The sequence below is a fragment of the Lygodium microphyllum genome, chromosome 12 (genome assembly GCF_053477565.2).
Source record: "Lygodium microphyllum isolate KBCC chromosome 12, Lygodium_microphyllum_v1.1.10, whole genome shotgun sequence".
Lineage (NCBI taxonomy): Eukaryota > Viridiplantae > Streptophyta > Polypodiopsida > Schizaeales > Lygodiaceae > Lygodium > Lygodium microphyllum.
This window is the reverse complement of record NC_141146.1, coordinates 152,395,049-152,539,227: the sequence shown is the minus strand read 5'-3', so window position 1 is coordinate 152,539,227 and position 144,179 is coordinate 152,395,049. Positions and strand designations below refer to the sequence as shown.

The 144,179-nt window shown below is 40.4% G+C and overlaps 2 protein-coding genes across 5 annotated transcripts; one reads left to right on the top strand and one right to left on the bottom strand.

The window, feature by feature from the left end:
• Nucleotides 1-31,151: 31,151 nt before the first annotated feature.
• Nucleotides 31,152-107,229, bottom strand: LOC148028455 (uncharacterized). 4 transcript variants are annotated; one of them, XR_015692731.1, is made up of 6 exons: nt 106,861-107,229; nt 56,396-56,559; nt 32,399-33,089; nt 32,144-32,238; nt 31,649-32,066; nt 31,152-31,540 (listed from the first exon to the last, which is right to left on the bottom strand). XR_015692731.1 is itself a non-coding variant. In XM_087690256.1 (5 exons), exons 1-5 carry the CDS (start codon nt 107,149-107,151, stop codon nt 31,916-31,918), a joined length of 1,392 nt encoding a protein of 463 aa, XP_087546382.1. In that variant the 5' UTR covers nt 107,152-107,229; the 3' UTR covers nt 31,152-31,915. The 4 variants fall into 4 exon arrangements, 3 of the variants coding, with proteins under 3 accessions (XP_087546382.1, XP_087546383.1, XP_087546384.1); XM_087690256.1 differs by having other exon boundaries at nt 31,152-32,066; XM_087690257.1 differs by having other exon boundaries at nt 31,152-32,066; nt 56,425-56,559; nt 106,861-107,154.
• On the top strand, nt 48,984-50,921 carry LOC148028456 (uncharacterized). Its single transcript, XM_087689034.1, has one exon. The coding sequence runs from the start codon at nt 48,984-48,986 to the stop codon at nt 50,919-50,921; it is 1,938 nt and encodes a 645-aa protein (XP_087545160.1).
• Nucleotides 107,230-144,179: the final 36,950 nt, after the last annotated feature.

Genomic DNA, 144,179 nt, shown 5'->3' with positions numbered 1-144,179 from the left:
TTCACAACCTTAATCCATCCTCTCAACCTTAATTCTAAGTATGTTCGACCTATTCTTTCACTACTCACTATCTTCTCTTTCTAGTTCACCATTGCTATTCTCTTCAATGTTTTTCCCCCTTATCCTCTCTCAACCTCCCTCCTTTTATTAATGTCATAAATTGACACAAACAAAAGTGTCATGTCCATATCCATGTTCCAAAGGGATAATTCATCACTAAGAAAGCAAGAAATGATGTTATGCACTATGTGGAGGCACTACCAAAGAAAAGTAGAAATAATGTCAACATGTGGGCTAAAGGAGCACTCTAGCCTACTAACCCAATAACATGTGCATTCCTAGGTTTCAAGGACTTGACTTGTTCCATTCATATACTTGGGTGATGGGAGGGATGGCTTGCTAGGCTATTCCCAACCTTTGATGATGTGTGGAGGAGCATGAGCACATGAATTTTCTCAACTTTGGCTACCAATACATAAAATAAATGCACACCTTAGCTTGATAATAAGAGATGAAGTTTCTACAAGTCAAAAAGTTTATTTGAAAAAGAAACTTATATAGTGAGGAATATTGATAAGGAGATTCAACTCCAAAATCACAGCCATTAAGTGGATAGGAAGAGCAAGAAAATCATCAAACATCAGTCAATTAAAGAAAAACCATTTTCATTACAAAGTTGCTTCCATTGGATATTGAGAATAACACAAGAGACTTAATCCCATGGACAGATTGATGTGAAGAGGTGGAGCTTTGAAGGCAAGTGTACATACATCAAGGAATGCAATGGATGATATCTTTGGTGGAGATGTTCAACCCACACAACCAAGTACACAAAAACACTTGTATGCAACACAAAAAATACTAAAGCTGAGTGACTTTGCAAGATTTGGCAAAATTGAGGCAAGATTTGGCAAAATTGTTGATGCTTATTGAGATGGCCAAGGACATCCAAAGTGTAGTGAATCTAGTACTACAACATGTTTGTGGTTTGATAGGTATATATCAATAAGAAAATAAGATCATGTATCAAATAATTCAAAGTCACTTGAAAGAAAAAAGTGTACAAATATCCACTGTTTCAAAACCTTGGAGCATAAGGATGGCTTAAAAGTTACATAATGTATAGGTCAATTTGCATACATCAAAAGGAGTTTTTGTAGTTGATTGGGCAACTAAGAATTCTATTGCAATATACTATACTAAGTTAAATAACATAGCCTATGAATAATATGTATCTATTGATTTGTGTGCATGTTGCTAATTTGTGGTGATAAAGATATACACTATGGTGGCACATTGATTTTCATTGTCAAGATGGATCAAAGTGATTGATCAACCATGTCACAAGCATGATGAAATTAACATCACATTACTGAATAAAGCTATGGAGTTCTCACTCACAGAGGCACTTAAAATAAATCATCTATATAACATGTGTTCAAAGGATATCAAGAAATACCCTTTCTTTATATGATATAAGGCCTTAAAACAAGCCCTTTTACTTTACTAAACTTACATTTTTTTTCAAATTATAATTCAAATACCCCTTTTATAAGTATAATCTTGTAAATTTTACTAAATATAATATCATTTCTTTTGAACTCACATGGTATCTTACATGTTCTATAACGTGAACCCCTTGGGAGTTCTCATGATGCAAACATGACAACTACTATTGTGTTTAGCTTGAGAGGGAGATCTCATGGCTGGTTGCATTCAAGGTTCCAAAAGAGATGCATGTGACACTCGATTTGGTGCCAAATAAGACAAGTATTATAGACATCATCTAGAAAAGAAAAGGAAACTGCTCTCTCCAAGATTAGTTGATTTCACAATTGAGTAGCATTTGGAGGGTGACTTGAAGGCAATCACAAGTATTTGCCAGGTTGAAATTGTAGCCCAATACTCTATGTCCATTTGCACAAAAGCTTTTAGAATTTATATTGATGATGATGATGATATTAGTTGTTAGAAAAAGAAGGTGACAAAAACATCAATGATGAAGAATACAAAAGTAACAATGATTTAGTGGTAGGGCCATCGAAAGGCTCTCAAGTTGGACCTCGAAAGAGGTGCATAGAATTAGCCCTACCATTAATTCCTATTCTTAATAGTGACATTGATAAAATTCAATTTGTACCTTTGATGCCACACTAAGGATCAGTGACAATTTGTTTGCATTTTACACTGAGACTACACCTACTTAATGCGGCCTACATAAAGGGCATTCCCTTTAGGGTGTAAACATGTTAATGCTTACTAAGTAGCTTGTACATGGGCATTGCCATGTAGCATATGTTATTTTTATTTTCTTCATTTGTTCAAAATTTCCATTTAACAGTATATTTTATTTAATGTGTCATTCCTTGAAGGTGAACACGGGTGTTCCTCCCAGATCTTCTCTCTCTCTCTCTTAGTTTGAGGAGCAACCCATGTCTATTGTTGGTGGATACACAAGCCCAGAACACAGGATTTTATTCTTGCTCTAAATTTTGTATCTCTCTCACAATCACTCACCCACTGTGTGTGTGTGTGTGTGTGTGTGCGCGCGCGCCCTGAAGCTCGCCTTGCAACCCAGTGGGACGCTTGGCCTGATTGCGCACATGAGTCTGAATATTGCCCGTCACCCCTACGTTTTCAGTTTCTGCCTCTCTTGCAAGGCTGATACGTCAATTCAACCCGGCAAACAAGTTGCATTTAGACATTGTCGAGCCGTCTGAAGTAATACTTCAAACCCACGGCAACCACAGAGCGCGCTCAAAGTAATCAGCGCGCGTTCAATTCCCCCTTGCTCTAGAAAACTGTCACCTCTTTTTCCACTTTCTTCCATTTCAGATTTTTATAGTACATATGCCCGCAAAGAAAGGCCTATGCCAACTAAGCGTTGTCAATCAGAGCCTGTACACAAGATGATGAATTCTCAATAGATGCTCCCTATGTCTTTGATACCCTCACGGATGACTTTCAGCAGTCACGACAGGAATGGGGCAAACCAATTCCAGAGGTTACCTATAAATTGAAGTTGCCGTCCCTTGTGAATCCCCTCAAGAAGTTGTCTCAAATTGCAGTAATAATCTTTTTCTTATATGCTCTATTGTACATACCTCTTTTATGTTTCAAACACTCAAGTGCTTTACATACAATGTACAGAGCCTCTGCAATGCTCCGAAGTGGAGGCTCTTATGGAATTGTGTACATAATATGCAACCTGATATAGTTTGTTTGCAAGAGCACAATCAACACTCTATGGCTGGACAGCATGTTTTTTTCTGCGGCTATGATATATATTATGCTGGTACTGCTACATATTCAGGTGTATGCATACTGGTAAGACATGAGTTGGAACCTCAGCTGGCCTTTAATGACAGCAGTGTGGCAGATTGATAGTTATACAATGCAATGTCAATGGTGATATTTTTGAGTTTGCATTGGTATATGCCTCTCAGACTTCTGCCATGAGGGCTTCTTTGTGGGATTCTATAGGCAGATATCCATGGAGATCCAATGCATTTATCTGTGGAGATTTTAATAACTCCCCCCTGCCTAGAGATAATACTACTTCCCGATCTCATATGTTATCATTGGAAAGGCAAAAATGGAATGATATGCTGCTTTTTGTGCAAGCTGAAGACTTATGGATACTTCTCCAAGGGTCAGTCCCTTGATATACCTTTCACCATAATGCATTTACCACATATTGGGCAAGGCTTGACAAATGGTATCTCTTTCATCCACAACAATTTGTAGTTTCAGCCCCCATCTCCTTATAGATTTTTCATTGGGTTTGTCAGATCATGCTCCATTGTGGATGAATTTGCAACTTGGCAAGCCTCTGGATGATCTGCCATTCTTCTCAAGAAGATTATTACATGTTAATCGTGCGTATTTTCAACATCATCATTTTCAGCAAATGATCAGATTGGCCATTCATCCCTTGTCATTACATGCACAGGAGGATATGAATTATGCCTGGGATAGTTTTGTCTCCCGTGTGCAAAATGTCATTACGCAATACACGAAATGGCATATGGCAGAATGCAGGAATGAGGTTAAAAATGCAAAAAGGACAGCACAACTATTGACTGAAATCTCTCGGTCAAGGTCACTTTCTGATTTGGAAAAAGATTCCCTCTCACATGCCCAATCTAAGCTTGATGTCAATGATCAGAGGAAATTGCATAAATGGCAGATAACGGCAAGAATGAAGCCCATCATGGACAAGGGCTGCTCATCAAAAGCCTTTTTCCAGAGTTTGCATGCTACTCGAAAGAAAAACTCATGTCTGAGGCTTAGGAAGCTGGATGGCACTTGGACTCACTCTTTCTCTGATCTCTAAGATGAATGCCACAATCATTTCCAAAAATTGTTTTCTGCACCTGGTTTCCCATCAAATCAAGTGATTGATGCCAGGAATGAATTTCTTCAATATGTCTCTGGAATAGTTCAGTAGGATGATGCCTTTACCTTAGATTGGCCTTTTACTGATACAGAACTGGATGATGCATTGCTACACCTCAGTAAACATAAGTCTCCTGGATGGGATGGCCTAATGGTGGAATTTTATATTTCCTTTTGGGACGACTTAAAAGAGGTCCTCTTGCAGATGATTAATGTTGCCTGGCAAGAAAATCAGCTCCTGCACTCTTGGAAGCATGGCTTATTCAAGCTTGTGCCCAAAAAACATCTTAGTGATCATATATCAGATTGGAGGCCCATTACCTTGATGCATGTGCTTTACAAACTTATCACCAAAATGATTGTGCATAGGCTACAGGGGATACTACATGCAAGACTTCATCCTCATCTGTATGCGTTTGTGTCGAGAAGACAAATCCATGACACAATATCCAATGCCTTGACTACAATTGAATATGCTAAATACTCGCATCAAGACGTACTTATATTGCAGGTGGATATTGCTAAGGCCTTTGATAATGTCCAATGGGATTTTATTTTTCGGATCATGACTAAGTTGGGCTTTGGTCCCAAGATGGCAAATGTTGTTTACTAGCTTTACTCTGACTCTATTGCTCAGTGCATTTTGGGGGGGCATTTGTCTCGCTCATGGATATTGGGTCGATCAGTTAAGCAGGGCTGTCCTCTTAGTGCTCTTTTCTATGCAATTGTGTCCCATCCTCTTCTGGTATATCTTGATCACTTAACAAACACATGGCAGATGACTGGTCTTCAAATCCCAGGGGATACATCATTTTTGGCACAAGCGTATGCTGATGATTCTTTTTTCATGCCACAGAATTCTCCAAGGGACCTTCGCATGCTTATGGCCACTCTTTCACTATATGGTCTGGCATCGGGATTACATGTTAATTTTGACAAATCTAAATTGCTTCCCCTCAAACAATGTGATTGGCATTCTATTCTATGGCCTGGTCAGGTGGTGCTTTCCACAGATATTGTCAGGCATCTGGGATACCCCATAGGATGGCATATCACTAGGAAAATGCAACTGAAATGGATTTTCCAAAGACTGCAACATAAACTGGATTACTGGAAGATTTCTACTTGGCCCCTTCATGTCAGGCTCAGAATAGTACAATCCATTGTGATGTCTTATGTCCAGTTCTATTTGCCTTTGCTGCATTGGTCATCCAGGGATATCTCCGCTTTTATGTCTCAAGCTATGGAGATGCTATGGAAGACAAAAGCTGCTGTGAAAGCATTGAGACTCATGAGGATGGAAATGGTGTGCTCTCCAAGGATGCATGGTGGACTAAATATCCTCAATATAAGATATCATGTCCTTGCAAGGAAGGCTACCATGTTGCATACTTTCTTCCATCAGCAACAGCCGTGGACTTGTATGCTAGCATCCATGTGTGCCAGCATGAGCACTTCTGCATATGTTCATTGGATTACGAATTTCTGGGAGGTTGTCATTGGCAGATTTGTGGGCACAATATCTGGCTGTTCTTTCTCTACTGCTTTGATACTTGATTGGAAACAGGTTCTCTCTAAGGTCAAATGGGCTTCTGATAGTTGTTTGGGACAAACTCCATGCGAAAAGAAAGCATTCATTGGAGTGCCATTTTTGACATTCCTCTTGCTTTACAGGAACCTATTCGGGCATACAATCTTATGAAACTGAGAATTAGGTACATACAGGATGTGGTGGATGATCAGGGATATACTTTATCCTTTCCTCGGGCCATGACCTCTTATGCATTGGGATTGTGTGTGTGTGTGTGTGTGTGTGTGTGTGTGTGTGTGTGTGTGTGTGTGTGTGTGTGTGTGTGTGTGTGTGTGTGTGTGTGTGTGTGTGTGTGTGTGTGTGTGTGCGTGCGTGCGTGCGTGCGTGCGTGCGTGCGTGCGTGCGATAGATATAGTCAAGGAGTAACTTGCATCTATTTGTAGTGGACATAGAAACTTGCAACTTTGTCTTCCAACCTTGTTTTATCTCTCACTAGTAGTCCTTTGTGCATACGTGCGTGTGTGTGTGTAGTGAATATGAGGACACCATAGGAGCATTTCAGTATTGATGAAGGAAGCTATTGTTTTTAATTGCCATTGCAATGTTCATTAAAAAGGCTAATAATACATGCCACATAATATTATGTTTCCAATTTGCTCGGGTAAATTTCAAGATTTCAAAGACATGACAAGCCATCATATCAATGCCCTAGGAAAATCCAATGGATCAGGAACTTTGGCTTCAATCAATGGATTCTACAAAAATAGGAAAATCCAACAAATGTGTTTTAGCTTCAATCACTTGTCATGATGAATTGATTTTGAAGATAGAAAACTCTACCAAATCATGACCTTTGGGAGAGGAAAATAGGATCATGTGCCATCATAAATATGAGGCAAAAAAAAGAGATGGTATTGTAAAAAATGCAAGTGCAAGGCTAGTGTGGAGGAGAGTGATGAATCCAAAAAACAATGAATCGTGATTGACATAATAATTTTTTTCATTAATAGCACCTAAGGTATGGGAAGGGAACTAAGGTGTGAAATATTTGATCAATTTCTACTACTCACTATAGTGCTAGAATTATGAGATCATTTATCTACAAAGAAGTTGGAAATACAAGTAGTAGTAGTAGTAGTAGTAGCAGCCAATGTGCATAACCATTGGCCATCATGAAAAACCAACAAATAATGAAGAGTTGCTCTTAAAGAATAGTACATTGACCATGTTGGTGAATTGAACTAAATTAGTGCCCATTCATAAGGTGGCAAGGGTTCTATAAGTTTCCAAGCAAGCATAATGTGCATTCAAAGGGTATTAAGAAACATCCTTTCTTCACATGCTATAAGGCCATAAAATGACACCTTTTACTTTACTAAACTTATGGTTTTTTTTCAAATTATAATTAGAAAACCCCTTTGTAAATATAATCCTGTAAATTTTATTAAATAAAATACCCCTGCATTTGAACTCATGTGGTATCTTACATGTTGTATCAGGTGGACTCCTTGGGTATCAAGCAAGGTCCTATGTTTGAACCACTAGAGTTGATACTTATTCTCATTTGGCAATAAATTAGAAGCATCACTAGAGCAATACTATAATTGAAGAAGTAAAGTAATTGGTTTACACATTTAAGAGTATGAGTTGTGTATTTATACCAACTATTTAAGCTATCTTTCAATATAATTAGCATTGCTTGCATGTTGTTTGCATACCTTGCTTGCTAATTGAGATATCTTTCAAGACGATCCTAGCGACAATTTGGAGCCCCAACAGAGACACTAAGAAAATGGAAAATCTACTACAAGAAAATCTATCTTGTATCATCAACAAATATGTTTTTCATATTTGAATCAACCATAAGAAGAAATATAGCACAATCTTCTCAAATCTTCATGCAACATCATATAACAATGCTCCCATGAATTTATCACAACAAAACTTCAACATATTCTTCATCAAAAGAACAAGAGAACATAAAGGAATGCTCCATTTTGAGTGGAAATCATCACATGGATTTCATCTTCAATAGTTTCATAGTCTTTATAGTCTCTTTCATGATCTCTCACTCATAGATACATTGTTTTGCATGAAAAATTGGCGATCTCTTACTCTCTATCTCTCTCACAAATTCTCTCTCTCAATGGTACATTGGAATAATCAAGAATAATCATCCATAACCCCTGTTTGGTCATGGATACCCCTCCCAAGATGTATGTCTAATATGAAGGGTCACCAGAGCCGCTACAGTGTCTTTTCACAGCTCAATAGTGTCACTGTCACTTTAGTCTTCACTTGAGTCTTTAATAGCTACTTCTTCCATTTCTTTGAGCTATTTTGAACTTGTATTCACCTCTTCCCAAGATTAGAAAACTTTTCGAATCTATATATTCATCCAACATAACACTTATAGAGCCACACAAAGCAAAAGCAGAGTAGAGACAGAGACTCTATAGACGATCAACAAAAGCTTAACAGAAAGTCGTCAAAAGACACAGACTCTATAGCTGACGATCAACAGAAGCTTAACAGAAAGTCGTCAAGAAGCATTTAGCTCAACTAAAACTATTCAAAACCATCAAGAATCATTCAATAAGCTTCCAAATACTCTTAAACTCCATCAATCAACATTCAAAAATCTCATATAGAAAGAAAATAGAACAAAACAGAACCAGCCAAAGCTTATCATACACTCAATATAATCTTTCAACACATTATATCTCTACTGAAAAACATCATGAGCTTTTCAAATCTATTCAATCTTGTCCAAAACTCTCTCAAAAACTTCCAAAACAATCAATCATCATCCAAATCATACAAAAATCACCAAAAAATCTAACAAAAAACATAGTCAACATATCCCCACACTTAGTCAGGGAGCATCCTCGTGACCTTGGAAAAAGAGAATACAAGTTCAAAATATAGCTCAGCTTGATCTTCCACAGCAACTTCAAGAAATACCATTCAAACATGACCCTAACTTATAACTTGCATCTAATAAAGAATTACGATGAAAGAAAAACACCTTTATCCATTAACTCAACTTAGAAACAGAAAAGCATGACAGACTTTTAAAGGATATAAGAGGTTTCTTTCACAATAAGCATCCATCCATTAGATAGAATCACGAACCATCATCAATCAGCTTCTCAATTAGCTCCATCTTCATCTTCAACTCCACACAAGAAGGATAAAACACCACATATGCATCATAGAACATATACACACAGAACTCACATAAACACAAGATAATGTAGTCTAAATGGCACATGCTCTCCAAAAATGGAGAGCAAAGAGAATGATTTTTATTAAAAATATTAGTACAACCAAGAGAGTTTCCATAGGCTATGTAGGATGAAGATATTTTTTCTTGAACTTCATAATCAGCTTGAGATGTTCCAAACTCTTATTTTCATCCACAAGATGTAGAGGCACATTCTGGAGCAACTATAAACAACACATCCTTTCCAACAAGATAATAAACCTAGTAGGAAAAGCTTGTACAAAATAATACAGGACATCCATCTAAGCAATAGTCACATCCTCATTAGGATTAATAATCAAGTTTGGGATACTCTTTCGAGTATTCAAATGAGAATGTTGATGCATAAAAGTAAGATACCAATAAAAATGAGATGCCAAGCATACTGAGGTATCCTCAGAACGAGGATGTGCTCTAGAAAATTGAAGAGAAGAAGGTTAACATGGTGCAGGAGTGTCCCAGGACCAAGGAATGATAGGCCAATTAAACATTGATCTTGTCAAAGAATCATTCAATGTCCACAGTTTCCAATGGAGGATATCTTTGTTAAACCAAGGAGTATCCATCATTGATTGGGAAGGAAGATTGATATAGTTAGATGTAGATGGTAAGGAAATAATAGGGAAACAGTGAAAAGGTGGGGAAGATCAATCATAAAATGAAGATATTTGAAGGGATAATGATGATGGAAAAGAAGGGAAAGAAAGTAATAATTTTTTAAGAGATTGTGCTGGAAAAACAAAGGGAATAGGTGGGACAATCGAAGTAAGCAAAGATATAGGATCAACAATAAATGGGCAAGTAGTAAAAACTAGAATTTTGGGTAAAATAGCAAGGGTAAAATATAAGAGAGGATACTATTTGGATAAGAACTGAGGATGGCAATATACAAGGGTAATCAATAAGAAATTAGAGAATAAGATAGGATATCATGAGGATCATATGGGTAGATGGAACATCAAAAATCAAACATTTGGAGGTTCTAAGTCCACATTACTCAAGGAAATGTACAATGCAAAGTGATGTTGATGATACTTAATCCAAAAGCATGACGAATTTGACACCAATTCAATATAGTGGACAAAATCTTCTTGAACACAATTCATATGTTGCTAAAGGCGCTCTATCTTGGTAGATAACACATCACATAGTTTTTCTTTCTTTTGCAACTAATGCAACTCTTCCTTAGAAGATATCAGAGAAGACATCACTAGGGCTGGAGGAGGAACAAAAAGAGTAGCAACTTTTTGGTTAAGTTCTACAATAAACTTCTTTTGTGACTCTACAGTTTCTTGGGAATGCTGCAACTAACCTTCATATATACCAGCTTACAAGCTGATTCTATCATTTTCTCAAGAGTTGCATTATTCTCCTTGGTTAAGAACGCGTTCTCTTCTTCTAAAGTGAAAATTTTAGTTTCTAACTCCTTAATCATGGCTTAATATGAATCCATCAAAGTTGTAGCTGTAGTCATTTGTGTATGGATATCACCCAAAGTAGCCTTCTCAAAAGCTAAATTCTCCAAAGCCTTGCTAAGCTAGCTGGTTAAAGAGTCCACTTTGTCTTGCAATGAGGTGTAAACTCCTATATAGATTGTCTGAAGATAGGAGGTCATGGAGGTCTCCAAAGCAGACTGAACACAAGAGACTAGCTGCAAAAGAATAGATCTAGACAGCATTATTTGCAAGGAAGGAGGAATCTGCACATCCAGTTATCCTTCCTTTTGTGTTGGAAAGAGGTTGGTACAAGATAGGAATGAGGGAAGGGAGCTACCAGACACCTTAGGTATCGGAATATGTACCATAGGGGTTGGAACATGGAGAGGATCAGAATGACCATGTGTACATCAATTCTTTCAAATGATTCTAACATGGGGTACATTTGCTAAATCCGAATTGACATCCATGGGAGAAGAAGGAACAAAAGGAGGATATTGCTGCAAAAGTGGAACATGATCAAGCACAAGAATGCCACTTGGGAGAGGTGGCAATTGAATCCCATAAGAAACAGTACTGAGTTGACCTTTTATTAGGTGCTGAAAATACTAATTCATTTTAGCCAACAAAAAGGTTGTCCAATTAAGCTTAATCCCCTCTAAAATTTTAAAAAATGTAGTGAATAGTTCTCAAGACAAACACTTGGATGCAGGCTTGATGTCGGACATAAATCAATGGTCCTCAAAGAATTGACATAACTGTTTCCATAAGGAAGAGGAAATATGTGCCATTGATACTCCTAAATTGGTGATAACCTTATTCGTTACCAAAGGAGTAGATCTCTCCTTCTGTAACAAGGCAAGGATCGCTGCAGTATATAATAAATGATTACCACTGGGCATAGGAAAAGTTGCAAAAGACAGAAACAAGACCTCGTTGTTGACACTAGCAAGGGATAAACAGAACCTATGGCCATAAACCAAGCCCAAAAGCTTTTTGTAAGTCTCGAGAAAAGAGTAACAGAGCTTCATATCCACTGGAGGGAATTTCAAAGCCACAAAGAGATGAATACCCGTCTTGCAAATACAAGCAACATCCAAAAGGAGAGAGTAATCATTGATTGGCAACAGTACATGCTAGTCACAAGTGAGGTTATGGAAGAAGATGCCATTTAGACCACACTGGAATCATCCACACACACACAAAAAACTAGGAAAATGAGAAAGTATTCCTACAAAACCTACGCATACCACCACTAAGACAGATAACAAAGAAAAAACAACAATAATAAACTGATTGGACTAAACCAGACCTCCCCAAGCAGTCCACATCCTACGAAAAATTCAACATGACCTAGGCACATATGCGATCGAAAGCTTCATGCTATGTATACATACAAGCACCTGAAAACCTTGAATCAGGCACTCAAAAGAAAAGAAAATGTCACACATACCGTATCCTAGACATGATCCAAAAATAGGACTAAACCATAGACTTGAATCATCAAAACAAATATAGACGGACAATATCGATATCTCTAACACCAAGAAACCCCAATCCCTAATAAGTGGATGGTGTATACCTATGATGCAGTAATGTGGGTGGGTGAAAACTACATGATTCATTTTTATTAGATGAACAATTAATCACATTTCATTATTAAATTATTCCATTAATGCATGGTGAGTCATATTTGCATCATCATCCCAACCCTTACTTAGACTGACTTGACTCTAGACTAGACTAGGGGTCTCTACAAATGCAATTCATTTTTCAAAATTAGATTATCTGTGGCACAAAGCACATGCATGTGTGACTTCAAGGGGTTCATTATTATTTACAAATTAAATGTGTGTTTAGTGTGTCTATGCGTGCATTGTGGAAGGATTTAAATTTAAAAAATTAAATGGGTTATAGTACTATGTGCCCATGCAACGACAGGGTTCCTTTTAAAAATTAACGATCGGTTCTTTTAAATTAAAAATTTATGAGGCGCATTCTGTTTGTTTGGTGGGTGCAACAGTCAACTGTTTTTTATTAACAAATTAAATGTGTGTTACGATGGATTTGAAAGAGGAAAAAAGAAAAAAAAATGGCGATATGTGGACACCTATAAGGTTTGATACACAAAATCCCATGTTCAAACAAGCTGTAGAACATAAAAATCCACATATGAAAACAACAGGTCGACTAGGTGATAGTCAACCTTTGTAAGATATGAAGACACCAATATGAATACTATGGTTTTTTTTTTTAAGGAGACAAGGAAGGGTTTGTCACTTGGGTGCTTATGTGTTGGGTGCTTTTTTATTTTTAACATTTTTAAATTTATATTTGTGTTTTTTTATTTTTTAAATTTCATTTTGTGTGGTGTTTGAATCCTTAGAATTTTTTAAGTTGTGTATTGAATTGTGTTCAAAATTTGGTTTTTAGATATCATGTCACATTTGATGTTGATGGAACTTGAAACATTTTGATTAGTTTGTGTGATGATTTGTTTTCCATTGGGTTTGTTGTTTGTTTTTATTTTTAAAAATAAATCATTTGAATAATCAAATGGCTACATAAACATAGGAAATATGAAAATAAATTTTTATGAATTTTTACGAATTTAACAACCATTCTTAAATTTTCTCAAATTTTCCAAGTATTTTCTCATTTTGTAAAGTTATTATTTTTTTCATGTAAATAAATATTTACCAATGTGTTTTTTAAAATTTTATGTAGTTGTGATCATTCATAATCATGAAGGAAATGTTTTTTGGAATTTCTTAGAGTTTTTATTTTTTTGTTTTTTCATAATCTATCAAACTTTTAAGGTTTTTTAAAAATTTTACGATTGTTTTTAATTTTTAAGTGTGGAGGATTAAAATAATCAAAATTGGGACAACGAGGTACCTGATGGCAAGTACGTGTGAATGGGAACTCTATGGCACGGGCAAAATGGGATGCGTGTCCTTGCGCGTGAGAACGGGGGCTTACAATGCACATATGCACAAATGTGACCAAACATGCATGCGCCCATGCACGAATAGCCACAAGCAAGATCAAGATTGCCCTGCGAGTGTGGGGAACTTACAGGGGGGCATGCACACAAGTATAAAACCCAAAACACGATCAACATGCACAAAATTTCCACCATGCAATGGGCATTCACACGGGTTATGGAAGGGGGTGCAAGATAGGAGATGGGGTGGGGTGTGGGTGGGGAGGTGTAGGAAGAGGGGTGGGAATAGGGGCTTCAAAAGGGGGGGTTTAAAGGGAAAATGGGTAGGAATAAGGGTGTGGAGAGGGTGGTGGGAAAGGAGGGGTAAAAGTGATTGGGGGGGGGGGGGGGGGGGGGGGGGGTTGGGGGGTGGGGGTTAAGAGTAATTGGGGGGGTTAAGGTAAATTTGGACAGGGGGCGATTTAGGTGACGAACGGGCGGTCGGGGGGTCAAGGATGTGGGCGGATGGGTAGGATTAGTGGATGGGGGAGAGAAGGCTAGAGTAGCGGGCAGGGGGGAAGAGGTGAGGGCATGGTTGGACTTGTGTGTGTGTGTGTGGGGGGGAGGGGGAGGGGGAGGGGGGGAGGGAGTAGCCGGGACAAGGGTGATGACCAACACCAGGGGGTGCATAACAGTCGGGATGGGAGCCGGTGGGGGAGTAAAGAAAAGGGGAGGAGGAAGAGGGGGAAGAAAGAGGGAAAGAAGGAGAAGGAGGAAAAGGGCAGGGGGGAAGGGAGGGAAGGGAGAAGAAGGAGGAGAAAAGAAAGGGGGGGAAGGAAGTAGGAGGGGGAGATGGAGATGGCAGGAGGGGAGGGGAGGGAGGATGAAGGAGGGGGAGAGGGAGATGGCGGGAGGGGAGGGAGGAGGAAGAAGGAAGGAAGGAAGGAAGGAAGGAAGGAAGGAGAGGGGAGGAGAGGGATGGCATAAGAAAGGGTCGGGGAGAGACAAAGAGAGAGAAGGAAGGAGGGGAGGGATAAGGAGAGAAATGGTTGGGGAGGGGGGTAAAAAAGTTTTTTTTAAGTTTTTTAAAATAAAAAAACTTGGTTTGTATTTTTTTTTGTTAAAAAAGAAAGTGTGTCCCCCCTCGTCTCGCGCACCAACTTAGACCACCCAGGGGGGAGGTAAAAAATTTTGTGTTGACCGAAATGGATGAGAATGGGGGAGAACTTGGGGCCAAATACGACATAGGAAATGCCGAGAATGTGTTTCTTGAGGCAAAAATCGGTCGTTAACGTGGCATGCGGGGGCGGAAAAGTAAAAAATTGGATGGAAAAATTAATTCGGAGGGGTCCAGACAGCGGATGAACACGCCATAAAAAGTAAAACTAGGAAAGGCGACATGAGGAATGGCATGAACAATGCATCAGGCGCATTCGACAACCAATAGGGAATTCATGTGAAAAAAGATGAAAAATCAGCCACTAAAAATCACACCAAAATTAACTTCTCAAAATTTTTCAGTCAAAGCAAAATCTAAAAAGAAGGAAAATTGTACGTAATGAGAAGTCGGACATGGATGTCACATCAAAACATAGTTCTAAAGAGAATAGAATCAGTTTGCATGGAAAAAATAAAAAAAGAAAACTCAAAAAGGGAATCAAAAATTAATAGCCAAAAATTGCAAAGGTGGAATGGAGTGCAACAAGAAAGAAAAATGTGTGAAGTAACAAGTGAGAGAGGGTGATCTAGTTGAAGCATGGGTCGAATGGCAAATGGGATCGTTTGGATGGAAAAAATGGTAAAAACACATCCAAAAATCCAAACAAAAATTAATTTCAAACAATTCGTAAGCTGAAACAAGGGATAAAAAAAAGAAAAAATGTTTGAGGAATGGTGGATGATAGGGTTATCCTGTCCGAACACAATTCTAGTGCAAGAAATGCATGTTCAAATGAAAAAAGGGGGCAAAACAGTGTAAGGAAACAAAATTAAAAATTAATAACAAAAAATTGAATGGTTAGAATGAGGGGGAGGAAAAATGAAAGATGTTCGAGGGAATAATAGCGCGAGGCTATCCAAAAAGAATGCCATTCCAACGAGAATAGTATATATTCACATAGAAAAAAGAAAAAAGTGCGTAAAAATAAACCTACAAAAATGCAAAAATAAATAACGGTCAATCTGTGCATTGAAAAGAGAGGCTATAAAAAGGAAAAAGTGTCCAAGAAAAGGAAAGGATCAGGGATATCACATGAAATTGTAGTTTCGATGCAAAAATGGTGCATTCAAATCAAAACAGGTTCAATTCATGCAAAATTCTTTAGAAATTAGCTCATGAACCGTGGCTCGGAAGAACTTAGGGCCATACAAAGGAAAAGTGGTCAATTCAAAGGGAGGAACAAGGTTGTAGGATCTGATTGCAATTTCGGTGAGTAGGATGATGTGTTCACATAGAGGATCAACAAAATGATAAAACAACAAACAATGTTAGAGATGACCGCGGAAACGGGGTAAAATAAGGTGGGTGAGTGAGAAAGGAACCTCAATAGGGTGTAACAAAAATAGAAGATCGTGTAAGGATCAATTAATAGGATGTTCACAAATGTATGCAACCAAGACGCGCATGGATGCATCCCCATACTTAAGACATGAATAGATTGGGTTGACTAATCAACAAGGATCTAACACATGACCAGGACCCATACCCATATGTCCCCACACTTAAAATATAACATGCACAAAAATGAACGTAAGCAGTAGAGTTAGAAACACTTGGTCTATTCAGTTGGTTGATGGCAATTGTCATTGACATGTGATGGGGAGTCGAAGTCAGTCATATGAGGTACCAAGGTTCACTACACAACACGCTTGTGATATGGCAGGGACTATGCAGTAGTATCCAAGGAGGTAGCATTGTTGATGAAGATCTAGTAAGCCATCGATAGCTAAAAATACATCACTCAATCTCAACAATCACTCATATTGGAATGATAGATCAATCACTCGCCCCATAACTCACATCACTCAAAGAAGGATGGGAACTTGTATCTCACATCCGGTTTAGAAATTGACAAGAGTGATGGTTCAGAAGGAGTATGCCAACATGCACAGTTCATGGTGCATCAATGCGTCCTAACTCATTTAGCATAGGTGCAAGAAGGAAGGCCAAGGATCCTTGTAGTGTAGTGTACCAAACAGAGTAATGTGTGTGTAGTGATGGTGGAGGCCTGTCCCCTGTGTGGATAGGGAAATGAGAACATACCGCACCGTGTGTCTCATGCTCTTCTAAGAAATACAAAGGGCAGCCCATACTCACATCCCCATCCTATTAGGATGAAAGCTCACATCACCCAAAGGATTGTCGATGAAGTTCAGTTTCGTCTATTTGATGATGTCAACTTGTATCGCTTGATAAAGAGGTGTACCCAAGGAGGTAGCCAATAGCTCTAGAACTTCGATTGCAAGTGAGAAGTGTCATTTGTTGCAGAAGTTAGATCCACTGATGGAGCTACAAGATACAGTGAACCAAGGGAGGCGGCTTTGAAACTACAGCTTGGAAGGTCGACTCAAGAATCAACTGATCTATATATTGCGGTGTCGCCACCTTTTCCATGGAGTCGGCTTCCCGTCCAAGGAAGTTTGCCACATTTTCTTGAAATGAGGCCTATTATGACATAGAATTGCTTTCTTTTCTCCTATGATCTATATATATATATATATATATATATATATATATATATATATATATATATATATATATATATATATATATATATATATTCAAGAGAAGAATGAAAGGAACACCATGTATAAGAACTATTCGCGCCACCTTTGCTGGATCAAATGAGAAGGGAGCAAAGTATGAGTGGGAGGTAGCTATGAGGGGATAGAATAACAAGGTCAACTCATCAAGATGAGAAGAATGGAAATCAATAGTAGCATAAGAAGTAGGAAGGAGCGACATCTTAAAAGGAGGGGAACTACTGGTTGTGATTGTCAGAATCCCCGAGGGAAGTACTTCTTTAGGCAATAGCCATTAATTAGGAAGAGATCATTAGAGACATCCATGGCCTATATCTAAACAGATCCATTAGGGTTGACAATAAGTACCTTATAGGGGCCCATCCAACAATGTTGCAGTTTTCTTGGGAAATTGCCAAATCTCGAGTCATCGGCCAGGACTAAGTCACCTTTCTTAAATTTCTTATGCCTGATGAAGCTATTGTGATAAGCTTTCCATCAAGCATGGGTGGCTTCCATACACTATAGGGCCATTCTATGAGTCTCATCCAGCCATTCCAAGTGTAAAAGACAGCACTGTAGGGACTCATCATCGCCTAGGCGTTCTTTGATAGCCATATACATAGAAGTTAGCTCTAACTCAAAAGGGAAGATCACTTTTATAATGTACACCAATTGGAAAGATGTATGTGATGTAGCAATCTTATGGGAACATCTATACGTCCAAAGGGTCTCTATAAGTTGATCATCCCAATCATGGTGATGTGTAACAATCATCCATATCAAAATCGAGCAAAGGATGCGATTGGTAACTTCGACTTGGCGGTTGGCTTTGGGGTAGTAAGGTGTAGACTTGCGATGGCAAATCTTGTACAGCTATGTCAATTCTTCCATAATCTTGTTGAGAAAGTGAGTGCCTTTGTCACTTACTAGCTCTAGGAAAGTACCAAAATGGGTGATGATGTTCCCACACAAAAATAGAACCATGTTGTTGCTGTCATCCTGCTTGAGAGCTTTGGCTTCACACCACTTCATCACATAGTCCGTACATACCAAAATATATTTGTTCTACTTCCTTCTAGTTGGTGGATCAATGGGGCCAATGAAGTCAATTCTCCATTTCTCAAATGGCTTTAGGGGAAGGATGGGCTGTAGGGACATAGCGCTAGTTTTAGTAGGCTTTCATATCCGCTCACAAGCATCACAATGTTTGAAATAGTCGTAGGCATTCTTGTGGACGATCAGCCACTAGTATCCTACGAGCAAAGCCTTTTTTTCTATTGCTTCTCTAGTAAAATGTCCTCCATAGGGCTCATCATAAAATGCTTTTAGAACTATCCCAATCCCATCTCCTGCTACACATCTGCACAGTACTTGATCCTTGCCTCTCTTGTACTACAGAGCACCACCTAACAAGATGTAAGGGGTTGATTCCAAAAGAAGCTTCTTCTTCTCATGGCTGATGATACTAGGAGGATACTATTGAGTTGTCAAAAGGTTGGCTATGTCTGCATACCATGGGTTTACAATTTCAACCAGAAAGAGGAAAGCATCAATAAGGTTTGGGTCATCCTGCTCCTCTTCATCACTTTGAAGGTTTCATGACAGATGATCAACCGGGACATGGGAGCAACCAGGTTTGGTAACCACTTCAAAGTCAAACTCCTAGAATAGAAGGAGCCATCTCATCATTCGGCCTTTCACTTCGGCCTTATTCATCAAGAAGGACAAGGCCTCATGGTCCACATAGAATTTGAAGTGCGTCGATCATAGGTAATGTTGGAATTTCTCCAAGGCAAACACCATTGTTAGGCATTCAAGCTCCATCACTACGTAGTTTCTTTCACGATCAATTACTTTGCACATTGCACAATAGATAGGTTGATCTAACCTTGAGGAGTTTGACATAGAACTACACCTAACCCTTTAACAGATGCATCCATGTGCACATGGAATCTCTTCCTCCAACCAAGAGGTTGCAAGTTGGGTGCTTCAATCAGGCACTGCTTCAAGGTATTGAATGCTTCATCATAATCGATAGTCCACGTAAACTTTGCATCCTTCCTCACAAGAGCTTATGCAAAGGGAATACCTTTGTTGCAAAGTGTGAAATGAACCTTCAGTAATAGCTCACATGGAGGAAATTGTTTGAGGCTAGTTGGCATTGTTAGAGCTGCAAACTTCTTGACCTTAGCAGGATCTATTGCTATCCCTTGTGCAGAGACAATCTGGCCCAAAAGAACTCCTGAAGAGACTCCAAAGGCACATTTATCGGGGTTGAGAGAGATCCTATACTCTTGACATCTGTCCAAGCACTACTCTAGGTGTCCCTAATGCTCACGAATTAGACTATAGACACAAAAGTCATCCGTGAATATCTCAATGAAATCATGCAGATGGTTTTGGAATGCGGCCATCATCACTAGTTGGAAGGTAGCAAGAGTTATTACAAAGCCCAAACGACATTACTATCTAAGCATAGGTTCCCCATTCTATAGTAAAGTTGTTTTGGATTGATCTTCTTCTGCGATTTGGACTTGATTGTATCCAGTAAATCCGTCCAAGAGAGAATAAAGCTCATGTTTAGCCACTATATCCAACAAGGGATAGGGAAATGTTCATTCTTTGTCTTGGAGTTCAACTTTCAAAAGTCCATACATATTCACAGCTTTCCATTCTTCTTGGGTACTACCACATGGGGAAACCCATTCACTATTGGCCAGTGGATAGATAAACTCAACTTCAAGGAGCTTCAACAATTCAGCTTTTACAAGACATAGTAATTTAGATTCATACGTCTCTGTCTTTACCTCATAGGCTTGGCATCAGGCTCTAGGTCGATGTGATGCTGGCACACCATGGGATCAATCCCCTTCAGATATTTGTATAACCATGCAAATACATCCAAGTTCTCCTTCAAAAGGTCATGTAGGATTGACAACTCTTTTTTTCGAAGACTGATACTATCCACCTTCAGGTGACATTCAGTACTGTTGGCATTCACAAAATTTCATTACTTTTCACGTTCTACTTCATGGATAAAGGTCCCACATACTACTTCTGGGTATAGATTAGACTCCTTAAAGGGAGTGGTCTCCTCTTTTCATATGCCCCTAGAACCGACTTCCTATTTCAATGAGGACTGAGCTTGCTCCTGGAGATGTTGAAAGGGTATCAAGGGTGTTTCGGGTTTAGTGAGAGAGTTACTTATCTCTTGACTTGAGGACTCATCTTCTGAGGATGCCTCTAAGAATGTCACACAAGATGAACCTTCGGAGTACTGTTTGGGCTGTAGGGTTGGTGGTTACTAGTAAGGGGCATTGTCATCATGCTCTCTTAAGAAGAGTGGATTCGGGTGACAAGTGCAACTATAGAAGAAAGGCTTATTTTACTTAATCCATTTCTTTTGGATATTTTATCTTTGATATGATTTATTTACTAATCCAAAGGGTACCAAAGTCATTTTGTCTAACAACGTGGGATCTTGAGCTTCTATAGCCTTTCGGACTTCGCACTCATTTGCATCCTCTTCAGGCTTAATAGATTCTTCCAATCTACTTCCGTAATCTTCTTGTGTGTTATCATCATCGTCCTCCTCAGACTCCGTCTATGCCTCTATAGAGGCTCTGTAAAAGAAGAACATATTCTTTGTTGTATTTTCTGCCTCAGCTTCTGCATCTGGCTCTGCTTTTGTCTTTGCTTTTGTGCCTGTCTTTGTCTTTGCTTCTATCTCTGGCGCTCTACTACGGTCATGTAACATGGAGAATAGTACATCCATGTCTCTATCTCACTATTAGAGGTAACTTCCCAAGTCATTCCTAGGTCAGGCACAGCAGCAGGAGGTACTCACTCATTGACAAGGACTTTGCTTCTTTTGGGAGTTGGTGATATTTGTAACTTCATTGGAGGAGTCTATTAAGACTTCAATGGAAGTGGATCCATTACCTTTTTGTGAACCATACAACTTTGGTACCACTTTGTTGGGTCCTCTACCTAGGGTTAGGGTTCCTTTCAACCAATATATACATACCCTTGCTTTAAAAAGCCATGGTCTTCCCAGCAGCAGAGCAGAGGATATGAGGTCCCATAGGAATTCAATTTTACCATCGGATAGGTAAGCCAATAATCTCTTCTTGCGAGGGTTGTATTGACATATGGGAGAATGCCCAAAGGCTTAATTCTGCTTTGGTTTGCCAGTCTAATAAGCCAATGTGTAGGTTGCATATCTTGCAAGCCTAGATCTTCATTGTCATATATGTCATTATGTTTACTGATGAGAACCTCCATCAATCAATGTTCCTGCAATAATCTTCAATCCAAACACCAATCTCTAGGGTACCAGGATCCATGAAGGTCTTAGCCGCATCCACTTCTTTCACAGGCTCTGAGACTTTATTGAACTTAGGGAGAGTGGTAGAAGCAATCCTTAAGCCTGGACTTCTTGTCAGCATGCTTTTAAATTTCTTTCGATAGCTAGGGGATAACATTAGAAATTGTCAAAATGTTAGGTTTTTTTTTAAGGTGTCTAGGTCTTTGACCAAGTTGTAGTCTTGAATAGAATCCACGGGCTTCTCAAACTACCTTTAGGAAATGGGGCAACCCCCACTATTATCTTTCCTCTTTCTTCTAACTGTGGCAACATCTGCACTTCTTCTACCACTTGGGGTATTTTTGCATCCTCTATCTCTTGGATCTCTTATCATGTCTCTGTAACTGTCTATGTATCCTGCTAGATGGCTCTATATTATACTATTCAATTCTGTGTTGTTTTGTTTCTCCTTGGGAAATTTGAACTTCACTATTTTGGTAGGGGAAACATTTTCTTTTGGAATTATGGGTTCTCTTTTCTTGGTATGTATTATTACAACAACTTCCAATTCCACCAAATTGAAAGCAATTTCTTGGGTCTTCTCTTGGGTATCACGAGTAGCTTTCACAAGGGCTAAGTAGGACAGTGTTTTGCAATGTGGCCTTCTCCTTTGCATTGATTGCATCAAGGTTTGTAGTCCATGGATCTTCTAGGGTTTTGACAATTTGGTGAGATATATCCCTTTTCTCTGCATCTGTAACACTCCATTTTTTATCTTTGAGATTGTGGTCCTCTCTGTAACTCTAAGAGGGAAACCTCCTTGGGCAAAAATTAGGACCGAAATCTCCAGGCTTTGGTCCAATGTTTTGGGTAGTCATCTTGGATTCCAACAAGTTGAATCTTGCTTCTTTATCTTTCTATTCTCTGTATGGTTCTTCCTTAAACAATATGAACAGAAGGCTCCAGGAATACTTGGTTTTTGAGTACATTCAGTGGCTAAATGTCCCACTTGATGGCACTTTCCACACCATGTATTAGATCATATTACATCTCTTCCACCTCCTGCAGGACTGGATATATTGGCAGTATTCACCTTCAATGTCTATAGCTATTCTATAATCACACCTATCAACTTCTTCTTGATGTTTGCAACTGAATTGGATAGTTAGTCCTTCAAATTTTCTCCTCATGGAGTACTTACAGTAGGATTTTGGGAAGCTTTCATAATCACTGTATAGATTGGTTGCATTGATCTAAAAGGTCCTCTATTCTAATTTTGAATTAGAGCTTCTATTGACATTGGTGGTTGTTGATTCCAATTGGAAAGATTCCACTATTGTTGAGTTGCCATTGGAAAAACTATTTGAGGCCACTCTTGTTGTGATTGAACCATTTGAGGTGTTGCTATCTTGGCCATTATGGATTTGATGCACTGTACTATGACATTGGTTGCATCTAAGGGTAGGGGTAGGGAACAGTCCCTAAAATTGCATTTGATGGGTATACCATTCCTAGCATGGGAGGAGATAAGACTCCTCTTATTGAGGTCATCGATAGCTTTGCTTCATCATACAGTCTTGCACCTTCCACTTCTTTTGCAAGTTGATTGGTCTTCTCAATTCCACAAACATACAAACTGCTAGTTATAGGCCTCTAAGAAAAACTCCCTTTTGGATGCCTTTATGCAAGTGATAGTTAGTCTGTCTCTTCAGTATATGGATTCTATTCTAGAGACATATGCTTCCACATATTCACCAGAGAATTGACTTAGGTTCATGAACTCCTCTCGCATCTGCTCTTCAAAACCTTCACGTCTAAATCTAGTGAGAAATGCTAACTTCAAGTCATCCCATATGCCAAAAGTTTATGCTGCTTGTCTTTCATACCATTGAAATGTCACGCCTTTGAAAGTGGTGGGGAATATTGCCAACCAATGGTTGGGGATTCTAGCATTGTTGGCTACACACGCTACCATAAACTCAGCTACATGAAGATCAAGGTCTTCATTTTACTATCACTTAAAGATAGGCAATAGGACTACATTCACTGGCCTATCATTAATATTTCTAGGATGGATGTGACTAGGAAGGGGACCTTGATTTGCCATGGGGAATTCTATAAAGAGTGCCACAAGGGCAGCAAAGGAGGCTTCTTCTACTAGCTCATTCTCAGATGTGATTTTTGCCTTCTCTCTTCTCATGTACCTCTGGACTCATTCTAGTGCTTGCTGCTTGATCACGTCATTCATTAGGGAGTTAGCTCCACCCAGTTTGTCTATACCCAACAGAACAGAATTAGGAGGGCTTCAGTCTCTAGAGAACTCTCTTGCCAATATTTCTTTTACTTCCTCCTTTTCAGTGCCATTGTCTTGATAATATCAACTTTGAAGGGTTTCAATAGCATAGATTGTGAAAAAACTTTGTCTACTAGCTTCCATTGGATTGCTAATTGGACACCAAAAGGTTGACAGTGCACCAAACATTCCACGTATCTTACTATTGAGCATCCACGAACAGATTCAAATTCTTTTCCTTCTTGTTCTTGTGAACTTCAACTAACCACAACTCCTAAAGCTTCTTCACAATCTCCCACTGGATTATGTCTAAAAATTCTTCAATGAATGCCAAAACTCCCATGGGTGGTCATTCTCTTTGTTTCTACTTATTTTTTTCAATTTTATGGAAAATAATTGATTATTGTGATACAACTTCATGTAGCTTCAAAGGATAGTGGAATCAATTTGTCACATAGAGCCCACATAAAGATAGTGATATGATGCTGCCATTGAGGGATGCACTTCTTGTAGAAGGTGGCTTTCGCAATGAAGATCTCCAATTCTTCAAGAATTGCAGGGATTCTCCAATCTTCTATTACCTTTCTTCCTCTTCAACAATGCCATTGTTTCCATTTTCAGCCTCTGTTGGTGCTTGTTAATTGTAGTTTTTCCCAACTATACACCAAAACATGGAGCCTCAAGAGAGACACCAAGAAAACAGGGAATCTTCTACAAGAAAATCTATCTTGTATAATCAACAAGCATGTTTTTCATATTTGAATTAACCATAAGAAGAAAAACAACACCAATCTTCTCAAATCTTCACACAGCATCATATAACAATTCTCCCATGGGTTTATCACAACGAACTTTCACACATTCTTCATCATCTTCATCAAAAGAATAAGAGAACATAAAGGAATCCTCTATTTTTAATGAAAATCATCACATGGATTTGATCTTCAATAGCTTCATAGTCTTTATAGTCTCTCTCACGATCTCTCACTCATTGATATATTGTTTTGCATGAAAATTTAGCTATCTCTCACTCTCTATCTCTCTCACACATTCTCTCTCTCAATGGTACATTGAAATAATCAAGAATAATCATCCGTAATCCCTATTTGTTCCTAGATACCCCTCCCAAGAGGTATGTTTAATATAAAGTGTCAATAGAGCTACTACAGTGTCCTTTCATAGCTCAATAGTGTCCCTATCACTTCAGTCTTCACTTGAGTCTTTAGCAACTACTTCTTCAATTTCTTTGAGCTATTTTGAACTTGTATTCTCTCTTCCCAAGATTATAAAACTTTCCAAAGCTACACATTCATCCAACATAACACTTACATAGGCATATAGAGCAAAAACAAAACAAAGATAGAGGCTCTACATATGATCAACAAAAGCTTAATAGAAAGTCATCAAAAAGCATTTAGCTCAACTAAAACCATCAATAATCATTCAATAATCTTCCAAACACTCTTAAAATCCATCAATCATGATTCCAAACTCTCATATAGAAAGAAAATAAAACAAAACAAAAGCTAAATAGAACCTATACGCACTCAACAAAACCTTTCAGCACATCATATCTCTACTGAAAAACATCATGAGGTTCTCAACCCTATTCAAACTTATCCAAAACTCTCTCAAACACTTCCAAAACAATCAATCATCATATAAATCATACAAAAATCCAACAAAAAATAGCCAAAAACACAGTCATATCAATCCTCAACACAATTCAAAGTAGTATTAACTAGTATACAAGTATCAACTAGCTAGCAAGCATGTTATATTGCCTATCATACATGTGTGAGCTAGCTAGCATATAGATAACGTTAACTAGTATATAAATTAGTATTAACTACCATATATATCTTAACTAGCTAGAATATAGGTTAGTATTAATTAGAATTTTAGGTATTAACTAGCCAACATATAGATTATCATGGACTAGCATCCAATTTTTAATTGGCTAGCCGTTGAGTGCTACTAGTATTCATATTAGTGTTGACTAGCATGCATATGTTGCATTGCTAAATGCTATATATATACATATATATAGGGAGAGAGAGAGAGGTGAGGAGAGAGACTTCATTGAAGGTGCTATGAGGTGCTTGTGCTTGTAGCATCGATCATAGTAGCTTTCTTAAGGTGGAGAGAAACCTCTCTCTTCTTGAAAAATCCAAGGTTTAGCTCTTCATCAATATCTTTTCTTTATGTAGAGCTTCTTTTTTATTCTTATTCTATGTTATTTATTATTGAATGTTCTCAAATTTGGCATTAAAGTATTGCAAAGATTCATGTTTGAAATTTTATGTATTTATAGTTAAATGTATTTTTGAACGATGTGTTTAATACTTGAATGTTTTTTCCAATGGTTGGTTTCACTTATTCTTAAATGCTTTGCTTTGCTCTTAAGTAGGCAAGACGATTTGATTAACGCTATTCAAAACACATATTTAAATGTGATATAAGGACAATGTACAAACCATGGTTAGGGTTTAGGGATGCTTACATAAATGTTGATTTTAATGTGTTTGTTAATGGTCTGATTGATGTGATCTATAATGCATAGAGATACTATATACTCCAATGTTATTGTTGTGGTATCCAAAGTTAGTATAGGAAACAGAATGTATATAGAAACTTAGAGAAATGGATGTGGATATCATACTTGAGATTAAACACTATACTTATGTTTTGGCTTGATTTACTTGGGTTATAGTGAGATGTTGAATATGTTGCACTTCCCTTTCTTTGTGGAATTTGCTTTTATAAGGAATTAATTGTCCATGTCTACCATTGCTTTAGCTTCAAGTCTCCCTTCCTTTTATTACGCCTACTCTAAGTAATTCTTAGAAAATTAACTAGAGTGAATTAAAAGGCAATCATAATTAGATTTATGACTTGCTATGGCCCTTTCCATAATCTAATTGAACAATCTTGGTTTTGTACTTGAATATTAGAGATCTAAGCATAGCCAAAATTAAGCCTACTAATAACCCTTCATATCAATCTCAAATTGAGACCAATCTAATCTTATGACTAATTGAAAGGACAGACTAACACCAATTGGAAGAACTTGATCTCTAAATTAGCCCATGGTGGCATATACATCAATAAATTTCTCAATCTCACAATGTATATGGAAAGCACGAGGGTCCATAAGTATATGTATAGCTTTGATCCCACTTTATTAGATGTTATGGCCCAAAATCCCACTATCCTTTTCAATGCTATTGGGCTTGTGGAAAGGTATGCAAGAAAATATAGAAGAGATCCTACATTTTGTCCCACCTATGAATAGCCAGTGGTTGTTTTAAAGTAGGTACAAGTTGGTAGCACTTATGGCAACAATAATATACTTAGTGGAAGCTCAAAAATACCTCTATCCACCAATCAATGTTTCTTAATATCAAAGTAATTGTAGACCATCAAACAATTATAAAATAGAGAATAAAAAATAGACATCAAAGCAAGAGGGTCAACATCTCAAGGCAATCAATTCATTCATGTAAACCTCTATAAGACACTTATGAAAACATCATCTAGCATCACAAAAGACTAGTATGATTCACCAATTTTCATATGGGCTACCAAAGTGAAGGTTTTTGTAAAACACATTATTACAACAAGTAACATTCAAACATGAGAACAAGCTGATAAGCGATGAAAATACAATATAATCATACTACAAAGAGTGCCAACTCTGTGATCTCATCATCATGAATGAGTAAGATCTTGAAATGTACATCACCTAGTATACGAAAAGGAATTTACTCACATCGGACAAGACCCATGACAAGACCCACCAACTAGTGAGTATGATCATCCCAAAAATTCCATTCACTAAAGACAACTTAGCAATATTCACAATAGCTCCAACATCAATTGAGCATTGGAATAATGTTGCATCAACATGAACTAAGATGTTGCAGCTAACAAAAGAGTTCAAAACAATACACGATAGTACTTTAACAACAAAATAGCAAACGGTCTATAACTAACTCATCAATGCAACATCCGACCAACACATCGTTAGAGACATACCAAGCAATGGAAAAAGCTTCCTCATATGCTACTCAATTACAATCTCATTACTATAAAAGTGCTCTACTAATATCAAATACAAGAGTAGCCACAACTAGACTATCCAATCTCTCCACCATGGTCCACTACCAATTTGAGATGTCGGTGCTTCCACAGCAATATCTTATATCATTGCAAGAGATGGATGAGCGGTTCATCACAATAAGAGAAGCAAGCACAACCATCATTGATGAGATGTTGATGTTGCCACGAAAAACATTTGGCATAATAGTACGCAAGATAGTAGTCATCTGCCAAGGCTCTCTACTTAATCCATTTAATGAAGAACTTGTGATTTTTTGGTTGTTTTGAACAATTGTCATCAATCTATAAACCATTAGAGTGAGTTTTTCCAGCAATATCACAATCTTCTCGTTAGTACATTGGACACATACACAATACCATACTCTCCATACTTCAATCTGACATGCTTATGATTTGCCATTTCTACAATTCATACAAGTGATTAGGCACCAATGTCTAACCAAAGAAGAGATACAACAATGCTTACACAAGTGCATCATTAAGGAGAAGGAGGTCCTAGATTTTGTAGATGAGAGAATAACAATCATATATACACATAAGCAAGACATCCAAAAGTACAACAAGCAGCTTCCACATAAATACTACATATTCGAAGAAATCCACACTTTCAAACTCAAACAAATGTAATTGAAGAGCCAACATTGCAGAACTAGTTATAAGACAAGACACGAGATAGAAAAGATAGCAATCAGAGAAACAATAATGATAAACAAAGAACATCGATCTTACTATAGGTGCCACAAACTGTGCCACATGTAAAATATATTGTATCGATATAGAACTAATGATGACATGATCTCCAGAATCCAAGTCACGATCCAATCTACCAACCAATAACTAACATTGTGACATAGCAAGAACCAATGCAAGGCATTAAACATCAAATGATACCACAAATCGACATTCTCACTAATACTTATGTACGTAATGGAGCTACAATTACCCAAAAAGCACTTCTATACAAGGATTTTGTTCATGCCTGTACTAGTCTATGTGATGCTCTCTCACATAATTAAAAGAAAAACTTTACGTAGAGTCAAACTTCCATATCCATTTTCCTTTGCACCAATACCATACATAATACAATGACTCACACATATAAACACTACATTTCAACATAATTCAACATAGACCTACTATAGCACTTCATGTCTCTAAAACATCGCCTAAACTTCTTCCAATAAGTAGGAAATAGAAAAAAATTTGATTATTCATTTTCCAAATATTATCACTTTTATTGAAATCCTTTTAAATATACTAACATAATTATCTTTTACTCTATTTCAAGGATAAATATTTGTAAATGCAAAGATGACTCCAAATGAGGTACACATATCACAAACAATACTACTTAGAATCTATAAAAAACCAACAATGTAAATTCATCTAATCACATCAAAATATGCATACAAATGTTAAGCTATACATTCAAATCCACAAGAATACCCAACAAATTGAGCACCATTGTGTTAATACACAACGATATAGGTACTTGACAATAAACCTGATGAGAATGACAAACATCACTGACCAAAGACCATCGGCATACATTGGTGGCTTCACAAACTACAATGAACTCAAAAATTGATGAACACATCTAAGCGTACACTCAACAAGAACCCACCTAGAGAACAGAATAGAATCGCAAACGGCACAAACATTGCTACATCTTGAATATTTCCTTTTTCCTTAGAATCTAACCCCACTAACACAAATGCATCTCATATACAGGACTTCTAAAATACATACTTGATAGATTTGAACTCCAATATAAAGATACATACAACAATCCACTATAAATATGTGCCACCCAAGTCTTACTAGACATCAAAACAAATGGTGTCTCCATATACACAATTGAGATCCTACATTATGGATTCACCATCTCGCTTGAGACCTTAACTGAAGTAAGAAAGAAAAATGCATCAAAACACTAAAAACACACATGGGAAAGAATGGCTACACTCATGGCTATGAAAAGCCTATCCTAACCATCCAAAAGATCACATACTTAGTCAACAGAGGGGTCCACAATCTAATCCATGGTACCCAAAGCAATCCATTTAGTACTGTCATGTATCTCCCATGCAAGAACTTAAACATATCTTCTTCAAAACTCACAATATATTTAACCCAAAATAAAAAATATCTCTAACAATAGTAACATTTCTTACAAAAGAGGCAGAGTCCAATAAACCAACAAGAAATCAAAGTTCTAACGATACCAAAGCACCAACCTTAGCGACTACAAATGCTACTACCAGCTCGAGCATAGCTACATCACCCAATACCAACTCCAAGCAACACCTACTAGCCAATTCAAAAGCAACAACACAAACAAACAAGACCAAGCACTTCATCTATAGCATCAATTGCAAACAAAATGGAAAATTTCTTTTCCTAAAACCTTGTGAATCTAACTTTTTTTTAAAACTCTTGATTCACCAAGACCACTAAGAAAGAGTACAAGTCCATCGTGAAACCACCCTCTCGCCTGCCATTCAAAATGAGATTCCTTAATTATTTATTTGCCTAGGACAAATGTTGTAACAATTAAATTCGTTAGCACCAGGTTCATTCATGCCATTTATACACAAACACAAAGACGAGATCAAACAATCTTTATAGACCATAATTTGTTACTTTTGACAACTAATAAATATACTTTCCATAGGGATATTTTTAAGATTCATTTTACAAACCCTCATTTGGCTCTCTTATTGCCTTCTCATGCAACATACGATATCAAGAAGATCTTTTCGTACTTAATTGATAACTATATTACTAAAACTAGCTAAAGAGGTTATAACATCAAGAGACCACATAAGTTGCCTTGTTGCACGCCATGCATTGAATCAAATTCCAATATATAGGATTATCCCCAGTGGCATCTCAATCTATCCAATTCCTAACCCTCCAACCATCCTCTACAATCTATGGCCCAACAACTGACCCAACACAGCCATTATGATACTATCCATTTTACCTTCACCATTGTGACATTGTAAGAAGGTAGCCTGATACAGCGGGTCTTCACGGTAAATTGTCTATTAGGACTGCTTTACATGCAGACAAATGAGGAGACTTTGAAGGTTTGCAACCTTTGCAAGGGTGACACACATTAAAAAGATTGTATGCAGAAAATTTGGGCATTGCTCAGGTAAGTCTGTAAGAAAGGACATGCTTAAAGCCTCATACAAGCTTGTATTAAAAGCAAGTCAGAAGCTTAGCCTTTTGACTGGGTTTCAGCTCCATCTATAGATGTTGTACATACCTCCAAACAGTACTAGGCCTCAAGGAGCAGTATCTCAAGGGTCATCACCTCCACCAACAACCATCCCCAATTGCTGCGGAAGAGGAGGATATGCCTCATCAACTGTCCATGGAAGTACATCAGCAAGTCCCTTATAAAAGAACTCATGAAGTACTATTTGATGAGCTGTACTATTAACTTTCCATTAGGCCTTGTTTGGATGAGAAGCATCTCTCTTTCAAATGCACGAAATGCTCTTTAAAAGCCTGTGATGACCATGGAGAGGACCTTAGGCAATGTGACATAAATTTGCCAAAGACATGCCAGTACATCATTGACAACAATACACATATACCCAATAAGTTATCAAATACCTGGCTTCTCAGATAACGCAGAAACCATTGGGACATGTCCAAAGGTGTAGCTCACTCAACAATCAAGAACAGCTAAGATCACTCATTGCCTCCCTGCATCCCGGATCTTCATAGTAGGCAAGTGGTGTACTGGAATTCTGCTAATCAGTCACTATGTAGAGATCCAAAGTAACTGGACTGAGCTGCCATATTCCAAGTATGCGACAACCAGTTGCACAATGAAAAATGTAAAGCTCGCCAAAAAAAGAGGGAACTGCAAGATGCAAGCTAGCTCTCACAAATTTGAGCAACGTCAAACTCAATGCTGGCCCCTTGTTCCTTCTTGCTCATATTCCGGCCTGTAATAAGACCGTAGTATTGTGCTTCCATGCAACTGAGCTGCCCGAACCTCTTTTCATAACAACCCCAAAGCTCAAACCTACAGAAGAGGTAAATTGAAGTGAGAAGATGGGAAAAAACACATTATTGGAAGAGAAACTCAGCAGGAGCACTTGCCAATATGCAAGGAATTGAAACGGTGCATAAGAAGCATAAACCTCCATCACTTCCTTGGCCACACTTGCTACTGTGCATTTTCTTCTTCCATGTACCTATTAAACATCAGGCTTCCTATTTAGTGATCACTGAGCAAGAGACTTCTTTTAGTAGAAGAGAGATAAAGCAATGTATTAAATGACTAATGCATACTTAACCATTAACATGGATTGTGCTATCAAGCAGGATTGTTGCTCATAAGATGTTAAAACTTGCCTGTTTCAAGTGCCTCACAGTTTCAGTATCAGCTGGTATACTGCTGAATTCTCCTATGCACATAAGCACATTCGCACATGTAAAAGGTCCAAAGCCTTGCAAATGCAGCAAGCTCCTCCTTACATCTTCCACTTGCCTGCCACCCATCCTCAGAGTTTCAAATGACTTCAAATCAACTAAACCAGTGCAGACGTCTTTGGCAAGCTTGAGAATGTGCTTCGCCCGGTAACCTAACCCACAACGCTTTGCTAAAAAGCTTGCATCCAAACCAGCCAACTCTTCGGCTGAAGGGAAATCTCCAATACATGATTTAACGTCTGTGACAAATTGAGATGTTTCCATGTTTCCAGACTCTGGGTCACTTTGGGACACTAATGACTGACTATTTTTCCTTTCATTCATTGCCTTACCACCAGACATGTCTCCTGTGGAAGAATGATGTGCATTAAAGACATTAGCAGCTTTTTCTTTTTCAAAGTCCAACAGTTTGCGAGCCTTGATAATTTGAGTTTCTTTTGATTTCCATTTTCTCTTAACATCTTTGACTTCAGGGGTTGCAGGTGAAATTGTCGATTTCTGAAGCTCTTTGGATTTGTTCGATGACCCATCAGCGAGCCATCCAAGAGGAGGACCCTTCAGCTCTGCCTGAAGCTCACATAAAGCTCGAGCCATAGATAATGTTCTTCCCCACCTTGCAACAAGAAAATCAAAGTATTAGCTTTTGATACATCTAATAATGCAGAAGATACCATAGCCATGCTTCACAACATGGAGGAATCAAGTAGAAAGTTTAGAGGATGTCCATTGCATAAAGGACTAGTCTTCATATTGTTATTTCAGCCCAACAGAATGTAGTGTTTCGTGATGCAGTGTGGTAAAATCCCGGAAAACTGGCCCAAGAATGATTCTAAAATGCCCAAAACATGGTGACTTGGCCAACATGGAACTGGCATCTCAAATACGAAGTCCTAGATCATTTTGGGCAACATAGATGAGAGAACAATGTCCAGAAAAAAATACAAACTGACGTGGAAGAGGGGTAAAACAACAGACCCTACGGCTGCTATTGGCAAGAGCCTTGCTGAAGGCATCAGCCACAATGTTCCAGATACGGACATACTCCAAGTTCAGCTCTATTTGCTCACCAACTAGATGACCTTGTAGTCCAATGTGCTTGGCCATCGAATGGAAATAGGATTCTATGCTGGTACTATGGCATTCTCTATTGCAGTGTAGATCATGGTGGATTGCCTTTGAGCCAGGCCAACTCCTATAAAGCTCTGTCATTGGATCTCTAACATAGCATCACGGTAAGCCCTATAGTCTGCCTTTTCAGTTCAACTTGTTAGGATGGATTCCTTCTCTATTTGAGTCTTTTTCACTTGCATAGTAACCGAAAAGACTGTTTTATCTTGACAAAACACAAAATCTTGAAACACACAGAGAGTTTCATTTTGTTTCGCAGAATGAGGTCACAAAGTGTTTTTTCCCACCCACAGAAAAGTAATTTTTTTGGTTTCTTAAAAAACAAACATGGGCTGTTTTTCTTTTTCAACTCGCGTTTTTTCCCACACCCTCCTCGTGCACGACATGACCTTCTCCTCCTTGTGCTTCTTCTCTTCCTCCTCCATCTCCAACTCATCTCTTCCTCTTTCTCCTTCTCTATCTTCACCTCATCTCTTCCTCTTCCTTCTCCTTCTCCACACACTGCTCCACCTCCTGGAGTAACAAATGCCTCCCCACAAGGATTCCACTCATGAAAATTTTTCACTGCCTATATGTGTGATTTGTGAATCATGAATGCTAATTTCTAAATAAGTAGATGAAATGGATGTTTTTGTTTTAGGTTGTCTAAGGTGTTGAGAAACCCTTCACCCACAGTTTTGCGTTCTACGTTCTATGTTTAGGGTTTCCCGGTTTGCGTTTAAGGTTTCACAATGGACAGCCCCAAAAAGGGGCTAGGCGCCCACAGTGGGGTTCTACCCTAGACAATTGACGCCCTCCCTCCGAGCGCCACCCTAGACAGTCTCTTGCCTATTTATACGCTGCCTCTATCACTCATTCTTTGCAGCTGATTCATTCAGTCCATCGCCTCTTCTCTCCGGCCTCTCCACTACCCTCACACCCCTTCAAGAGGACATTGCGGTTCATGGTTTGTGGCCGTCTTCATCACCTTGTGCTACAGCACCCTTGTTCCCTTGTATCACATTCACTCCATGATTTAGATCTTCATCATTCCATTCATCATAGTTTCTTCTCTCTTCTCTTCTCGGTGTTTGTCGAGTTCACTCCGTGTTCCTCTCCGCAAACCCTATTGTCTCACTAATACGCCGTCTTTTGACATGGTATCAGAGCTGGATCTGCTCAAACAGTGGCAAAGATCCTCCACTCCAATGAACGCAAAGACCGGTGGCGAGTTCGGCATCCACTGCTTCTGCTGCATCAACACCCAAACTGGTGGTTGCTCCCTCCTACGTTTGCTGTTTTCCGGCGTGCATTTAGGGCTGCTGCTGCCACCTCCACTTCTCCTTCGTTGCATTTACTGCTGGCAACTCTTTTGCTGCACCTGGTGGTATTCCAACACCTATTCTCTGCTGCTCGCAGCTCAGCCAGATTGCTAGCGGCTCCTCCCTGCTGCTAGCGGCTCAGCCAAACTGCTTGCAGCTCCTCCCTGCTACTGGCGGCTCAGCCAGACTACTAGTATCTGTTCTCTGCTGTTGGTGGCTCAACCAAACTACTAGCTGCTCCTCCCTGTTGCTGACGGCTCAGCCAGACTGTTGGCGATTATATTCTGCAATTGGCGGCTCCTTCCTCACTGTTGCAGGCTGTGTTTGCAGCTGGCGGCTCCTCCTTGGCAGTTGGCGACAGCTCCTCCCTGCAGCTAGCAACTCACTTCCAGCCCTTCCACTGCCCTCCCAGCCCTTGAGGTGGACATTGCAGTTCATGGTTCGTGGCTGACCTCTTCCTTCTTCAATAAGGCATACTGATGCCCATGGCTTCTTTACCTACAAATAACCAATCTACTGGGTGCTCCTATTGTGGCATCACCGGACACACCACCGATGCTTGCCAACTTCGACCTTTGCTCCCCACCCCTCAGAGTATATGCATCTTCCACCCGGCACTACCTTTGCCACCTCTTCTTCCTAGGCCACAGAGATCGTTCTGCATCAGCTATCAGAGTACTATGCTCAAAGCAATAAGACGCATCTGATGCACACTAAGTCCTTTCGAGCACATGGAGAATCGATTGGCACTACGACCTCCTGGAGATCGTCGCAATGCTAGCGGCAATCTTCTCCCACCTGTTTTCAAATACAATGGCTACCACCGCCGATAGTTCTGCAGTCAGTTCCATCGAGAGAGTGATTGTTTGATACCATCTCCTCATCAATCCGCTCCTTCAAGAGACAGTGGTTGCTCGACTCCTTTATCTTCTTCGGCTTCCCAATCTGCTCCATTGAGAAACAGCGACTGCTGCCCACTCATTGCTCGGTCTGAGCTCTACCCTTCACCCTCATCTATTAAGAAACCCTTCACCCGCAGTTTTACATTTTGTGTTTTGCGTTTAGGATTTTCCGTTTTGCGTTTAGGGTTTCACAGTGGACATCCCCAAAAAGGGGTTGGGCATTCACAATGGGATGCCACCCTAGAAAGTTGACGCTCTGCCTCCGTGCGCCACCCTAGACAACCTCTTGCCTATTTATAGGCTGCCTCTGTCACTCATTCTTTACGGTTGATTCATTCAGTCTATCACCTCTTCTCTCCAGCCTCTCCACTACCCTCACACCCCTTCAGGAGGACATTGCGGTTCGTTGTTCGTGGATCTCATCATCATCTTCCTTGTGCTACGACACCCTTGTTCCCTTGTATCACATTCACTCCATGATTCAGATCTTCATCATTCCATTCATCAAAGTTTCTCAAATCATTTATTTCACAAAATACATAGACAAAGATGACAACTAGGGTAAATCTTATCCTTAATTATATGTGGTTACATTCCTTATTTATTCAAATTCTCTTAATCAAGGCAAATACATGGATCAAAATGGCCATTAATGCAATGTATTATTAAATGTAAACAACAAACATGATTATTCACCCTCTCGATAGGACACATACATGGTTTAACAAAACCGTTGGCCAACAAACCTCTCAAAGCTCTATATTTTTTTATAATTATGTATTAAAACTACTACGTAATCTGTTAATAGTAATATAATAAATTATATATATAATAATTTATCAATATTATTTTGTGAACATTAGTAACCATGGTATAATATTGCATTTAAGTCTAATATGAATTATAAAGTGATTGTTATTAATATTATATACCAAAAGTAATTATTTGCAGCTGCTGAAATTTGCAATCACTTGGAGTTATGCCATAAGAGATTAGGGCCTAGGCCATATGAGCCAGAAAGGACTTGATGTCCTTACCTCTCTAAAGAGAGTTGATGGAAAAGACTCTAAACTTTACTTTTGTAATGAGTGTCAGTTTGGAAATCAAATAAAAAATTCATTTTACTCCGATGTCTCTCGTAAGTCCGATGTCTTTGACTTAGTGCATTCTGATGTATGTAGTATGCCCATGAAATCATTCGGTGGTGCTGCATATTTTGTCTCCTTTATAGGTGATTGTTCCAAAAAGATTTGGGTATACCTATTGAAAAAGAAAAAGTGAAGTGTTTACTGTTTTTAAAACTTTTCATGCATTTGTGACCACTCAAACAGGTAGAAAGCTGAAATGCTTGAGAACAGATAATGGGGGTGAGTTCACATCAGCAGAATTCAAGTCCTTTTGTGACTTGCATGGAATTAAGAGGGAGCTTACATCCCCTTATAGCCCTTCCTCAAATGGAGTTGCTGAAAGATATAATAGGACTTTATGTGAAACAATGGGGTGCATGTTGTCCACTGCTAATCTCCCTCATGAATTTTGGGGAGACGCACTCAAAACCGCGGTTCACATTTGCAACCGCTCGCCAAACAGGTCCTTAAATAATGGCATCCCTAAGGAGGTTTGTTCTGGCAAATCTGCCTCATATAACCATTTACACATATTTGGCTGTGATGCTTTTGTGCACATTAGATATGAGCTGAGGAACAAACTTGACCCAAAATCCACCAAAGGCATTTTCATGGGCTATGGTGATGAGGGTGAATTTGGCTATAGAGTGTGGTTACCTCAGTCCAAGAAAATTATTTGCAGCCATAATGTTGTGTTCAATGAGGCAAAATTGTTGAAAGGTACTTTAGCCTCTAATGAAGATATGAAAAAGATCAAATTTCAGAGTTTGCAGCCACCTATTTACTTCAAAAAATGAGCCTCATGGTGTTGTACCACAAGCTGAAACTGATGATCAGCCAGTTATTTTTGAGCGAAATGATGATGGACAGCAAATAGGAGCACAACGAGGTCATGGATAGCAAAATGGACTTGCTGATTATGAAAATGCAGGTGCTGGTAATGAAAATGAAGGTACAATACAGCATGAACACCATGCTGAAAATAATATACCTCCAGATGTAGACCAAATTCCTAAAAATGTTGATCATTGGATATGTAGGTCTACATGCGTAAGAAGGCAACCACATAGATTTGACCCCTCCTTGCATTATGTGATGCTAATAGATGAGGGTGAGCCTCTTACATACAAAGAGGCCAAGTCATGCGAATTCAGCAGTAAGTGCGAGCTAGCTATGCAAGAAGAGATTAAATCTCTATATGCAAATGATACTTGGGATCTTGTGTCGTTGTCCGAGGAAAGGAAGTCTCTTCCAAACAAATGGGTGTACAAAGTAAAGACAGTTGATGGGAAACCTAAGTACAAGGCAAGACTGGTTGCCAAAGGGTATGCACACAAGGAAGGGATTGACTTCCAAGAGGTCTTCTCACCTGTTGTGAAGATGACAATTCTACATGTGCTTTTTGCTCTCAATCTTGTATTGGACTTAGAGCTTTACCAAATGGATGTAAAAACAGCTTTCTTGCATAGTAACATTGATGAGAAAATTTACATGAAGCAACCCGAGGGTTTTGTAGTTCCTAGAAAAGAGCAAATGGTGTGTAAACTAAAACACAACCTGTATGGGCTGAAGCAAGCACCACGGCAATGGTACAAAAAGTTTGACACTTTTATGCTATCTCATGGGTTTACATGCAGCCATGCAGGTCATTGCTTGTACATGAAAAAGGATACAAATGGCAGCCCCATCATACTTGTTTTGTATGTGGATGATATGTTACTAGCTGGGAAAAGAAAGATTAGCTTGGATGCTCTCAAAAATCAGCTTTCTCCATGAAAGATTTGGGGAATGCAGAGCATATTTTGGGCATGAGGATTCGCAGATATAGAATGCAAAAATTGTTGTTTTTATCTCAAGAAAAGTACATTGAAAAGGTACTGGACAAATTTAACATGGCTAAAGCTAAACCTTTTGGGGTACCCTTACCTCCTTATCTTAAGCTTAGTAAAGCCAACAGCCCAAAAGATAACGTGGAAGCAAATGCTATGAAAGGAGTCCCTTATACATCAGCTTGTGGCTCTCTTATGTATGCTATGGTTGCTACTCGTCCAGATATTGCTCATGCAATGGGAGTTGTTAGCAGGTTTATGTCAAATCCTAGCAAAACACATTGGGAGGCAGTCAAGTGTATTCTTCGATACCTCAAGGGTACACAAAGAGAGTATATTTGCAATGGGCAAGGTGCACTTAGTTTGCAGGGTTATTGTAATGCAGACAAGGCAGGTGATTTGGACACTCGTAGGTCCACCAGCAGGTATGTCTTTACAATTGCTAGTGGGGTTGTTTCTTAGTGTTCCAAGTTGCAGAACATCGTTGCACTGAGTAACACTGAAGCTGAATACATATCAGCTACTAAAGCTTCTAAGGAAGCTATATGGTTGAGTAGACTTGCAGAGGATCTTGGCATGTCTATGGGTACTACAGTTTTGGAATGTGATAGCCACATACTGTGTATCTAGCTAAGAATGCCATGTATCATTCACGCACAAAGCATATAGATGTGCGATATCACTTCATCAAACAGATTCCAGAAGATGGACTAATCACATTGACCAAGATTAAAACACAAGATAACCCTGCAAATATTCTCACTAAAAGTCTAAGCAAAGCTCAGCATGAGCATTGCATACGACTAGTGGGAGTTGGTTAGAGGTTCACTTCGGACTTTCAAGTGGGAGGTTGTTGGGATAAAGGCGCAATTTAACCTCCATGTATAGTACACGCACATTATTTAATTGTACATGTGAATGCACCCTTACGTGCCCTAAGTATAAATACATTTTATTCTTTGTGTATCAACACATTGTTGGTACACTCATATCCAATGGTACTTTCACTCTTCCTCTCTCTCTCACCAGCCGTTACACTCTCACGCTCACTGCTCGAACTTCTACACATCCACAGCTGAGCTCCAACAAAGGATACTTCTTGCCCACTCATAGTTGCCAGGAAACGTGTTTTCAACAAGTAGGAAATGTTAGAAACATCTAGGCATTTCTGAACCATAGGAAATGGCTGAATTGAAATTTTGGTCTATGAAGATCACAATTGGCCCAATTTTGCATGTGGGATCAAATTGTCCTTTTTCACCTAGTCAAATCTAGCCTATAGAGAGATGGATTTAAAGTTTGAACATGTTTAATAGCAACTTTTATGACTCATGTGGCATGTCACATGGTCCATGGATTCATTTCAAAGTCTTATAGAGGCATGGATTGTTATTAATTGATTACAGCTTGTATGTTTTAGCACTTTTTAATCTATGGCATTATACTTCATTTATATTTATAAAATCTACATGATGAATCGTGAAATATGGTATGTTGTGTATGTAAATTGTTAGTCTACTGATTGTTCACTTAGATTTTGTATACAATGTTGAATCATGTGCAATATGAATTTTGTTGTGACCCCTAGGACTTATAAGTTTATTTATATATATAAATTTTAAATAATTTTCATCTTGAAAGAAACCCGTTTCTTATGTTTTAGGAAACTCATATGAAACCTTGGAAAACCATTTCATACATCCCGTTTCTAAAAACCTTGGCAACTATGTCTCCACTCCCAATTTGGGGCTTTATGGGTATGCTTGGGCATTGGAGCCAAATACACCTATGTGGACATATTGGTGTGCTCAAGCAAGGCATCCTACAAGTGATCTCCAAATTCTGTGGTAAACTCTCTTGTAGACTCATAGTTGTCACATACGAAAGGTACAATATGATATCGTACCATAAAATACATTACTAAATGGTGCCTTAAGATTTTACAAGATACGATACAATATTAGGATGAAAACAATATAATTTGATTTTTTTTTCAATTATAAATTATATAACACATGTTAAAGTAAAAATAGCAATGCCGTTACAAATAAGATGAATACATGAGATTAAAAGTCAAAATTGGCATATGATAGGCCCTCACAATTGCATGCACAACATGGGATACAACAATATACACCATACTATATACATGGATCATAGTGAATACAATGATACAAAAAAGAGAGAGGCCTATGATGAGGCATCACTGTCATCATCATAACCATTTGAGTGCTTGAAACCAACCCCCCTCCTTGGAGAGAGTGGTAGTGACCAAATTTAACAATAATTATAGCAAGTTAATAATTCATATAAATTGAAATGCACACTTTACCACTTAAATCTTGGATGATTGACAACTTGTTGGCCCCAAAACTAGCATCTATTTTGGTATTTCTTTATCTTTTATTACAAATAGATGGACTACAATTGAGATTTACCAATCTCCTCTGCTAATCCAAGTGCTGCTTGCTGTCATTGATGACCAGCAAGCATTTAAAAAAATTTGCCCCTTGCTTTGCTTGGGGAATTGGCCTTCACGCTACTTACGAGACAAATTTAGCCCCAAATTGAAATAGGCTAGCTGGCCTCTTGAATCTCCCTAAAATTCTTTAATTCCAGATGTTAAAATTTGAGTCTTAGGCCTTCAATTTTGAGCCCCCAAGTAGCTATCAAAACCCTAATTTCTACTATAAGTTAGGGTTTTTAATAGAGATTGCCTGAAATCTCTTCCTCCAATGACTCAAACTACTGGAAAATGCTGAGGGGAGTTGAGAAATGCCCAGAAAATATGAGAGAATGCTTTAGAGAGAGAAATTATGATGTTCTTTGCCAAAACCACCTTTTGCTATCCTGATGAAAAGAGTCCAAACCTGCAGTTGCCCTCAGTTTGGGTGCCAAAAATGGTTGTCGCTAATCTCTAACTACTATCGCCTACCTGTTTTGGCCCTTCTAGGTTGTTTCCTTGGTGCTATTGGCCTTCAAATAGTTGTTGCCATCTTCTACGTAGATCTCCAATGCTATAGAAAAGTCAACAGCCTCACTAACATCCACCTTTCTCTCTCATAATGGCTGGAATAGACTTCCATCAATTCCCAAAAACGTTTTTCTCACTTATATGAGTAAGTTTTGCCAAGTTGCAACCTTCTAATCCCATTTTTCAGCATCATCCAACTTGTTAAATTAATTTTCAAAAAATTTAATTTTGAAGATTAGTTTAATAATTACTCTAGTGCTTAGTAGATTAATTTCACCAACCAATAATTAAATTGGCTAGGGCTTAGGCCAATTTGTCTCCCAAGTCTCTCTAAGCAATACTAATCCTTAAGACCGGCATTAATTAATTAATTAATCCCTAGTCTCTAATGTTACCATTGACATTAGTGGCCAATTAATTGGTCTAGGCCCAAATATGACACTAGGTACCACCTAGTGTTGTGAAATAATTGACTTGCACCTCATATATGCAAGTCACATTTACACATTTCATTTTTTAATCAAATGCTAAGCAAAGCAATAAAATTTCACGTCCTCGTGACAATGCTCATCAAGAGTTTGAAGATAGCTCGTAAGTCCTTGGCATTGGATAGTGAGACACTCTCATGCTCATCCTCACTAATGAGGTTACCATCGTCATTAGATGATGGCTCCCTAGGCAATGGTTGTGTAGGAAAGGGGGGAATATCACCATGAGGCACGTGATTAGAGCTACTAGAACCCCACCTCATATATATTTGCAAGCCACTCAAACCACCCCTCCTCAATGTTGAAGGGTGCCAAATGACCACACCCCTGCCGCCATCTATTCTAACTCCTCACCCACAAGCACATTGATTGTGAGTATCATAAGGGTCTACTACTGTAAGCTCTCTATAAAGCTTCGCAAAGATCATCTCATCCTCCTCATCAACCTCTTGATGCACACTTAGAAAAGTGTCGCCCATCAACTTAAATGTATCAATATTCACCTACACAATTCATATAAGATTGTAAATACTAAATTGTAAAGTATAAAGTTCAAAACAACAAATTAAAACTTAACTTATCATTTTGAATATATAAATCATGATTTAAAATTTATGGTTAAGTATTTACTTGCTTTGAACTTTTCATGCTTATCATGTCCCTCATCATGCATAAGTTAGTGCGGCAATAGACTAGTTGCTCTAGCTGTCATGTACTAAGCCAATTGTGAATCTTAGTGTGAATGAGAGAATAGGCACTCCAGTTTCTCTCACATGCACCCAAAGAGCAATCCTTAACAAGGACTCTCATGGCCAAGGGATAAAGAGTTTCCAATGCGTATCCAAAATTTTGCCACCAAACGAGAGGCTTCATAAGTAACTCTCTCCTCCAACAAGTGGGAGAAGTAAATACCACATGTCTTCTTTGATCTACATAGCATCCTAGCTTCTCTAGCACTACATTGTGGTTATCCATGGAGACAGCACAAGTCAAATATATAAGCTGGTCTAAACGGAGCTCTCAAGAATCAACTTTCAAGAGAATAAGAGGCTCGAGGGAGGGGGGCGGAAAGAGAGAGAGAGAGAGAGAGCCGAGGTTTTATGCATCATGATTATTAAATTATAATACAAAACTCAAAATTATAAAGGAAACAAATTTAAAAGGACAATGACAAATGTATACCTCGATGATAGCTTGCTGAATGTGACGGTAGATGAATGTGTCTATCATTTTCCTCCCCCTCTTGCTGGTATCTACGGCCCACAAAAAGATGCCAAGTCAACATGAAACAAATTGTTAATGATGCCCTCTTTCTAATGGCCACTCCATCCGTCGACAAGAATGGAGCAACCATATTTTTTCATGCGACCCCCAAATAGGGTCAAAGGCTCTATTAATCATCTCCTTCTCTTCATCTATCTTCTTCGCCCTCACATCATTGTAGGTGACACTTGCATGAGCCAATATTGGCAATGGCTTTTACCATCTTCTTCCATTACATTGAATGCAAGATTGCACTCAATCACCGTGTATGCAATCTTAATGTCCTCAAGTCATTACCTTTCTCTAAGAAAGACAACTAGCCCATGCATGATCGAGAGAGAGAGAGAGAGAGAGAGAGAGAGGTCTCGATCGTGAGAGAGAGAGAGAGAGAGAATTGCCTCTCCGATGCTGCATGAGCCTCCACTCTTTGCCTTTTGCCAGAGCCAAAAACTGATGTGGACTCACCACCGCCAATGGTGGAGGCATTCCTCAAAGATAAGCCTATATTCGAGGCTTCCTTATAAGTAGCCATACATGTTGGTGCCAATGCACCACTTTCTACTCCTCTAGTGGATCCCCCTTTCATCTTGGCAATGAGAATCTCATCCACAATGCTTTGAGGGATTTCCTTGTATAGAGCAACTTGCTCCCCCTCTCCCTCGTCTTGGAAAGATGTTGGATAAGTCAAATCGCACCAGTAGTATAGCGCTTTCCACAATGATTGCAGATCCAATGGTGGAAGTTGGACCTCTTTTTGTCCCTCTCCACATAGATGGCATGCAAATTGAATGCTTGGTGCTCCTTACAAGTCATAATGCCAATGGAGGACTAAGGCTTCACCTTGGAAGTTGGAAGTTCGGGTGGAGGAGAGAAGAGTGAGAGGCTTGAAAGTTAGAGAGAGAGGGGGTGGAATAGGCTTGACATGTAGCTTGCTTGAAGAGAAGAGTGTAGAAGAAGAGAGAGATCCAAGGTGGAAAAAGAGAGGAGCATGGAAAAAAAGAGCCCCAAGAGCATAATTGGAATCCAAGGGCCAAGTCAAAGAGTGAAAAGTGGGCTGGATGGAGCTTAGAATCCAAGGGAGCTGGGGAAGAAATGTGGCATTCGAGGCATAGACACGCTCCAAAGTGACATGCACATGCAAACAGATGGAAAACATACAATTGGTCGTTAAGTAGACATGGAAACACGCCTAGACACAGTGGCAGAAATGGCCACATTTTATGGTATAAAGGCAAACTATGTGTGGGCTTTTGACTCTAGGATCTAGGTGGAATGAAAACTTTTATTTTATGGATCCCTTTCTTCCTTTGATATTGCTAATATATAGTGATTTTAATTATAATAAATAACATTTTTTGAAACCTCAAAACACCAGACAATACAAAACGTTTTTGGTAACTATCATCACTTGTAAACGAGAGTACACTTGTAAAAGACCCAACTAAGCATGTCCTCAAAAACAACATAGCACTTTCATGGCAACATACCATGGGTGAGGAAAAATACATATCAAAATATGGCTCGACTCATACCACATCGCAAAAAAGAGAAAATCAAGCTAAGCTTAATCAAACATCTTTGAACCATCATCAACAATCAATTTCTTGTTGAGAGTGACGCAAGTCCATCAGCCATGCCATATAGGAAAAGTAGCCGAAACAATACTTCTGATGGGCCATGCTCACACTACAAAACGTCCATACCAAGAAACAATTGTTGCAATGTTGAATCAAGCATCTAAAATATAACTCTCAATCGATGACTGATATTAATCACATGGCTTTCACTAAATCGAGGAAAATTGCATCATCAATTCTTGGAATGAATATTGACATAACAAAGAATCCACTTCATAAAAATAAAAACTTTAAAGACCAATACCAAGCTCTAGGTGCCTACTTAAGGCCATACAAGGCCTTCCAAACAATACACTTTGTTCTCTAAAACTGCAACCATACATCTCTAGGGTTGTTTCACATGCATCTATTATTGTCTCTCTTGATTGAGACAATAGCCTTGATATCCATCTAGTGCCTACCATATACTTGCATTAGATAAAAGAGTAAGAACAAGGGAAACAAGAGTCATCACTACAATAAATACCCTTCTATTGCATATGATACAAATTGAACATGACCATGATCAAGACTCCGTATGATGGGCAAGACAGTCTATGGAAATGGTTGGTTAGCATATGTACATGTGCATGTGGGATCAACATACAGCAAGCTTGGATCTATAGGAGCCTATGGTTGTATGAAGAATTGACTCTATTCTCATATTTTTTGCACAAATATCATAGCAAGTTCAAGCTTTTGAGAGGAGGCTATCATCTCACAAAAGCTTCAAGACCAAATGGTGTCTCCTTGTCATGAATTGGCCTACAACATGCAGATTAGCATCATCACGTAATTTCAGCCTTCAGCCCAGTTTTTTCACTGCATCTTAGCCTAATTTCAAGCACATTTGGATTGATTGAACCAAATCTCGTTAGCCACACCACCAAACCATGTTTTCCGCTGTGATTGATGTTGGCTGCTCTCCTCCTCTATTTGTTGCAACTTTGCTTATTGTCATTGCTTCAATTCATCCTCCAGATCAATTCTCAACCCTATGAATTAAATCTATACAAAGTTCTATTCAAAAGTGGGTGCAACGATGGAAGCATGGAAGACTACTATACTAGACTACACAACACAGGAGAAAAGAGAAAACAAAAGAAAACAAAATAACACTGCAAAGGGAGAACACAGAGATGGAATTCATATACCAAACACAAGACAATCGCATAGAATAGTGAGTCACTAGCTGCATAGGCACTTGCACGAGCTCTCTCTCTCCAAGGCCTACACTAGAATCTACAAGTGATGAAAGAAGACTGTGGAGGAGGAAGCCTGAATATGTAGGCCAAAAAACATGCTATAAATGTGATCAATTCGACCAACATTAAATGTTGGTCGGCCAACAACAAATGCAAAAATCACCATCAATATGACACAAAAAATATCTAAAATCGCTACAATTTCTAGCCCACTAAACCTCATGCTCAGACTCACTCATGAGTTGACTAGACTGCTAACACCCTCTCTCATATCATGGGTGATCTAATGCAATACAATGATACAATGATAATGACTCATCATAGTCCATACAACAAAGACCACCAAAATAGAACCATGGATACCCAAGCAAAGGGTGATCAAGCCACCACCAAGGTGCCTTGAAAAGAACTTGATATCGATACCGGTTGTACCAGAACTTGAAAATAGAGAAAAACCATGAGAACTCTTTATGTGTGTCATCAATGCCATATAGTAGCATACAAGACCATCTTGTCAAAAATGCCTCTAAGCATATATAACCATGGATTTCCTGCCTTTAGCCAAACCAGCAAAGTGTCCCCTCATGTGAGCTCGAAGTAAGAGCCAATCTCGCTCCCTATCAAGAAATGGCACGTCATGAACTTGAAAGTCAATCCCAACTCCAAGATTTGAAAACCTGCTAAACTTCCATCAATGCATTACGGAAGTCCCTCTCTGGATTTTATGCACTCGTATACCAATATAGATAAGGCTTCCTTGCCACCTCACGACCCTCTTACACTCCCTCTCTGGCACTAGATAGTCATGAGAGATGGCCATCTCACATGCACTAGAAAGCAACACAAGGAGGGGCGTTGGGCAACACAAGGAGGGGCGCTGGGCAGCCAAGCCCTTCCCTCAATCTGAAGAAGATGACCCCTTCCACACCTTGGCCTTGGCCTAGGCTGGAGGATCCAAGTCAAAGTCGTAGGAGGATGATGACTCGATGGAGGGGTCTATATCCTACTTCTCTTTCTTCTTCTTTCGGAAAGCCGCTAACTCTTTGCAATCCTTGCACAAATGTCCCTTCTTATCACAGTGATAATACTAGACCTTCAACTTCTTCTTCCTGTCACCCCTCTCTAAAGCTATAAATGCCTCATTGAAGCCACCATACTTAGATGGAAGCCTCCCCTGTAACCCCAAAGAAGCCTCATGTTCAAGTAGCATTGAGGACATATGGATAAAGCTCATTGGTATCAATGACGTCTAGGCCCACAAAGCATTGGCTACTCCATCAAACTCCGAAGGGAGCTTATAGAGCACAATCCCCACAATATGTGCCTCTGGGAGGGCAAACTACACGTGACGAAGTTGATCTTGTATATGTGTACACAAAGTAAAAATAATTGAATAGTAACCTTCAACTCAAACTTTAGTTACTGGAGTTGTCCAAAGGATAACTACATGCATAGTCGAGGGAGCCTCATACAACATTTGAAGCTTGGCACATATCACTGATGTTGTCTTGCAGGAGGTGACCGCTAAGTAGAACCTCTCTAAAGATACAACGAAGAAGAGCAAAATATGCACAAGCATCATCAAATCCCATGTAAGCACAGCTTCCTCATGGTTGTCCTAGTCTCAATCATCTAGAAAAGGAGTGGGAAGCTGAGAACACTCAATAGCTGCAAAAACCACATACCACATTCCATAGTGACAGGAAACGGCCGGAACGGCCCCTCGGCACGCAGAATCGCCATCCCCGGCATGTTTCCGGCTCGGACCGCGTTTCCAAAAAATGGAACGTTCCCTGTCCCGTTTCAGACAGGGAACGTTCCTTGTCTGAAACGGGACAGGGAACGCCACGTGGCAAGTGACCTGCGCCCAGTTTTCGCCGCGCCCTGTTTTCGTTTTCGCGCTGTTCTGTTTCGTTCCGCCTGCATCCCGTCTGCTCCCGCCTGCACCCGCCTGGCCCATTTCTCCTGCTCCCGCCTCAGCCTGGCCCAATTCTCCTGCCCCTAGGCCCAACCACCTTCTTCCCTCTCTTCCTTCTTCTTCTTTCTCTTCTTTCTCCTCCCACCTCCAACCTCTTCCTTCTCTTCCTTCTTTTTCTTTCTCTTCTTATTCTTTCTTCTCTTCCTTCTCTTCTTCCTTCTACCTTCTCTTCTTCCTTCTACCTTCTCTTCACTTCTCCCTTCTCTTCTTCCTTCTTCCATGAACCTTCTTCTTCTTCGCCCTTCTCTCCCTTTCCCTTCTCTCTCGACTCTTGAGTGAGTCTTGACTCTTGAGCCTTCTCCCTTCTCTCGAGCCTTCAATAATCAATTTTCAGCCTTCAAATTTTCCTTCTCTCGACTCTTGAACCTAAGGCCTTCAATTTTCAGCCTGAAATCATAAATGGCTTCATCTTCCCGCCCCGCTCGTCGGGTTGGTGGTCGAGGAAGAAGGTCTGATGATTGGTCATGGTGGGAAGAAGTAAATGCTGACCGCCCTTTGAGTGGTGGAGGATCTCGACCATGGACTTGCAAGCTTTGCCCATACAAGCGAACTAGTGGAGCAAACAAGGTAATCCATTGAGCCGAGCACTTGTATTTCAAATTTTTATTGATTTTAATTTTTCAAAGTTACTTAAATATTAGAATATTCAATATGGACTACCAATTGCCACTTGTTCCATTTTAAATTTTAATATTTATGCATAATCAGGTCCGAGCTCATCTCCTACATGAGCCAAATTCAGAGGTGCAATTTTGTCCAAATGTGACCTTGGAGAAGCAAAGGGAGCTTCGTGACCGTGTAGCAGGTCAACAAGCTTATCTTGCATCTAGACCACGACGTGTTGCAGTTGACCCTGCAACTTTTGTGACGCCATCCCCATCAGATGTATCTAGAGCAAGGTCAGTATCAGGAAGTGCTACCTCCACACCTACTACAGGTATTGCATCGGCCATGGCATCAACAACGCCACATGTTGCACGTAGACAAAGCACACTTGATGCTAGTTGGGATCCCAAGAAGAAGGAAGAGGTGGATACATCAGTGGCACGCTTTTTTTATCATGACCACATTCAATTTCGTGCAGCCAGGTCAGAGTATTTTAAATTGATGTGCAAGAAGATTGGTGAGTATGGCCCTTCGTATGTACCTCCATCATCAGAGACCTTACGCACCACTTTGCTCGACAAGGAAAAGCTCCTTGTTGAGCAAGCAGCAGTGACTAGAAAGAGCATGTGGGCTAAAAATGGAGTTTCCTTGATTGCTGATGGTTGGAGTGATACACGCAAGCGATCCATTCATGGTATGGTTGCTTATTCTCGTGGGGAAATGTATTTTATATCTTCACATGATGCATCGGGGACAGGAAAGTCAGCAGATGTACTTGCAGCAGAGTGGGTTACAGGTGTTGAGCTTATTGGCCCAGAGCATGTTGTGGGATTTGTTGCAGATGGAGAGCCTGCAAATAGGGCAGCAAGTGCTATTATTCAAGGATATTATCCACATATCACAGTTTCATATTGTATGGCTCATTGCTTGAACAACCTACTAAAGGATATTGGTAACCTGTCATGGATTGCACCTGTCATAGAGCAAGGAGCTCAAATGGTTAGCTTTGTTTTGAATCACCAATTTCTTCGCCATCACTTTTCTTTGCGGTCGAAGAAGACACTTTTAAAATACTCTGATACCAGATTTGCCTTTAACTTCTTGATGCTAGGCAGGTTAAGAGAATGCAGTGGTGCCTTGAGGCAGTTATTTCTTAGTGATGAGTTTACCTCATCAACATTGGCAGATACTCCTACAGGTATCTTATACTTGGAGAAAGCAAATAACTCCACTTTTTGGGATGATGTAAAGCTGATAGATGCTATGGTATCACCCATTGTACATTTATTGAGGGTTATGGATGCTATGCAACCTTGCATTGGCAAGGTATATGAGGCTATGGACAGGTTGAATGAAAAGTTGCAGGAGTTGGCACCAAATGATGAGGCGTATGAGGAAATACACCATTTAGTTGTGACGAGGAACTCCTATAGCTCACCCATGCATGCAGCTGCATTTGTTGTGGATCCTGAGTTCCAGGGCAAGGGTCAAGAGAATGACAGTGAGGTTATGGATGCATGGAGACTTATATTGTCTCGTCTAGTGCCTGATCATGGCACTAGACGAAAGATCAGAGATCAGCTTTCATGTTATAGGACCTTTCGGGGTTCTTTTGGTTGTAGGGATGCACAGGAGGATCGCTGTAAGATTGGGGCAGCTTTGTGGTGGGAGGACTATGGTTCGGATGGTCCTGAGTTGCAGCAACTAGCCATCCGTATTTTGAGTCAGTCAGTTAGCTCCTCTTGTTTGGAGCAATTGTGGAGTACCTACGCTCACATTGCTTCAAAGAAGAGGAACCGTCTTGGTGTGGAGAGGGCAAACGATCTAGTATTCGTTAGTGCTAATTTGAGGATGTTATGTAACAGTATGACAACAAAGCCTGATCCATTCACAGAGTGGGAGATGCAGCAAGAAGAGGAGACACATGCTGATGTTGAGGGAGATGCAGCAATTCATGGTACACATGATGATGAGGCTGGCACTTCAGGAGTGGCTAGAGTAGCCTCAGAGCCCCATCATGATCTTTGATTTAGCTTACTTATCACGAGTCTCATGATACATGACACATTTACATTATATATGATATTATGATCATTGATGACACTGTGACACTTGGGTTGTTGACAGTTGTGCCATGTCGATATTATACTTGTACTTGAGTCTTGCAGTCTTGCAGTTGCCCTTTGGGCTATTTTGGCATGCGGCATGCCGCATTTTGCTTTAGTCTAGAGATTAGACTTTATATTTGCAGTCTTTTTTGGGGCAATGAGCATGTTCTTTCAAAGATTAGACTTCAATTTCATATTTGTAATCTTTTAAGTTTTTTGGCAATGGTACCATAGGCATGTTCTTTTAGCTTAGACTTTTAAGTTTAGTTCATTGTTCATTGTTTTATCATTTATGATTTTTTGCATATATATTATGGATTTTATTATTTATAATTGAATAGCTTACCTCTTGAGCCTTGTAAGTTGCAATTCAATTTCTAATGAGTAGTTTTAGAATAATGCATGATATCTTAAAGTTAAAACTTAAAATGATTTGTCCTTGTGGATTATATACCTTGGTTTTAAGTTTTAACACTCCAGACTCCCAGAGTCCACATGGATTATCAGTGAAATATTAATTTTTTTTCATGAATTTTGATTTTTTAAATGCCGTTCCCGTTCCCACGTCCCCGTTCCCTAGGTTTGGCGTTCCCGTATCCGTCCCCGTTCCTGTTCCCCATTCCCGTTCCCCGTTTCATGTTTCTATGCCACATTCACTTCCACACAAACCATGCTTTCATAACAGCACTCCATTTTAAGTAATCAAGGCTATAGAATTTTTCATCAGTAGAGCAAAATGGAGAAGCCATCTAGAGAGGATAGGAAGAGAAGATAAAGAATACAAAGAGAGAGTGCAGCCAAGCACAACACAAACTGCACAAAGTAAGAGTTCAAATGCAGCATCAAGGGAAGTTGATCACACAATGTCTGCAAAATCTAGGAGAATCGAAATGACAAAAACCATCAACCCTGAATAGAGGCTGAAAACATTGTCGCCCAACCTACAGGAGCACGAAATGCTACAAATGCAAATGCAAATGCTGCAGAGCAAAATGTAGACAGACAAGCACTAAATGCAGTCACCAAAATAAAATAATGCAAAATTTCAGAAAATGCAAACAACAGCATAAAAATGCAGAGAAGTGACGTCTGAAAAGTCCCAAAAACTCATCGCCTAGAGTTCAGCAGACAGATAAAGACAGATTAGCACCAAAAAACTATGAGAGCAGACTGTCCACAGCATAAAACAGCACCCAAAGCTTGAACATGGACGTCTGATACCATGTCAGAAGTGGGTGCAACAATGGAAGCATAGAAGACTTGTACTAGATTGCACAACACAAGAAAAGAGAAAACAAAAGAAAACAAAAGAACACTTCAAAGGGAGAACTCAAAGATATGCTTAGGAAATGGGATCCATATACCACACACAAGGTAGTTGCATACAACAGTGAGTTGCTAGATGCATGGGCATTGGCACTGGCTCCCCTCTTTCCAACAGGGTCTGGACTAGAATCTACAAGTGATGAATGAAGACTGTGGAGGAGGGAGCTTGAATATATAGGCCAAAAATATGCCATAAATGTGATCAGGTCGGCCAGCATTAAATGCTGGTTGGCCAGCAATAAATGCCAAAATCGCCATAAACATGATACATGAAAAATACCTAAAGTCACTACAATATTTGGCCCACTAAACCTCATGCCCAAACTCACTCATGAGCTGACTAGACTGCTAACAAGTTCAGCCTCTGGTTGGCCAATCAGCCACTTTGAATCAGCCTATAGGCTGCCAGCAATCAGCATCAACAGCAATCGAAAATATACAACCATCTGAAAAAGAGGATTGCATCCACGAATCAATTCAGCCAGTATCATCCATCATCATTGCAAAAAAGCAAGAGAAAGTCAGTCATATCTAGCTTACTTTTTCAGTTTGTGGTTTAACTAAGGGATCAGCATCAAAGGGGCTAGTCTCTCTAGCTTTATCAAGGAGTTCTACATAAAAAAGGATGCTTGTTTTTGTGTCTACCTCAAAAAATGCCTACATTTTACATCAATCAGCCTCTAACTGATTCATCATTCATTGATTGTATTTAATTGCACCCATATTATTGGGTGATCAACATACATTTGACTAGCTTCTATCCTTGTCATTTCAAAATGCAATAGCATTCAAGTAAATCAAAATCTTAGCACTTCCATATGGGATCAAGGTTCGCCCAGTTCTTCATGTGAGTAAGCTCAAGTAGAAATTGGGAGATGAACCCAACTTAGTGAGCAAACATTAATGGACTCTTTTGTTCCGTCTTCAATACTGCATGAACCACAGCATTTCAGTTCGTAAGGAGCAAATGATTGGCCTTTCTTTGTATAAAGGGTATCTAGATAAGTGGAAAGATCAACATGAAGATAGGTGTATTTGATAGCAAGTGAGCATGATTCAACACAGATATCCTTGTCTTGTTTTGAAGGATGAAAATACTTCATGAGGGGGCGAGGGTCAACAAATTCATAATACAGTGTACAAACACATATCTACACACAATAGACATGAACATATGGTAGACATGATTGCCTATGTGAGTGATTGGTCAGTGGACATACCCAATCGTGGTCCACACAAGGCATAAGGTTGGAATCATGGAAGTCTCAAGTGACCAAACACTCCAATGTCATTGATTGTCTCCCAAAATAGGAGTGGGATCCAAATATAGCAAGCTTGAATTTATATCAAACCATGCTTGGGTGGAGAGCTCATTCTATGCTCAAATGTTTTCTTACACTAGTGACTATTTAGGCAATTGATCTTGCTTTGCACTCAAAGGTACCATCTACTCAAGACTTCATTTTTTATGATCCATTTAATTCCAATCACTCAATTGTGTAAGGTTTCTAATCCTAAGCTCATTTAACTCTTTGGCATTCATTTAATACCCAACTTCTAGAGTGGTCACAAACTACTTAAGAATCTTTCCTTGAATTGAAAAGGGTAGCCGACAGTTTGGAGCATGGTTGTGCCGAGTTGGGATGGGATGCTCCTCTTACAAGAATACAAACACACCTTGTCTAGCAAAAAAACTACCACATGACCCCTAAAAAATGGCATTTCCACTAGATAGCTGTAGAGTGGGTATCAAGGTCCATAATTAAAAGGCCTTGGAAGCATTTGGTACACAGATAAAGATGTGCTCCTTGGGTTAGGGTTAGCAATTGGCCTACCCCCCTCAAAGAAACATGCTACAAATCAGGGACATAACCATCACTACTAAAAGCTCTGAAATGAAAACCAAAAGGATTACAATATGTAAGCCTCACACAAGGGCTATGTCATACAAAGTGTATCGCAATATGAACAATTTCCACCCAAAACTTATGCCCCATTTGTTTAGTACTTACATACTCTAGCCATGTCAAAATTCTCTTCCTAGCTAGTACCAGCGACCTGAAAACTATCCCTATCCCCATATGGATATATCCTTCTCTATGCAAAACTCTCTGAAAACTATCCCTATCCCCATATGGATATATCCTTCTCTATGCAAAACTCTCACGGCTCATCCACTAACTCTCCTCTATTGTCATAGGCTCAACCATCTTATTCGCCTATCACTCTTACTCTCTAGTGATGCACACCACTCAAGCACTGCCATGAGAGTTCTAACCTATGCCACAACATACACCAAATCCTTACAAACAACGAACTCTCCTATCGATCTTACATTAATCTACGAAAACTTAGGTCAAAATTAGTCCTTAATTATTGGCAGAATTTGTTCAGCTCTCATATAACCCAAACAGAATAACTCAAAAGCTTTCATTGAGCATCCATATCACCCACCATTCAAATAAAATTTGTTGAGCGTCATACAGCCCAACTCTATTTAAAGGGAGCCAAGAGGAACCACCTTTCATCCCACGTGTATCCCAATACTTACACCTTAGTTGTCAAACTATTCCTCTGCTGCCAGCACCATCATTCAGCCTGTGACAACATCCCTATCTCTGAGAGCCTCTCCACATCCTCATCCAGAGCCACACAAGATATAGGTGCTACTGTCTTACTGTCCAAGTGGCCATCGTGCTGTTCTAAGCTACAAAAGGTTAAGTAACTTTAATCCCCTTTTTTCAGGTCGATCTAGTTGATATCTCCCAAGCCACCATCAAAGGCCCCAGCTGCTTGTTTGGCTCTCTAAGGTTGCTACATTATTTCCATGAACACTGATGATCCATGTAGCATGTCTCTCTTTATTTCCATAAAATTTAGCAACATTTTTCTATATTCCTCAGGCATTAGTTTTAACGCAGTCCAAGCTGCTTATATTATGAGGCTTCCAATATTGATTAATGCTGGTTGGCCAGTCTAATCTATGCTATTTATTGTTGATCTAGGCCAATCAGTGAGTCAGTTTTTTTATCTACAGCTGTACCCTCAGAGGTGCTGTATTCAACCAACAGAGCACCAGCCCTTTCCACTATTCAATGTTCTCTGTTGCCTCCATGTTCGAATTTTGAGCATGTGTTCTATGAGTCTCTCTGCAGTCTTACACGAATGGCCCTCTTGATAATCAGGGCCTTTGACTTTTGCAGACTGGCAATGGTCCTTGAAAGAACAATTACTTTTTGAAGCCTGCAAATTGATATTTCTTTGTGTGAACAGGGATAAGCTCAAGGCCTCAAAAAAGTAGATGAAGCTGAACAGAGTTCTAACATTCCACTTTTTCTCTAAAGCAGCACCTCTGGTCATGCATAGGATGTTAAAACAGCCTTGAGAGGCCAATAAAAGGGGACCATCATTCACACTAGAGAAAGTTGCAAAACAGGATTGCATTGAAGAAAGGAAGTCTTGGATTCTTCAATTGATGGCATTGTTTGTTGGCTTAGAGGCTGGGACTGAATAACTCTTTAAGTGACTTGATCTTATCATAAAGGTTATTGGAAAATCTACCTGCTTCCTTCCAAGTGATGATTTCCACATGGATCCTCTTCAGTTTCATATGATTCTATTAAGTGAACTAAGAAGAAAAGGTATTTATAAGCTCCAAGCATGGAAAGTGGAGCTCCTAGCCCTTCTACTAGAGCACATACTTTACTTGCATGTTTGTGTGAAGTATAAAGACATTTAAGTAAGCTGATTGAGAATGAAAAGTTGCTGCAGCAATTCAACAAAGTAACCCAATGGTTACATGCAATGATTGGCAGCATGGAATATAGCAGAAATGGCAGCAATGCAAATTAACGTGGTAGAGAAATGCTGTAAAACAGTGAGCAAGCACACACAACTGATGACAGATATGTGGAACTCCAAATGCTCTACATGAGCAATCTGCAAATGTGCAGTGTCTGGCTGAAATTGAAACCACAAAGCACACCATTGCTAAATGCAGCGGAAAGCTATGACCAAGTTGGGACTCGCCTTTAAATATACAAATTCTAGAGAAGGAAGGAAAAATACCCGCAATTGCAAAGGAGGCAGCTTTTTACCATGTCTTCAAACAATGTGGGTGACCGAAAAATCCTGCCAAATCCTTCACCTTTGGCCTGTGGATGAAGAGCATGAAAGTTTGATATAGCAACTGACTCCATGTCCGAAAGTCGGAGCATGCACAATACTTGGACCTGCAGGGTTGAGGAGACATTCTGGTCACTTGCTGCTGCATCTTCACAGTTACCTGACTGGGTTTTAACTTTTAAGAAAAACATGCATGCAGGTATTTGAAACAGTAAAAACTTCGCATGTTTGCCAGTGTGCATAATTTATTTCTAGAAACCAGCATATGATAGCACTTGTCATTAGGGAGCCATGAAAAAGGAAGCAGACAATCCAACAATAAACCAGGCCACAAAGGAACATCTGCAAATTTTTGGGACCAGTAATGGTACATTTTCAATAAATCAATGAGTGGCACAACACAATTCTGAATATATTCCTCGGTTTCATCATACAGTTGGTGCCAAAGCACCTTTTTGGTTCTCGGCCTCTTGATTCTACCCATGATTTCCATCTTCAGAGAGAAGAGCAAGCAAAGATTGTTCAAACAAAATTGGGAGATCATGTGCTCAAGTGTTGTTGGGTTCTCATCACGTGTTGGACACCTATGCTTACCTGGCATATTGAGTAAGTTTAGGCTCCTGCCCCCTCAAACACTTGGCAAGGTCACTGTTGTGATCAAGCTCTGTTGTTCATTCTTTTGAGTTATCTCATCTATGGATTGAAACAATGCCACTATAGCTCTTGCCTTATTCTCTGGACTAAGAATTGGAGCAGTGTTAATTTTGTACATTTCATGGGTTTATGCACTACATTAGTGGGCACTTAGTAGGGCAGCTAGGTAGTAGGCGGACACTTACTCAGCTGAGCAGCACGTTTCTATTGATGAGTGGACTGTTTCTACCGGCCGAACTGCCATATTTGAGGGCACCTACAGCTGGCCAACCTGCTGCCATCTTTGGCTCTCATTGTTGCCTATACATTGTATGCTCCTCTCCTCCTACATCTCATTCCAGATGCCTACATCCTGTGGAGAGAGGGAGACTGGAGACACTTTGGTGGTTAGCCCCTACTGATGCACTTTATATTCATTGTTCTCATGCTTTGGTATATGGATTCAAGGGCCCATTTCCTCATTCTCTGAGTTCATGTTTCTTACTTCTCTTGTCCATATCTGTTTTCTATTGCTTCCATTGCCTATCCCATCCTCATATGGTATAGGACGCAAGTACCCTAGTACTAGTGTGTTTCTTGCTGCTGTGACTGCTGACTCAGGTTTGCTACAAGCCTGTCTTCTTGATTGAAGGGCTGTATATGCTGCTGTTAGCTTTCCTCTGGTGTGGAAGACCTACTGGGGCAACGTCAGTCAGTGGCTGGTTGACTTGTTTTCCATCTTTTGTATGCTGGATACCCTGCGCTTTCATCTGCTCCATCTCCATTTCAGCTGCAGCTCCTTTCGTTTTGCCTCCTCTTGCAGTCATCTACCTGATTCATAGCCCCTTGACCTCATGTTTTCTAGCCGGTGGTACATCTGGCCTTGTTTTCTCTTGAAAAAAGGTTCATGCACATCAATTGTTATGCTTTACCATTGCATTCACTTCACTTTACATTCCTTCCTCTCGCCTGCTTTTCTCTCTAACTATCTACTGTTAGCTTCCCTCTAGTGTGGAAGACCTCCTACTGAGGCAACGTCAGCCAGTGGCTGGTCAACTTGTTTTCCATCTTTTGTATGCTGGATACCCTGCGCTTTCATCTGCTCCACCTCCATTTCAGCTGCAGCTCCTTTCGTTTTGCCTCCTCTTGCATTCATCTACCTGATTCATAGCCCCTTGACCTCATGTTTTCTAGCTGGTGGTAAAGGCCTTGTTTTCTCTCGAAAAAAGGTTCATGCACATCAATTGTTATGCTTAGCCATTGCATTCACTTCACTTTGCATTCCTTCCTCTTGCATGCTTTTCTCTGTAACTATCTACTTGAACTATTGAACCTCTAATTGTGAGCTTATTGTGTTAGCAGTCGTGTGTCTTGTGTGGTCAGCCTCAAACGAGGACATTAGAAGCTCTAACACTGTATTTGGTGTTGAGCTAAAATATGCATTACTTGCTGATTAGCCTCTTAAATAGCCCCAAAACACACTAAAAATGCTCTTTTAGAGTAAAACCCTAAAACAGGAAGCAGTTCGAGAGAGTTCAGTGGAAACCCTAAAATGGGGAGCGGTTCGAGAAAGTTTAGTGGAAACCCTAATTTTTGGGGCGCCCTTCCACATCTATAAATAGACAGGCTGCCCCCATCCAGCAATCATCCTTGTTTTGCAGGTTACACCAACCCACACATCCTCTGCTTCTGTTGGCACCCAGTTTCCAGCCTGCAGACCGCCTCCATCTGCTGTCCAGCCATCATCGACTTCAGCCACATCATCTTCAGCCTTTCCATTGCTGTAGGCGACAGCTCTCAGCTGCTGGCGACTGCTCCAAACTATCCCAGACTGCTGTTCAGCCTGCTGTCCATCATCTCCAAGGTCAGCCAGCCTGCATTTTCACCATTGCAGGCCCTGACACTCTCAGACATTGTTTCAGCCTGCTGTTTACAACAGACTGTGCACAGTTTCCAACCTCCAATCAGTAGTACACTGCTGCATTTACTAGTTTCCAACCTCTAGACTGCTGTGTTTTGGTGATCAACCTGCTGCCATTCACTATTCAGCACTCCTACACTCCGACTGGTGGTCACAGACTTGGGATCCGTCTTCGGTGGACGTCACACTCCGACATTGCTCTGCCCTTGAGCACACTGTACACTCTTACATTCATTTACAGCATTCATTCACTTCAAAGTTGTGTTCTCCCTCTCCCTTCTTCTATTTCTGTTTGAGTTTTTGTGTTTGAGTTTTGAGTTTTGCGTTTAGGGTTTGAGTTTTGCCCTCTATGTTTGTGTCCGTGTCTTTGTGTTTCTGTCGTGGTCGTACACTCTATGTGTCCTCAGTGCAAACCCTAGCAGTCTTCTTAACATTTGGCTGTCATTTTATATGTTTTAGACACTTTAGATGGAAGGCACATTAAAGCATTTCTTTTTTGGCACTTTTGGCCATTTTTAGGGTTTTGCCATTTTTTGCCCATATACAGGCGCCTTGCCCTCCCACTCTCATTATCCATCATTGCTCCTTCGTAATCAACCAACCCTCCTCATTCTCACATCCACCTGCTACCATCTCACACCCACACTGACACGTAGAGCTGTGTTTGGGCTGACTATTACAGCCTTGTACCTTCAGCGATTGCAATCACATTGTTCCTTCTCTCACCTACATTCTCTCCTTGTCTCCTCTCCGTGTCCACTTTCTTCTTTCCCTTGAGCACTCTCACATAGTATCAAAGCCACGCACAGGAGCTGGAGATCTCAAAGAGGAGCACTCTCTTCACGTATCCAGCCCTTTTGATCGCTAGAGTTTGGGGGCTGCAGACCTGCGTTTGAGAACAGAGAGGGGTTCTTTCCTAATTGGTGACCCCATTTATTGCAGGACAAGTCCATCTGCTGCCTGCACTTCAGTGCAGACAGCCTTCACTGCTCTGCATTTGGCTGGGTAGGCCATCATCCTGCACCTAGGCAGCACCATATCAGGCTGGGAGACCTGATTTCCAGGGGAACAGGACATCTGCCCCTTGCATTTTGGATCTGGACAGCCTTAATCATGCTGGGTGGCACTTTTTTTGCAGGTTCTGTGACCTGCATTTCAGGCACATTACCCCCCTCCAATCTGTTTCTTTTACCCAAGGGCAGTTTCCAGCACTGGGTGGCTTCACACAGACTTGGGTGACCTTCTTTACTACACCCGGGCGGCCTTATCCAGGCTGGGCAACACATTTCCAGGCTAAGTGACACCTTTCTGTGCAGGGTGGCCTGTTTTTTTACAGGCAGACAGACTTTTTTTTGCTGTGTTTTCTCTTGGATGGTCGCTTTCTTTGCCAAGCAAACCCTTTCCTACCTGGGCAACAGATTTTTGACCTATTTGACTGCATTTATTGTAGCCATATCTGCCTTTTGCAGATCTGCCCCTCTCTACTCCACATTGAGTCGTCTCTCTCACCTCTGATACTCCTCCTCTCCACTGTTGCAAATACTTCTTTTGTTGACCCACAAATCAACAGACCCCTACAGGTGGAGAACATCCCAATGGCAACATCTTTTTTGTTTTCTTGCAAGTATTTCTTGAAGGACATCTATGGCCGACGTGCATGCTATGGGGGATCGTGTGGTTCGAAACTGTTCAGGCCAACCACTATCCTATCTCTCTTTCCCGCTATATTCTTCCAAAGCTTCCAATCCCCAATTGGCATTGATGGCATCTTCTAAGAAGGTGCCAATCCTACCCTCTCTATCTGCATCTGACAAGCTGGATGGAAGAAACTACCCTCTATGGTCGTGCCGCATGGAGTGCCTCCTCAACAACTATGACCTTTGGGATTTTGTTACTATCCCTATATCCTGACCTACCGCGGATCCTCATAATGATGTGACCGCAGATTCAGCAACTTTATGGGATCGGTCGCATGACAGAGCCCACTCTTTTCTTCTATCGAGTTATACAAATTATGTGCTTATGTGTATTAGATGTATCTGCAACACCACAGAGGTTTGGAGGAGATTGGCATCTCTATTCCAGATCCAAACATTTAGGCATAGATTATCTCTTGAGTTGAAGCTACAATAGCTTTCTATCACAAATTCCCCTGCGATGAGGGATCACATCTACAAGATGGATGTAAGGGCGGGGAACAACATGAGAATGACAATACTTTTAACTTAACCAACTCAATCAATTATCACAATGAAAATTAGGAGAGAGAGAGAGAGAGAGAGAGGAGTCAACACCACATTGAGAGGGGAAGCGGCCCCTCCCCCTTTACAAGAATTTATTGAAACAAAACCACGGGCACCAAGTGCCTGAATCATATACAAAAGGCTGATTTGCTGCAATTTTGAAAATTAGAGTTTTGAAACCCTAATTTTTGAAAACTCTAACAGTAAGCTGCTTTTCTTTTTTAGTGCTTAGATTAGATCAAACTAAATAGAAAGTGCTTCTTGGATGAGAGATAAATAGCAGAATACAAAGCATGTGGCTTAAATTTCAGCAAATGAAGAGAGAGATCTCCAATATATAGATGTGGACTAGGGTGCAAGTGCTCAAAAGTGAAATGTAGAGGCCACAAAAGCGACAAGTGTTTGTTGAAAATGATAAGTGTTCAAAACGACACATGTCGCTTTTCTAGAAAATGAAGCTTCCAAACCTTCTACTCTAATAATCTCTCAAATGGTTAAGAATTTGAGACAACTGCTAAAGACAAAATTGTTCCTTATGAAATTCCGAAGCCTTTGACGTGAATGAAATTTCCATTTGAGTAACTTCCAAAAATAGTAGCCTCCTAAATTTTAGGAGTCGCCATATTTAGCTTCTGGAGAGCTTCATTATATAGGTTCACCGAATCATGGTTTGTTTCTTTGATCATGAGCATCTAGTTTCACTTTTTGAAACCACTCATTATATGGGCTTCTAGCCAATGTGACTATCTGACTGTAAAAGTCTTAGTCATTTGAGCTTTTCGGTCAATTTGACCGCTCGACTAAACTTTTAATTTCTCTTGGGCATCTCGTCAAGATGACCCAAGTATAATTATAGGGCATTCTAGCCATTGGCCACCCTTAAATAGAAAGATAAACATTTAATCATATTTTGAAACACTTAAATAATACAAATCACCTTTCAAAGTATATGAGCATCAAATTAATTTGGAATCATTGAGCCAATATGTCTTGGTAACAATTGACATACAAAAGGTTTGTTACAATTAAGGAGCTTCGAGATGAGCTTGCATCCCTTGGTACAAACATTTCTTCAAAGGACCTAGCTATGCCACTTCTCTTATGACATATGATGTGTTCTACACCAATATCTCACTTCTCGTAGCTAAGAGACTCTCACTTGGGAAGAGCTAGTCCCATTGGTGCTTAAGCAAGATGCATATCATAGTGAGATAGGTTCTTACAGAGGCCGTGAACATGGTTATGCTTATTCGTCTTCATCTACTGGTCCACAACACACCAAGTAGAAAAAAGGCAAGAGGAAAACGTTGGAGTCATCTTCCAACTCTAATATAGATTTTATGGGAAAGCGTAGAGGATATCCCATGTATCCTCATTGTGGAAACCCCAAGGAGAAGTACTAGAGGAAATAACCTTCACCTTCGTCCAAGCGTAAAGAGTGGATCTACATCAGAGCCTTTGTCCACCTCTACTTTGTTACCCAACACTATCGCTGAGCCCGTGTTTCTAAAACACATTTATCAAGTGGAGGAGCCTTCTACAACTATCTCGTCTTCTGAGTAGCCTTGGCTCATTGATAGTGGTGCATCAAGCCATATGAGTTCCCGAGGTGATTTGTTGTAGAATCTTTGTCTGTCAAAAGGTATCATCACTACTAGCCACATTTCTTCTGTGCCTATTAGTGGTGTTGGCACCTTGCCTCTATTATCTTACCATCTCTCAATGTAACATACCCGCCTTGATTACGTGATGAGTAATGTTTTAGTAGTCGCCCAAAATTTACCTTCTAGCCGTCGCCATCCGTACTCTAACCAAAATGATTGGATTTTACCCGCCTCTATAATCCTAGGTCTACCCCACAAGGGAAGCGTCCTGCCGTTACCCACGAAGAACCGATCTGAAGGTTCCTAATTGACCTAACAGTCACCTATCACCAACTAACTCACATCTGGAGGTATCCTTCGAGAGGCTTCTTGTCCGAAAGGAGCGACTGCCATTACCCTTGGTTCATGGAGTACAACGCTTTTCTCCAGTAGTAGTGCTCGCAACTCCAACTGTTACTTCCACATTAGTAGGGTCATTCGCAATTTCTGCTTTTGAATTATTTTTCTTTGGGGCCATGACAGAAATATGATTCGTAGAATAAGAAGAACACGGCAGTAATACCGGTTAGCAAGGGTGTAAGACTCTTAACGATGATGATGATGGTTATTGTGGGATTTAATGATGTAGGCCTCATAGATGGTTCTTCTTGCCTCGTGGAAAGCAATACTTCTCTCTCTCTAGTAGACAGAATAGGAACGAGAGTAGAGATATGACTTCTAACTGGATTGATAGAATAGGATAAAGTTCTTCAATGTCTTCTCTTCTTGGATTAGAGTAAAAAAGGATGAGAGACCTTCAGTGTATACCCTTCCTTGGGTTGAATGGAATGATGTCTCTTCGTCCAGAATAGAGTCTCCTCCTTCCCGATCAACATCTCGTCCTCGTCAAGATTGCTCTTGTTCTCTTCCCCCGGTCATTCCCAAGTCCTCAATTTATAGTTTTGCAAGGGGGGATAAAAGAGAGGACACTTGCTTTTTAGCTTTTTTTTATGACAAAGAGAGAACTGGCAAACACCTCTCATATTGTCGTCTGATAGTTCTCTGCCTCAGGTGATTGGTTTTCAGCCTTCTTTTGGTAGTACACTGCTGCTGCCTACATTTACCAAATTTCAGCCTCCAATTGCTATGTTTTGGTGACTAGCCTACTGCGCTTCATTATTCAGAACTCTCTCATCTCCGACTAGTGGTTACTGCAGTTGGGAGCTGTCTCCAATGGATGTCACTCTCCGACACTACATTGCTCTGCCATTGGGCAATTTGTACACTCTTTTAAAGCATTCATTAACTTCAAAGTTTCTCCTCTCTATGTTTAAGTTTTGAGTTTTTGTGTTTTGCATTTTGCATTTTGTGTTTAGGGCTTGAGTTTTTCTTATATCTATCTGAGTCATTGTGTTTCAATCTTGGTCATACATGCTGTGTTTCCTCAATGCAAACCCTAGCATATATTCACACGGTATCAAAGCCAATGCTCTTCTAGAGAGTATCTTGCGGCGATTGTGAAGGCTAGTCTTTGTGAGAGAGACACACAACTCAATTTTGACTCATAATATCTCAAGCACCTTCTTCTAAGGATCCTATGACACTCTATCATGGTTCTCCATCATTGGAGGCTTTGAGAAGGCAATATGGTTTGGAGGAGAAGGTAGACACACCTTCACCTTTATTAGCTTCTTTTTCTCATTTTGATCATCTTAAAAATAAAGAGTTTGAGGAGTACTTACGCATCACGTACAGTTTGGTTTACACTCCTCCAACGAGTGCTACTATGTCTGGACCGATTGGTGAGACTAGCCATCTCTTTGATCTTGGAGGGATTATGACATCCGGCACATCTGGCGATCCATCTCCTTTATCTCCACTAGGCCTTGTGTCAAGTTCGTATAACTCTTTAATCTTGGAGAGGAGCATGGAGTTATTTCCTATTTTTCGGCTATTTATAGCCGGTTTTGTGGCACACTCCTGTACACATTATTCAGCGATTTCAGATTCTGATCTTGAGATCTGCCTTGTGTATTTCTACACTCTTATACAGCATACTACACCATAGATTTTCTGCGTTTACACTGTCTCCTTTTCTCTCTCTCTCTCTCTTCTCTCAGTATTCACTCTCTCTCAGTCTTTGTCCTACGCTTCCGCATCGCTGCACTCTGACAGGATATCCATCCTCTGCTTATGGATTGTTGTCCCACATCCCTTGGGTCACTCCTACACAGGGATTTCCATCCTTTGCTCCCCATGTCCCTATCCCTCCACCATGGGCTCCTCAAGCAATCACCATGCCCATCCCCTATTTGCCCATGCCCACTAGATTCACTATGCACACTTCTCATATGCATGGTGGGCACTTTAGATTACTTCCCAAGTGTACTCCGCTCTACCTTCCTATCCTCCATCTTTACCCTACCCCCATCTTACACCTTCTCCATCTCCTAGCACTACCACTCCTATTGCAACGGCAAAAAATGCCTTCACAAATAAAACTCATTTTAACAAGTCGAATTTCACCACTTGGTCAAACTTCATGTAACAACTACTTGAATCTTAGAGACTTTGGGACCTCATGGTTGGTACCGAGCCTATGCCAAACCCTTGATTAGCTCACCCTGATCACATTTGTCAATGGAGAGCCTCCAATGCCACAACCAATATTAAATTAATACAAGGGTTGCTTCCTGAATTCCACTCTCAGTTATAGCATTTTTCCCCTCGCATCCAAGCATTGGAGTCATCTCATTGACCGCTATGCAGCACAAGATCACACTCCACATATCAATCTCGAATTTGAGCTTCAAGAGTTTTCCATTAAGGAAGGGGATGATCTAGAAGTCGAGTTGGTCTGGCTGAGTTTGCTACTACTAGCTCCCCGAAGTCAACAACGATCACACCACGTTCTTCTTGAACGAGTTGCCCGACAAATACTTCCATTTTATCCAACACATTATCTCACTACCTAGATTGCCAACCTTCTACGAGTTTTAGTATCAATTCTTACATTACATGAGGCTACACAATCAAGTCCACAAGAAGTCCTCCACACACATCCATTCAGAGGGGCGAGGGTTGGTTGCCTCTTCTTCGTGAAGGAAAACCACCAATGGCAAGAGCTTGCAAGATGCAAAGGCAAGCCAAAACAAGGGTGGCACCACTTCCTCTGACAGAACTAAAGAAACATGACCCCTTTGGAAACAAATTCCTAAGAAAAATAGGTTTTACACACGTTGTCAGAGGTCGGACCATATAGATGAGGAGTATCGTAGGTCTTTCTCCTAGAAAACCACGGCAAACTGCCGCCACTACCTCCACTTCGACTAGCCAGCCCAGTGGAGCTATGCCTCCCACAGCTACATCATTTGCTCTATCTGCCCCAATGGCTACTAGACATGTGGCACACAGACAACCTCAGCAGCCTATCTCCTTCACTACTCCTTAAGGATTGATTGATTGGTCCGCTAGTGGCTCACCTATTGTACTTCACCCATCCATTCCTAGGGCATCCATTGCACCTTCTACGGCCACTTCTCCACCTCACCTACGCGATGGTGGCCACATACTTAACCTTTTCCTTTTTAAACTTCCATTGCATACTTATATGTTCATTGCATTGCCCTTAGCTTTGCTTTCTTTTATTTTTAGTTTTGTTTTTTGAGAATCTCACAACTCACCTCTATCCTTGCAGATTTTTTCTCTCTTTTGCAGGGTTTTGTATTTCAATGTAGGGCTAACATGCAAGCTTGCACCATTCCTTCCTAAGCTAGAGAAAGGAGATGCACACCATTCCTTTCATGGTTCCATCTACTTAGAGTTTTGCTCTTCTACCAACATGGAGGCTTCCCCTGCCACAACGAATTGAGCAGCATTTCTCTTGATACTATCATGGTGGTGACTTCTATTCTTGCTCTTCCAGGAATGCTTCATCATCTTCATCCACATGGTTCTCAACACCACATGAAGACCGAGATCCTCAGGCTCCTCTTCCTTCTTCAGCGTCGCTATCCAAGTTGAGAGGGGGTTTCTATCCTTCTTGGTATTCTACAAGTTTTGGCACTTAACTTCAACATCGGGCTCCCCCCCCCCCCAAGTTTATACCTTCCCATTTGCATTGCATGATTTCATCATCTGTCCTAGGACACTTGGACAAGTGAACAATTGTGTATACCATCCCTTATTACTTAATCGGCTGCCACCCCTAAAATTAATTTCCACAAAAAAAAAACAATGTGATTCCATCCGCTTTTGTAAGGCTTGGTAGGCCACTAGGGAGCCAATGTGCACCCTTTGTCCAATGCCTTGTCCTCTCTAGGGTGACTACTTGAGCCCCCTTGGTAAGATAGCCATTCTCTCTGTAGTCTTGGTAGACCATTGGGCAACCGACATGCACCCTTTGTTTTCAGCCATCGCCCTACTGTTTGAAAGTCTCCATCTACTGTGTCATCATAGCACCTAATCAACCTGTGCTTTCAGCGTTAGGTGCCAAGCGATAGGTTGTTGCCATCTCTCCCACAGAGCGATTGCTATAGTACCTATGTTTTTGTTGTCCAGCAAGCTGTCTACATTGGCAAACATCTAACCTGTTGTCGCTTGACAATTCTCTGCCTCGGGTGATCACTTTTTACCCTTCCTCTAGTGGTACTCTACTACCGCCTCCATTTACGAGATTTCAACCTTTGACTACTATGTTTTGGTGGCCAACCTGTTATCCTTCATTATTCAGCACTCTCATCTCCGACTAGTGGTTATTGTACTTGAGATCCATCTCTGGTGAACGTCACTCTTTGACACTGCATTGCTCTGCCCTTGGGTATTTTGTACACATTTACATTCATTTACAACATTCATTCAATTTCCTCTCTCTGTGTTTGTCTCTGTGTTTGAGTTTTGAATTTTTGCGCTTTGCATTTTGCGTTTAGGATTTGAGTTTTGTTTGTCTCTATGTGAGTCTTTGTCTTTCAATGTTGGTCATACATGTGTTTTCTCAGTGCAAACCCTAGCATATCTTCACACCACCATCTCCTTTGGTGGTTCCCTCATACCTCCCATCCCTTTTAGAGGGGGATGGTGATGCGACTATGGATTTCTTAGCCCTTTGTGATGGCGACTTCAATAGTTTCTCAATATCGTCTCATAGTTGGGTTAGAGGCTTGGCTCACCATCCCCGACTGGAGTTTTCAAGAGTAATCTGTTTGAGGCCTCTCCATTTCCTTTGCCTTTTGGTGGCCTTTCGGTTGATAGGTTTTTTATATGGAGAGGGGGTCTTGGTATGACTAGAAACTCGTATAGTCAAAATTTTGTGCGAAAAGTTGTCTTATGAACATCTTCAGGTGCTGTGATAGCCACTCTTGAGATCAATGCGACTAAAGATACTAACCCCTTGCAACTTATCCAAGATATCATCTATCCTTGGGATAAGAAAATGATTCTTGATTGTGATCTTGCTTGGTTGGCTTACTTCATCGATGGACTTCACTGGCATTGGCACTCTACTTGCCACCCTCGGATCCACATCTCCTTTGGAATTCCGCCACATCCAGGATCAGAGAGAGGATATTAACAATCATGTGTGTCTTGTGTGGTCATCTCCTGTCTGTGAACCTCAATCTAAGTCAGACGAGAACATTAGGAGCTCTGACTTTGTATTTGTCTATCATTTTATGTGTTTTGGGCATTGTAGATAGAGGGCACATTAGTGCATTTCTTTTTTGGCACTTTTGGCCATTTTAAGGGTTTTGCCACTTTTTGCCTATGTGTAGGCAGCCTGCCCTCCCACTCTCATTATCCATCATTGATCCTTCATGACCAGCCAGCCCTTCTCATTCTCCCTTGCTACCGTCTAGCGCCCACGCTGATGCATAGAGTTCCATATTGGGGCTGATTGTTACAATGTTATACCTTTAGCCATTGCATTCACAATTTCACATTGTTTCTTCTCTCATCTACATTCTCTCCTTGTCTCCTCCTCTCCATATTCACTTTCCTCTTTCCATTGCGCACTCTCACATATTAACCATGAATGCCCCAAGTTCTCTCTCATACCATTACTTCATTTCATTATTCTAGCTCCTTTGTGTTCCAACACTAATGATAAGCTCAAAGGCCTTGACCATCTCAATTGGAGTGCAATTATGAAAGCTTGGTTTGTGCAAAAGTGGTTGTTGTAGTGACAGGTTAGGCACGGAGATTGACACAATCAGTCTTTATGCACAGTGAGAGACAGAAAGAGTGAGATAGGACTGAGTAGAGAGTAAGCACGTTTTTAGGTACAATGACGAGAGAGTACCTTCAGGTTTTTAGATAAATATATACGTGTAAGTACAAGTGCTAAGGGTGTGTTCACACCCGAGCACATTTAAAGGCACAAGGCCTTTATTCCCAACAACCTCCCACCTAAAGGCAATGTGCCTGAAGAGAAGAAAAGAATCAGCTAAGTCGAGGTATGTACAAAGCTAAAATACATATATCTATCCAACTCCCATAATCTGTCAGCAATGAGCAAACCGCTTTGCTGGAAGGCCCTTCGTGAGAAGGTCTGCAGGGTTATCATCTGTATGCACTTTGACAAGCTTAATACTCTTACTGTCAAGTACATCTCTAATGAAGTGGTACTTCACCTGTATATGCTTTGTCTTTGCATGAAAGATAGGATTCCGTGCTAGCATGATAGCACTCTGACTATCACAATGGAAAACAGGTAACTCTGTGATGCCAAGCTCTCCCACCAGACGTGAAAGCCATAAAGCCTCCTTGCATGCCTCAGTGGCAGCCACATACTCTGCCTCTGTAGTAGACAATGCAACACACTTTTGTAGCCTAGAGATCCAAGAGACTGCTCCTCCTATGAAAGTAAACATATACCCAAAAGTGGACTTCCTACAGTCCGCATGACCAACATAGTTTGCATCCATAAAGCCAACAAGAGATGCCTTCTACTTTCCAAAGCAAATGCACAACTCCTTTGTGTCTTTGAGGTATCTCATAATACCTTTCACTGCATCCCAATGCTTCTTGCCAGGGATTGCCATGTATCTGCTAACCACTCCCACTGCGAAGGCAATGTCAGGACGGGCAGCAACCATAACAAACATCAAACTGCCAACAGCTGAAGCATATGGTATCTTAGCCATTTCAGCCTTCTCATCATCAGATGTAGGAGTGTCCTTTGTACTAAGTTTCACATATGGAGGCAATGGAACCCCAATTGTTTTGCCCCCCTCCATATTGAAATGCTGTAAAACTTTGGAGACATACTCCTGCTAAGATAGATAGAGTAAGCCTTTCGATCTATCTCTAAGTAGTCGCATGCCAAGAATGTGATTTGCATCACCAAGATCCTTCGTGTCAAAGCTGCCATGAAAACTTTGCTTCAATGAATCCAAGGCATGAGTATCCCTGCCAGCAATCAACATGTCATCAACATACAAAACCAAGATAATTAGGCTGCCATCTGCTGCCTTCTCGGTGTACAAGTAGTGATCCACTTGACTTTTATGAAAGCCTTGAGACTGCATGAATGTATCAAACTTATGATACCATTCTCTTGGTGCTTGTTTCAACCCATACAAACTCCTTTTGAGTTTACATACAATTTTTTCTTTCCCTCGTTCAACAAACCCTTCAGGCTAATACATATATATGTCTTCATGCAGATCACCATGTAAAAACGCAGTCTTTACATCCATCTATATGAGCTCCATATTCTTAACTGCAAACAAGCCCAAAATGGTTCTCAATGTAGTCATCTTGACTATAGGAGAGAAAATCTCATCAAAGTCAATTCCATGCTCCTGCTTGTACCCCTTTGCAACCAATCTTACTTTGTACTTTGGTGAGGAACCAAAAGTGACCATCTTGTAAACCCATTTGCATGGAAGGGTTTTCTGCCCTTTAGGCAACTGCACAAGTCCCAAGTGTCATTTTTTCCAAGAGATTCCATCTCTGACAACATGGCTTTATACCATTTCTTGCTGTCCTGTCTGTCCAGTACTTCCTTAAAGCAAGACGGTTCACCACAGTTTGTCAACATGACATAATCAGCCACATTATTTGCACTAGGAACAAATCTGTTCAGGTTGTCTAGTAGCCCTAGACGATCTCCTAACCCAATGGTCATTGTTTGCTGGCTGTTTTTGCAAATTTCCATTTTCAGCATGCTGTCCTGGCATTTCAGCCTACAAATCAGCATTAACAGCTTGTTGTCCTGGCTGTTCCTGCATATGTAATGGCTCATTTTCATGGGCAATAGCTGGCTGATCATTTCCAGCATCATTTCCTGCATTTACAGGTTCATTTACAGCAGATATTTGCTGCTGTGCAGCGGGCACATTTTGCTGTCCAAAAGGTATTTCTTCCCGGAATACAACCCTACGGACCTCCTCAATCTTTTCGAGTTGTTTGTGCATGCGATCTTCTCGGAAGATAACGTCATTGCTGCGTACTACTTTCCTTTTCTCGGGATCCCACAATTTATACCCCATTTCACCCTCGTCACCATATCCTAGGAATATGCATTTACAAGACTTTGGCTCAAGTTTGCTGCATTTTTCTTTACGAATGTGCACAAAAGCCTCGCAGTCAAACACTTTCAGATGAGCATATGAAGGTGGCTTGCTCGACCACGCTTCTTGGGGAACTTCCCCCCACAAAGACCAGTTTGGTGACCGATTAATTAAGTGAACAGCTGTCATTACAGCCTCTGCCCAAAAACCGTGGGGTAATGCAACACGAGACAACATCGTACAGACCTTATCCTGTATGGTCCGATTCATATGCTCTACAACTCCATTTTGGGGAGGAATACAAGAGGCAATGAACTCCCTCTTGATCCCTTTGCTGTCACAAAATGCCTGAAAGGCCTTGGACACATATTCCGCACCATTATCAGAGCGAAGACATTTAAGTGTCTTATCTGTCTAATTTTCAGCCAATGCTAATAATTTTTTAAACTTGTCAAGCACTTCATCCTTGCTACAAATAGGATAAACCCATACCTTCCATATAGCATCATCGACAAAGGTGACAAAATATTTCTTTCCCCCTAAAGATAATCCTGACATTTGACATACATCCGAATATACTAACTCTAGAGGAGAAGATTCAAAGAAAGAGACTTTTTGTGAGACGTTTATGCATGTTTGCCATAAATACAATGATCACAATGCTCAAAATCAGCATAACGAAGAAAAGGCAAGTAACCCAAACGAGAAAGCACTTTCATTCATATTTGACTCATGTGTCCCAACCAGCCATGCCACAAAGAAACACTTGGCTGCTCGGTCACGGCAACGACATGGTCACGCATACTAGATACATGAAGTGGATACAAAGTATCGCTCTTACAACCTCTGGCAATAACCCTAGATCCCTTACAAATCTTCCATTTTCCATTACTAAAGGTGGTATGAAAACCATCGTTATCTAGTCGCCTTGTGCTAATCAAGCTCTTCTTGAGCTGAGACACATGCCGTACATGCTAAAGTGTAAAGACAGAGCCATGCTGAAACTGTAATTGCACACTGCTAATACCTGCAATCTCACATGCATAGTTGTCCCCAAGATGGACAACACCATGTCGACCCCCTATATTGGCGGAGAACCACTCATGATGAGGGGTGACATGAAAGGAAGCACCTGAATCGAGAATCCAGGTATGCATGTCATCATCTGTATCTGCAAGTAAAGCATGAGCACCAAAATGTGAAGAGACAAAGAGTACATCACTCCCACTGTCACTGTCATGAGTGACTACATTCACCTCTTCAATTTTTACACTGCTCTTCTTACGCTGACTGTCCTTCTTCTCTTCCTTGCTATCATCTGTCTTCTTGCCTTTTTCTCTCTTTTTCTTCCATTTGTAGCAGTCACGTTTAAAGTGACCCTTCTTGCCACAATGATGGCATTCAACATCTTTGCCACGTGATTTACTACGTCCCTTGCCATCATATTTGCCCTTTTGCTGTGATTTGCCCCTAGTATGCAAAGCACTGGAAGACAAACTGGATGCATTGTTATGCCGATTCATCTCTTCCATAAGTAGAGCACTCTCTACATCAGTATATAAAAGGATTACATTAGAATTGCTCATAGCAGTCCTGAATGTATCCCAACTCTCTGATAGAGTGCAAAGCAAGAAAGTAGCCTTAAATTCCTCATCAATCATGAACTTCAAGGCAACCGGCTGGCTGAAAATGGAGTTAAACTCACTCAAGTAAGTAGTCATTGCTGTACCCTCTTTCATACGCAAATCCACAAGCTTTTTCAGCCAATACACTTTACTTGCAGCACTCTTCTATGCATACAATTCTTCCAGTCTAGTCCATATAGCATATGCAGAATCCAAACCTTCAATGTTGAACAACGAGGCATCAAAAATCGATAGCTCTACGGTTGAGCGTGCAAGCTCATTTAACTCATCCCAATCGTCCTGTTCCATGTCTGTGGGCTTTGCCCCTTTGGTTTTGATCGGCTTTGCTTGCTTCTTTTGCAACGGGATATTGTAGCACTGCTTTTGCCAAACTGCAAAGTTATGTGCGCCTTCAAGCTTCTTTATGTGCATCAGATTACTGCTGTCATTGCTGCCATTACTGCTGTCATTTTCAGCCCAAATGTGACCAAAAAACCAGCAAATGCAGGCCCAAACTGTCACCCAAGTGACCACAGTACAAACAAGTACCAATCAGCAATAAATGACCACGCAGAAGCACAGATTTCAGATCTGTAATTAAATTTTCAGAAGCACCAAACCATGTGCTATAGCATTATCCGACTGATTACAGCTATTCCAAGGGCATATGCATCACATTACGCGAGAAATCCCAAAATTTCAGCTGCAATTTCTGTTGTACATATACCCACGGGCATAAAATTTGACACAAATGGTCAAAAGCCCCAAAATTTTGTGCTCAAAGCATCAAACACACATCTGCATTTTCTCTGTCATGCATAGGACACGCCAGTTGTTGGGTATCTCACACGCCTTACTTACGCCTACGCTCATATGGGAGTGTGCGGGTGATCACTAGGACACTGGGGCACTTTTTACTCTCGGTAGGAGAGGTTTTTTCCCCCAGATTATGTGTACTATTTTGTATGTGCTTGTGGTGCACACTTACGGGCACTTACTGTGTTCGGGTGTGAACAGCCCCTTATAACCCTAAGGTATAAGGGTTATCATTTGTACTTTCAGCTAACACTCTATTTAGTACTATTGCATTGGGTATCGTGCTCAACTCTGTCTCTCACTCTCACACTGTCTACTGCACTTCAGCTGCACCTCGATCCTCTCCCATCTGACATTTGGTATCAGAGCTCAGCTCAGAGCAGTCTTCAGTCTGCAGTCTGCAGCCCCCGCCAGTTCTGCCCCAGCCGCCTGCGCCTGTCAGTCCGTCAGCGCGCAGCACCAGACGACTCCTCTGCCCAGCGTGCAGCTCCAACAATCAGCGCGCAGCACCGCCCTGCCCAGCGCGCCACCTGTACCTGCGTGCTGCCACCTCTGCCCAGCGTGTCCTCTGCCCTGTGTCTGCCCAGCGTGCCCCTTCGCCTGTCAGTCTGCCTGCGCAGCCTCCCTGCGCTGAGCTAGCCTGTGCCGTCAGCTCCAGCTGCCAGCGCGCCACCTGTCTCCACCAGCCAGTCCTGGGTGCCGCCTCCTCTGCCCAGCGCGCGCCCAGTCCTGCCTGCGCGTGTCACTGGACCTGCACGCCTGTACCTGTGCGTCAGTCCGACTGTACCCAGCAGTCATTACCTCGGGAATCGTGCCCGTCGTCAACACGCAGAGGTAACATTCTGCACTTTTCTTTTACACAGGAGTTCGTGCAACAGGTTCAGGTTCAGCATTGGGAAACGTGCTGAACAGCAGGTTCAGTTTTCAGCATTGGGAAACGTGCTGTGTCTGTCTGTGACACATTGAATGCACATTTTGGGGCTTTTGTAATAGACATTTGTGACAAAAATTTTGGGCAGAAAATTTTGGGGCTTTTGATGTTTTAGTGCTGCTGAGCACTAATTGCACCTTGGGAAGCGTGCATCAGTGACAGTTTTTTTTTGACAGAGTACCCTTTGCACATTAATTGCAGACTTGTGTTTGCTGCAATTTCTGGAAATTTGCAGATTTCCAGCCCGTACTGCATTGACGTTGCTCTATTGCCTTTTGGGAAATAATGGCAAATCAGGGAGGAGATGTATTCACCTATGTGTCCAAGGAAGACCGATTGGATGGGAACAATTATTCCCTTTGGTCTTTCATGATGAAGAATGTATTAGTGGCCAAAAATTTGTGGGATTATGTCAGTGGAGAGGAAGCACGACCGGGAGTTGTGGCTCCCGCTACTCCTCCTCCAGGAGGACGTGCAAGAGGGCAACCTCAGCCCCCTCCACCTCACCCCGCTCAGCCACTTCCCCCAAGAACTGCAGCTCAGAAAACTTGGGATACACGGGATGCACAGGCTATGTCGCTGATTGCATTGGCAGTTCAGCGTTCTATCATTCCTCATATTCGTTCAGCAGCTTCTTCACAAGAAGCTTGGTTGATATTGGAGCAGATGTTTGCAGGAAAGAATGAGACTCGCATCTCTTTCTTGAAGAAAGAGCTAGAGACTCTAAAGATGAATGAGGGTGATTCTATGCAGGATCATCTCAACAAAATTCAGGACTTGCGGGAGCAACTCATGAATGTGGATGAGTACTACTCAGATGCGCAGCTGATTTCTACGACATTGAATTCACTGCCTCCCTCTTACTTGGCTTTTCATACTGCCTTGAACCTCACTATGAGGATTTCGAAAGAGCCCATCACTTTCATTCAGCTTGTCAGTTTGCTTCTAGAGGAGGAACAAACTAGACGGAACAGTGGTGTGGATGGTATAGCCTCTGAGCAGGCTTTTATGTCAAGGCAGAAGGGTAAAAACAGCCAAGGGAAAAATGCTTCGCAGAGTTCTGGTAGTAGTAACACTTCACAGACAAGTCAGAAACAGGGGGGCACGCAAGCCAAGAAAGGAAAATGCCATTACTGCAAGAAGCCTGGCCACTACATCACTGAGTGCAGGAAGCGCATCGCCAAAGAGAAGAAGGAGTCAGGGATGTCTGTTTCTGCAACTCCTTCCACTGCTAGTGAGTCCGCGTCCTTTGTTGCAGACAGGGACTATTGTTTTTACACTTGCAGTTATGATGTCTCTTGGGCTGATAGAGCATTTAGCTCTACAGAAGATGCTGACACTTGGTTCTTTGACAGTGGTGCTTCACGGCATATCACATCTCGTAGAGATTTGTTTGCTTCTCTTGGTGCACCTCCCGTTGGGAAGTCTGTTCAGTGTGCTAATAATGCATCATACCCTGTTCGTGGTATTGGGGAGATTCAGCTTACAGCCATTGATGGCTCTATTCTCCGCCTACAGGATGCTTTGTATGTGCCTGGCATTAAGAAGAATCTGCTTTCCATTTCTTCTATGGCACGTTGTGGTTTGCAGGTCACCTTTGATGATGACCGTTGCATGGTCCGTGACAAGGAACACATGACATTGGTCTTGACAGGTTCTCTGTGTCATGGGTTATATGAGTTGGATGCTCTTTCGGTAGATCAGTCTGCATATTTGACATCCACTCTTACTCCTGCTATGTTAGAGGCAGAGTTATGGCATGCTCGTTTGGGGCATGTAAACTATGGCAGCTTGATGCTATTACAGCGTACTCAGATGTTGGATGGATTACCTCTCTTGGAGAGACCTCCTGAGCATTTATGCGAGGGTTGCATTTTGGGGAAAATGCATCGTTTCTCTTTTCCCCGTGATGTTGCTTTTAGAGCAACAGCCAGATTGCAGCTTGTGCATTCGGATGTTTGTGGGCCCATGCAGACACAGTCATTGGGTGGTTGTTACTATTTTGTAACATTTATTGATGACTTTACACGTTTGTGCTGGGTCTACTGCTTGAAAAAGAAGTCAGAAGTGTATGATGCATTTTTGGCTTTCAGTGCACTTGTGGAAACTCAGTCTGGTTGCAAGATTAAGACTCTCCGTTCGGACCGAGGGGGGGAATACATGTCCTCTATGCTGAATTCTTATTTGCAGCAGAAGGGCATTATCCATCAGTACACTACTGCATATACTCCACAGCAGAATGGGGTAGCAGAGAGGAAAAATCGGTCACTCATGGAGATGGCCAGATGTATGCTGAAGGCAAAGAGTTTGCCTCATAGTTTTTGGATGGAAGCCGTCATGTGCGCTTGCCACATTTTGAACAGATGCCCTACCAAGGCCTTGAAAACCGTCACACCTTTTGAGGCTTGGCACAGCCGCAAACCTTCTGTTGGCCACTTCCGTACTTTTGGGTGTCTTGCATATGCCCATATTCCACAGGTACTTCGAAAGAAGTTGGACAACAAGGCTGTAAAATGCATCTTTATGGGATATAGCAGCAAAAGCAAAGGCTACAGACTCTATGATCCCGTGACCAAGAAGGTTTTTGTCAGCAGGGATGTTGTATTTGATGAAAAATCAGAATTATCCTTGGCTGGTTTTGATACATATCAGGCTGCCCGTGATGTCTTTGAAGGGCTGCTGCCCATCACATTTGGTGATTCAGCTGGTACTTCAGCAAATGAACCTAATGTTCAGCCAGCTGCTCCTATGGAACATGCAGTAAATCAGCACATTGCTGAAACTGAAATTCAGCAGGAACTTGTACACAGTCAGGAAGCAAGACAGGTGCCTAGATGGTACACGCAGACTATGAGAGATAGTCATTTGGAAACACCCTTGGCTGGTCGTACTCGAAGGCAAACTCGACTGCATGATTCAGCACATTCCATGGAGTTTGTTATGGCAGCATGTACTCATGATAATGAGGAGCCTGAATGTTTTGAGGATGCACGACATAGTGTGCATTGGATGGCAGCCATGCAAGCTGAATTGGATTCTATTCATAAGAATCATACTTGGGATTTGGTGTCTTTGCCAGTTGGCAAGCGTGCCATTGGTACGAAATGGGTCTACAAATTGAAAAGGAATGCAGATGGATCCATAGATAAGTACAAGGCACGGCTGGTAGCTAAAGGCTACGCACAGAAAAAGGGCATTGACTATGAGGAGACCTTTGCTCCTACCTCCCGTATGACGACCATTCGGTCTATGATTGCCTTGGCTGCACATTTTGGTTGGAAAGTGCATCAGCTGGATATAAAGACTGCATTCTTACATGGGGAACTTCAGGAAGAAGTGTATGTACAGCAGCCCATTGGTTTTGCAGTTGAAGGCTCAGAAAATTTAGTATGCAAGCTGAAAAAAGCTCTATATGGTTTGAAACAAGCTCCACGAGCTTGGTACGCAAAGATAGATGCCTTCTTGCTTAGTCAGGGGTTTGTAAACAGCCCATCTGAGTCTACCCTTTATGTACATAAAGAGGGGGGATCCATGCTGATTTTGTGTCTATATGTAGACGACCTTTTGCTCACTGAAACACGTGCTGATCAGATTTCAGCATTCAAAAATAATTTACAGCAAACTTTTGACATGTCTGACTTGGGTATTTTGCACTATTACTTGGGCATCCAGTTTGTACATGATGCTAGAGGCATTGGATTATGTCAGTCAAGGTACATTGGGCAACTTCTTGAGAAGTTTGGCTTACAGGATTGCAAGCCAGTTTGTACACCCATGGAACCTGGGCTCAAACTGTCATTACATGATGACAGTGATTTGTTTGATATCCATACTTATGCTCCAGCAGTGGGATGTCTCATCTATCTATGCCACACTCGGCCAGACATACAGTTTGCCGTTTCAGTTTTGAGCAGGTACATGCATCAGCCTCGTATGTCGCATTGGCAAGCTGTGAAGCGTGTGTTTCGTTACTTGCAGGGTACTAGAGCTCTTGGATTGCTTTATGCCAAGGGGGGACCACTGCAGTTACATGCTTACAGTGACTCTGATTGGGCTGGTGATTTTGATACTCGTCACTCCACTAGTGGCAATTGTTTCTTTCTTGGCTCGTCATGCATTTCTTGGCTTAGCAAGAAACAATCCACTGTTGCCACGTCGTCATGTGAAGCTGAGTACAAGGCAGCCTTCACTACTGCAGTTGAGTGCGTATGGCTTAGACGCTTACTTGTTGATTTGGATGTATCTGTTACGGAGCCTACTCCTTTATATACTGACAGTCAGAGTGCCATTGCAGTGGCACGGAACCCTGTGTTTCATGCTCGCACGAAACACATAGAGATTCACTACCACTTTGTCAGAGAGAGGCTACATGCAGGTGATATCAGCCTTGTCTACTGTCCTACCACCAGCAATGTGGCAGACATCTTCACCAAAGCTCTTCCACGAGACAAATTTGAAGCATTTCGCGATGCTTTGAATTTGACGCCCTTTGGTGGCGGATGATCCTTGTACACTTGATCACTCTTCACTCCAGGGGGGTTTGTTGGGTATTTCACACGCCTTACTTACGCCTACGCTCATATGGGAGTGTGCGGGTGATCACTAGGACACTGGGGCACTTTTTACTCTCGGTAGGAGAGGTTTTTTCCCCCAGATTATGTGTACTATTTTGTATGTGCTTGTGGTGCACACTTACGGGCACTTACTGTGTTCGGGTGTGAACAGCCCCTTATAACCCTAAGGTATAAGGGTTATCATTTGTACTTTCAGCTAACACTCTATTCAGTACTATTGCATTGGGTATCGTGCTCAACTCTGTCTCTCACTCTCACACTGTCTACTGCACTTCAGCTGCACCTCGATCCTCTCCCATCTGACACCAGTTTTGCCAAAATAGAGCAATTTCAGCAAAACCCCCAAATTTTACCAAGTGTTGATGTCCAAATTGCGTGGAATTCGACCAACATGTACATAAAATGCCCAAATGCTGCACAAATTTTGCCCAAACTGCAAAAGCCCCAAATTGCAAGGGTTCAATGTGCCTCAATGTCGAGAAATCAGGTAAATTTCAGCCCAATTTGTGTATGTACATGAAAAGCCCCAAATGTCGGGGGCAAAATGTCACAAATTCCTGCAATTTCCGAGACAGATTTGCTTGTCCTGCCTCAAATTCCCCAAATCTGGAAAAATCCCTAAATTTCTAGGCCAAGATTGCAAGAAAATTGGAAGCTGTGCCTCCACGCGTGAATGCCCTCGGTAGGGAAGCTTCAAAAAAAAAAGAAATTTTGAAGAAGAAAAAATGTCGAAAGGCAAGTCAATGGACACGCCATGCAGGTCGCCGCCTGGTATTCGTGTCACATCGTGTGACGCTGACGACACCTGCTTGCCCAGTCCCTCACACCGCTTGTCGCCCAGTCACGCACCAACAGCCGTCAAGCACCAAGTGTTGCTGCCCACTGCTGATTACACGTTTGCTGACGCCCACTGAAGCCCTGTCGAGCACGACGCAGCTTGTCCCGTTTGTTGCCCGTTGCCTAGTCCTAGTCGCATGCAGTTCTTTCGTGACCCCCTTCGACCTGCAGCAGTTGTCGCCTGACATTTTGACTTGCGTGCAGCCTTGGAATTGTCGCCTAGTTCTGCCGGACTGCTACTCGTCTCCTGTTTGCCGATTCATACACTCAGTAGCTGTACATGAGCTACCTTTGACCTCAAAAAGCGTGCACTTTGTGCTTTGATACCAGTTTGTAGTGACGGGTTAGGCACGGAGATCAAGATAGTCAGTCTTTACGCGCAGTGAGAGACAGAGAGAGTGAGATAGGACAGAGTAGAGAGTGAGCACATTTTTAGGTACAATGACGAGAGAGTACCTTTAGGTTTTTAGATAGATATATATGTGTAAGTACAAGTGCTAAGGGTGTGTACATACCCGAGCACATTTAAAGGCACGAGGCCTTTATTCCCAACAGTTGTGATCCCTTGTTTTGGAATCAACTCCTTGCCCTTGACAACCATCTTATTGGGATGAACACAATTTTAGAGTCGTCCTCAATTTAAACACAAATGATGCCAAAGCATATTCGATGCTTCTTTGATCATTGATGTATCTCAAAGAAAGTCCTACCGATAGTCACCTCATGTGGGACATCTTCTAAGTTGTGATTGAAGCTCCGAGCCATGTATGAGGCTCCATCAACCATGCATGCTGTCACCCTCTAAACCAATGGTCACCTTCTAGGGAACATCTAAGTTGTAGGTGAAGCTCCAACAACCACGTAGGCTGTCACCCTTTATGGTCAACTTCAAAACATCCAATTCGAATCTATTGACACCATTCAATCATTGTCCTTCCACTGACCTACATTCAAGACCAACTTTGCAACATACAGTTAGCCCTACTTGAAGCTCATTTGGTGGGGACCTTCCTCTACAAACCACCTCTCAAGTATGACGGTGAGAGGCAATGCATTACGAGCTAAGACACTTCAAATTAGAGCAATATGGTTAAAGAAATACCACAAGGGGCACCAATCTTTGGGGCCAATCATGTGTCAACTATCCAAGGTTAAGTAGTAAATTTTGCATTTTCATATTTGTGTATTTATTGCTTGTTGTAACTTGTGGTAAATCAAGTCATTGACCACCCTTAACAAGAACAAAGGCTGGTTTCATGGTTCCATTGCCAAGATACATTAACTCCCTTGAGTAGGTGGGCCCGAGACACACATGTGCAAGCCAAAGAAGTTGCATTCTTGTCAAATTTGTGATCAACTGAGTACATTACAGCAAGCAAGTCGTCCATCATACAATGGTTCAAGTCATGATGATGCCTCACAATTTGAAGGTACACAAAGCAATAGGGAAAATGCAATGCCTAATCTTGGAACTAGCTCGCAGCACGGGCAACAAGGAGCGAATGCACGTTTACAGCAAGAAGCGCATCCATCAAGGTCACAAAATGCTGGTGACTAGTAAGGAGATGCAGAATATGATGACCAGTTTAAGGCTCAGTTGAGAACAAAGCTGATATCTCTGCCCAATTAGCCAAGGATCCTCAATTCACATGTTCCTTGAACTCCTCAAAGAAGGATAGCAAGGGCAAGAAGAGAATATTATCCCCTAGAGCTTCGGAGCAACGAGAAGCTCCCAAAGAGAGCCAATGCAGCGTTGAAATGAACCAAATGTTTATGAAAATGCAAGGCCATCTTGATAGTGGCAATCCATTGGTTTTTGGACAACAAGGCATGCATGCTAATATGGGTTACCCTTGATACTTTGCTACTGGAACTATCTTCTATGCAATAGCTAGTCAAGGACAAGGACTGCATATTGGGATGTCTGGTAGTGAATCCATATGGTATGCAACAACCAATGCATGGGATGCAAAACCCAATGTATAAGTATGGCAACTGAAATGCAAAATCCTATAAATAGCAATGTTGGCATGATGCCTTGGACACAAAGTGGCGTGTATGGCAATGCATCTCCACTACCCCCTAGTGTGCATGGGGCTCAAGGAATGAATGTTGGCCGTGCAAATGCTTTGTATGGTACTGGTCATAATGCAAATGCAACCAACGCACCTTTTTTCAAGCCACCAATTTAAGATAATTTGACACCGAAGAAGCCAACAAAGCACTATGATGAGGGTGGCAAAGGACTAAACTTTGACACCTTCAATAGTGCACAAGATAGATTGAAAGCATTGACTTTCATTCAGCAACTTGATGCAGCATACTCTAGAGGTAACTTCAATGAATCCTCGAAGATCTGAAAGGCAACCACATTTTTGGAAGAGAATGCATTGCAATGGTGGTACAACATATCACAACTTATTGAGATGGCATGCATAGCCAATTCTTTGTTGCAAGGATAGTCTTCTGGCTTCAAGCACGAAGATGAGAAACCATCTGAGAAAGTTTCCAAGGCTAAGAAAAGAGGCAGGTCTGAAAATAGAGCTAAGAAGAGGCAAAAAGAGCAAGGAAAAGAAAATAATAAGTTTCCAAGAGGCACTTTGTTGAGAGTGGAAAAAAACTGAATTTTTGACTGATTTTTGTTGTTTTTGAGGTCTGAATGATTGATTTTTTATGGATTTAGAGTGATGTATGGTTGTTAATGGAAGTGTTTGAGAGTGTTTTGGATGATATTGATTATGTTTTGGAAGCTCATGATGATTCTTAGCAGAAATATGGAGCTTTGTTATATTCTGATAGGTTCTGTTGAGGTTCTGATACCTTCTATATAACTTCTATTTTGTTCTGATTTTCTTATGTATGAAGCATGGATTGATAATTGATGAAGGTTGAAATATTTTGAAAGCTTATTGAATAGGTTTTGATAGTTTTGAATGGTTTTAGTATGAGTTATGAGGATTTGATGTTCTCTGATGACCTTCTGTAACCCTCTGTAAACCTTCTGTAGAGCCTCTGTCTCTGCTCTCTCTTTGTTCTGTCTCTACTCTGTTCCTGTTCTGTTCTGTTTTGTAAATCTTCTGTAAGTGTTCTATAGAATGTATGTGTGACTTTGAAAAAGTTTTCTAACTTTTGGAAAAGATGAATCTAAGTTCAAAAGAGCTAAAACAAATGGAAGAAGCAGCTGTTGAAGGACTGAAGAGAAGACTGAAGTGACAGTGACAGTAGTGAACTATGAAGAGACACTGTAGTGGGTCTGGTGCCTCTTCGCATCAGACATACATCTTGGGAGGTGCATCCACGACCTAAGAATGATTATTGAGAGTCATTATTAGAGTATTGTAGTGAGGAGATGATGTATTATTGATAGAGAGAGAGAGAGAGAGAGAGAAAGCCAGAGATAGTCAAATCTATCAAAACAGTGTATCCGTATATGAAAGATTAAGAGAGAGAACTATGAAGACAATAAAGATGAATACTATGTGATTGATTTCCATTCAAAAATTGTATATTTCTTTATGTTCCTTGTTCTATTGATGGATTCTATGAAGATGTTGAAGATTATGGTTGATTCTATCAAATCCGTGGGAGATATCTACTATGATGCTGCGTGAAGATTTGTTGTTCTCTTTGTTTTGGTCATCAAAAGAATGAAATAAAAGCTTGTTGATGTTACAAGATAGATTCTCTTGTAGTAGAATCCCCTTTTCCTTGGTGTTCCTCTTGGGGCTCCATGTTTTTGGTACGCAGCTGGGGAAAGTTGCCATCAACAAGCATCAGAAGGGGCTGAAAATAAAGGTAGTGGCATTGCCAAGAAGAGGAGAATTCAATAGATGTTTGCAAAGTTCCTTCTTCCATTGAAGAGTTGGAGATTCTTATTGCCAAAACCACTTTCCACAAAAAGTTCATCCTACAATGGCGGAAACATATTACCATCATGATCCAAGCTCTATGTGGTGGACTATTTCCTCTTCCTATTGAGGCAAAAGAGACGTGCATCTTGGTGGCAAAATTTCTGGGAACAAACTGAAGAGCAAAAGCAGAGAGAATGACTATCCATGGAAGATTTAGCATTCATTGAGAAATTTCCAGACATCATCAAGTGGGAGATTGTGAAGAAGCTTCAAGAGTCGTGATCTGTGGAGATTCACGAAAACAAGAAGGAAAAGAGTTGGAATTTGTTCGTGGATGCTCAACAGCAAGATACATGGGATGCTTGGTGCACTGACAATCTTCTGTTTGTCCAATTAGCAACCCACTGAAAGTTAGTAAACAGAGTGTTTTTCACAACATATACTATTGAGACCCTCAGAAGCTGGCATTATTATAATGATGGCACAACAACGATCCTAAGAAAAATGAGTTTTGATACTTTCAGAATGGAATATCTCCCCCTCTGTAGTGGTTTGAAAGCCGAATTCAGAGATGTTGAAAAGAAGGAAGTAGAGGAGATATTGGCCAGAGAATCCCCCAGAGACTGAAGCACCTCTTTGATTCTATTCTATTGAGTACTAAACAACTGGTTGGAGCCAAGCCCCTGATGAATTACGCAATCAAGAGGCAAGCGTTAGAACGAGTCCAGAGATACGTGAGAAGAGAGAATGCAAAAATCAAAGCTGAGAATGAGCTCGCAGCAGAAGCCTCCTTTGACGCCCTAAAAGCACTCTTTACAAAAGTCCCCATGGCAACTCACGGTCCCCTTCCTAGTCAGATTTGTCCTGGAAATATTAATGACAAGCCAACAAATATAGTTCCATTGCCAGTTTTTAAGGGAGAGTACAATGAAGACCCTGATCTTCATATAGTAGAATTTATGGTAGCATGTGTGGCTAACAATACCAGAACCCCTGAGCATTGGTTAGCAATATTCCCCGCCACTTTCAAGGGCGCGGCGTTTCAGTGGTATGAGAGACAAGCAGCAGGTACTTTTGGCACATGGGATGACCTAAAGTTGGCCTTCCTCACTAAATTCAGGTGTGAAGGTTTTGAAGAGCGGATGCGAGAGGAGTTCATGAACCTAAGTCAGTCCTCTAAAGAAAGAGTAGAAGCTTGTCTTGCGAATGGAATCCATCCTGAAGAGATGGACTAACTATCATTTGGACGAAGGAATCCAAAAAGGAGTGTTCCTTAGAGGCCTACAACCAGAAGTTCGCAAGTTCGTGGAATTGAGAAGACCAATCAATCTGCAAGCTGCAGTGGAAGGTGCAAGATTATATGACGAAGTTGAAGCAAGGTTGTCAATAACTCCAGGAAGAGGAGTCTTACCTCCTCCCATGCCAGGAATGGTATACCCACCAAATGCAATCCCAGGGACAGTTCCCTATCCCTATCCCCATATGCAAACAGCGCCGCAGTATAATGCACCTAATCTACTATGGTCACCACAAACGACAGTGCCTCAAATGATGATTCAATCACAACAACAGTGGCCTCAAACAGTTCCTCCAATGGCGACTCAACAACAGTGGAACCCTACCAACTGGAATCAACAACACCAAGTCTCAACAAGAGCTTTGAATCAGAACGAGAACAAAGGACCCTCTGTATCGACCCAACCAATGTATGCAGTAATTACAAAAGCTTCCCAAAACTCTACTACAAGTACTTCAGGAGGTGAAAATCTGAATGACTACTTATTCAACTCAGTTGCAAGTATCAAGAAAGAGCTTATGGATATAATTACAAAGCAGCTACAGACGCTAAAGGTGAATACCGCCAATATATCCACTCCTGCGAGAGCTGGGAGAGATGTGATGTGCTCTAATACATGGTGCAAAAAGTGTCATCAAGCGAAACATTTAGCCACTGAATGTACCCGAAAACCAACCATTCCTGGAGCCTTTTGTTCCTACTATTTGCGGAAAAACCATATAGAGGATATTTGCTCTCTGAAAAAGATGCACGAACGAAGACAGAAGAATGAAAATGCAAGATTCAACTTGCTAGAATCCAAAATGACAACACAAGATATTGGACCAAAGCCTAGGGAATTTTGTCCTAATTTTGGTCCAAGGAGGTTTCCCTCTCAAAGTTACAGAGGACGACATCAGAGGTGGAATGTTATAGATGTGGAGAAAAGGATCATATCTCCCCGAATTGTCCAAACCCTGGACGATCTATGGATTATAAGCCCTTATGTAGCCGATGCAAAGGAAAAGACCACACTGCAAAGGACTGTCCAAGTCCAGCCCCTGTCAAGGCCAATGGCACCGATAGCCAACAAAAGATACAAGAGCCTACCTTCAATTTGGTAGAGTTGGAAGTTGCCGCTGTCACGCGCGTGAAGAAGAAGGGACTAGTTGTCCAAGAAGAGAACAACTCTTCTACCAAGACTGTGAAGTTCAACCTGCCAACAGAGGGACAGAGCACTACAGGACAGAACAGTGCAGTACAGAGCACTATAATGCCACAAAGAGTCATAGAGACGGTCCCAGAAACTGGACCAGAGGTCCAGGAGCTAGATGATACAGAAGCACCTCCAAAAACACAGGAAATGCCAATGTTGCCATTACTAGAAGAAAAAGGAAAGATGAAAATGGGTGTAGTCCCATTCCCCAACACGCTAGAGAAGCATGTGAATCCTATCAAAAATTATGACTTGGTAAAATACCTAGATACTTTTAAACCTAACTGAACATTCCGGCAGTTGTTTGCTGATGCTGTCTCCCAGCTATTGTTGAAAGAAATTCAAAAGCATCTTAATAAGAATACACGGACTAAGGATTGCTCCCCCAACAACAATAAAGTCCAACAGAGCTGCAGAACCTGCAAAGGAAGTAGATATGGCTAACGCCTTCCTAGACCCTGGAACCTCAAAGATGAGTGTATGGATAGAAGGATGCTTTATTTCAGATGCTTGATTGATCGAGGCTCATCAGTAAACATAATGACGAATGTGACAATGAAGGACTTAGGGTTGCAAGGAATTCAACCTACACAGTGGCTTATCAGATTTGTAGACCAAAGCAGAATTAAACCATTGGGCATCCTCCCATACGTAAAAACAACCCTTGCAAGAAGAGACTATTGACTGACATATTTGGTGGTCAAACCAAATTCTTATGGAATCTCATACCCTCTGCTGTTGGAGACCTTGGCTTTTTGAAGCGAGAGCTAGGACGGACTGGTTCAAAGGAACCCTGACCCTAGGCAGAGGACCTAACAAAGTGGTGTTGAAATTGTATGGATCGTAAAAAGGCAATGGATCCACATCCATCGAAGTCATAACTGACTCCTCCAACAAGGTAACAAATGGTACATCAAGAGACGAAGAGGCTGTTAAACAGATCTTTTCCAAGAAAACAGAGGCACAGTCCCTAACACTGGGCACTGTAAGCCAACTACCAAGGGAAGCAAAGTCCTTGTCCATGGGAAAATACCTCTTGCCTCAACTAGAATTGACTTCTGAAATCACCTCTCACAGTGAAATAGAAGCATGGATGTATTGTTCTCCCTGTTGCATGGCAGTCGCATAGACAGTAACAGAGACAAAGCCAGAGACAAAAACTGAAGCAGAAGCAGACACAGAGGCAAAAGATCTGTTCTTCTTCTACAGAGCCTCTACAGAAGCAGAGAGAGAGCCTCCAGAGAAAGAGGATGAACATGATGAGAAAGAAAACAAAGTAGATTATGAAAGTACAGTCGAAGAAGATCCTCTGATAGTGGATGATCTTATTGAAGTCCTTACAGAGACCTCAGAGACCGAAGATCTCGGGGTGTTGGAGGGAATGACCATGGTTCCATTTGGATAAGCCAATGGATCACACACTATGCAGAATCTACATAAGCAATGGATTAAAGGCATAAAAATTAAGTTCACCAGTGGCTCCTGTCGCCCTGACCATTCATTCAAGAGAAACGATGATAATGATGCCCCCTGTTAACAGAAGCCAAAGCCATCAGAGCCACGGCTTCTAGAAGGTCCGTGTTATGTGATATTCCTAGACGCATCCTCTAAAGATGAATCCCTAAGCCCAGAAGAAATCACTACTCACACAGAAGCAGACAAAGCTCTGATACCCTTCCAGCAATCTCAACAGACAAATGAGTCATCTGTTCAGAAGGAGGATACTGGTTCTAGTGGAACATCAAACGATGACACTATTCCCTTGAAAGAGTCAGACCTCTATCCAGAAGCAATCCGTGGGACATTCATCCGCGAAGTGGAAGGTGAAAGACAAGTAACGTTCTTGGATACTGACGGTACTGAACGTTACCTGAAAATTAACCTCAATCTTCCAGAAGAAGAACTAGTGGTCCTACAAGACCTACTCAAAGAGAACTTAGAAGTGTCAGCTTCACATTGACCTAGAGCTTGATGCCAAACCTGTAAGGCAAAGACAAAGATGTATGAATCCTAATTATTCTACTCTGGTGAAGGCCGAATTATTGAAACTTCTTGAAGCCGAGTTCATTTATCCCGTGGCTAACAATGAATGGGTTTCGCCCATTGTGGTAGTATCCAAGAAGAACGAGAAACTTCGAATATGTGTGGACTTTCGAAAGCTGAACTCGAAGATGAAAAAGGATCATTTCCCTATCCCTTTTTTAGACCAACTGTTGGACACAGTGGCAGGTCATGAGCTGTATTCCCTCTTGGATGGATTCAGCACATATAACCAAGTCCAAATCGCAGAAGAGGATCAATCCAAAATAACCTTCACCACAGAATGGAGGACCTATGCCTAAAGAGTGATGCCATTTGGACTCTGTAATGCTCTTTCCACCTTCCAACGAGTAACGATTGCTGCCTTCCAGAATCATCTTCATGATGACTTTTGTGTCTATAGTTTGATCTGTGAGCACTGGGAACACCTAGAGCAATGTTTTGACAGATGCCGAGAGTATGGGATTTCTTTCAACCCCAACAAATGTGTCTTTGGCGTCTCATCAAGAGTTCTTTTGGGCCATATTGTCTTTGCACAAGGGATTGCAACAGACCCGGCGAAGAATGAGAAGGTTGCCACCTTGACAGCACCAATAAACCTCAAGCAATTGAGAGGATTTCTTGGCCATGTGGGCTACTACAGAAGATTTATTACACATTTTGCAACCAAGGCAGCCCCTCTGCATGAGCTTCTAAGGAAAGATGCAGATTTCCTTTGGACTAATGACTGCAAAGGAGCCTTTAATGCCCTAAAACAATGCCTTATCCAAGCACCTATCTTATAGCCTCCTGATTGAACGAAGGAGTTTCATGTGCACACAGATGCATCAGTCGAAGGGCTAGGTGCTGTCCTATGTCAAAAGGGCCCCTCTAAATTATATCAACCGATATATTATGCAAGCCGAAAGGTCACTGATAGGGAACGAAACTACACAATGATAGAGCTTGAGTGCTTGGCAATGGTGTTTGCTCTAGAGAAGTTTCGACACTATCTATTGTCAACGCATTTCAAGTTCTACGTGGATCATGAAGCCTTGTCCTTCCTGATGAACAAAACAGATGTAAAAGGACGACTGATGAGATGATTACTCCTATTCCAAGAGTTCGATTTTGAAGTGGTCACTAAGCCTGGCCGTTCCCATGTCCTAGCCGATCATCTATCACGGATCCCTTAAACTGCAGAAGAGGAACAGGATAATCCAAACCTTCCTGATGCATTCTTGTTTCTAGTTGAAACAGTTACTCCCTGGTATGCAGACATAGCCAACCTCCTGGCAACTCAACAGTATCCTCCTGGCATCTCAAGCCGTGAGAAGAAGAAGAAGCTTCTGTTAGAGATGTGATGCTTGTCAGCGAATGGAAAAACCCATCAAAACAAGTGTCATGCCATTGCAACCTATTCTTTCCCTAAAGCCGTTCGAGAAGTGGGGGATTGATTTTGTGGGTCCCATTGATCCACCCAGCAAACGGAAGCAGAACAGATGCATCTTAGTATGTACAGATTATGTCACAAAGTGGTGTGAAGCTAAAGCTCTGAAGCGGGACGATGATAACAACATAGCCCTGTTCATGTACAAGAATATTATCACCCGTTTTGGCAGTTCCCTCGAGCTGGTAAGTGACAGAGGTACTCATTTCCTTAACAAAATCATCGTAAGTCCACTCCTTACTACCCCAGAGCCAATGGCCAAGTTGAAGTCACCAATCGCATTCTTTGCTCGATCCTGACAAGAACAATTGCCGCACATCATCGCGACTGGAACGATCGACTTACAAAGGCCCTCTGGGCATACAGAACCTCCCATAAGGCAGCTACAGGACACACCCCTTTCCAGCTAGTGTATGATACAAAAGCCGTCTTCCCTGTTCAACTAAAATTGCCCTCTTAGCGTGTGGCAGTTAAAGAACGCTTGGGAGATGATGAGTCACTGCAACACCGCCTCTTGTACTTGGAATGCTTGGATGAGATACGGCGGATGGCCCTACAATGTATGGAAACCACTCAAGCGTGACGCAAAGCCTATCATGACAGTTTCATCAAGCACAAGGAGTTCAAAGAATGTGATCTTGTCCTAGCCTATGATTCGAGATTTAACAAGTTTCCTGGCAAGCTTCAACAACGGTGAATGGGCCCGTACAAGGTATTTGCTGTCAATCCTAATGGCTCTGTTCACGTGCTGACCGTTGATCCCTCTGATGATCCTTTCCTGATCAATGGCTATAGTCTGAAAAAGTACTTTCCTCCTTGGGGACCTTGGCAATCACAGTCGACCTATCCTCTTCCTTTTGGGCATCGCATCGTCCTTCTCTTCATGCTTCTGATAGCCCTTATGATTCTCTTCATGAGGCGATCTTGTTCTGCTAGCCCCTCACAGATACCTCGCAACCCGACCTTGTTCTCTTCTCGTCTAATCCAACAACGGTGGCGAGGTTGGTCCTAACACATGGTATTTCTACCATTCTCTTTTTTAACGAAAAACACAAAAACAAAGGAAAAAGAAAAAGAAAAAAAAAACAAACAAAACTGTTATGGGAGAAAATGAAAAAATTCCCTATCATAGCAAGTCTCGTTCCAAGAAAAGGTGGAAACACCCTTAGGGGAGAAGCTGACTGTGAAAAAGATGGTAACGCCCCGCAGTTCAGGATAGCTAACTCACCAACCGCACCTTTTCAGGAAATAATTAGAAGCCACCTCCCTTAGCGCACTGTCTCTGCAATATCAGTCCGTCTGTCCTTCTTAACAGGCGACCTTTCTTACAAATCATTGAAATATGAGACTTGTTGGCTGCCTCCCTGGGTACGCCTCACCTTCAAGATCCTGATGACAACAACAGCTGACATGATCTTCATCACCAATCCCTTGCGTGATGTGTGCTTTCATCCTAACAGGATGGAGACGTGAGTATGGGTTGCCCTCTGTATCTATCAATGAGCGTGGGCCAGAGGATGGGATGAGTGACCAATTTTCCCTTCAAATCAAATGAGAGGTGAGATGTGTGAACGGAGTGTTGCACGCACGGGATGGGCCTCTCAATACACAACGCACGATCTGTTCCTGTGCACTGCACCATAAGGCTCCCTGGCCTTCCTTCTTGCACTGTATGCCGGCATAGAGGGAATGCACAGTTGCACCATCAAATGCGCACAAGACATACAATCTCTACACAAGTGACAGTGAGGATTACATCAATGAGTTTCAGGAATGGGCTGCCCTCTGTATCTTTCAACAGAGCGTAAGACAGGGTGGACTAAGTGTGACGGATGGTTCTTCAATCAATTATTGAGAGGTGAGGATTGAGGGACGTTACGACCATTGGAGTAAGGTACATTTTTGTTTCCCTATGCACCCACGGGATGGGTCTTTCCTATCAGCACAGAACACGTCACTCTGTTCTGAACATTGTACTGCAAGGCTCCCTGGCCTTCCTCCTTGCACCTATGCCAGACGAGTTGGATGCATTGATGCACCATCAATTGTGCACCCTGGCATCTCCCCTTACACCACCCCCTTGTCGATTCCTAAACTGAGTGTGAGATCTGGGTTTCCATCAATATTACCTGGAGTGATATAAGTTATGGGACGAGTGACTGTTCTCTCATCCCATCTGAGTGCCAATGAGTTGAGTGACTATCCTTCGTCAACGACCCCTCCCCCTACGAGCTTCATCAACCAGCTACCTCCCTGGGTACTGCTGCATGGTTCCTACCATGCTGGCTGAACGCTGGAGCGAACCGTGGTACCTCCTACAGCCGACTCCAACCCTTCTGTAGCAGTGACGGTTCCTTCGACCATACGCGAAACAGGCCTAGTGTTCCTAACCCTACTTTTCTATTTGCAAGTATATGTAATGTCTTAAGTGTGGGGACGCCAATATCCAGTCAGTTGACAAGTCAGTGGCTGTGGCGATCCATCTACTCTGTCCGTTAAGGTTTTAAGTGTAGGGACACGTCCCTACGCGTCTGATGTGTATATCCCCTACATATGTCTCAAGTTGATCATGCATGTATGCCATGACCTCTTTCTGCCCTCATGGGGTCCCTTTCCCACCCACCTCTCTAACTTTCCCCCACCCTTTGGGCCATTCCTTCCTTATTTTCATTTCTCCTTATTTTGACGTTTTGCATGTGAACGCATCCTCAGTTCACCGGAATCCAAATCCAACCTTACAGCCCTATTCGTTCCTTCGAACTGCCTATTTTTCCTTTTCACCAAACCTTGTTCCGATCGATGGTTCTTGCGTTATTAATTTTTGAAGCATTTCCCGTAAATTGGACGGTTTTCCATGTGAACACACCTTTATTGCTTCCGAACACAAATCTGACATGACAGTCTTGTCCTCATCTTCCTCCTGACATTTTTCCCTTTTGCTCCCTGTCCTTCCGATGCATAATTCATCCGATATTAATTTTTGTGCGCTTTCGGGCCTTTTTCGTGTATATTTTTAACATTTTTCCATGTGCACCTGCCCTACTCTTTTTGGAATTCCATTCTAACTGAATAGCCTTGTCCGATCACCCTTTCTGCACAAAATTTTTTTTTCTGCCTTGTTTCACAATCTGGATTTCTTGTTATTAATTTTCCTGGGTGTTTTTTTAGCATCCTTTTTTTATTTCTTCCATGCGAATGCTTTCTAACTCCATCCGAACTGAGATTTGATGTGATAGCCCTGACGATTCTATTTTTCCGAACATTTTTTCTTTTCACTGTCCTCTATTCCGGTGCACAGATCATTCCATATTAATTTCCAAATCCATTTTTGAGTACAATTTTTAGATTTTTTCCATGTAAACGCGTCTTTTCTCGGTCGAAACCGTGTGTTGACGTGATATTTCGGCGAGCGGATTTTTTCGTATTAATCCTCGTATGTATTTTTGGAGCTGTTTTTCGTGTTTTTTCCATGTGAACACCCTAATTTTACCTCGAAACCCGTGTCGCATTTTTCTATCATCTTCCCCTTGTCTCCCGATACATTTTTCCTTTTTACGGTCTTTCGATCCAGCGTATAGTTTCGGTTTTATTAATTTTTCTTCCTCTTGATATATGGCCGCATCTCTCGTGTCACGCGTGAACGCGCTTGTTTTTTGTTTTAAGCGCCTCGGGCCGCCCCTGTGGCCTCTGTGCCTCGTATGTCGCCGTCCCCGCCTCGTCTGATCTCGCCGATGTAAATTTTTTTACTCCTGCCCCGCGCATCCGCAAGGGACAGGGGTGAGCTCACTTTTTAATGAATTTCGCCACATAAACAAACACAAAAAAAACCCCAAAAAAGACACAACACCAAACAACACAAACAAAAAAAACAAACAAACAATAAATAAAACAAATAACAAAAACAAAACAAAAAAATGAATAAAAACATAAACAAAACACGCACATCAAAAACAACCACAAAACACGCACATCAAAAACAACCACAAAACACCAAAAAAAAGCGCGCACACACACAAGAAAAAGAGCAACAAAAAAGAGCGAGAAAAAAATAAAAAACACAAAAATACAAAAATACAAAAAAAAAACCAAAAAAACCAAAAAAAACAAAACAAGACAACAAGAACAACACACAAAACCAAAAAATAAAAATTAAAAAACACAAAAAAACAAAAAACAAAAACACAAATAAAAAACAGCACAACCCAACACCAACCCAACAATTAACAATTCACAAAACAGAAACAAAACAAACAAAAAAAACAAAAACAACACACAAATTCTTTTTTTTAAAACTACCTTACATGTTCGTTCTATCGAGCCTTCCTCCCTCTCCTTCTGCATCGCGCCGCCTTCCTTTTCTCCTTCCATCATGACCCCTTTCCTCCAGTCCCCTCCCTCTCCATCGCGGCTCCTCACCGCGGCTCCCCTCCCCTCGTCCCCCTCGCTTCTCCTCATCATCTCCCCCTTCGCCATCTCATCCACGCCTCCCTCCCCTCCAGCGCCACCGTCCACGCCTCTCTCCCCTCCAGCGCAGCGCCGCCGTCTACGCCTCCCTTTGCTCCAGCGCCCCCTTCTCCTCGTCCTCCCGCGCTCGTCCTCGAGCGCCCCCTCCTCCTCCTCGTCCTCCCGCGCTCGTCCTCGAGCGCCCCCTCCTGCTCCTCCTCCAGCGTCTTCGCCTCCAGCACCGCCAGCCTCCGCCGCTCGAATCCTCTTCCCTCTCCTCCTTCGCCGCCTCCTCTTTCTCCTCTTTCCTTACCCTACCTTGGTTAGTTAACTCAGTAATTTCCTTAACTAACCTAATTCCCTTACCTAACTTAATTAACTTATCTAACCTAATTTACTTACCTAACCTAATTAACTTAACTAACCTAATTAACTTAACTAACCTAACTTCCTTAACCTAACCTAACCTAACTTAACTCACCTAATCAACTTCCCTAACCTAGCTTCCTTAGCTTACCTACTGTACTTAGTTAACCTACCCGACTAGCTCACTAACGTAACCCTCGTTTCCTCCTTTCTAGCTCCCTTTCCTACCCCTATCCCACTCTACCCCCACCCTCCACACGCAGCGCGGATGTCCAGGTGTGCATGTGCGTACAAGCCTTGTCACGGGTGTTCACGCGCAAGGACGCGCATTTGGTCTTCTCCCTGAGATGGTGCGTGCCATCCCCGAGCACACACAGCTGTTCACATGCAGCCCAATTATCTCTTTTGATTTTCCACAAACCCGAGAAAAATACCTAAAATTTTACCTTAAAACACTTAAAAACATTCAAAAATTCATAAAAATTCAATTTAAAAAACAACAAAATTATGAAAAAATTCCTTACTAAATTGGGTAATTTTCTGGTTGATCTTGCTGAGTATAATATAGAGAATTAATTGAAAAAAACTAATAATATTTAAAATTCACTAAAATTTAAGAAAATTTTATTTAGAAATCGTAAAAATCAAAATTAAATTCAAAAAAATCACAAAAAATTCCATCGATGCATTTGACTACTTTTGGAATATTTTAAAATTAAAAAATATACCTTTAAAAACATAAAATACAAAATACAAACGCACCTAAATTACAATTAAAAATAAATAAATAATAATAAATCATAATAATAATTTCACCCAAACACTAATCAACATTAAGTAAACCAAATGTGATCCCACTAACAGTGCCTTGATTTTTTTTATTTTTTTTTTCAAAAACACTAAGGTGTTTAATTTTTTCCAGTCAGTGGTTTTTGCTTTTTTTTATTGGATTCCTTGCATTTGAGACTACTCAGTGCACCCTCAGTCTCTTGCATACACACCCCTACCAAGCATTCTCTATGATTATCTGTGTTTGTGATGTTTGTATATTCCATCTGAATGGCGCCTCAAGCTCCTCCTCTAGTTCAGTATATCCCACTGTTCAGTAGGGATTATTTTTCCCTACTGACTTTTGAGTCTATCGTGAAAGCAAGCCTTGCATCTTTCGTGGCTGCTTCACTCCCTTTGATTCCAGACGATCCAACCCTATGTGATGAGTTTCTTGCGTCATACAGTAAGAAATCGGGCTTGGTTCGTGGTACTTCCATGGTTTTGATACCTAGAGAGTTAGCGAAGGCTGTCTCTTCCCTACAAAGAAGAACCCTTTGTTACAACCAGACAGTTATTCTCAAATGACGAGATTCTCAAGTTATTTTACAGAAGCAGACTAAAGAGGTCATTCATGTCAAGAAGGTGATTAACACTTCAAGAGTGTCTTTTTCAATGATCATTGATCCTCTTTGGAAGCTAGTCTGTCAATTTCTCCAAGACAAGTTCATGCCTGCCCAAACATCATCTCACTAATTGTTCAAGGAGCTCTTCACAACTTCCAGAATGGTGTTAAAAGGGGTTGCCATTAACTGGAGTACTTACCTTCTTACAAAGAAGGACCAGCATTTTGTCAAAGTGACTAGAGGGAATGTTACCAATGTAACCTATGGTTCATATTTATATGCTTTCTTGACATATTCACGCCTTAAGAAGGGTGTGCTACCCCTTCCTCCATCTGATCAAGTCCCTCCCCCTCCACCTTCAGAGGATTCAAAACCCATTGACATAGAGGATCTTCATTCCCCTCCTCCATTGGTCATTCAACGGAAGCGCTTGAAGCGTGTGGCAGAGAAAGTTCCACTAGTCATTCATTCAGTAACAGTTCTTGCTAACTCTGGAAATGACCTCTCTGCCTACCTCACATGCAACAACTTATTCAGGGCACATCGAGGGTTTCTTTGAAAATATAAGTTCCTTCGCTGAACAGTTTAGTGTTAGGGGATGCTATTCCTTTCCTTTGTAACGACATCCAGAGTTCTATTGAACTCTCAGTGACAGCATATGTTTAACAGTTATATGCTTCTTTCTATGAAGAATTGATGCAATCCAAGAACCAGATGCATAAGGCAACCACAGAGTTAGTCTCTGCTAAAGACACTCTCGCTGATCTGTTTAAGCAAATGGAGCAACAGACACAAATGATTGAGACCCAGAGAAAAGAAATATCTTCTTTGAAAATTCAGTTAGCAGAGGCTCGGTTAGAGGTCACTAGAGTTTCGGAAGAGAAAGAGAACGTATCCAAATAAGCTCAAGATTTTAAGACTCTTTTGGATACGAAACTCTCAACTTTGCAAACTGCTTATAATACATTGGAATCCCAAGCTTCCCAGATTAAGCAATTGCAGGACCAACTGGCACAGTCACAGTCCATTCCTCCAAGCCCCAGTGTTCCTATGATTCCTTCTATATCTCAACAGGACTTGGCAGTTCTCCAAAGACAGGCCACATTATGTCCGTTGTTCCAAGATAAAGTGGAAAGATTGCAGCCTAGGATGGATTTATTATGGTCTACATTTGAGCAATTTCAGGAGTATGTTTCTCCGAACCATTCCTTTTTTGTCCACTATTAGTTGCAGAAGTTGGCCTTCTATATTAAGCTCATTGCAATGGTGGTACAACATGTCACAACTTATTGAGATGGCATGCATAGCCAATTCTTTGTTACAAGGACAGTCTTCTAGCTTCAAGGACGAAGATGAGAAACCATCTGAGAAAGTTTTCAAGGCTAAGAAAAGAGGCAGGTCTAAAAATAGAGCTAAGAAGAGGCAAAAAGAGCAAGGAAAGGAAAATAACAAATTTTCCAGAGGTACTTGGTCAAGTTTCAAAACTACTCACCAATGGATGCCAAATGGATGGAAGAGGGTGCCTTAGCAGACCACTTTCAATTGTTGCAACTTTACTTAGAGGCATTTCAGCCAGAGCTAACTTTAATTCAGGCTCTTTCAAGTCCAACAAAGTGGGAGGTCCACAACACTACCTAATGCTCGAGGGGAAGGTAGCACTTCCACTCCTCTAGTGATGGACAGCTCATGTATATAGTGGATCTCACATGTATTCAGCATGCATCTAAGGTACTATTTGCTAACAATATGTTTGCCAGGCCACTATTCAGTGTACTAGTCACTGTACTTGGTATGCTTATGGGTATGGTTTTCACTGTAGCTTTGAAAGGGTACATTTGCATTAGATTATATTCATCAAAGATTCATTTTATCACTCGCTAGTTTTAAGTGGATGATCATCAATTATTATCGGTAGTATTCAGCTGGTTTTTATGGACAGCAGTATATTGTTGAATGTCATTGATAGTTCAGCCATTGTTTATGCTCAATTTATGCTTTACTATGGTTACTTAGTCAGAAATTTTTTTATTTAGAGTTAATGAATGCATCCCGTGTGGTTTTGACAATAGTTATGATTCATTTTTGGTCAGTTATGACTTAGTTATGTTGACCAAAAATTTCAACATGTGTTTGGTTGAAGCATAGTGGAATAGTAGCAGCTGATATTCTTTGACTATGATGCCTACGCTTTTTTCCAATTCAAATTACTTTGCTTTTATCACATTGCAACGCAATCAAGGACAATTGCAAGGATTTCAAAGGGGAGGTCTGTCACAAGGACGTGTACTTTCAATGCTTAGCTTTGGCATTATTAAGTTGTGCACATGTGAAGCGCAAGTCAATTAAGTCACATTGACAACCTAAGTACCCCAAGTGAGCAGTGAGTGACATTGGCAATAGTATAAAGTTATGTTGCATAGGTACTTGTGGGTGCCTAATATCAATTTGGGTCTAGGCCATTAATTGAGCCATTAAATATCCAACGATGACATTGTGGGAGTAGGGCTTAATTAATTAATTAATCCTAGTCCAAGGCCAATTAATGTTTAAGGCAATTCAATGTCTCATGGAAGTTATGTGAATGGGCACTCGCTAGTTCTTGGTCAAGGACAAAGGAATAGTTAATTAATTTTCAAAAAATAAATGCTGAAAATTAAGTAATTGATGCTGGAATTTACAATTAGAAGGTTGCAAAGTGGCAAAACATACTACCACTTGTCAAAATTACCTATGCTAACTAAGGGAGGACATTTTTGGGGGCTGGCTGAAGATCATTTGAGACATTCTGAAGCTTGTGGAAGTTGAGAGACACAAGAGGCTAGTACAAGCATGTTATTAGCTGAGCAAGCCAATTCCAGCCAGAAGACAAGCCAAGGCTGATCACGCAACGCAACAAGACTAGGGTAGCTGATTTCCTTCTCTACCTCAGTGAGAGGCAGTGGTAGAACAAGAGGGCTCACCAATTGCAAAAGAGTTTTACCCCCCTTTCAAAGCTATTGGCACCATCAAAATTGCCATCAAAGCTACTAATCAAAAGATACTCCTTTCACTTGATTTATCTCTTGTCTAGTAATCATCCCTCAACAATTCTAAACCATTTCCAGCTCTAGGAAGTGTGCAACTGAAGAAATTGCTGCTGAAACCCTAATTTACCATAGCAACTAGGATTTATCAGTCACCTCAGGATCCGTGCCCAATTACTAAGGACCTTGTACTCAATGTAGCAGCTGAAGGCAAGAAATTTGTAGCTGATCTGATAAGCAGCCTATTCTCAATGATTATGACCCACATGCAAGAGCTTGAACACTGATTTGTGCCCTAGTAGAGATCAAATCAAGGGGAAATTCATTCTAAAGGCTACTTGATCATTTATGACAGCCCATTGTATTGAATTTCAAGAGGGATCAGCTTATATCTTTTTGTACTTCAAATTAGAGCAATACGATTAAAGAAATACCGCAACAGGTGCCAATTATTGAGGCCAATTTGGTGTCAGCTGTCCAAGATTAAGTGGTAAAGTTTACATTTTCAGATTTGTGCATTTATTGCTTGCTGTAAGTTGTGGTAGATCAGGTCATTCACCACCCTTGCCAAGAAGGAAGGTTGGTTTCACTATGGAAAAATGAGAAGAAGGGCTATTACGATATGAATAAAAACGCCTCTTGGAACACAGATGGGTTGGATGATCACTCTTTTTGTAGTAGTCACAAGGAGAATAATCTCTAGATAAACGTGGTTGTTTATTTATAATACCATGTTCTTCATCATCCATTTTACTTGTCACACACGATCTCAGAGAGGGTGTTAGTTTTGTATATTTCGAGGGTTTAGGCACTATATTAATGGGTAGATTAGTGAGTACTTGGTAGGGTAGTTAGATGGACACTTACTCAGTTGGTGGCACATTTCCATTGATGGGTGGATTGTTTCTATTGGCAGACTTGCCATATTTGAGGCACCAATAAGCAGCCGACTACTGCCGTTTTTGGCTTTTTTATTACCTATCTATTGTGTGCTCCTCCTCTCCTACACCCCACTCTAGCACACTTGCATCCTATGAAGAGAGGGAAACTAGAGGCACTCTAGTGATCAACCACTACCCATGTGGTTTGTACTCATTGTTCTCATGTTGTCCATGATCCGCTTTCTCATTCTCTAAGTTTATGTATTATTGCTTCTCTAAACAATTGATTTTGTTGCTCCTCCCAAGTAGAAGAGCAAAAAGCAGAGTAACATGGGATGGCTATTTTCTAGCTTCCTATCCCAATCCCATCCTACCTCTGAACCCTCCCAATCTCATCCCCATGTTAGGGCTGTCAAAGTAAAGCAGTGCGGAAGCGAATGACCAAAACAAAGAGTGAACAGAGAGAGGAGAGAGAGAGAGAGAGAGAGAGAGAGAGAGAGAATGAGTGAAACGCAGAAAATCTGCAGTGAAGAATGTTGTATAAGGATGCAGATATATACACAGGTGTAGAGAGAATGTTTGTATATCTGTCCACCTCGAAGATCTCACCCTCCGAGAACCTCGAGGGCAATCTCCATAGTCTACAGCCTCAAAAAGTGGGAGCACAATTGACTAAGAATGTGAAGACCGAGGCCAATAAATAGGCCAAAAATAATGTGCTAGCAACAACAGGTCGACAGCACTAAATGCAGCCAATTGGATGGAAAAGCTGTCTGACCAGCTATCCGGCCTACCACGTGTCACCAACTTGCCTATGTCAACTACCACATGGACTCCCTGTTGTACCTACCTGTCCAAGGAATGTCCAGCTCTAACACTCCCTCTTAGATCTTGGACACGGCAGAAAGCTAGGGGATCTAGAGTGTTGTCGAAGTAAAGCCTAAGGAAGAGCCTTTGTAAACAAGTCTGCAAAATTGTCATTTGTCTTGCAAAAGACTAAGGATATAGTCACATCCGGAATCTTCTCCCAAATGAAATGGTACTAGATCTCAATATGCTTCATCTGAGCATGAAAGATAGGGTTCCTAGCCAAGGCAATGCAACTCTCATTGTTGCACTAAAGAACAGTAGAACCTCTCTGCAAATAGCCAAGCTCCTCCAAGAACCTGCGAAACCACACTGTCTCACATGTAGTAGAAGACATTGCATGATACTCTCCCTCAATCGAAGATAGGGCAACCATGGGTTGCCTCTTACTGCTCCATGAAACAACACCGACACCCAAGGTAAAGCAATAACCTGTCATGGACCTCTGATGATCCACATCACCAGCCCAATCTGAATCACTCCAACCTATAAGGACCAAGTCTGTAGCACCTGTACCTGTTGGATAATAGATCCCAAGATCAAGAGTCCCCCATAGAAACTGCAAAATCCTCTAAGTGACCTACCAATGCACCATCTTAGGTTCACTCATGAGCCCCACCAGCACACCTACAGCATAGCATAAGTCAACACGAGTATTAAGAAGCCAGATCAAGGAGCCAACCAACTACCTATAACGGGTAGCATCCGCCAAAGGAGAATCGGAATGAATGGTAGCCTTCCAATTCGGGTCCATAGGAGACGTACAAGACTTGCATCCCTCCATCTCACACGTAGTCAAGAGCTCCTATACATACTGCTACTGGGAAATAAAGATCCCCATCGGAGTCTAATAGATCTCATGACATAGAAAGAAGGGAAAAAGTCCCATATCCGTCATCTCAAACTTCTCATAAAGTGTTGCCTTCGTCTGCTCAATCATCTAAGTATGGTCACCTGCTGTCACAATCAAGTCGTCCACATAAAGGACAAACAACACACGGCCTCCACCAAGGCGTGAATACAAAGCTGAGGATCGGCTTTGAAACGCCGATACCCCAATTTCTCCTAGAGGAATGAGTTAATCTTCTCATTCCAAGCACAAGGAGCTTAGTTAGGGAAATGGAGAGCCTTCCTCAACCTCTACACCTTACCATCAAAAGAACTGAAGCCCGGAGGCTGCTTAACATAAATCTCCTCCTTCAACTCCCCATCTAAGAAGGCAGACTTCACATCCAATTGATAGACCAGCCCTCCTATGGCTAGCCAAGGCAAGAACGATGCAAATAGTAGTCGTCCGAGCTATAGGGGCAAAAGTATCATGGAAATCAATGCCGGGCCACTGTGCAAAAACCTTTAGCAATAAGGCGGGCCTTATGCTTGTCCAACGTGCCATCACTGCGATACTTGGTCTTGAAGACCCATTTGACTCCAATGAACTTCTTATGAGGAGACTTTGGCACAAGATACGAAGTGGCATTCCTCTCAATCGACTCCAGCTCCTGCTCCATCGCTTTCCACCAATAATCATGCTCTAAAGCCTCCTTCACGTAGGCGGGCTCTTGATCCTGCATGACACGAGTCATCAAACAGTAATTAATGTAAACAAGCTTGGAGTGGTGTGCTTGGTTCCTCCGAGAATGCCGCACGCCATCCTATAGCTGCCACTCCTCAGGGACCCTCTCGAGTCTCAACCCCTGCATCACAAATAGTGTCATGAACCCAACAAGGAGGAGGCCGAATCTTGCCTCTTCGCTCTCCATTTGTTGAAGTTTTTGGAAGGTCCTAACGGCTAGGGTACAATCAGTGAGACTCATGGCTGAGAACTAAGCTCCTCATCTAAAGAGAGTCCTCAAGAGGCACAGGCTCCAGAGGAACAGCCGTTGTCGCCCACCTATCACCGGGATCTCCAAGAAAAGGGTGTTCCTCACCCCCCTCTGAGGCTGGAATTTCCACGAACCGAACATCACGGCTCGTGTAGACATCCCGCTTAACGAGATCATACAATTGGTAGCCTTGAGATTGCGAGCTATAGCCCACAAACACTTGTCGTTGGGAAGCCGCTTCAAATTTGTCACGCTGTGTTTTCGGGATGTGAACATAGGCATCACACCCAAAAACCCTGAAATAAGAAACACCTGGCTTATACCCAAAGTACGCCTCATAAGCGAACATATCAACAACGAAAGTAGTGTATTGATTAAGGATGTGAACTACAATATCCACAGCCTCAGCCCATAGACACCGAGGTGTCTAACGATGCTCTATCATGATATAGGCCATCTCGATCACACTAATTCTTCCGCTCCAAGATGCCATTCTCCTGAGGGGTGTTTGTATTGCCAAACTCCCGAGTCCTGTAAATACCACGATCTACACAAAAACCAGAAAGCTCATTAGAAACAAATTCTCCGCCCTTATCCAATCATAAGGTCTTCAGTTTCTGGTCGGATCGGTTCTCCTCAAAGAGCAACCAATCCTTAAAGTTGGAGAAAGCCTCCAACTTCAACTTTAAGAAATAAGCCCATGTCATCCTGCTATAATCATTCACAATTAGCATGAAATACAAGCTCCCCCGAAGGGACTCTGTCCTTATCCGTCCACAAATATTGGTAGAAACAAGCTCCAAGGGTGCTGAAGACGGCCTCAAAGCCTTTCTGGGAATAGCATCACGAGTCTACTTCCCACAAATGCAGGATACACAAGGTTGCTGGCTCACCACAATACCCAGCAAACCTCGAACAAGCTATCCCCTTGACGCCTTCCGAAGGTAATCATAGTTGAGGTGGCCAACAAACCGAGCATGCCAAAAATCGAATTGGGTTTGAGAGGTAAGAAGAAGAGAAGTCAAGAGAAGTCAAGACAAGAAAAGACCGCAACTTATAGACTCCATTCTCCTCATAGCCTGAAGAAAGAACCCATCTCGAGCCACGATCAAGAATCCACATCAAATTCGAGCAAAAGGCCAAGGGCACATATCTTGTGCACCAAAAGTAGATGGTATCCCAAGGCTAGCACATAAAGCACCTCATATGTATGGGCACCACCTCGCCCATCTCGAATAAGATGCATGTCACCCCACCCCTAAATAGAAATAGACGAACTATCACCAATCAGGATATGGCCATGCGAAGGCCGCAAATGAGCAACACGTGTTGAAGGAGTCATGAGCCGTGCGACACCACTATCAATAATCCACTCCCAAGTGTATGGGGCCGTCAATGCAGCATCAAAAGTCGTCAAGGTCGATTCCTAAACCACCTCCAAGTGGAGAAAAGCAGTTGATGAGGGAGCAGCCACCGCTCCAAAATCCTTTGAAGATTTCTTTTTCTTCTCCTTGTCAGGGCAATTCTTTCCAAGGACGTGTCTTGCCACAGATGTGACAAGTGGACTCCTTTTCTTTGTCCTTTTTAGATTTATCCTCATTCTTCTTCTTTTGGTCCTTCCCCTTCTTTTGAGAGAACTAACCAACCAAGGCCTCAAACTTAGAAGCATTGGTCCCTTTCAACTGCTCCTCTTGGTCAAGACCATAGAAACCAACTCTTTCCATAGAAGAGCCTTAGACCACCCTGAAGCAATCAAGGCGAAATAAAAGCTACTGAAATGGGCAGTAATTGTGAAAGAAGAGTTATCGCCATGTCTTCGAGTGTAATCACCTTTCCTACATTTTGTACCTGCATCTAAAGCTACCTCATCTTGTAAATATGCTTTCCCATAGAAGATGACTTGTTGGCACTCGTGGTCCTCATCTACACTTCCAAAGAAACTCACTTCATGATGGTCATATGTTTGTACATCTGATCAAGCTCCAATCATATCTCCCGAGCCCGTCAAATGCTCAATATGAGAGATAACAGCTATAGTACATGAGAGATAAAAATAAGTGAATATGCGCATTGAGTTTATCCCAATGTGCCTGAGCCTTTGCCAACTCCACTTTGTCACTGGAAGAGAATCTAGACTCATCTCGCAAAAAAGAACAATGAATAGTCTCCGTAAAAAGCTCTGTCAAATCATGGGACTCCAAAATGGCAAGCATCATGGCCCACCAGATGCGGTAATTCTCGCCATCGAGCTTTTGATCTGATGGAAGAGGTGGTAATACAGGCACCTTCCAGTCCATGATCGCTTGAAACTCTGTCTCAACCTCAGAAGGCATCTTCACCTACAATACCTGCACAACACACAAAAAGCAGTCCTCTCTAATTGTGTAAAAGTAGCTTGCTAGGGCTCTTCGCTGCTCGGACTGCTCCTTCACTCACCGGAGGCGATGGAAAGGTAAAATCTACACTTATAAGGCCCAAAACGCAGTCTTTTTCCTTCTCTAACAGCTAAAAAACAGCAACGGCTTCAACAAATCTTCTCCTTTCTCACATGCCCACACTTGCCTTTAAACGCTGAAAAAATGCAATCTTGTGTTGTGCTGAAATCTCCTCTTCACATAGGTCCACCCTAGGTTAGTCCTTCAATGCTCTAATACCATGTTAGAGTGACGCAGTGCAGAAGCGAATGACCAAAACAAAGAGTGAATAGAGAGAGAAGAGAGAGAGAGAAAAAGAGACAATGAAATGCAGAAAATCTGTATTGAAGAATGTTGTATAAGGATGCAAATACATATATGAGTGCAAAGAGAATGTCTGCATATGTCTCCACCTCGAAGAACTCGCCCTCCGTGAACCCCGAGGGCAGTCTACATGGTCTGCAACCTGAAAACTAGGAGCACAACTGACTGAGAGTGTGAAGACTAAGGCCAATAAATAGGCCAGAAATAATGCACCAACAATAACAGGTCGTCTGCATTAAATACAGTCGACTAGGCAAAAAAGTTGTCCGACCTACCACATGGACTCCTAGTGTACTACCATGTGGACTACCTACTGTACTTGCCTGTCCAAGGAATGTCCAGCTCTAACAAGGGCCCCCTCTCATGGTGACCAGGGATGGCAATTCTTGTCCTCATCCACATTCCCACCCCCAAAACCAATCCCATGTTACTATGGTAAAAAGAGTATTAATCTTCATTCAACTTATGAGCTATCCTGTTTGGCATTGGCACTAGTAAGGTCACAAAGGAGGGGGATCCCAATGCAGCCTAGCTCCATTGTTCGTTTGGCATTGGAACTCTCCTGTCTTCCTTTTGTTCGTTCACCTTATGAGCTAATGTGTTCTTGTAAGACTGGGCCCTTACCTACTGCTAAAACGCTCCTCCTGGGTAGAGGAGAGTCATGTTCTTTATTCAGCTTGTGAGCTACTTCTTTTGTGCAATGGTATGCAAAGGAGTGGGATCCAAGTGCAATCTAGCTCTATTGTTCGAGCGGGATTGGAACAGTCCTATATCTTCCTGTTGTTCATTCAGCTTGCAAGCTGGTGTGTTCTTGTAAGATTGGGCCCTTGCCTGCTGAAACACTCCTCCATGCCAGAGGAGAGTCATGCTCTTCATTCAGCTCCACTATTCTTTCACATTCAAACAATCCTACCAGCCCACTGTCCATTCATCTTGTGAGGTGGATCCCAATGCAATCAAGCTCTGCTATTCATTCACATTCAAACTATGCTAGTTTCCAGCTGTTCATTCAGCTTGTAAGCTATCCCATTTATGCATTGGCATAAGTAAGCTTCCAGGGAGAAGGATCCTAGTGTGATCAAGCTTCATTGTTCATTCAGGTTACATTATCCGAGCCATGCATTGGAACAAAGCTAGCATCACTGTTACAGTACTCTCTAGCCCCAAATAATATTTGGACTGGAGGCAACCCTCCTTCTAGACAGTTACAAAAATTTCTTTCCATAGATCCAGCCATTACCATTGAACATATTAGTAATTAACATATTGACAGTATCGGAGTGAGTCTTTTTACAAAGATGATACAAGTGCAACAAAGGCAAAGCCAGACTAATTAAAGAGTGTATTATCTCAAAATGGGTAAAAAAGAATGTGCAATGGAGCTTTACCGCAATGCAGTCCCGGTCGTCACTAGTGAGCTGCTGATCATCGAGTCCGAGAAGACAGGTGACGAGGCACGGGGAGGAAGAAGAGGAGGTGCAGAGGAACGTGCGAGTGAGAACGGCCTGGCCCTGAGACAAGCGCAGTGGCCGCTGCAGCACGCCATCAATCCAGAGGTTCGGAGCTGTCATGAAGAAGCCATAGCTGCACACGGCCTTCCGTAGGGAGAAAGACGGGGGCAAGGCAACCGGCAGCTGGAGGTGAACTCCTCTCTCCTGACACGGGCACGGGCACTCCATATTAGCAGCGACTTCAGTCTACTCTGTAGCAGCGGATGTGCGAGTGTGGATTTATTTATTTCCTTGTTTTTTTGCTCTTCGGAGGGGGGCTCGGGGGCTTGGAGAGCGCTAGGCCATTGCTCGTTATTTGAATACCTCATTAAACACAATCATTATTGATATAATAATTAATATTTGAATACCTCATTAAACACAATCATTGATGTTAGATAACACAAGTTCATGTTATTGACCAAAAAAAAGGAATACAATTCATAAAACTAACACATATTACTGTCATAATAATCCATGTTAATCGTTATTGGCACTTACGATTATTATTGCAATTCACGATTTACACAATCATTGGCTATAAAGCATTACAAATTGATGTTATAAAATCCAAAAAAAAATTAATGAAACTAACACAAATTAGTAATGAAAAAGAGAGCTGGGAAGTTGAACCCTTTCACCATGTTGTTGAGGCATGGCTCTACCCAACTCTCTGCAGAAAGGTGGAAAGAGGGAAATTTTATTAGCACACCACCCCTCTTTCCACCTGCAATGCAAATGCTATACAAGTGTACTCACCATTGTCTTCATCGTTGATCTCTTTCGCAGAGTCAAAATCACCAGGGACAGTTCTCACATTTGCATTCTCCCTCTCTCAAAGAAACATGGCTCGAGCAATGTTGTCTCTTCGAGTTGCTCCTCTAGATTGGCTTGCCCCCGGTGTTGGATTCGCTGATTGAGCTCTTTGAATTGCTTGTGTAATACCTGTGTTTGTTAGTATAGTTGCTAATCCATTCCTCAATCTACTTTGTCGGTCCATGTCTTGACAAGGTATATTACTTTCTCTCTCAAGTTCCGTTGTCGCTTCACGTATCCATGCATCATCAAAACTATCTCCGTGCACAATGCATGTATTATGTAGAACAAGGCATGCTGCCACCATCTTCAAGACATTTTGTAAAAGCTCGTCACATCTCTTCAATAATATACAAAATCACACTTTAAGGATGCTAAATGCTCTTTCAATTGGCATACAAGTACTTGATTGTATGTAGTTCCAATAATAATGTTTCGGAGATAGTCCATCCTTACTACCCTTGAAAGGAGGAAGCATCCAAAAGTGTGCATGATAAATATAATCGCCCAGTAGATAGTATTGTCCCAAAGCTTTGTTTATGCATCATTTTTCTAGATCTGAATGTTGAAAAATATTCCAATCGTGCATAGAACCTGCCCAGCCAATGTCGTAGTCCCAAATGACACAATTAGCTACCACACTAATCTATAGAATAATTGAGTGGAAACCCTTCCTATTAAAATAATCTTCATGGTTTTCTCTTGGGGCAATAATGGGTATATAATTACCATCTACTGCACCAACAACATACAGTATATCTCAAAGAGCCTGAAATGCATTTGCATATTTTTGCATTTGTTGTGATGTTGACCACTTTATGTACATACCATGCAGTCCAGATGCATCCAATGCTTTACATAATTGATCCATTATTGTTCTTTACATAAGTATTTGAGACAATTTGTACATTGTTCTTTACACTGTATACATAACTTTACAAAACAATATGTATACATAATCATTGTAAAATTAGTGTATATATATTCACATCAGGTATCATAATCTACACTTTATCAGCTTATACAAAATCATATATGATAATCTAAACATAATTTGTGTATACATATTCAAATCATGTATGATAGTATATACATAATCAGTGTATGCATAACTTTATGAGACAATATCAATATATGCATAATAAGTGTACGCAAAACTTTACAAGACAATCTGTATACATAATCATTGTATAATTAGTGTATACATATTCAAATCAGGTATCATAATCTACACATTATCAACTTACACAAAATCATGTATGATAATCTATACATAATCAATGTATACATGTTCAAATCATGTATGATAATCTATACATAATCAGTGTATGCATAACTTTATGAGACAATATCAATATATGCATAATAAGTGTCAGCAAAACTTTATGAGACAATATCAATATATGCATAATAAGTGTATGCAAAACTTTATGAGACAATCTGTATACATAATCATTGTATAATTAGTGTATACATATTTAAATCGGGTATCATAATCTACACATTATCAGCTTACACAAAATCACGTATGATAATCTATACATAATTTGTGTATACACATTCAAATCATGTATGACAATCTATACATAATCAGTGTATGCATAACTTTATGAGACAATATCAATATATGCATAATAAGTATATGCAAAACTTTATGAGACAATCTGTATACATAATCATTGTATAATTACTGTATACATATTCAAATCATGCAAGATTAGTCTAGAGACAATCAAATGAAGCATAGCCCATTTGTATTATATATATGTGTGTGTGTGTGTGTGTGTGTGTGTGTGTGTGTGTGTGTGTGTGTGTGTGTGTGTGTGTGCATTACGAATTTGACAACATTCAATTTATAGATTGGGCCTTAATCAATTCATTAATGAATCAGTCATGCAATCCATTAACCCCAGTGCAATAGAAAAAATGGGGGACAATACGATTAGATTGGTTAATACTTAAAAAGTAGATATGTATGGATTAGTCATGCAATCCAACAACTCCAATGCAAGAGCGATAGCCTCCTACATAGGGGAAACTATGGAGAAGGCACAACCTACATGAAAGAGCCAATTTTGGAGTAGCACTTTCAAATCATTTAGAGGAAGCCTTTTTATAAATTAGTTCTTTTTATTTGTAATTAAAATAAAATATTCAAAAGAAATTAATCTAACATTCCTTAAAACCCATAAATATTAATTCCCCTTTCAACACCCAACCCCTCTCCATATTATGAAATCCATCATTGCTCTTTGATGTTTAATAATTAATTGATTTTTTTCGATAATAGCGTCCTTGTCTCCTCTCTTTAAACTAAACATCAAACAAGATAAAAACAATTTCCTCCTATACTCTCGCACGGGCAAATACACAATTCATTTTAAATCCAAGGTCCCCCCTTAATTAGTAAATTACTCTACCGGCCCTCCACTCTTTATTTTCTCTAGCATCTAGGTAATATGTATATAAATAAAATGTAGAGTTTTAACATAGATGCTCAGGCTTTCTCTCATGTCATCGTGTTAACCAATTGTAAATTTCAGTATTGTTAATGATTTTTTATGATTGTAATTATTCCCTATTAATTATTGTTTAATCAAGCATAACAAATTTACCAACCTCAGCAACAATTGAGAATACTCTTACATTCCTCTCATATCCATATGACATAAATCAACGTAACATATACACTCTTAATTTGTATAAAATCAATAGTACCATATTTTATATGAATATTTTCTTTAAAAAAACAACATTAAGTTGTTTTTCTTGCTCTAAACTTTAAAAATATTCACTAAAACATAAAAAATTGTACTTTGAGTTTCCCCCTAAGATATCATAAATTCTTTGATATAAATCATATTTTTCTATTAATACAGGCTATCATTTTTACTCAAAATAATTATTTTTGAATTTTAGAAAATATTAAATATTCTCCAATATATATATATACTTTAAAACAATTTTTAAAACTATATATATATATATATAAACTATTTTAAATTATTTTAATTATTTATTAATTTTAAAAATAAAATAAATAATTAAAAATACTAATGACCATTCAAAGTGGAAAAATAGGCTTTAAGATATTATATAAAAATTCAAAACTGAGAAAATTATAACATCACACTATTTATTTTTGTTAAATGGAACAAGCGCTTACTTGGAAACATGCGCGTCGTAATCACGTTGTTGGAAACACATCCCACAATCTAGTCATGAAATGTAGTCCACCGCGCTTACTTGGAAACACGCGGGTTGTAATCACGTCGTTGGAAGTGAGTTGGACGCGCATCCCACAATCTAGTCATGAAATGTAGTCCACCTAGTCATCTCCTCAAACACAAGCCCTTCACTTTTCACTTCTCCAAAACTCCTCACTGGCTAATTAACTTATGGTAATGTGAATGCCCCTTATGAGTTTATGACATTAGGCTTTAACTAAAAGATTAATGCAAATAGCTATGGCTTCCAAAGGAAGAGGTGAGGACTTTATGAAGGAGGAGAAAACTAATTGAAAATCTGGCTTATCTCTCCACGGATTTGTGCACGAGATAGAGCGATTTGAAGCTAGAAAATTCTTCTACATGGTTGCAATCTCTGTTGACCCAAGTACATTGATGTCCCATATTGATGATTAGAGGAAGATCATGGGGCGATGAAGGAGGAGAACAATACTTGGCATGATTAAGAATTGAATTGTTTTCTTTCTGCTATCGTGGACTTTCCTCTTACTCCAATTACCAATCAAATTGCCAAAAATGGCACCCTCCATTCTTTCTCTCACCTTAAGAAGTTGGCATCTTGAGAAGGTGCTCTCTCTCTCTACTCTCTTGACTTCATTAAAATTATTTTGGAATGATGACAAATTGTTAAGAATGATGTCACTTTGCTTGAAAATGGTGACGCTTTGAAAACAATGATGGCACCCCCCTTCAACATGGCCACCTCTATCATCTCTCTCTTTCCTAATGGCCCCCTCTTCCAATTTTTCTTGCTTGGCACCCCTTTGATGTGCAGACGACTCTACCAAGATCGCATCCTTTCTCATCACCCCTTCATCCAGTTGCAACCGTCTCCTTCCATGTTTTTTTAATTTTCATTTTTAGTCTTTTCCATAATTATTTTGAAGATATCCTTCTAAGCACATTTAAAAAAACATCCCAAACCAGGCTCAAAAGCAAGCAAGCACGCGCGTGCGCGCGCGCGCGCGCACACACACACACACACACACACACACACACACACACACACACACACACACACACACACACACACACACACACACACACATTCTTCCTCTCCCTTTCAAGAGAACCATAGCCATGCACACACGAAAAAAAAATGAAGCAAGCTAGAGCAAAGAAAAGATATCAACATCATCATCATCCTCACTATCTCCCTCTTGTTCCATAGATAGAGCAAGAAAGCACACAAAGAAGAAAAAGCAAGAGAGTGCCCAAAACCAATAGAGTTAGAAGGAAACGTGAAAGAGGTTGATAAAGGAAAAGAGAGACTCTAACTTCCTCAACCACCAACTTCTCACGACTCTTCTTTCCTCCTCTTTTCTTTATTTGATTCCAAATATTAAAAAGTACATAATCTTTGAACTTTAGGCTTGCTTCATTTTGTGTATACATGGCTTAGACCTTACAACACACTAAGAGAGAGTTTTCATGCCTAGACTTTACAGGTGTGGACTCGCATTTACAAAATGGTTAAAAATGTGGAGACAAATCATATAGCAATAAGGGTACACATGGGCAAAGATGCCAACAAACATAGGTAATTTGACCAAGTGTAATTTTTAAAAACCCACATCTTCTAGCCGTTTTGGTGTAGACATTGGAGGCTATCACATTTAAGGTTAGACCTTAAAATCCCCATTCACTTAGCAACTTACATGCCAATGATGTAGTGTATGTAAAATATGGTCAAATGGTAAGATAGAGGTATTTAACAATTACTTAACCTCCTTACTCATGAGCAAGATGCAATTTTCTTAGTTCCGCCTAATAAATAGGACTTGCACTGAGAGTTCTTTTGGCCAGACTTCTTATGTCCTCTCGAGATCATTCTTTAAACACTTGTATCAACTCCCTAAATGCAATAGTGACAATCCCTAGAAGAGATCTAATCTCTCTCCACCTCTAACTTGCCTTGCAACTTATAATCTCTACGGAGATTAGCAATAACCCCTTGTTCTCCACTACAAATCCTAGAGCACTACTCTCAATGTAACATCCTTTCTTTTCTCTTGCTGGACTACCCGACTATCATTTGAAGAAAATAACTATATGATTGCATGTGCATAGAATTAATATAAATTTTTCGGTAATAATGTGCTAATTGTATACAATTTTGTGAAAATTTTTGCAATATTTTGCATGTTTCTAGACATTATCATTTCTCCCCCACTTAATTGTTAGTTTTCACAAACATCTAGCATCACGACTACCACGAGCATCGCTACACATCTTCAAATAAAAATATATACTCTCCCCGACTAAAATGTGAAGCGTCCTCATGCGCACATCTATAAGATCTACTAAACTGCACAAAGAAGACTAGTAGACACTGAAAAGATATAAAAATATTGACTTGTGTCTTATTATAAACTAAATAAGAGAAATCTTGCAAGTAAGTTGTATAAAAACTTGTGCAAACTAGTATTCCCCCTTACTCACCCTCCCCATTAGAGTGCATAACATAGCTACACCCGATGCATGGAGCATACCAAACTAGGAAGTGTTCTAGAGCCATTAAGCAACAATAATCTCTCTACGCAACAAAATACCACACTACTTTCCTACTAGAAATATTGGTTTTGAAATAGCATCACTGATAAGATCCATGCCTATCAAAGAACCTGTACAAAACAATCTAATACTACAATACCAAATAGGACTCCTATGGTTAATTGCTAACCCTAAATGTTCTACTAGAACAACTAGTCAATGGTCCCTAGCTTTCCTAAGCTTTTTAAAAACGTTTTTTTTAATGTCAAAAGATTATATATATTTATTCTCCTTTCCAAAGGGTCCCACCCCAGGAGATGCAAGGCATCGGACACAAGGCACCGTCAAGGAAATCCCTACAGCCCATGACCTCAGAGGTGATGGTTATTTTCTTTTGATTTTTTGTCTTTCTTTTTCAACCCTTCAATCTTTAGGGTGTTTTTTTCTTTTTATCTCTTGTTCTCTTATTGTTCTTTTTCTTTTTCTTGGTTTTTTCCAAAAGAATAAATAGATATACTCTCTTAAACTGAATTTATTATTATTTTAGTTTGGAGTCTCTTGATTTATAGGAATGATGAGAAGGCTAGGAATTCATCACTAAATTGAACATTCAAACATTTTAGATCAACAGTATCGCTCGAGGAATCTAATCTAGCACATAATATCAGTCACCTTGCTTAGACAAATGAAAAGAGAAAGATACCCACCAGTTCAACATCTCTTATCCATGCTACCCCTAGTCAAAATTTCGTGGAGAGAATCTTATTACTCAACTACCCTACATCACTAAGAAAGTGACAAAGTTAGCGGAGTAAACTCTATTGTATTCCTAGGTAGTCACCACATACATTGAGATTCACCAGTCAACTACCCTACATCACTAAGAAAGTGACAAAGTTAGGGGAGTAAACTCTATTGGATTCCTAGGTAGTCACCACATACATTGAGATTCACCAGTCATGTACACACAATTTTCGAGTGCTAATGTCCCATCCTAGTGGGTGAACGCTCATATAGATTGAATTGTTTATGTATCTTTTGGTTTACTTGTGTTTTAAAAGTTCTGTTTTGTGTTCCTTTTGCGATAATTGAGACTTTTGAAATCTCTAAATTGTTTCAATCAAGTTATATTTTTTACTTTCCTTTATTTTAAACGAATATAAATAGATAGATTAGGTATGAAATAACCTGTTATGTATGTAGATATTGCAACTCCAAGAATTGTCCATATAAGTATGCAACAACATTTAAATTAAAATGATAACCGAGTCTACACATAAATCATACACTAACCAGTACACTGTTAAAGGGTTAGATAAATAAATATTGAAACTTCCCCACACAAAATAATCTACATACACTCATGTCACAATCTCAATTAATGGATCTATCCTAATTCTTCCACTGTCTATTTGTTTATAGCAGTGCATTTCTCCACTCGATAACTACTCCCCCCATATATAACCGTCCACCTAGCTAAACTTAAGTATCATTAACTCCTAGCACTGGAAGGAATATCCTAACCGTGCGTGCGACTAACTACCTAGTTATGTGAAAATTGACTAAGCTACAATGTGCCAGAACCTAGAATAAAAAGGCATAAACAAGTCTTGACTTTTTCAAAGATTTCTTTTAATAGGATAAAATAAACATAAAAGAAGCTAAGAAAACAAAAGATCTAAACTGAAATCCTGACACTCTCAAAAAATTGTCTAACACAAACAATAAAGTCAACCCAAAATCATCTACACTATCTAAGTCAAACCTATCAACTAAACTGTCAAATATAGGATGCTCATGAATAGCCTCTAGTGTAGGCACATCAAAGGTCAGAGACCCACTATTAGGTGCATCACTGAAAACTTCCATTACATCATGGAGCGGAGCTGCGGCTGCATCATCATAATAAGGTTTAGGTGCCCCTGGTAAACACCCTAAAGAGTAGCCCTCGATTGCATCCATATACCAACAGATATAATCCCAATAGAGACAATCAACATTTACTCGATCATTAGGATATGATGGAGTAAGATTGTAAACAATAGCTTGATATTGGGAAAACTCTTGTTGCTCTCTACCCACCCTATACTGAGTAATGCCACACTTAGGTGAGAATACACTATCATAATCGTGGTGCTAATAAGTGTAACCAATAGCATGCTGCATGATAGTGGTACCATAGCGTCGAAAGTAAGTGCGACACTACCAACATAGGAGTTGTGTATGCACATAAAGATGCTACTGACATTATCTAACAACCAAAGGATGGATGGTATTGCAAACAAAAATTATCAGCATCAAGACGAGGGTAAAGCGCATCCATCCATAGAAAAGCCATACATACATTCCATTAAACCCCCCTCAAGAAGAAAATAAATCGAAATGTAGATTAGTCGAGGATTATTCTAACCAGTAACCTAACTACACCTAGCTAAACTAAGTCACAAAATGTTTGAAGGCGGAGGCCATTAACCCTAAATATCTCATTTTCAGCATTAATATCTTATACATCTAGAGAACCGTTTTTGTAAATTTTAATAACCTTAAAAGGTCATAACCAACGAATTTTGAGCTTCCCAATAAATTTGTTGTAGCAACTGTCGTAAAGTAGAACTAAATCGCCTTCTTTAAACTCTCATACTTTAATATTTTGATCGTGCCACACCTTATAATGTTTATGCATTGCTTCTAAGCTCTGTAAAGCTAATAGTTGTTCCTCATCTAGTTTCACCAATTCGAAAATCCTTCATTTCAAAGATTCAGTCTCACCTAATCGTAACGATAGGGCTACTCGCAAAGTAGGTAATTCTTTCTCAATCGAAAATATAGCACTAATTCCATAAATTAAGTTGAATGGTGTATTTTGCATTGTCACCTTGTAGGTAGTTCTATAGGCCCATAATGCCTCATACAAACGCTCATCCCAATCTCACCTATGAGAAGCAACCGATTTAGTTAAAATTCCACAAATAATTCTATTAGTTACTTCTACTTGACCATTAGCCCTTAGATAATAAGGTGTTGATTTGTAATGCTTAATTTGATATAGTTTCGTTAACTCACTAATTAAACCATTCAAGAAATGGGAACCTTGATCACATACTAATTCAAGTGGGCAACCAAAATGTGTTATGATATTCTCATACATAAACTTAGCCACCTCAATGGCTTTATCTGTCTTAAGCACTTTCATTTCCATCCACTTGGTGATATAATCAGTACAAACTAGGATATAACGATTAGATCGATATCTTGTAGGTGGATTAATTGGACCCACAAAATCAATTCCCCACTTCTCCAAAGGCGCTAATGCCAATATAGGTGTCAAAGGTGTACCAAAACTCTTCGAAGAACGACTAGTCCTTTGATATACATCACATTTTTGACAATAATAATAAGCATCCTTAAATAAAGTAGACCACCAATACCTAGCTAATAAAACCTTTCTTGTTGTTAGTTCACTAGCAAAATGGCCACCACAAGGTTCATCATGTAATGCTTTAAGAACCACATGGACTTCATCTTCTCATACACATCAACGATAAATACCTTCTTTTGGAAAAAAAAATATAAAGATAGACCCCTAATAATCCATAGGAGTATCCTTGCATCAATATTTGTCAATTTTTCTGTTGATCTACACTAGATGGATAACGAGCTGCGCTAAGAAAATTTGCAAAATCAGCATACCTTGGAACTCGTGTCTCCACAGTAAAAAGTGATGCATTCGGCAAATCATCCTCCACACCTTTCTCCTTATTTGAGGTTAATAATTGAGAGAGATGATCTGCTAGAACATGAGCTCTATCGAGATGAGTAACTATTTAAAAATCAAACTCCTGAAATAACAACATCCAACAAATTACGTGTCTTGAAAGTTCTGCTTTATTAAGCAAGTATTTTAGTGCTTCATGATCAACATAAATGGTAAATTTATTCCCTACTAAATAATGAAAAAATTTCTCCATCGCAAAAACCATTGATAAGCATTCCTTCTCAGTGGTGGTATAATTTCTTTCCACATCACTTAGGTTACGCTTGCATAATAAATCAGACAATCCACCTTATTGTCATATGCTTGACATAAAACTACTCCCACATCATTTATAGATGTATATGCATGGATATGGAATTCCTTCAATCCAAGGGTGCCAATACTGGTCCTTTAATTAATTTTTGCTTAAGAAATTCAAATGCTTCTTAATAGGCACCAACCGAATTAAAAGGAGTATCCTTTTGTAGCAAATTTGTTAAAGGTGAGACCACCTTTGTGAAATCGAAAATGAATTGTCGATAATAATTTAGATGCCCCAAAAAGCCTTGAAGTTATTTAAGAGTTGTTGGTGGAGGAAGTGCAGAAATCTTGGCAACTATAGCTGGATCCATAGCAATTCCTTCCTTAGAAACTATATGCCCCAACAATGTTCCTTTTGGAACTCCAAAAGTACATATATCGGGATTTAATGATATACCTACCTCATCACTATGCTCAAACACTTGTGCCAATTGATTAGGCATTTCTTTTGCTGTCCCATAGACACAAAAGTCATTTAGAAAAACTTCCATCCACTGTCGAAGAAAGTCTTGGTAAGCTACAATCATAACCCTTTGGAATGTTGCGGGTGCATTGCACAAACCAAAAGGCATTACTTTATAAGTTAATGTACCCCATTCTATAGTGAAAGTGGTTTTAGATTGATCTTCAGGATGAATTAACACTTGACTGTAGCCACTAAACCTATCCATAAAAGAATACAAGTCATGGCTTGTGACCTTGGCCTGTGACTTTATCTAGTACTTGATCTCTAAATTGGAAAAGGAAAATAATCTTTTCGTGTCTTACTATTAAGCTTCATATAATCAACATAGATGCAGATTTTCTTGCTATTCTTCTTTGGTATTACCATAATAGAAGAAACCCATTCACTATATGCAATAAGATATATAAATCATACATCAAGAAGCTTAATAATCTCAACTTTGACTAGTTCTGAATACATAGGATTTGTTCATCCTTGGCATTGATATACAGGTTTTGCGCCTGGTTCTAGATCAATATAATGCTAACAAAGTTCAACTTTAATAACTTTAAGGTCAATATAAGACCAAGAAAATTCCCCAACATGTGCTCGTAATACTTCTTCAAACCTCTTTTGATCTTGGGATTCCAATTGAGATCCTAGATTTAAACATTTCCCTTTTGCCATTTCTATTTTAACTACTTCCACTTTAGGCTCTTCAATAAAGAAATAGGCTATTTTTCGAGGCTTGATCATAGGCACACATCTTCTAATATTTCCATTGATACATTTTCAAGAAAACTATGCCTGGCACTCAGTTCTAATTCTTCTTCCCTCGCATTCACATAGTGTACCAAGGATAAAGCCTTATAGGAGGGGACAATAGCTAAATTATCCCAAATACCCTCAGTCATTTCTATTATATGGACATATAATATATCGAGAAATAGCTTACCGACATAACTTCCTTGTTTTTTTTACTCAAGCCACGCAAGATAGGCTTCAAATTTCTATTGAACGTGGTATTTATAGAACCTATTATCTAAGAAATCTGCTATTGATCACATGGAAATTGAGTATGTAATGTTCGATGATAATGACGTAAAATTCTATTTTACTTTTCCAAACATTTTTGGTCATTCAAATCCTAAGACTATGAGTATTGCTAAGCTTAAGGATTAATGAATGTAAATCTTCACCTTCCTCACCTTGAATCCAACACCCTAAATAGTGTATAACCCGTTTTAGCTCGAGAAAGTCCTTAGGCACCAGAGGTTCAAACCCTCTAAGCTATGGTTCAACTCCATCCCCATAAAGAGTAAAATCCATTACTCTTTCTTTGGGATAGAATTTTCTAGGGGCATGAGCAATAATAAATGGTTTGAAGAATCTTGAGGAGAATCCGATTTAGGTAGCTCTATGTTAGGATCTACGTCCTTAGATTTATCCTTCATAGTTTCTTTTGATTGCAAACTTTCTTCCTCTAGACCTTGCTCCTTTTGTTGCTGCTTTTGTGCTCTAGTAATAACACCAATCATGGGGTCGGCCTTAAAAGTCACCCTACGGGGTAAAAATTTCAACTTAACATCACTCTCGTACTCTTTTGTTTCTACTTTGACTAATTTGCAACAAATGTTGAAGGTTCATTAGAGACTTGTTTACCTTTGTCATTAGTTTTGTTTTCCTCTTGCTTAGGACAGTCCTTTTCGTAATGCCCTTTGCCACTATACCTCCTACAAAGAGGGGTATAGTCTTGATTTCTACGTGCATTTGGACAATATATAGCTATATGACCTTCCCATTGGCAACGATAACATATTACTGGTCCCGTAGGTGTTTGTTATCAACCTTATCCCATTGGATTTCGAAAATTACTATTATTTCTCCTGAAAGAAGAGTTTCTTCCTTGGTTTCCATCACTATTGTAATTGTTTTGTGGCACTGGAAGTCTACCTTGGGTAGGCAATCCAAGAGGCCTAAAAGGTTGATTGGGTGGCCCAATCTTGTAAGTAGTGTTGTTGCAATCCATGTAATTGCAATTTGTTTGCATCGCATGATCTTGTTGTTGTTGGCTGATCTTGTGCCAACAATTTGTTTCTAAATGCCACATTTTAAGACAAAAAGTACAAAATGGAGGATAATCAGTCATTAATCGTGAAGGCGTCGGGCATTTAATAGCCATATGGCCATAACCATGACACTTACTGCACCAAATATTTGATCTAGGAGGGTTTGAGGTCATGCTGCTTGAAGGCTATTATGCATTAGTGGCTTGTGTTGTTATTGAATAAATTTCCTTCAATGGTTCTTGAACCACACCCATTATTTTCTCTTTTAATTTTCCTAGTGACTTTGCAATAATTTCTGCTACTTTACCCTCATCTAAAGTGGATTGAGTCTGAGGCATAAAAGGCATGCCTGTCTGCATTATGTAAGGTAGGATTGAGGTATATGGATTTAGAGGTACACTTGCCACATTGTAATTTGTCATTGCACATCAATTTAAGGGAACATACACATAAGACACGTTCTTAGACACCCCGCTTGAAGTACTGGCAGGGTATTCCATATGAGGTTCTTTGAATAGATCCTTCTGTCGTTGTTGGCTGAGTTGCACTTCTTTCCACCATCTAGCATGTGTTTTAGCATCCACCAATATAGTTGGCCTTTGTAGGCTAACATGCTGATGGACTTCGGAAATAATTCCATCGATAAATATACACTTTTTTGTAAGCTCATCAGGGGATGGATTCATCTTTCAAATAATCATTTCCATATGCTCAATGTAATGCTCAATACTTTCGGTTGCTCCTTGGGATGAATAGTCCAATTGAAGAGCTAACCGATCTTGGAAACCTTGCCGTCGAAACTTTTCTAAGAATGCTCTTGATAAGGCAGCATAGGTCCCTTTATTTTGAGCATTGAGGTTACCATACCATCTAGCTGCTTCATCTTTTAGTGTAGTTGGAAAATATGCAACTTTTGATCATCATCTACTGTCTCATTTGTTACACAAGTCACCTCGAACCTTTGCATGGGAGCATCAAGATCTTCGTACCACAATCCCCGAAATCGGGGAAAAACAGCTAGTCTTATAGGATTACGAGCCATTATTTCTTTAAATAATGCCCCTAGCCCAAAATCTTGAGTAGAGTCAATCCACATGGTTTCCTTAGACTCCCTGAATAGGGACCTCAACCCTAGATTAGGTACATCTTGAAATGAATCTCCTCGACGAGGAATCCTAAATAAGAACCGTAATCCAAAATCTGCTACTTGCTCTATCCATGAGGCCTCCACTGGCTCTTTAAATAATTGGTGAAATCCAAAATTTGACTTTAAGTCTCAATCAATGGATGGTTCGTTACTTCCTATTATAGCATTAGTTTCACTTTTTATACTTTCGCTACTTTGTCTACTCCCTTATCTAATGGGACTATTAGTACTTGAAATTGCATGGTTCTATTGATATGAATCTTCTTCACTTGCTTGTGATGGGGTTTTATCAAATGGTATGTTAGGACCAACCACCTCCACATTTGAGCTTGATGCAATGTCTATTCCCAAATTCAACAAAGCATTCACCTTTTCTAGTCTCTCTAGTAGCCAAGCCTCATGTTAAGCTACTCGTTCCCTTGCATGTTGGTCTTCGTCTCTCCTTAGAACCCATCCACCACTAGTTTAGTATCCACCAATATCATTCTCTGCAAATTTCTTGCAACTTATATATTTTCCCCTAAAGCTACAAAGTTTGGGTTTTTGTGGTTGCATATGCGCTAAATAATTTGAGAATAGTTGGCAATTCTGGATCTTCTTCTCCATACAGAAGTTTCTCCTTTTGCTTCAGAATTAGACCTAAAATTTCAACTATCTCTCTCATGTCTTTTGTGTCAAAAGAAAATTTCAAGCCTCTGGATACACGAATCTAAGGCAACACATCATTAGACTTAGTTCTTCTAAACATCCAATAAGTTGAGCGATAATATCAATCAAAGTGGTATGACACACTAATCGTATTTATTTTGATTTCATCTATCAACCCAAAATGTGATGCTAAGAAAACAATGATTTGCACGCATTCATTATACCCCCAACTCCAAGAGGATCATTGTTCAACATCTATCGTTAACTATCGACCAAAATATTTGCCACCCTCTACTAATTTTGCGTCTCTTGTCCAATCTAACACTTGCCTTTGGCTATCCCATGGCAAATTCAAAAAATAGTCTATTAAGAAAGAGACTTCGTAATCACTCATTAACTTCTCGCCAATGTGCCCTAGGATTCGAATATATAAGGGAGACTCACCACCTATCCAAGTGCACTTAACTCATGGCAAACACACCAAAAAATGACCGGCCAAAGACCAAGCCACTTTTAATAAGATTGCCAAGCCAATTCCTAAGAGTTGTTGCACTAGATAGGTAATAAGTGTCACTACTTTCAATAGCTCTATCTAACTTTTCAAGTATTTATGATACTATTTTACTGTACTAGTCCAACTAATATAATTCAATGTCCAAGAACTAAACAAATCTACTTAATTCTTTTTTTTTTTCTCCTTTCAATAATCACTCACATGTAGGTCTCTAGATTGACACTAGAGTGCTAAGCCTAGGATAACTATAGTTCCCCCCATCTTTCAGGGGCGGCTTCTCATAAATTTCTCCTGCCATACTCATGGCGGTTTATCCAAGAATTTTAATTTGTTGAGCTTTAAAGAGGTTTGTTTCTAGATATCTTTTATGTCTTTCTCCACCTTTTTATAATTTATTTCTTTTTATTTGTAATTAAAATAAAATATTCAAAAGAAATTAATCTAACATTCCTTAAAACCCATAAATCTTAATTCCACTTTCAACACCCAACCCCTCTCCATATTATGAAATTCGTCGTTGCTCTTTAATTTTTAAATAATTAATTCATTTTTTCCGATAATAGCGTCCTTGTCTCCTCTCTTTAAATTAAACATAAGACAAGATTAAAACAATTTCCTCCCATACTCTCACACATGCAAATATACAATTCATTTTAAATCCAAGGTCTCCCCTTAATTAGCAAATTACTCTTGTAGCTCTCCACTCTTTATTTTCTTGAGCACCTATGTAATATTTATATAAATAAAATATAAAGTTTCAACATAGATGCTAAGGCTTTCCATCATGCCATTGTGTTAACCAACTGTAAATTTCAGTGTTGTTGATGAATTTTTATGATTGTAATCGTTTTCTATTAATTATTATTTGATCAATCATAACAAATTTACCAACCTTAGCAACAATCGAGAATACTCTTACGTCCCCCTCATACCCATATAACATAAATCAATGTAATGCGTACACTCTTAGTTTGTATAAAATTAGTAATACCATATTTTATATGAATATTTTCTTTTTAAAAAACATTAAGTTTTTTTTATTTCTCTAAACTTTTAAAATATTCACTAAAACATCATAAATTATACTCCCAACTTCCCCTTGAGATAACATAATTTTTTTGATATAAAACATATTTTTCTATTAATAAAGACTATAATTTTCACTCAAAATAATCATTTTGAATTTTAAAACATATTAAATCTTCTCCAAAAATTCTTGAAATTTTTAAGTAGAGTTTTAGTAGTATAAACTACTTCATAAGAAAAATATTATATTAGATAAATAAGCACCCACAAAATTTATAAAAATTTATATATGTAGTTTTAAAGCCATTTAAAGCACTTTTAACAAATTTTTATTTTTAAAAAAATAAAATAAATATTAAAAATACTAACAAACATTAAGAGTGGAAAAATAGGCTTTAAGACATTAGATAAAAATTCTAAACTAAGAAAATTATAACATCACACTACTTATTTTTGTTAGACGCAACAAGTGCTTACTTGGAAACATGTGGGTTGTAATCACATCCTTGGAAGCACATCCCACAATCCAACCAGGAAATGTAGTCCAACCAATCGTCTCAAACACAAGCTCTTCACTTTTCACTTCTTTGAAACTCCTCACTTGCTAATTAACTTATGGCAATGTGAATGTCCCTTGTGAGTTTATGATATCAATCTTTAAGTAAAAGCTCAATGCAAATAGCTATGGCTTCCAAAGGAATAGGCAACGTCTTCATGAAGGAGGAGAAATTTAATTGAAAATCTGGCTCATCTCTCCACAGATTTGCATGCGAAATAAAGTGTTTTGAAGGTGGAAAATTCTTCTACATGCTTGCAATCTCTGTTGATCCAAGTACATTGATGTCCCATATTGATGATTAGAGGAAGATCATGGCAATGGAGAAGAAGAACAATAATTGGCATGATTTTGAAGATTAATTGAATTGAATTGACTTCTTTTTGCTGTTGTGCACTTTCCTCTCACTCCAATTACCAATCAAATGGCCAAAAATGGCGCTCTCCATTATTTCTCTCGCCTTGAGAAGATGCTTTCTCTCTCTCTCTCTCTCTCTCTCTCTATTTTTTCGACTTCATTAAAATGATTGGCATGATGACAAATTGCTAAGAATGATGTCACTTTTCTTGAAAATGGTGACGCTTTGAAAATAGTGATGGCGCCCCCTCTTCAACATGGCGACCTCTATCATCTCTCTCTTTCCTAGTGGCCCCCTCTTCCAATTTTTCTTGCTTGGCACCCCTTTCTTGCAGACCCCTTCATCCAATTGCAACCGTCTCCTTCCATGTTTTTTTAAATTTCATTTTTAGTATTTTCCATAATTATTTTGAAGATATCCTTCTAAGCACATTAAAAAAAACACCCAAAATCGGGCACAAAAGCAAGCAAAGTATATGCTTTGGGGTGCCCCATAGCCATGGAACTACAAGACGTGTTCCACACACACACACACACACACACACACACACACACACATTCTTCCTCTCCCTTTCAAGAGAACCATAGCCATGCACAAAAAAAGAAGAAGCAAGCTAGAGCACACAAAAGATATCAACATCATCATCATCCTTACTATCTCCCTCTTGTTCCATAGATAGAGCAAGAAAGCACACATAGAAGAGAAAGCAAGAGAGTTCCCAAAACCAAGAGAGTTAGAAAGAAACGTGAAAGAGGTTGATAAAGGAAAAGAGAGACTCTAACTTCCTCAACCACCAACTTCTCACGACTCTTCTTTCCTCCCCTTTCTTTATTTGATTCCAAATATTAAAAAGTACGCAATCTTTGAACTTTAGGCTTGCTTCATTTTGTGTATACATGGCTTGGACCTTACAACACACTAAGAGAGAGTTTTCATGCTTGGGCTTTATAGGTGCGGACCCACTAAAATAGCCAAGAGCATTTACAAAATGGTTAAAAATGTGGAGACAAATCATATAGCAACAAGGGTACATATGAGCAAAGATGCCAACAAACATAGGTAATTTGATCAAGTGTAATTTTTAAAAACCCACATCTTCTAGCCTTTTTGGTGTAGACATTGGAGGCTATCACATTTAAGGTTAGACCTTAAAATCCCCATTCACTTAGCAACTTACATGCCAATGATGTAGTGCATGTAAAATACGGTCAAATGGTAAGATAGAGGTATTTAACACTTACTCAGCCTCCTTACTCATGAGCAAGATGTAATTTTCTTAGTTCCGCCTGATAAATAGGACTTGCACTGAGAGTTCTTTTGGCCAGACTTCTTATGTCCTCTCGAGATCATTCTTTAAACACTTGTATCAACTCCCTAAATGCAATAGTGACAGTCCCTAGAAGATATCTAATCTCTCTCCACCTCTAACTTGCCTTGCAACTTATAATCTCTATGAAGATTAGCAATAACCCCTTGTTCTCCACTACAAATCCTAGAGCACTATGCTCAATGTAGCATCCTTTCTTTTCTCTTGCTAGATTGCTCGACTGTCATTCGAAGACGATAACTATACGATTGCATGTGCATAGAATTAATATAAAATTTTTGGTAATAATGTGCTAATTGTATACAATTTTGTGAAAATTTTTGCAATATTTGGAATGTTTCTAGACGTTGTCAATACAATAATTGTTCTTTTTGCACCATTATCTTTTTGAGTATTTTTGTATTGCTCTTTCTATTCTCTTATATATAAACATGATGATTAATGATGTGATGCTTTCGGATTCAATCTACACTTTGTATTGGGTGTAGATATTTATGTGTTCCGATTTCAATGTTTATATCCAATGTGTCTTAATAGCATAGTTGATTTGTAGGGCATATCCACGATTAGTGATAGTGGATATTAAATTACATGTCATTCATTGATAACATGTGACTCTTTTAATCTATGGCCTAAGTTATAATGCTGGACAAAAGAATAAGCATCCTTTCAATGGAAGTGTGTAATAGCAAAGGTGAAGAAAGAAAATTGGTCAATAATACTTACCATTGTTCATCTTGGGTGCACATGTGCCCATGTATGAAGGGAGATGTCAAGGCGAAAGCATCTAAATTGGAGATGCATCAAGGCACTTGAAGAGTAGGATTTTTTCAATTCTAACCTTGTGACAAAGACATTGGTGCAACATGTTTTCTTACACAATTAAATGCGTGTCTCACCCATAGTAGACATTCAATCTCACATTGCTAATAGTAAGTCATTGTAGTACATTGAGAATGTTGCAATTGGATGATATGCACATGACTAATTTTCTCTTGTTTTTACATAAGTATACCCTTGGGATTGCTATGAATGGAACATTGTTTGAGAGTTTCATAGGACTTTTCAAGTGCTACATAAGTATACCCTTGGGATTGCTATGAATGAAACGTTGTTGAGAGTTTCGTAGGACTTTTCAAGTTCTACTACATAGAAATTCGTCAATTGCTTTTTGAGGGTGTGCACAAGCAGTTTGTAGAAGTTCTCTTTTTTCTTTTATGAATTCAAGTATATATTTCTCAAAGGTAGTTGAGAATATAAAACCCTTGAGTATATATATACCAGATCTCGCTAGTTCAAATGGTTAAAAAACTAAGTCTCTAAGTCTTGGTCAACTTTAACAGCAATATTCATAGCTCCTAGAAGAGTAGTGTGCAACAAGACAATCTCATTAGACTTGACTCACACACTTTAGTTTTGAGGGTTGGAATCTTGTTAGCATTGAGATGTGTGAGTGGCATGGCATCCATATGAAGCATGATTACTAGAAAACCTTCGTACATATGTGTGACTATAAAATAACTATAATCAACTTAGTTGAGGACATTGACCACCAAGAAAGAAGACATGACTATTTTCATGCTCAAGCTTTGGTCCCCTCAAGGACATTAACTAAGCAAGTAGACATAATAATCTTTATGTCCAAGCTAGAAGCTTTCACAAGGCCAAAATCCCCCCTTTCTAACCACCCAAGAGGTTTGTGAGTAGCATGGCATCCATATGAAGGATGAGTAATGAAAAACCTTTTTATACCTATGTGAATATAATAGTTTTCTCTCATACGAACCTTTTTGAAACCAATAACCAAGCAAATTAGACATGAATATATTTGTGCCCAAGTGAGAAGCTTTCTTAAGGCCAAAATTTTCCCTTTCAAGTATATTTTGTATTGTAGTATAAAAGACTTTTGAGTGAAGGTTAAGGAAACATTGTGCACCCCTAGCTAGATGTTCCTTGTGCTCATGACTTGTCCTCAAAGGTATTGCTAACAATAATAATAATTAAAAGGCAGAAAGCATTACATCCTTGGACATCAAGGATGGGTGCATGCAACATTGGCCATGAACACTAACAATTGATCATTAGGTAACTAAGTCTAGAGGGTAGTGGTCTTACATGCAAGGCTTGTGTGTTTCAACCATGGGCATATGTTATAGGGATATATTGATTCTAACTAGGCTAGGGGATGGTTGTCTAGAGCTATTGTAATGAAGGGGCATTTAATCCCACTCTGGCTAGAGTAGCCAATGTTAGCATTGGCTACTCTAGAAGCTAAATAGAATCCTAAAAGGCAAAGCACAATATTTTCAAGTTTTTGATTACATAATGATAATCAAAAGGAATTGAAAATGTTTGCTAGTATTTCTTTTATTATAAGCTATAGTTTGGGGGTCTTTGAACTTTTTCTAGGTTGTTAGACTCCTACCTCAAAATTATAGCATATTGATAGAGGTAATAACCTCATTGTTGTTGAGAGTGGAAAAAGACTGAATTTTTGACTGATTTTTGTTGTTTTTGGTGGACTGAATGATTGACTTGGTATGATTTTTTATTGATTTTAGAATGATTTGGATAGGTTTGGATTGATTTTGATAGCTCATGATATTTTTTTGTGAAGATATATTGATGCGATAGGTTTTGATGATGTTCTGATAGCTTTTGTGTATGATCCTGTTTGAGCCTATTGAACTTCTGTTTTGCTCTATTTTGTTTAAATAAGTGAGGTTGGGATATTGAATGACAAATTTTGAGGTTGTATGATAGCTTGTTGAGTGATTTATGATGGGTTTATTTGGTTTTAGTCGAGTTGAATGTTTGCTATTTAGTTGCTGTTGAACCTCTATAGACCTTCTGTAGAGCCTTTATTCCTATTCTATTTTGTTCTGTAGATCTTCTATATGTGTTCTATGATATGAGGGCGTACTTTGGAAAAGTTTTCTAACTTTTGGAAAGGATGAATCTAAGTTCAAAAGAGCTAAAACAAATGGAAGAAGTAGACAACTGAAGAGAAGACTGGAGTGAAGTGATAGTAGTGAGCTATGAAGAGATATTGTAGTGGCTATGGTGCCCTTTCACACCTCTCATGCCTTTTGGAAGGGGCATTCACAACTAAGAGAGGATTATTGTGAATGATTATTGAGCATTTTAGTGAGGAGATAATGTACTATTGATTGACAGAGAAAGAGAGAGTCAAAGATAGCTAATTCTATAAAAACAATGTATCTTTCTATGAGAGATTGAGAGAGAACTATGAAGACAATGAAGATGAATCATATGTGATTATTTCCTTTCAAAAGTGGTGTCTTTCTTTTGTGTTCTTGTTAGTTTTGATGGATTATATGAAGATGTTGAAGATTATGGCTGATTCTATAAAATCTGTGGGAGATATCTACTATGATGTTGCGTGAAGATTTGTTCTTTTCCTTGTTGTAGTTCTCTAAAGAATGAAAAAAAAGCTTGTTGATGTTACAATATAGATTTTCTTGTAGTAGAAACCCTTTTTCCTTGGTGTCTCTCTTGGGGCTCCATGTTTTTTGTGTGCAGCCGGGGAAACTTATCGTCAACAAGCATCAGAAGAGGCTGAAAATGAAGGAAATGGCATTACCAAGAAGAGAAGAATTCAATGGATGTTTGCAAAGTTCCTTCTTCCATTGAAGAATTGGATATTCTCAATGCCAAAGACACTTTCTACAAGAAGTTTATCACACAATGATAGAAACATATTACCATCATGATGGAAGCTCTATGTGGTGGACTATTTCCTCTTTCAATTGAAGCAACAGAGATGTGCATCTAGGTGGCAAATTGTTTGGGAATAAACTAAAGTGCAGAAACAGAGAGAATGACCATCCATGGAAGATTTGACATTCATTGAGAAGTTTTTAGACATCATCAAGTGGGCGATCGTGAAGAAGCTTTAGGAGTCGTGGTCAATGGAAGTTCACAAAAACAAGAAAGAAAAGAGTTGGAATTTATGCTCAACAACATGACATGTGGGATGCCTGGTGCATTAACAATCTCTTGTTTATTCAATTAGCAACCCAGTGGAAGTTGGTGGATAGAGTATTCTTCACAACATACACTATTGAAACCATCAGAAGCTAGCATTATTATGACGATGGCACAACAACGTTCCTCAGAAGAATGAGTTTTGATACCTTTAGAACGGAATATTTCCCCCTCTGTAGTGGCATGAAAGCAGAATTCAAAGACATAGAGAAGAAGGAAGTAGAAGAGATGTTGGCCAAAGAGTCCTCCAGAGACTCAAGCCCCCTCTGGTTCTATTTTGTTAAGTACAGACCAAGTGGCTGGAGCCAAACCCCTGATGAATGACGTAATCCAGAGGCAAGTACTAGAACAAGTCTAGAGGTATATGAGAAGAGAGAATGCAAAAATCAAGGCCAAGAACGAGCTTGCAGCAGAAGTCTCCTTTGACGTCCTAAAAGCACTCTTTACAGAAGTCCCCATGGTGACTCAAGGTCCCCTTCCTAGTCAAATTCGTCCAGGAAATATTGATGGCAGGCCGCAAATGTAGTCCCATTGCCAATTTTTAAGGGAAAGCACAATGAAAACCCCGATCTTCATGTAGTAGAGTTTATGGTAGCATGTGTAGCTAACAATGCCAGAACCCTCGAGCATTGTTTAGCAATCTTCCCCTCCACTTTCAGGGGTGCGGCATTTCAATGGTATGAGAGACAAGCAACATGAACTTTTGGCACATGGGATGACCTGAACTTGGCATTCCTCACTAAATTCAACCGTGAAGGTTTTGAAGAGCAGATACGAGAGGAGTTTATGAATCTAAGTCAGTCCTCTGGAGAAAGAATAGAAGCTTATGTCTTTTGAATGGAATCCATCCTAAAGAGATGGACCAATCATCATTTGGATGAAGGCATCCTGAAAGGAGTGTTTCTTAGAGGTCTACAACCACAAGTTTGCAAGTTCGTAGAATTGAGAAGACTAATCAATCTGCAAGCTGCACTGGAAGGTGCAAGGCTGTATGACGAAGTTGAAGCAAGGTTGTCAATGACCTCAGGAAGAGGAGTCTTACCTTCTCCCATGCCAAGAATGGTATACCCATCAAATGCAGTTCCGGGGATAATTCCCTAACCCTACCCCCAGATGCAAATAATGCCGCAGTACAATGCACCTAAACCACAATGGCTACAGACGACAATGCCTCAAATGATGGTTCAACCACAACAGCAGTGGTCTCAAATAGTTCCTCCAATGGGGACTCAACAATAGTGGAATCCTATCCACTGGAATCAACAACCCCAAATCTCAACAGGAGCTCTGAATTAAAACCAGAATAGAGAACCTCCTAGATCAACCCAACCCATGTATGTAGTAATTATAGAAGCTTCCCAAAACCCTACTATAAGTACTTTAGGAGGTGAAAATTTGAAGGACTACCTGTCCAATTCAGTGGCAAGTATCAAGAAAGAGCTTATGGATGTGATTACAGAGTAGCTACAGACACTGAAGGCGAATACCGCCAATATATCCACTCCTGGAGGAGGTGGGAGAGATGTGATGCTTCTAATACATGGTGCGAAAAGTGTCATCAAATGGGACATTTAGCCACTGAATGTACCCGAAAACCAACCATTCCTAGAGCCTTCTATTCATACTATTTGAGGAAGAACTATACAGAGGATATCTGCTCTCTGAAAGAGATGCACGAACAAAGAAAGAAAGATGGAGACACAACTTGTTGGAATCCAAAATGACAGTAGAGGACATTGAGCCAAAGCCTAGGGAGTTTGGTCCTAATTTTGGTCCAAGGAGGTTTCCCTCTCAAAGTTACAGAGGATGAAAGTCTGTTGGCCGTGGTTAGAGATTAGAGGTGGAATGTTATAGATGTGGAGAAAAGGGTCATATCTCACCTGATTGTCCAAACCCTAGAAGATCTGTGGATTACAAGCCCTTATACAGTCGATGCAAAGGAGAAGGAAACACTACAAAAGATTGTCCAAGTCCAGTCCCTGTGAAATCTACTTCTGATACCCAACAAAAGACCCAAGAACGTACTTCCAATTTGGTGGAATATGAAGTGGCCGCAATAACACGAGCAAAGAAAGGAGAATCGGTAGTTCCAAAAGAGAACTTTCCTTTTGTCAAGACTGTGAAGTTCAACCTTCCTTGGGAAAAGCAGAACAATGCAATCCAGAATAAGGAAGTACAGAGCACTACAAAGCCACAGAGAGCTACAGAGACATGACTAGAGGTCTAGGAAAAAGAGGATGCAAAAGTACCTCCTCATGAAGAAGAAGCACAGATATTGCCGCTCCTAGAAGAAAAAGGAAAGATAAAAGTGGGCGTGGCTCCATTTCCTAGTTGATTGGAAAAGCATGTGGATCCTATCAAAGAGTATGATTTAGTCAAAGACCTAGACACCTTTAAACCAAACCTAACCTTTCAACAGTTTGCTGATTTTGTCTCCTAGCTGTTGAAAGAAATTCAAAAGCATACTGACAAGAAGAAGAGGCATAAGAATTGTTCCCTCCATGGTGACCAAGTCCAACAGAGCCTCAGAACCCATAAAGGAAGTAGATGTGGCTAATGCCTTCCTTGATCTTGGAACCCCAGAGATTGGCATATGGATAGAAGGATGCTTTATTGCACATGCATTGATTGATGGAGGCTCATCAATAAACATAATGATTGATGTGACAATAAGGAATCTAGGCTTGCAACGAATGCACCCTACGCAGTGGCTTATCGGATTGGCAGACCAAAGCAGAATCAAACTGTTGGGCATCCTCCCATACATAAAAACAACCCTTGAAGGAAGAGACTATTGGTTGACATATTTGGTGGTTAAACCAAATTCTTACGGGACATCATACCCTCTACTCTTGGGAAGACCTTGGCTTTTTGAAGCAACACTCGGAAAATGACCCAATAAAGTGGTGTTGAAGTTGTATGGATCGCAAAAAGGTAATGGATGTATGTCCATCGAAGTCATAAGAGACTCCTCCAATGAAGTAAAAAATGGTACATCAGGAGATGAAGAGGCTATCAAACAGATCTTTTCCAAGAAAACAGAGGCACTGTCCCTAACAGTGGGCACTATAAGCCAACTACCAAAGGAAGCAAAGTCTTTGTCCATGGGAGAATACATTTTCCTAAACCCAAATTGACTTTTGAAATCACATCTGATAGCAAAATAGAAGTATGGATGTGTTGTTCTCCCTGTTACATGGCAGTCTCGCCGAGTCAAAGACAGAGATAGAGGTAGAGTCAGAGACAGAGACAGAGATAGAGATAGAAGCAGAAGCAGAAGCAGAGGACATAACAAAGAGCTTGTTCTTGTCTTACAGAACACCCACAGATGTAGAAACACAACCTGAAGAGGATGAAAGTGATAATGCAGACGAAGATTATGAAAGTGAGCTAGAAGGATCTATCCTACTCATAGAAGGCAGAGATGAGGAAGACGTTTCTAACGTTCCTGAAGCCTCAGAAGTAGAAGATCCATTTTTGTGTGACAGAATGATTGTGGTACCCTTTGGACTGATTCATGAATCATGTCATACGCAAAGCCTTTATAAGAAATTGATTAAGAAGCATAAGACTTCCTTCGATAGTGGCTCTTGTCGTCCAAAGTTACCCTTCTTTAAAGAAGATGATGATAATGCACCTTGCCAACAACCCCAGTCTTGCAGTTTAAATAGAATGCAAGAAGTTCGAGTTACATGACATTCTTGGATGTATCTTCAGAAGATGAAATCTTGAGCCAAGAAGTAACTCATCCCCAACCCAAACTCGAAACCTCAATGATATCCTTTCAGCCTCCCAAAGAGGAGCTAAGCCTCCATTAATAGACAATAGTAGCTCCAGTGCATCATCAGAAGATGAGACCCCTCCCTTAAAGGAGCCGAATCTCTACCTAGAAGCAATCCATGGGACATTTATCCGTAAAGTGGAAGGTAAAAGGCAATTGACATTCTTGGATGCTGACGATGTTGAACGTCACTTGAAAGTGGGTCTAAATCTTTCAAAAGAGGAACTACTAGTCATGCGAGACCTACTAAAGGAGAACTTAGATGTGTTTGTATGGTTGTATAAAGATCTAAAGGGGATTGATCCCACAGTATGCCAACACTACATTGATCTAGAGCCTGATGCCAAACCTGTGAGGCAAAGACAGAGGCATATGAATCCCAATTATTTTGCTTTGGTGAAAGCTGAATTATTAAAGCTCATTGAAGCTGAGTTCATTTATCATGTGGCTAATAGTGAATGGTTTTTGCCCATTGTGGTCGTACCCAAGAAGAATGAGAAACTTCGAATATGTGTGACTTTCGAAAGCTGAATTCCAAGATGAAGAAGGATCATTTCCCTATCCCTTTCATTGACCAACTGTTGGACATAGTGGCAGGCCATGAGCTCTATTCCCTCTTGGATGGATTTAGCATATATAACCAAGTCCAAATCGCAAAAGAAGACCAATCCAAAACAACCTTCACAACAGAATGGGGAATCTATGCTTACAGAGTGATGTCGTTTGGGTTTTGTAATGCTCCTGCTACCTTCCAATGAGTGATGATGGTTGCTTTTTAGAACCATCTACATGATTTCATTGAGGTGTATCTCGATGACTTCTGTGTCTATAACCTAATTCGTGAGCACTGGGGACACCTAGAGCACTGTTTTGACAGATGCGAAGAGTATGGGATTTCTCTCAATCCTGAAAAATGTGTTTTTGGCGTCTCATCAAGAGTTCTTTTAGGCCACATTGTCTTTGCACAAGGAATAGCAACAGATCCTACTAAGATCGAGAAGATTGCCGTCTTGATAGCCCCAACTAACCTTAAGCAATTGAGGGGATTTCTTGGCCATGTGGGTTATTACAAAAGGTTCATTGCACACTTTGCAACGAAGGCAGCTTCTTTGCATAAACTCCTAAGAAAGGATGTCGAGTTTACATGTATCACTGATTGTGGATAGTTGCCATTACTTTATGCCAACATTGTTACCTTGGGATGAAAAAAATGACGTGAGTTAAGGCATGCCAATAACCTAAATTACATGGTTGATAATCAAGGTGAAGTCGTGTGGTTACTAATAAGCTCAATGATAATATTTTTTATTTGACTTGTAGTAACTATTCCCATTTTATCACAAGGCATTGCAATCAAAGGGCCTAGTGGTAGCTTCTAGGCAACAACCCAATTTCCCTACTCTTCACAAAAAATTTGTAATAGTAAGTTACTCTAACTCTGATCAACAAATCCATGAATACAAGAATCGATCTAAAAATGGAAAATAATGACATTAACATACTTGCAATAAAGGCCTAGAACCCAAAAGATAGAGTTATCCACCCACTACACGCACTACATGGGTACAGATCCTTTGATCTAGGTGACAAGTCCATAGTTACATTAGGATCATTAGCATGCCATCTATGAGATGCACGCATTATGTGTGGTTCTTTTAAGACACAATGGATGCCTATACCATTACCATTGGCTTATAGATGGCTACATCACTCTTGGGGTTAGCTTGGCTCTTGGTCCTTTAGTGGCAAGTAACTCTAGCAAGGATCCTCTTTTCACTTTGAGTGTGCTTCTTGGTTATTTGGGGTTCTAATTAGGGGCACACTTGGGTGAAGTTTTTACCTTTTTGGAGGGATGCATGCTACAGGTTTTCCTTTCTAGGGACATGCATGGAGGAAGAAAACATTAGGGAAACTTTGTGAAGTTTCTCAATTTCTTCACTTTTCCTTCTTGCTCATCTTCTTTAAGATCACCTCTCTTGCTACCATGGATTAATCATTTTTAATAACCATTACCAGTCCATTCCCCACATTTTATGGTTTTATGCATGTTTTCTCTTGGTGAGTTAGTATTCTTTAGTCCCCCTTAACTAGGAATATAGAGAGCTACATCTAGCTACTCATGTTTCTTGGTTAGCTAGAGTCTTAAATGGGCCACACTTAATAAATCTTCCAATTTTGTTAAGGCTATAGTCAAATTTAGCTTTATTAGAAGTTTGTGACACTTTTGAAGGAATGCATGGTACGAATTTGCCTCTTTAGGGACAAGAATAGTGGGAGAAAAGATAGAGATAGCTTTAGTGAGATTTCTCTCTCATTTTTGTCTTTCTTCTTCACTTTTCCATCATGCTCATCTCCTTCAACCTCGTCTCTCTTGCTACCTACATGGGTTCATCACCTTAATCAAGGCGGAACTTTTTTGGCAAGCTTTCTTAGGTGAGGTTTTTGGAACATCAAACATTCTAGGCAAGCTTTTAATCAACTTTTGGATAAGATCTCTTCTTTCACCCCCTCTTCAAATCTACAACATATGCACCTCCTTTTCTTAAGATTGGATTTTCCCATCATGGATTATTCTTGCTTTTTAGGCACTGTTCTCTTTGGGGCCGCATTCCTCTTTTCCTTATGGAAGGCCACATAACATTCCACATGTGAACCTCCCATTCCCCTTGACTTCCACATTGGCACTTCCTACTTTTCCCTCAAACTCCTCTATCCAGTGCTTGCCCTTTATTCTTCTAGGCTACCTTTCCTCAACCTTATGCAACTACCTACATTTCCTTGCCTTTCTTCACACCATGCCCCTTTATGTTGGGCCCTCCTTTGTCTCTTGGGTTGTCCTCTCCATCCTTGGGTTGGTTTTCTTCTCGTGCCTTTTGTGGCTATTTTTTGGGCTACACTTAATCTATTCATCTCCCACATCTTGATGTGGTAACCACCTCTCTCTGAAATTGAGCATGTGCACATTGCTTAACACACACACACACACACACACACACACACTCTCTCTCTCTCTCTCTCTCTCTCTCTCTCTCTCTCTCTCTCTCTCTCTCTCTCTCTCTCTCTCTCTCTCTCTCTCTCTCTCTCTCTCTCTCTCTCATTATTCACATAGCCTTTGAACTCATAAATCCCAACCCTAAGCCCATTTAGCCAACATCAATAATTTGCAAAATTTGCAATTAGGGCTTCATGCTTTTGGAATCATCACCGCCTTAGTGGCACAACATGTGTATTATTACGTGCTTATGACTCTTGTGACACTTGCAACACTTTGTCAAAAGATTCATGATGGCACATACAAAGAAGAGCACCGGCGGGCCAGCAACGATGGAGGTTGGAAGTTGAAAAGCACAACCATGAATCTCATTGACTTGGCAGGCTCAATATGGAAAACGTGGTAGAATAGACGTCGATATAGCTGCTGGCTCGCAAGCATTTCATTGACCTTCACTTTATGATTGCATTTTTTCTTTATGATCTAAAAATGCTTTGTGTGTGTGTGTGTGTGTGTGTGTGCGTGTGCGTGTGCGTGTGCGTGTGCGTGTGCATGTGCGTGTGCGTGTGCGTGTGCGTGTGCGTGTGCGTGTGCGTGTGCGTGTGCGTGTGCGTGTGCGTGTGCGTGTGCGTGTGTGTGTGTGTGTGTGTGCACGCGTTGCATGTGCGCACACACGCATGCGCAATTGTAATCAATCACGGTATTCTAGAAGCCAAAAATAAAGTGGTCATGCTTGGATGCTTTGCAACTAAAAAAGAGTGATGTAAAATGAGATGTAATGTTCCTCGTGTGTCCTTGAAATACTATGAGGTTGACACCTCCTCATGTGATACACCATAGGTCACTTGAGTGTGGGGAGGCACAAATTGTGAATTGCACATCATATTTTATCCTTATGGAATGTGCTTTTGAACAGATTCACTACTACCATGTTCAATTTTATTACAATCTATATGGTTTTCCCTACTTAATGGATGGGTAGAAACTACATGCTAGGTGTGCATAGGTGCATCTTAAACTCTAAAAGTTCATCCTCCTCAAAATGTTTTATCGGTTTGCAATGTTACATTTTGCTGCTAGCGAGTGTAGTACCATTAGGGAAAACAACATTATGCACATTATCGAGGATAACTTTTCATCAAATCCATCCCCACAATCCTCATCGCCCTAGTGTGATTCTCATAGCGATGAATGTTGATGATCCTAGTGTGATGAACACTAATACTGTTGTGTATCTAATTGATGGCCATATTGCAAGTAATCAAAAAGTTGATGTCTCAATGTCAAATTCTAAGCATACATGCTTTGTGCCTTTGTTTGATCTTATGAATGGTGGCTTTTGTTTGCCATGTTTGCTTTTCCTACAATAGCATATCATCCAATGACCACTTGCTCACCCTTTAAGATCACAAGGTGCATTTCATTGGTTTTCTTTCTCACAATTGCCATCATTAGTCTACAAAGCTATGGAGTTGTGAGATTAAGATGCAATGACTATTTTGATTGGCAAGTATTGTTGCAAACATGGAAAAGTGTGCTTGCATAGACTATTGTCATACACACCACACATGTTGTAATCTTTGCTTCATGGTTTCATGCTGATAGCAAGGTTTCTAAGCAAAACAGTCGTGCATACAATAGTTCTATTACCTTTGTGTCTCTTGGCATTAACATTGATTAGTTCTTCCATTTCAACCAAAAATGATTATACTTAGAGTGCATGGCTCCATATTCCATTGTGTAGGAACATTATTGCTCGATGCACAATAGTAGGAAAGGCCCATGTTTGCACATTATCCATATGGGACATCAACCATGAGCTTTTCAACCATTTGCAAGTTATGCATACTTGATGAACTTCAAAATATGTCAAAATATGTTCCAAGTCCCAATGTGTGTGTGTACGTTTTCAAATAGATGGGTGTGTGAATTGCACAATAGCCCTTTCACAAAAATTATGAATATCCATGATCTTGGGTGCATGGCTTGTTTAGGCTAGGCAATACTCCATACCTATAGTTACTAAGATTATTGCCAAACTACTAGGGCAACGTGACAAGGATACATTCAACCATGGGATGTCCATGTTTATGCTAGGAATGAGATTTTTATATCCATATCAAACTTGCACATGCCTTACATACCTATGTTGCATTTACTGAAAGGTGAGAAGGATCGAAGCTTGCTTGGAAGAGCTCTGGCACGAGAGCAAGAGTAAGAAAGAGAGAGAGACCAAATGGAAACTCCAACAAGCACAATGTGTGACTGGGCTTTCCTTTATTCAAGCTGTCACTAAAAGAATAAAGAATAAAGTGATGGTAACGGGTGCCCGCCACTTGCAGTGTATAGTGGCAGGTACTGTCAGTGTAGTAATACATGGGCAGCTAAGCAAATGCGCCTTTACCCCCAACAACCTCCTAGTTAAAGGAAAATCTGCCCCAGTGAGGAGTGAAAAGAAAAAGAAAAAACATAACAATGTATACATGTACAACAGGATGAGGAAAAATGTCATCTCATCCAACGCCCATCAATATCCTGAGGAAGGCAAAGTGCTCAATAGTGAGGCTTTTTGTAAGTAGATCTGTTGGATTTTCATTAGTGGAGATCTTGACAAGGTCAATAGACTTGTCCTCCACAACCCCACTTATGAAGTGATACCTCACCTCAATGTGTTTCATCTTTGCATGGAAGACCAGATTCTTGGGTAGTTGAATAGCCCTCATAGAATCCGAATGCACCGTAGGTATAGAATCAATCCAAAGGTCATGAACCAAACGGCCCAACCATATGGCCTCCTTGCAAGCCTCAGTGGTTGCAACATACTCGGCCTCAGTAGTAGAGAGATTCATACACTTATAAACCCTCGACATCCAAGAGACATCATCCCCAACATAGGTGAATACATAGCTAGAAGTGGACTTCCTACTATCTGCATGTCCTGCATAATCGGAGTTTGTGTACCCCACAACTCTAGTATCTTGGCTACCATAGCAAATACACATATTTGTTGTGTCTTTCAAGTATCTCATGATACCCTTCACGACATCCCAATGTTTCTTGCCATGTGTAGCCATATAGCGTGCCACAACACCAATGACAAAGACAATATCAGGATGAAGAGTGGCTATCATGGCATACATCAAACTTCCCACGGCTGATGCATAAGGGATCTTGGCCATCTCAGCCCTCTGCTCATTTGTCTGTAGACAATCCGCCTGTGAAACCTTCACATAAGAAGATAATGGACATCCAATAGGCTTGACGTCCTGCATGCAAAAACCCTCAAGGACTTTATGAATGTACTCTCTCTGTGAGAGGTAGAGTAGTCCATGATGCCTGTTGTGCTTAATGCGCATACCAAGAATGTGAGAGGCCTGTTCCAAGTCCTTCATCTCAAAGCTCTTTTTCAGCTAAGATTTAAGAGCATCTAGCTCATCATGAGCTTTCCCTGCTAATTAGCATATCATCCACATAAAGTACCAAAATAAGCAATGAGCCATCAAGGGCATTCTTCGTGTAAAGACAAGGATCCACAGTACTCCTGTTGTAGCCATATGACTACATAAAGGCATCAAACTTATGATACCACTCTCTAGGTGCCTGCTTCAAGCCATAAAGACTTTCCTTCAACTCGCACATTAGGTGCTCCCTGCTAGGTTCTGCAAAGCCCTTAGGCTGCTCCATGTAAATCTCATCATGCAAATCCCCATACAAGAATGTAGTCTTGACATCCATCTGATACATGTCCAAGTCAAGTTGCGTGACTAAGGCTAAAACCAAGCGTAGGGTGGTCATCTTGACCATGGGAGCAAAGACTTCATCAAAGTCAACTCCATGCTCTCGCTTAAAACCCTTATCAACAAGTTTTGCCTTATAAGCCAACTTGGGGTGCCCAGGGGTACTTTTCAGCTTGTACACCCTTTTGCATGATGGCAAAACCTTCTTGCCGTTAGGCAATGCAATCAAATCCCAAGTCATATCCTTATGCAAGGAGTCCATCTCAGATTGCATAGACCTCTCCCAAGAGTGAATGTCACCCCTGCCCATAGCCTCATCATAGATGAGAGGCTCTCCTACATCTGTAACCAAGACATAATGCATCCAGGGCTCAAATCGATCAGGTGGACATCTAGCTCTAGTAGACCGTCTCACTGCAAGCTCTATTGCATGTCTAGCATCCTTTCCACCAACACCCTGGCCATGTGTACCCATTGCTGTTGTAGGCTGTCCAATGGGCTGTGCAAGAGCATGTGGCTCCTCTTAGAATATAACCTTGTGTATCTCTACCACCTTCTCAGGTTGCCTATGCATCTTGTCTTCATGGAAAACTACATTATGGCTACGGATGACTTTCCACGCTTGCGGATCCGAGAGGCGGTAACCCATCTTGTATGCATATCCATAGCCAAGGAAAATGCATTTGACACTGTTAGAATACAACTTACTACACTTGTCCTTAGGCACATGGCAGAATGCCTCACATCCAAAGGCATGTAGATGTGCATAAGACGGAGGTTTCCCTATCCATACCTCCTCTGTAACCTCGAAATCCAAACCACTAGAAGGTGATCTATTTATGATATTCACATATGTAAATTGACTGCCTCCACCCAAAAGCTCTATGGGAGGCCTACATGGCTAAGCATATTGCATACACACTCCTGGATGGTTCTATTCATCTGCTCAGCCAAACCATTCTAGGGTGGGATATAGGGGGCAGTCAACTGACGCTTAATACCCCTCTCATCGCATAGCTGCTCAAAGACACATGACACATATTCTCCCCCTAAGGCATTTCAGCCTATGCCCACAGTTTGGTTCTCAACCAATGGAAGCCATCTCTGAAATAACAACCAAGACATCTAACTTAAGCTTAATGGGATAAGCCCAGACTTTATGTGAAAAATCGTCAATAAACATCACAAAATACTTTGCACCACCCATAGACTGACAGGGCATGGACCCATAGACATCTGAATGTACCAATGCCAAGGGCTCACTCATGCGTGTCCTATCAGACTTCTTATGTGTATTCCTAGTTTGTCTGCCATAAACTCTATGCTCACATGAATCAAAACATGCATAGTCAAGGGGCAGTAAGTACTGCAAACCAAAAAGCATTTTCATTCCCTTCAAGGACATATGGCCCAAACGGGTATGCCAAAGAGATACATGTGGGATGGAACCCACTGACAAAACATGGTCAATAGAGTATCCAACAACTACAAGAGGATAGAGGTTGTCAACCCTTGGCACCTCTAGCAAGCACAAGTCTGCCACGTGTGATTTTTCAAGCAAAATCCCCAAAAGAGACATGAAACCCAACATCATCAAGCTACCCTCTGCAAACATAAGACTGTGTGTAAGTGCAAGTATATGACATACACCCTATAACAGAAAATTATTGCCAGTAGAGAATTGCAACCGTACATCCACAATGCCAATAATAGCAAGTGACATGTCATCACCCAAGTGAACTAAAACAGAGAGTGCAGTAGGAGTGGAACCACTCACGGCATGGTGTAACATGAAATGAAGCACTAGAATCCAAAACCCAGCACTGCGCATACATAGAGTGAACCTCGATCAACCTCGATCAATAGCGTAGCATCACAAGAACTAGCTCCAAGTATGTACTCCCCATCAGAGTTATCAGTCTCTACATGACATTTATCTCCTCGATTTTCACACTCGATTTTGCAAGCATAATGTTGCGGTCAGAGGACTTTTCTTGTACTTTATCTTTCCCCTTCTCTTTGCACTTCTCATTGTGCAACTCATGACATTGTGAGAGTATACGACCGTTCTTGCTGCAATGATCACATGTCACATTAGCATTTCTCCCACGAGACTTGCTGTGCGACTTACCATGCAACTTAGACCTAAGTCTCTGCTATGTCCATTCCTACGGTCATTCTTTCCATTACCATCTCTACCTCTAACAGTCAAAGCATGCGACACACAAGAGGCATCCAAGTTCTTACGGTTGATCTCTTCCTGCAGAAGAACACTTTCTACATGAAGCAAGTTCAAAATAGTAGCAAGAGCACATAAGGCAGTGCGGAATACATCCCATGACTCACTCAAAGTCCCAAGCAAAAACAATGGAGTAACCTCATCATTAAAGGTAATGCCTTGCGAAGTCAAGTTCTTGAGAATAGCATGGAACTGGCTCAAATGAGCAGATATTGTCATATTCTTCTTCATGCGCAGGTCCATAAGTTGCTTCAGCCCCAATACATCTGACTTGCTGGAGTTTTCTTATCATAGAGATTCTTGATTTTATCCCAAAGCTGCCAAGCACTCTGTGCTTCCTCAACCACATTGTAATGCACTTGTTCAGTGAGAGACAAGATGAGGGTGGACTTGCATAACTCATCAAGCTCATCCCATTTGTCATCAGTCAAGCTACTTGCCATGCATCCTTAGTGGCTTTATCTGAGATTTCTGCACCAATACCTGCCAAACTTAGCTCTTCCAATAGGCATAATTAGTACCATCAAGCTTAGTGATGAGAAATCAAATGTCAAGCCAAAGCGAGGCTCAATAGCATCCAACTCCAAACAATGTAACGGACATGTAGTAGTGGCATAGGCTAAGAATGTCAACCCTAGTCACACATAAGCAAAGCACATGCTATAAGTACATCAAAGATGGAGATCCAAATGCTATGTGAAGCAAGCTCAAGCTCAACCAATGATTCGAGAGCAAATCCAACCTCTATGTTAATCCCCGAGAGTGATGCATTAATGTAGACAACTAAGACATAGCCCAAATCCAATAGGCATTAAATATCCATTGAGAAGTATGATCAGCCCTGTTGTAAATAGCTTGAAATCATTGTCCAAAAATTGAGCTAAATAGTGCTCAATCCAAGCTCAAATAAATATTCAAGGAATAGGCAATATGTGGCATACTCCACATGCATGGGTACATCATAAACCTCCCAAACCATATCCATAGGCATTAGGCATAAACTCCCCTATAAATGCTTGCTGTCCAGAACTGTATACGGCCATAAATCCTGTGAAAAATGAGCTATCAATGGCTCAAAGCATCTCACAAGTGCTCCAAATCATCAATATAAAGTCCATGCACAATGATAGTATCCCTGTAGCATAATACAAGCCATAGGCATGACAAAACATGTTGTCTTGGAAGTATAACAACAATCTGCCCTATTTCCACAGTCAAGAGCTAAAGCTCAACATGTTAAAATTGAGCTCAAATCCAAAGGATGAATTCCAGGATGGATAGCAATCATTGCCAAGGTGCCAAAGACCATTGCCAAGCTGTAAGGGAGCCTAGAAGTGAGAAAATCTGACAAGAGAGGCAGCAGCCCAAACAGGTGCAAACACGCTAGTTGTTGTTGTTGGGTTTGCTGCTACCTGTGATGAGGGTTATGGGGCATATGGGGGGCACCAATGATGCTCAAAGAAGCCCCCTCAAGTGGCAAACCAAGCCTATTCGAGGCTGGTGCAAGTTGAGAAGAAATGGAAGCATATGAACATACCTAGGTGGAAGAAGCCATAGCTACGTGGGAAAAGGAGACCCAATGAATGTAGGGATTCAATAGGAAGCTGAAGGAGTCGCGAAACAAGTCGAAATGCTCGAGAAACCATGCTTTGATACTATTTGAAAGGTGAGAAGGATCGAAGCTTGCTTGGAAGAGTTATGGCGGGAGAGCAAGAGCAAGAAAGAGACAGAGAAGGAT

What these genes read in the sequence shown, in the direction of transcription:
- LOC148028456 (XM_087689034.1), top strand. Translation starts at nt 48,984, where the DNA reads ATGCATAATCAGGTCCGAGCTCATCTCCTACATGAGCCAAATTCAGAG.
- LOC148028455 (XM_087690256.1), bottom strand. Translation starts at nt 107,151, where the DNA reads ATGGAGTGCCCGTGCCCGTGTCAGGAGAGAGGAGTTCACCTCCAGCTG. An exon ending in TGCCTCCTTTGCAATTGCGG is followed by an intron (nt 33,090 to 56,395) that starts GTATTTTTCCTT and finishes TCTTGTTGCAAG; the next exon opens with GTGGGGAAGAACATTATCTA. An exon ending in CTGTGAGGCACTTGAAACAG is followed by an intron (nt 32,239 to 32,398) that starts GCAAGTTTTAAC and finishes GATGTTTAATAG; the next exon opens with GTACATGGAAGAAGAAAATG.